Raw genomic sequence first — 119152 nt, 5'->3', positions numbered from 1 at the left:
TTGGATGACCGGATTTTTTATCAGATTAAAAACTGGTTTGAAAAAAACCGGATAAAAAATTTTTTATCCGGAAAAAAATCCGATCTGGGGTTTAAAAAATTGGATGACCGGATTTTTTACCGGATTAAAAACCGGTTTTTTCAAACCGAAACCGGTTACATCATCCGACCCTCCAAACCGGTTATGATCCGAACCGATTTTTTTATAAACCGGTTTTTTGACTTGGTGAAAAAACCAAATCGATTTTTATCCGATCCGGATCGGATTTAAATCCGGCTATGTGCATCTCTACTCTCAATCCAAATCTAAGCCAACCTTTCGAGATAAAACCTAAATATGATCTGATTCGACTCGAAACAGATATATTAATAAAAAAAATATTATTTTTTCAACAAAAAAATGGATCTAATTGAAAAAATATATAAAGAGTTATTATTGCAATTATCCCTAAATATATAAAATAAATTTAATTTTTTTCGGATTAGATTGAATATTTTTCACCTTAAACTCAAACTAGATCAGATCCGAACACATTCTCTAAAAAATCGACCCGGCTCGACCCAAACTCAATTTTTAATAAAAAAAAATCTAATCCGAATTATCCTTTGCATCATGCATAATGATCGTCCAAATACACGGAAATATATTTTTTGAAAATTAAATATATTCGTATCCGATACACATCCTTACCCAACACGTAAACCCGAATCCATATAACACAACAAATAATAAAACAAGTGCAGCATGAGCATCAAGGAATGATTTCACCACACCTTGGATGTAAATATTCGAACATTGACACAAGAATCAGGATGGGACCAAAGTGATTTCAGACCACAACTTCTTAATGGAGATGGTCCAAAGAAGATCAGAATCCGATAGCACCGTGACTTTCTCTCCTTCGACTATATTCGACGTGCTTACTAAACCACCAAATTTCATCTCCGTGTTATCTGGAACGAGATAATAACAGTAAATCATATCGGTAACGTCGTAGCCGGCTCTCGGGTGAAAATATGAGAAAAGTAGAAGTAATGATCCCATATGCTAGCAATAGCATGTTATATATGTGAATACGGAAAAAAAAAACAGCAGACTGAAGTTCAAATTTATTATTATGGACGGCAATTTAGAGTCATTAACACACTAGTACGTTGGTTTCAAATGTTTCAATCCACATTGTGTGGGTTCATCATGGTGATGGCACCGTCACAGTGTGCGTGAAAAGATTAGAGAAAAGGAAACAACACAAAGGATAATAGGAACGACGCTCTTGTAAGTGACATTAAATATCCATCACCCTCCAAAAACAAGCCAATTTCCCCTTGGTAGTTTGTATTATTATGTAATTAGGGGCGGAGTCATGATCGAACATGAAGAGGGGCCAAATTACTGAACTTTAAAAATACAAGGGCTTATTAAGTATTTAAACCTAAAATTTGGAGGGGCAAGACCTAACTTGTCTAAGATTTGAACTTATAGGGACCTAAATTGTCATTAGAGCAATAAATTTAGGGATAAATGAGTCTAAACAGGTATAAGACCTACCGATATTTATTAGTAAATGTAAGGGATACATAATAAAGTATATAGAATTAAATTAGTTTCTTTGACCACATAGACATGCTCAAGTGAAATGAAAAGCAAAGCAACATAACAAGGCATGCAGAACTAATAACATAAGTAAAGCAACATAATAAAGTGTATGGCATGCAGGTTAATGTAATCATATACTTACTCAGATTCCATCTAAGCCCAGTTGTAGTACTACTACTTGATGGCATCCCGAGGGGGATGAGTCCACAGTGTGGTCCCTCAACAGAAGCTTGAATATGTATCTCGTGACGGTGAGTCCTAGGAAGAAGGTAGACGAGACTGTCATTGGATAAAAGGACTATTCGTAGGGATGCGAAACAACACAGAACATTCAGGTTTCCAATCTCATGGTCAAATCGTCCACCAAGTGCTCCAGCAACAAGAATGCAAAGCTGCTATTAAATCCGGAAAAAGAAATGATAAACAACCATCAAAACACAAACTATAGATAAAAATGTATAGTACAGGATGAGATCATGTCCTAGCTGTAATAAATACCAGCTGCCAAAGCCAATATTGAAGTACTCATGATAATAAACATAAAATAAAAGCAAAATGAATGTTCCTAAACAGTCAAATCCACCCCCCCCCCCAAAAAATACCAAGAAAGAAAAAATCTAGATCATTTAAATTTAACATACATTAGACTTGTTCACATCTGAAGAGGAGTCCCGAATGTATGTTACACATTTATGTAGATCTGTGGTGTCTTGATCATGAGATTTATCGATAATCTTTGTTCCCTGCACCAAAGAAGCAAGTGAAAATGTCTGAGCAACCGAATATAAACGAGCGAGATGTAACAAGTTAAGGACAAGGAAAAAGGCACTGGTGTTTTCAATTGACAAAAGAATGAAAGACTAATGCTTATAAAAACTAGTGAATGTAGCATGTTATCCCCAAGGAAAGAGATGCTAATGCTCACAGAAAAACGAGACCGGCAAGGAATAAGCGAGAGCAACCGTAAGCATGGAAGGAAAACACCATCAACATGATCTACAAAGAGAAATTTGAAAACTTACAATGCTCTTATAAAAATCAAGTACATCCTTTCGTATCGAATCCATATCACCTTTAATTGCATCCGGTTTGTATCTGCTACGAAGCAAAGCGCCTATGTTATCACATCATTTAACATTAACAACAACCAAAGCATTTTGCCAGAATCAGCTAAAATCAAATATAAGGTCCCTTTTAGCTTTTCCGTTAGCATAATTTTCTAGGTCGAAAACTGCATTTCATTATCATTTGCGAATAAGATCATGATTTCGTAATCCAGACAGGGGGGGAATTGAGTTTTTTTCCATCTGAATCTTTAACTGTTTAAGATAAAATATTATTCTCATAGTTCTAAAGAACTTTCTCACGTCAATCTTCCAAACACTTGAAATACATACACCACAATTATTTCACCATAATTTTTGCACCGCAAGCTTTTTCCAACGATTTTATGAATCAAATCGTGATGAAACTCAAAAACTTCTAAACTAATGTAAGAATTCAAATCGCAGGATGCAGACAGAGGCGATTTAATGGAATACAACTGAATCACACAAGAAAAACACAAAAGCAGCAAAGAGATACAAAAAAAAAACCTGCGTCGAACGTCGGAGGCATTCTCCTTAGGGAAGAACAGAGGCATTTCATCGAACAGACGGTTGGCGCCACCGTCAGCACAGAGGTGAAGCCCAGCTGCACTAAACAAAAAGGAAAAAGGGCAAGATATTAATAATAAAAAATAACAAAAACAAATAAATAAATAAAAAGAGGAAAAAGGAGGGTGCATGATAAATACCGTGCTCCCAAAGCAGAGGAGTGAATCTGGGGAGGCTTTGGTTAAGAAGAACAAGGGCGTAGGTCAGAGGAGGGCGGTGGCCGTCGACGGGACTGGAGGGGAGGAGGAAGGTGGAGGAATGGTGCATAAGGTCCATGGCTAACGTGCGCGGGGAGAAGAGGAGAAGAAGAAGAGGGGTGAGAGAAGTTTGAATAATTGTGCATAATTCATGAGATCAAAATCAACGGAGATTTTCAAAAATAAATGAGGAGAAGAAAAATAATTGACTTTTGCTCAAGTAATGAATTGCGGGATTGTTTATAGGTAAACTATTCTATCACTTGATTTTTTATTGGGTAAATTACATTATAGTCCCCTTACTATAGGATATTATTTTATTAAGTCCCCGATCTATTAAAAATTACAAAATAGTCATCCAACTATTCATTATGTTCTAAACTCATCATTTTTCGTTAAAATTTTGACGATCGACCGAGTTATACATTAAACTATGACTGAGATATGATAAAATATGATCTCATAATCCTAAACGACTATCATATCTCAATCAGTTTATTAATGTCAAACGAAGATTACCATTAATTTTTTTAACGGAAAATGATTAGTTTGGAACGTGATGAATAGTCGAGTGATTATTTTGTAACTTTTTATAGTCAATGGACTCAACAAAGTAACCATCTATAGTCGATAGACCATTTTATAATTTCTAATGGACTCGATAAAATAGTATTTTATAATTGGGGGATCATTTGTGTACTTTACCCTTTTTATTCTTATTTTGATTATTAAAATTAAATAGTTTTTAATTTAACCATTTAAATTTAGAAATTTATTCATTATGATCATTCAATTGTCATCTTTCTAATTATGTATTGATTTAATTTTTTATTACTTTTTGAGTAATATATCAACTCATATTCTAACTATTACTCATTGTAATTGATTACTGTGTAAACCCTCATCATTAATAAATATTAATTCAAAAATTTTAAATTATTTTTATTAAGCAAAATGCTAAAATTAGTCCTCAACATTTATAAAAAATGAGCATTTTGCCCCCATGTTCTATTTTTTTGGAGTATTTTAACCATTAATATTTCATTTTAGGGCAAAAAGGTCCCTAACATTTGAAAAAATAATTACTTTGTCCATTATTCTTTTTTCTAAGGCATTTTAGCCCACAACGTTTCATTTTAGGTTAAAAAATTCTTATTTTAGAGCGTTAGCCGTGAGTTAACTAATGGTTGTCATCTATAGAGGGAGCTTTTTGTCTCAAAGTAAAACATTGGGATTAAAATGCACCAAAAAATAATATAAATCAAAATGGCTATTTTGTTAAACGTTTGCGCTAATTTTAGTATTATACCATTTTATTATGATCCTTTGAATTTAGGTATTAACGTCCTTCACCTAAATTTCAAGGCCACAAGTACAAGACCTTTTTATGCTTGGTTGGATTGGACAAATGGCTTTAAGGGCTGACCCCAACTATTGAGGATACTTTTTGGCAAAAGTGTAAGTTCTTGATTTTGGGTCTCGTTTTGTTTCTTTATGCATGTAAACACTAAAAAAATGTTTTCAGAATTTATCGAGTGACTTTAATAGTTAAAATCGTTTTGTTATCTCTTGAAGTCCTGAGTCCGAGATCTATATCTATAACATGTGTATGCATTGTTCTCTCTTGAAGTCTTGAACCGAGGATCTGTATTGTAACATGTGTATGCATTGTTAATAGTTTAAAAAATATTATAAACAAATATTATCTTATATTCATCTTAGAATATTAAAAAGTATTAAATTGTGAATTAAAAAATAGTGTGTGTGGATTGGTGTTTAGGGACTTAAAAATTGACGGAGAGACTTATGTTGGATGATGATCAAAGTCGACTATTAGGGGTGTACTTTGAGCGACGTTTAGGGTTTTATTTATTTTAATAAAATCTATAATTTTTATTATATTTTTTATTTTTTATAATTGAGTCTCTTAATCTTCTTTAATTTTAGTTTTATTTTGTAAATGAGGCTATTAATTTTTATAACCCTACTTATTATATTTATAATCGAGACATATAATTTTTCAATCTCATTTTCTTACATTTATAATTGATGACTCTAATTTCTTCAATCTCACTTTTTACTTTAACTGAGCTTCTAATTTTTTGAATCTCACTTTCTATATTTATATTTGAGACCCCTAATTTTTAATCTCACTTTTTACCTTTATAATTGAGACCCTGATTTTTTTCCAATTCCAGTTTTTGCTTATATAATATAGGCCATATTTTTTCAATCTCACTTTTTACCTTTAAAATTGAGGTGCCTATTTTTTAATATCACTTTTTACCTTTTATAGTTGAGACCCTAATTTTTTCAATCTTACTTTTACTTTTATAATTTAAGATCCTAATTTAATCATTTTCTACGATTTATTAATATAATATTAATTATTGTTTAAAATAATAGAATATACATTTCATTTATAAGGCCTATTTTTTAGTTTCGCTTAAGACCTAAAAATGTTCGGGACGACTCTAATTATTATAATTTATTTTTATCTAAAACAAATGATAAAGACTAAAAAATAACTGAAATATTCAATGTTAGATTTATGAATATTAGTGTGTGTAATTTTGACTAAATAGTCATCGGATTCACATTCAAAATGGTAAATTGAGTTATGTAAAGTTGATCGTAGCGACAATCATAATTTAAATTAGTTCAGACGAAGATAAAGAAAATAAGAAAAATTTAAAAAAAAATAAAGCAAAGAATTTATTTAGATTCAAAACAACGTCGTTTTAATGTCTTTCCTAAGAACTCGAAACGATATTATTGGGATATATCATCAAATTGTATACATTTCATCATATATTTATTATTTAACAGTTGAATGATTAAAAATATCAAAGTTGGATGATAAAAAAATTGTTTTAGTGACGGAAAAGAAAAACAAAGAAAAATTAATGATTAAAGTTGTAATTTACAATTGTTTATAAGGAAGGTTCATGACGAGGGCTTCACCGTCACCCGGCCCCACCAATTTGGTACACCCATCCCGAACATCTCTGTTCATGAGCTGGGACGGATAGACGTGGTTCCATTCCTAGTCCAAGTTGGATAAAGTTTGAACGGCTCCGATTTAATGTGAATTAAAAATTTAATGTTAAGAAAGATATTATTTTACTTTACATAAGGTATTACAGAGGCGAGGGCGACCCTCCCAACCTAATTTACTCCGTTCGCAAACGTCAAGATTCGAACACATGACTTTCGTTAGAGATCTAATATCTCGTCCTACTCACTCCTATTTAACATTTCCACTCACTCTGTTATGGGTAAATTATAAATTTAGTAATTGAACTTTACTTTCTCTTCTATTTCACTCACTATATTTTTAATCTTTTCAATTTTCTTACTAAATTTAATACATTGAGGGGGTGTTTGGTTCAAGATTGTGGGATTCCCATGGGATGAATCCCACATTCTCATGTTTGGTTGGCCGGGAATCTCATTCCCGGTAATATTTTATTACCAATAGTAGATTTTTGGGGTATATTACCGGGAATGTCATTACCTCCCTTCCCTTAGGTATTGTAACATTACCGGTATTTTGGACTAAAACGCCCTTAAATTTTTTTTTTTTCAAAAATATCCTTCTTCTGTCATTGAATAATAAAAATTCTACGAATGTTAAATTACAATTTTTTCCTTAAATTATTTTAGATTTACAAAAAAAAATCTATAATTAAAATTTTATATGAAGTTCAGGGGTTAAAAATTTTTACCCTTTCATTAAACCTTTTTTATATTTTTAATTTTGTAAAAAAAATTATATAAATATTATGAATTTAATTTTTAAAGAAAAATATAAATTTTACAATTTGTAATATTATACAAATATATAATAAGAACAATTTGGTCAAATATACATTCCAAAAATATTTTATTTCTTTAACCAAACATGGTAATCTTACATTCCTGCTAAACCAACCAAACACAAAATACAACATTCCCAGTAATCCTATTCCCTGGTAATCTTTTATCTCCACTGGTAATCTTACATTCCGTGAACCAAACGCACCCTGAGTTTTTTGGCTACTCAGTTGTTTCATCACTAATTGATTATAACGTGGCTTTTCTTTAACTAAAAAATCAAATGTATAAAATTCAATGATCAAATTGAAAAAATATAAAAGTATAATAGGTGAAATAAGAAAGAAAGTAAAAATTAATTATTAAATTTATAATTTACTCATAAAAAATGAAAAAGTCGCATCATAACACTGTGGGAAACAACTAAGTGACTAAAACCCTAATGTATTAAATTCAATAAAAAAATTTAAAAAATTTAAAATATAGTGAATAAAAGAAAAAAAAAAAAAAAATTCTATCATTAAATTTATAGTTTATTTTATTTATTAATTACTTGTTCTTTTAATATGATTATATGACTTTTCCGACTCATTAATAAAAATGTTTTTTAAAGTTTGGAGTTCAAGTAATTATTAAGAAAAAATAAAATAAATAATATATTTTATATATCTCGTACTATTAAAAGTTACTTTATTAGCCATGGACCCCATAACCCAACAATCACCCCCAACGACACCTGGGGGATTCAAACCTACAACCTACTCTGATACCAGTTGTTAGGATCGAGTCATTCATTTCTGAACAACTTCTCAGTGGGTTATCCATCATTGGATTTCCCTAGTCTAAGCACGCTTAACCACAGATTTGTGAAGCGAATGGTCACCATTCCTTCTTAAAACCAATTGGTGATAAGTAGGTGGGCTATTTTAACCTCATATCTTTGTAGTGGGTGATCACTGGGTTCCCCCAATCCAAGGTGGATTCTTGGGGTACCCCCCACAGTTCACCACTGCATTGTAGAGCCACGCATCTATAGCGTGTTGCGGGCGGGCCTAGGGACTTCGCAAGGCACACGTGGGCCTCGGCAGGTTAGGCAGTCACGCATCGATATCACGCCCATACACGATAGAATCCTAAGGGTGATCGTTGGACCCCATAACCCAACACTATATATCTTAATTTTAAATTGTTCGAATGATGGATATTATAAATCAAAGTGATTTGAGATTAACTTTCATAAGTCTTAAAGTGACTTTGAAAAAAGAAGCTAAATTATAGAATAATATGGGTCGATGAGATGAGTTCATCAGACGTCAGCGTCTTAAGTGGTTGGAGGATACGTTAAAGAATGTCGATTTAAATACTAATATGATAAATGATACATAATGTGATATATGTCATATCATCAAATAAACACACGTGAAAATGTATGATGTGTTGACTGTTAATCAATCAAAAATTTACATCTGATAAGAGTTATTATGAAAAATCAAAATATTGAGACTAAATTGCTTTAAAAAGAGATAAAGTGATTATATGTACAAATATCGATGGTTAGTTTTATCATTATGCTAACTAAAATTAGGGACTAAAAGGGTACATTAACTCAACTTTAAAGGAGGTTTGGATAAGAAAGTATAGATTCTATGTATCAAGAGTCAAAGTGTCTACATCAAATGTTTAAATATTGAGTCATTTAACTATTAAAAGTTACAAAATGATTGTATGACTACTCATTGTGCTCTAAACTCATAATTTTTCGTTAAAAATTGATGATATTTTAAGTTGGACATTAACCTGCTGACTAAGATATGATATAATATGATCCTAAAATCTCAGACGATTATCATATCCTAATTAGCAGTTGACACCACCTCAAACTATTATCATATTTTAACGAGAAATGACACATTTTGAAACACAATAAATAACAATGTGATCATTTTATAATTTTTAATAGTTAAAGGACTTAAAAAGATAACATCTTATAATTAGAGAACTATTTATATTTTTTAATAATTAAATGACTCAATAAAAAATAATTTATAATCTAGAGATCATTTGTGTTAGTTGCCCTAATTTTTAATTAGTTATAAAAATGTTTAGTTACATTAAACAAATTTTAAAACGATAATTACCTGTTAAAAAAACAAAAAAAGAGGGGCTGTAAAATATTTTAAACAACAAAAGAAGCCATCCCCGACACATCGCGCCGCGTCGGGTCCCGACAGCTGTCTTAAAAATTTCCTGTCTGAAAAATGATTAAAAAACGCCATTTGCATTCCCCAAAAATGCCAAAAAATATTCTGAAAATCTCTAAAAAATCTTCCAAATTCCAATTCCTAGGGTTCTTCCTCGCTTCTCTCCTCTCCAATTCGGCCATTGTTAGGCACTGAAGTTAAGACCGGGTCGGGTCTAGGAACCGGAAGATGATAGACAATTGTTTGGGAGCTCAAAGATCTAGGAAGATCCGTAGAGCTTTGCGTCACTGCAAGGTCACGCTCTTCTGCCTCGTTCTCACCGTGGTCGTCCTGCGTGGCACTATCGGAGCCGGAAAATTCGGTACTCCGGGGCAAGACTTCGCCGATATCCGCGACCACCTCTATTCCCGGAAACGCGCCGAGCCGCATCGCGTCCTAGAAGAAGTCCAAACGACGTCGTCGGATGAAAACGCCGGCGCCGACACGAACGCCGGGACCAACAACTACAACGAGTTCGACATTAACAAGATTTTACTCGACGACGAGTCCGACGAGTCGAAACGCGATTCTAACGTCCCCTATTCTCTCGGGCCCAAAATCTCCGATTGGGACGAACAACGATCTAGATGGCTGAAAGAAAACCCTAATTATCCAAATTTCATCGGTCCGAACAAGCCGAGGGTTCTATTAGTCACTGGGTCGTCTCCCAAACCTTGTGAGAACCCTGTCGGTGATCATTATTTATTGAAATCGATCAAGAACAAGATCGATTACTGTAGATTGCACGGGATCGAGATATTTTACAACATGGCGCTTCTGGATGCTGAAATGTCAGGGTTTTGGGCGAAATTACCATTGATTCGAAAGCTTTTGCTCTCGCATCCGGAGGTGGAATTCTTGTGGTGGATGGACAGTGACGCCATGTTTACTGATATGGCGTTTGAGGTTCCTTGGGAACGGTATAAAGACTCCAACTTTGTTATGCACGGCTGGAATGAGATGGTTTATGATCAAAAGAATTGGATTGGGCTAAATACTGGGAGCTTTTTGTTGAGGAATGGACAATGGGCGCTTGATATTCTCGATGCTTGGGCTCCGATGGGTCCTAAAGGCAAGGTTAGGGAAGAGGCAGGAAAGGTTTTGACCCGTGAACTTAAGAATCGCCCTGTTTTCGAAGCTGATGATCAGTCTGCAATGGTTTATTTGTTGGCTACTCAAAGAGAGATGTGGGGTGATAAGGTTTACTTAGAGAATGCTTATTATTTGCACGGTTATTGGGGGATCTTGGTTGATAGATATGAGGAAATGATCGAGAATTATCATCCAGGTTTGGGCGATCATCGATGGCCGTTGGTGACTCACTTTGTGGGGTGTAAACCTTGCGGGAAGTTCGGGGATTACTCGGTCGAGAGGTGCTTGAAGCAGATGGATAGAGCATTCAACTTCGGGGATAATCAGATTCTTCAGATGTATGGATTTACTCACAAGACTTTGGGTAGTAGAAGGGTTAAGAGAGTTCGGAACGAGACCAACAATCCGCTCGAGGTGAAAGATGAGCTTGGACTACTTCATCCGGCTTTTAAAGCGGTTAAGGTATCCTCCTCTTGATGATATAGGCTTTATATGATATCTTATCATGCTAAGTGATAGGTTACAATGTTGAAATGTCGTGTATGCAGTGAGAATCTTATGTTTTAGGTCTCGATAAATAGTTGTTGTTGGTCTGCCGTATGGAGCATTGTCTCCTTTTATTCGAATTTTCCATGACCTGATTATGGTTAGAGAAAAAAAATGGTCTGGAGAAATAATATTCTTTTGTTCCTTATCTATCTTTAAGTTATGAGTTCGTTGATCAATGCTTTCCAAAGGAAAAATTAGCCCACACTTTTGTACGCAGCTATTCGTATTTGTAACATATAAGCAAACTCGGTTTTGTCAATATTTGAACATGGTGATACATTGTTGTTCGAATAGATAGTTGTGATTCTCCGATTTTAGAAACACGTAGTTGAATGAGGCGTTTTAACGATGATCTTAGGTCTCGTTCTTTATCACTTGTTCCTTCGGTTAGGGCTATATTAGATCGAGTAGGAAACTGACGTTAAGAATGAGGAATAGGAGATGAGCCTTGCAAGGAATAAGATGATAGCGTAACCTGCAGATTCTCACTTTTTATCATTTTAATAGCTGATGAGCCTTGCAAGGAACGAGGAATAGGAGATGAGCCTTGCAAGGAATAGGAGATGAGTTCGTTAATCAGTGCTTTCCAAAGGAAAACTTAGCCCACACTTTTGTACGCAGCTATTCGTATTTGTAGCATGTCAGCAAACTCGGTTCTGTCAATATTTTAACACGGTGATACATTGTCGCCCGAACATGGCGCTAGGGCAAGTTAAGTGAAAATAGATTGCCGCGATGCTCCGATTTTAGAAACACGTAGTTGAATGAGGCGTTTAACGATGATCATTAGTCTCGTTCCTTATCACTTGTTCCTTTGGTTAGGACTATTTTAGATCATGAAGGAAGCTGAGGTTAAGAACAAGGAATAGGAGATGAGTCGCAAGGAATAAGATGCAAGCATAACCTGCAGATTCTCACTTTTTATCATTTTAATGGCTGGTGTCGATGTTCCTCAACTCTCTTTTTTCTTCGTATACTTGTCGAATATTCATGTTCGATCGGATATTTGTAGGTATGATCTTCGAAACACATGGAAGAATTAATAGACTCGTGTCGAATATATTCCCTTACCATATACCAGGGTAGTTCACAGACATAAATAGCAGTAAACAGGGGCGGAAGCAGGATCTTATGTTAGTGGGGTGAACTTCTAAAGTTTTAGAAGGAACAAACTTATAAAATTCAGGAGACGGAAATAGATTCTTAATTGAACATACAAATAAAATATCTAAAATATATACGGATTTGAATTTTTTAAGAATGTCTTTAACCGTCACTTTCGGTCCATCCCTGGTAGTAAAAGTATTTTTTTTCTGTTCATCATGGACTTCCAATCCATTTTCATTTTCGTTGAAGCTTTCTTAAATTTGAGGGTCACTCATTGAATATAATCTTCAAATGACCTTCCATATACATGGTATAGTAAAATAGCTCAAGAAAGCCTAGAATGGGTTATGAATGGGTGAGCATTCGATTGAGTCGAGTCAAAAACTTTTTAAGTTATTCGAGTTGACGAGTTCTATTTTACAATTAGGAGTTGACTTGAATTTTTTTTCAATTCGAGTCAACTCGAGTTGATTTTTCGAGTTTTTCTTTAAATTTAATTGTGAATATTTATAATATTATAATATTATTTAGTTCCAATTTAAGTGATTTTCTATATCCATATAAACAATACAAATATGTTTCTTCATATTTTTTTCATATGTTTAAACTCACATTGATTTTTTTTCCATATTTTTCGACTCAAACTTAAATATCAATCTATTAATTACTAAAAATTTTGAGTTATTCGAGTTGTATTTCACAACTCGATTTAAACTTGAATTTTTTTCGAGTCTAGCTTTTTCGAGTCGAATCGAGTCAAAAAAGTCAGTTTCTCGAGTCGAGTTTTGTTCACCCGAATGTATTGTGTGGGTCATTGTTTAAGCTCACGGTTTTTTTGGCCCATTACAGTGGGCTCTAAAATTATATAGGGAAAAAGAGGTGTCAACACATTATTTTGAGATATACAATATTTTTTACAAAAGTAACTCATCACCTCGAGTTTCTGAGGATATTATTTATATATTTGAGGTTTATTATTTTATTATTTCTTGTGAAACTCGATGTCGAGTTTTATTAAAAATTTATTTTTTTATTTTTAATATGAATATAATTTTTTTAATCGAAACTCGTCACCTCAAGGTGACGAGTTCCATTGGTATAAAAGAATAAGATTTTTGTTATAGAATTGAAACCTCCAAACCCATATCAAGATATAAACTATTAGTTTTATTTTCTTTTGATACCTACATTTCTTTTTTTGTCAAAATTGTACCTAATGTTTACTTTTTATTTCATTCTGGTAATTCGCTGTTAAAATTAAATTTAAAAGTTAGAGTGATTAAATTAGGAGCAATTTGAAAGTTATTAAATTTAACTTTTTATTTTAATTGTATATTAATAAATTAATAATAAAAATATGATGTCACAAAATTAGAAAAATTAAACTCCAGTGATCAAAATAAGAGTGAGAAGATAGTTGAGTGATAAATGATATAATTCACTAATAAAGATGTCATGCTTGTTCAGCTAAATTTTTAATAATAGGTACCAAAATGAAATAAAAAGTAAATGATAGTATAATTTTGAAACAAATAAAAATTTAAGTACCAAAAGAAAATAAAACTAATAATTTATATATTAAACATCTAGTTTACCCAATATAAAAGGTAATAAGTTTGGACGTTTCAAATCTAAAACAAAAATCTTATTTTTACACTAATGAAACTCGACTATTAAAATTTTTAAAAATAATAATAATTTTTTAATGAAACTCGTCACTTCGACAAGGTTTCACAAAAAATATTAAAATAATAGACATTGAATATAAAAATAATATCTCATGAAACTTGTTATCTCGAGGTGACCCTTTGTACTGTAGAAAATGTCGTAGATCCCAAAATAATATATTGACACTTCTTTTTTTCCTAAATAATTTTGGGGCCTACGGTAATGGGGTAAAAATATCGTACTTCCCTAAATAATTTGTTTGGTGGATACTTAAGAATGATTTAAAATTAAGCTTAATTGAATAATAAAATCTAAATTTGGTCTCTTATTTACTTTATGTATGTATAATTTTTTGTCAAAGTAGATGTCTAACATTTTTCATGTTACCATTTAAAATATTAAAATTCATATTAAAAATCTAAAAATTAATAATAATTTTTTAATGAAACTCGTCACTTCGACAAGGTTTCACAAAAAATATTAAAATAATAGACATTGAATATAAAAATAATATCTCATGAAACTTGTTATATCGAGGTGACCCTTTGTACTGTAGAAAATGTCGTAGATCCCAAAATAATTTGTTGACACCCCTTTTTTTCCTAAATAATTTTGAGGCCTACGGTAATGGGGTAAAAATATCGTAGATAATAATTTATATATTAAACATCTAGTTTACCCAATATAAAAAGTAATAAGTTTGGACGTTTCAAATCTAAAACAAAAATCTTATTTTTACACTAATGAAACTCGACACCTCGAGGTTACGAATTCCATTTAAAAAAAACTAAATTCATATTAAAAATCTAAAAAATAATAATAATATTTTAATGAAACTCATCACTTCGGAAAGGTTTCACAAAAAATATTAAAATAATAGACATTGAATATAAAAATATCTCATGAAACTTGTTACCTCGAGGTGACCCTTTGTACTGTAGAAATTGTCGTAGATCCTAAAATAATTTGTTGACACCCCTTTTTTTCTTAAATAATTTTGGGGCCTACGGTAATGGGGTAAAAATATCGTAGATCCCTAAATAATTTGTTTGGTGGATACTTAAGAATGATTTAAAATTAAGCTTAATTGAATAATAAAATCTAAATTTGGTCTCTTATTTACTTTATGTATGTATAATTTTTTGTCAAAGTAGATGTCTAACGTTTTTCATGTTACCATTTAAAATACCTAATGTTTCATTTTGTTATTATTTTGAGGTTATTCCGTCAATAGCTATTAAAAATATCTATCAACTAATGGTTACTTGACACATAATATTGGTTATGGTTAATATTGAAATTTATTTTTTTTTAAATATTTTTTAATTTCTTAATTCCTTCAAATCCTTAATCCCTAAATCTCTTTGAAGATCAAAGATCATGCAATAAGCCCGTGAATAGAGGTTCAGGAAGTAGTGTAGCCTCTAGGGGTGTGCAAATCCGGGTACCCGAATTTTCGGGTACCCAGAACTTTCGGGTCGACGATTTTTAAAACTAACCGGGTACCCGGAAAAACTAGATTTTGTGACCCGGGCCCGACCCGAGAAATGTCGGGCCGGGTACCCAACCCGGTCGGGTAATTTTTTTTAGAGAATTACCCAGTTTTTTTAGATCCGGGTCGGAGGGTCGGCGGGTCGGGTAATTTTGCACACCCCTAGTAGCCTCATCGATGGCGAAAATCGACGACTAGTGAAAAAATTAAAATCATGCCACGTGTTAAGCATTGATTGGATAATATTTTTTTTTGACAACATATACTTTAAATGATAACTTTGAAAATGTTAGATATTTATTTTAATAAAAAATCTAGACACATGAAATAGATAAGAACTATACTTTGAGTGCTTATTATATAATGTAAATGTTGTAATTTTTAATCTCAAAAAATAATTTAGTATAAAAAATATATTTTTAGTTAAATGTAATTATAAAATTATTTAATTATTAAAATGAGGGTAATATTTCTTCTTCTTCTTATGAGTCTTACCATTTTCAGGTCTGGTTCCTCCCACAATCAATATTCTATGATACTTTAAGAAAAAAAACTCAAACAGATAATATATTTTTTTTGTTTCCTATTTCGGTTTTATGTCCCGAATAATTTAGATTGATTTTGGTCTCGCGGTCTCGCGTATAATTTTGGTGGGTAAATTTCTTAACATAGATTTTTGACATACACGAAGATTCGAATTCAATACATACTTAAGTATAATAAGATGTTTATCACTTGAATCAAACTCCGTTTATTAAAATATAAATACACTAAAATGTTATAAAAATTATTTTTTAAAAAGTTAAGATGAGATAAAATATTAAATTCTTAGTCATATTTCTTCAATTTATTTTTATGTTGGTATTTTATCATCTAAACATAGATGGGTCGAAGGGTGATGAGGGCACTTGTCCCGCTAAAATTATAAATTCAAGTTCTATTCCCTAACATAAGATCATACGTCCGTCCATACATCTAAATACCTTTTGAAACGTGGAAGAAGGTAAGTAAATGTAAAGATGCAAATTAAACAACAGATAAACGATGGCATATCTGGGAATTTCTTCAACAACTTATGTAATATATATATATATATATATATATACACACATATATGCATGCATAGTGCATAAATATGTATATACTATATATATCTTCATCACACCAGAAGGGGAAGCTTCGTACTATTACTGGCTAAGATTATCCGTTTATTGCTACAGTTATTTCCATTTTACAAACACAGAAACAGGGGGCGGGGGCGGACAACCTTTAACCCCGGCAGCGAGCGATGGCGCTGCAGCCTCGGTTGTAAGGGTTGGCTTGCGCTCCCGGCTGGCAGTTATAATACGACGCGCCCCTCACGGAGCACGGCACTGTGTCCCTCTGAAGAGCCCCGTAGCTTATGTACTGTGTGTTCGACGAGACGTTTTTACGCGCCTGTTGAACTCAAGCCCATCACCATCCAGTTGTTCGCCATGCACTCCGCCGTTGAGCCCCGACAGCTGCTGCCGGACTCGTTCGTCGTCGTCGTCGGACCCAGATCAAGCCTGCACGGCGCTCTCAGAGGCGGCCGAAGCGGCGGTAGTTTTCCATTTTACAAACACAGAAACAGGGCGGGGCGGACAACCTTTAACCCCGGCAGCGAGCGATGGCGCTGCAGCCTCGGTCGTAAGGGTTGGCTTGCGCTCCCGGCTGGCAGTTATAATACGACGCGCCCCTCACGGAGCACGGCACGGTGTCCCTCTGAAGAGCCCCGTAGCTTATGTACTGTGTGTTCGACGAAGACGTTTGCAATACGCGCCTGTTGAACTCAAGCCCATCACCATCCATGTTGTTCGCCATGCACTCCGCCGTTGAGCCCCGACAGCTGCTGCCGGACTCGTTCGTCGTCGTCGTCGGAACCCAGATCAAGCCTTTCACGGCGCTCTCAGAGGCGGCCGAAGCGGCGGTGGTGCCGAGAAGGAGTAAGGAAATGGCCAGGAGAAAACCAGAGGGATTAGCCATTTGTTTTGCTTTTCTTGTATGTTGCAGTTTGTTCAAGTGGAAGGGAGAATGGCCTGCAACTTGTTTTTAAAGGATGTCTAACTCGTTATTTACTAAAATGCCACTTGACCCCACCAACTGACCTGGCATAATAAATTTAAGATTTGGCACATTAAATATTTTCATTTCACACCCTTATTTGCAATCACGCGTATGATTTTATGTTAAAAGCGAACTTAAATTTATAAAATTTTAAGGTGTAAAATAATTTTTTAATAGAAAATATATAAAAATCTAAAATATATAATAATTTTAAATTTTCAACGGGCGACTGTCCTCACATGCTTCTTAGTCCATCCCTGATAATTTGTAAAGGTGAATATTCAATTAAATCGAGTCAAATTAATTTTTTTTTGAAATAATTTAGTTTATAAGTATTATTTTATAATTTATTTTTTCAAAATTTAGAGTCGAATTTATGAAATTTTTAATTTTAAACTCCCTAACTTTGTTACTGCTTTTAAATAATATTATATTTTATTAATCAAATAATTTAATCTTATATTATGGTGAAATAAATCGAATAAAATGATTCAATACATATGAAAGTCCATTTTGTAATTTTGGATTCCCCTAATCCCATTATGAAACCTAATAATATATTCTTTAAACCTAACTAACCTCAAAAGTATAAGATTTTACTTTGGTAGTATTGTAAATATTAGGTCGAAGAAAACTCGAATCGACTCAAAAATTAAATTTTTGACATGAATTGATACTAGAAAAATTCAAATTTGAAACGAGTTACGAAATATATTCGAAAACTTTTAATATTTAGTGGATTGATTTTTAAGTTTAAGTCGAGTATCTCAACTATGTACGATATATATATATCACATATAGAAAAGTTATATATTGTATATGATTATAGAAAACCGTTTAATACCAACAACCAATTGGTCTAGTGGGATGAGGCACTAGGTCCCTTAAGCAAGGTCAGGGGTTCGAATCATGGCGTTTACGAATGGAGCAAACTGGGTTGGGAGGGTCGCCCTCGCCTCTGCAGTATCCGATCTGGATTAGTCGGTCAATAGATCGGATATCAGTGGTTAATTCAAAAAGAAAGATAGATAAAATGATGGTTTATCGTTCAAAGGAAACGAATACAAGGTGGTTTCAAGAATCCTAGTTCGACCCAACAACCTTAAATAGTTTGCCTGTCCAAATCCCTTGACCATAGCGAGGAAGCTTAACCTAACCCACCAATGGAAGAAGAAGAAGACAAATGTTTATTAGGGCTATGATTTACTTCTCTTCTTCATTCTTCAATAAACCTCATTAGTTCAATTGACTCATTTACACGTTCAACAAACGCCTAGATAACTATTCTGAAAGTTTTTGGGGGACTTCTTTTTATATTTTGATTAGCCTTTCCTAAACCTAATTCAAGAAAATGACCCAATCAATGGTGATGTTTTTGAAAACCCTTGTTCAAGAGGTTTGGACAAAAGATAACGTTCAATCTCGGGTTCAAACAAACACAAATAAAATTTCAGGATGAGCATATTTTGAAAACATATATATAGTTTTTTAAAACGATTTTTGAAAACATTATAATATATATAGTTTTTGAAAACATATTATTTTTGAAAATATAATATATGTTATATAGTTTTTATTATATATTATTTATATTATTATTTATAATTTTATATTTATTTATATTATTTATTTATTTATTTTAATTTTTTGTTAACAGGTCCAAATCCAAATTCGGGTCCAATTTAGTCTAAAGTGCAGCCTAACTGAGCCAGCAGGCCTGACCCAGCAAGCCAGCCCGGTTAGGAGCCTGACCCAGCCCAAAATAATTAGGGTTTTGTCATAAGCTAGGGGCGCCGCATGGTTCACAACCGTTAGATCGAGAATAGATCAACGACCCAAATTGAAGATAGCTAGGGTTTCAACCCTAGCACCAGCAACACACAGGGATTTGGTCAAAATGATCCAACGACAAATCGAGAAAACCGAAAGGTACCCACCAGCCAAACAACGACCACGCACCAACGAAACAACCAAAGTCGAGAAAAATGCCAAAAAAATGGCAATGCAAAGGAACCCCGACAAAATCAAGACTGCACCATCCCGTTTAGCCGGTCAACAACAACCCCCTCAAGCTCGGATAAAACGAGGACGAGAGAACAACCCCTGAAATAACCGAAAAAGAGTCTCGATCGGGGGCTATATAAATACGAGCAACCATAGAGGTACGATCATCAAGAAAAATACCAAGACAACCAACAAAAGAACACATAAACCATCACCAAAAAGAGCTTCAAAACAACAAAAAATCACCAAGCACTATACAATAATCGAAAGAAACAACCGAGTGAAAATACACGAAAATAGCGTGGAAAAGCTACAACAAAAAACAAAGCAGCGGAATAGGCTCTAAGGAGGAACAGTCGCCGAGAAAACAAAGAGACCTCATCGGAAAAAGGTAAAAAAATCGAGACTTCGCGTTTATATCTACATCGGAGGGGGTGTTTTTAGGGTGGTTGGGCCTCGGTTTTAGGTTCACGAGGTTGAGGGGAAATTTTGTGTAAGCTTTTAGGTTTTCGTTGGCCGGAGAGGTGGTCAGAACGGTGGTCAGCGGCAGGGCTTTGCCGGAGTGATGGTCGACCATAGGCCGGTTTAGAGAGTTTAGAGAAAAGGGAGAGGGTTTGATTTTGGGAGAAATGAGTGAAATGCTATTTTTTTTTTGTGATTTGGGGGAATTTATAGGGAGGACCTTTGTGTAAATATGAAAATTTTAAATTATTTCCGCAGTCCCTACAATTTTGATGCGTAATTCATTTTGGTCACCTGTTGTAAATTTGTCGTTGAATTTTGAATTTTTTCAATTTAATCCCTATTTATATTTTTATATTTATGCAATTTGACCCCCTAACTTCTTATTTTCTTCTTGCAGTCTTATAATTATTCCAATTTGATCATTGATTTTTTATTCTTTTCGATTTGGTCCTTTTAATTCAAATTTCCTTTTAATTTTTTTATTTAACATTAATTTGATTTATGTTTTTTAGGCCAATTTTAAATCTTCCAATAGTCAGTAATTCGGATCAAACTTTTTATTTTAATTTAATCTTTAATTTTCGCAATTAAGACAACCGATAAATTAATTTAGTACCTACCAATGGCTAATTTGGTTTGTACACCGTCCAAGTGAGTTTGAATTTCTAATGATGAAGAAAAAAGGGTGAAGAGGACTGTTGAATAATCGGGTAAAGAAAACGGAAAGAACACAAGAATTTTAACGAGGTTCAGTAATGTGCTTACGTCATCGGTGCCCTAGGCGGCGCTAGAATTTTTCATTCTATATCTCACAGGTTTTGGTTACCTCTCATTTTATAATAAATAAACCATGATACATATTTACAAAAATAACCCTGTACCGTATTAGCGACCTGCCGGACTCGATTATTTGTCACATACTTTCATTTCTCCCTACCAAAATGTCTGTTGGCACCAGCATTTTGTCAAAGAGATGGATAAATTTATGGACTGATGTTCCCGTTCTCTCATTCTGTTCCACTGAATTCATGGGCAGCTTCGTGGATTCTGTGGAGAAGGTGTTAACCATGTGTCAAGCTCGAACTATTTACCATGTGTTAACCCCACTTGGGTCGTGAGTGTTATAAGTCGTTGCAGTAGAGCTTGAAGACACTTAAATTGACTGGACTCTGTGATCGGGAATGTAACTGGAAATTCATAGAACATATTCTGAAGAACGCGGAGTTCTTAAAGCAAGTGAAGATCGAGACTTCTTCACGGTTGAAGAAACGACGCCACCATCCGAAAAACATGTTGAAGTACCCTAGGGCCTCAATGGAATGCGAAATTGGCTTTTCCATGGACTCATCAGGCCAAGAATTTCGCTTGTGATTGAACTTGTCGGCACTCTTAAAACTAGGGGGTGCAAATCCGGGTCGGTGATTTCTCGGCCCGTGTCCCGACATGGATGTTGCAGGTATCCGTTTTTTTTCATTTTCAAATTATTAATTTAAAAAAATATACACAAATTTAAATGTTTGAAACTTCAAATTACATACTCCAACATCCGAACAAAAAATTTAAAAGTTCGAAATACAAAATCTAATAATTCATAATATAAATAATTCATTATATTATATATATATATATATATATATATATAATATATATATATATATATATATATATTATATATATATAATATATAATAATAACTAACGAGGTACTCGGGTAACCAAGTACCCGAAAAATACAATTTTGTGACCCGGGCCCAACCCAGTAAATGTCGGGACGGGTACCCAACCCGGTCGGGTAATTTTTTTAGAAAATTACCCGATTTTTTAATGTTCGGGTCAGCGGGTCAGGATTCGAGTCAACCAGGTTGGGTATTTTTGCACACCCCTACTTAAAACATCTGGTTTTGTAAATAAGTATTTTTATTTCTTTAGAAAAATAACTTTAAATCAAAAAACCAAAATTGAGTCTCTAACAATAAAGTATTTAAAATTTTAAAATTAAATATTTTTAGATAATATTATACTCACATGAATAATGTGGGTGTAAAAGACCTAGGATGATATTTCCTTAATAAGAACATAATAATAGGGTTTGTATCAATATATTTTATCGACACTTTACCACTTTAAACTTTAGATGATAGAAAGGACGGACGCATGATTTTATGTTAGGGGATTAACTTGAACTTATAAATTTTGGAGGGCCTTGTAAAGTTGTGGGGGCGAAAACAAACTTTCAATAGAAAATACATAGAAAAAAAATCTAAACTATATGATAATTTTAGATTTTTAAAGGGGCAACCGTCTCCACCCGCCCCCGTCTAGGTCTATCCCTGAATGATAGTCTCTTTATTATTTTAGGTGTCTAAACTTTTTTTTGTTGTTGTTGAAGTAATTACATAATTTTTTTCTCTCAACTAAACTTTGGACTAATTTTTGAACTTTGGACATACATTGATGCTCAACTAAACTTTTCCCACTTTTTCATATTCTTCTGATTTCATAATTTATTCTTGGGTAAATTACATAAATGATCACTGATATGTTATTTTGCAATTAAAGTAAAAACGATTTGTTGTTTGAGCATTGATTTTGCAATTATAATCTTTCATTTGGAGTTAAAGTAATTTTACTATACAATTCATGTTTCGGCCAGCCAGCAGCTTGGACTTCCTTCCTCTTCCTCCGACAATAAACCCTTCTTCGTGGCGGATCTTTTGGTTTATTTCAGATTGATTTTACTGTGACAATCTTGGCATTTTCTTGTTCTTCCAATGTTCATAGCTTAAGTAGACAGTAGCTTGTCTTCAATTTGAATTATTATATCTAAATTGTTGCTTAGGAGGAAGAGTAGACCGTGTTAGAGGAGCATGAAATCACACACACAGTGTACTTGCATGTTGATATTGATGGCCAGAGTACAGCTACAATAATCTTATGATAAGGGATCAGGCTCGACTCTTTTTAGCCTACATTGCTATAATTTGTGTTCTGCAGGTAGAATTGCCATAAATCGCTTTTCATTTTCGCTTCTCCAGGTGTTTGAGAAATTGTTTTGTCCTACAAAAGAATCTTTGAAGTGTTCATTCATGACTGATTCGGTTCATACACCGTCCAAGCGAGTTTGTGTTTCTAATGACAAAAAAGAGAAGGTCAAGAAGACATTGATCGCATTAGCGACCTACTAGACTCGATTCTGTGTCATAACCTTTCATTTCTCGCCATCAAAATGTCTGTTGGCACCAGCATTTTGTCAAAGAGATGGATAAATTTATGGACCGCTGTTCCCCGTTCTCTCTTTCAATTCCACTGAATTCATGGGCAACTTTGTGGGTTCTGTAGATAAGGTGTCAACCATGTGTCAAGCCCAAACTATTTACCAGTTTAGCTTGGATTTCAAACCTGTTTGATGAAGAGCATTTAGATACATGGATTAGTGTTGCAACCAAACCTGTCCTGACAATTGATGAAGAGCATTTAGATACATGGATTAGTGCTGCAATTAGACGTAATGTTCAAGAGTTGAAACTAAAATTCTGTTCTTTACATGTACCACCCTTTAGACTGCCTGGTCATGTTTTTGCTTGCAAAACACTCGTTTGCCTAAAGTTGTTTGAGAACATTCTCGTGTATGTCCCTGCAAATGCGTGTTTTCAAGGTCTCAGGATTCTTCAGATAGAGTGAGTATTCTATGAAAATGATGGATCTTTGAAAAGGCTGCTTTCGAGTTGTCCAATTCTCGAGGATTTGATTGTCGAGAGGACTTGGAATGACGGTGCTTTTGATCTGGGCATTAATGTTCCTTCATTGAAGAGAATGAATGTGAAGAGACCTAGTTCTAGAACTTAATGCTTACGACTTACTGATTAACGCCCCACTGCTCGAAAGGATAGAATTGTCGGATACAATGGTTTGGGATTTTCGGGTAGAAGGTTTACCCAACTTGGTGGAAGCGATCATGCATGATGGTGGACCACGTATGCGCATTAAAGGGTTGGATAACGTTCAGTTTCTGTCTTTATCAAACTCTGTCATCATGTCATTGTCTTCTGATTTAGGGTTTCCCGTGTTTTGTAATATGGTCTGTTTGGAAATCACAATCACATGTGAATATTGGCTTAAGCTGGTAGACATGCTTAAATGCTCAGACAATCTCAGGACTTCAGTGTTTCACATTAAAATATCATCATACCACTTGGGTCGTAGATGTAGTGAGTATTGGCTAATGACCGTTCCAAAGTGTGCGTGTCGGTGAACTTGAAGACATTTAAATTAACTGGTTTCTGTGATCAGAAATGTCACTGGAAATTCGTAGAATATATTCCGAAGAATGCCAAATTCTTGAAGCAAATGAAAATCGGGACTTCCTTGCGCTTGAAGAAACAATGTCACCGTCTGAAAAACATGTTGAAGTGCCCTAGGGCCTCAATGGGATGCGAAATTGGCTTTTTCAAGGACTCATTTCACTTGTGATTGAACTTACGGTATATACAATCGTCAACTAAAACTTATATCGAAACCAATGAGATAATCACTTACTGACATTTATAATACCATTAACGAGATGCTTACTTGAACTCATAGATGGATTTTCCTAATGCACATACAATCAACTTTGTATTTGCCGTTAAGAAATATAGTCGTAACATCCATATGATGCTAAATCGACAGGGTAATCTGTAAAATCAAACACTAAAAGGAGTGGACAAGAATTAAGACTTACAAGGAACTGAATATCCTCTTCAATTATTCATTGCAAATGAACAAAGTATATAAAACATTAACTTGAAAGTACAGTCAGAGAGGCTAACCTGATATTTTGGCTCTCTGTTTCAATTATTTGGAGGAGACGGGTAGTAGTTCGTACACAGTTCGCTACGAAAGCTTATTCAAGACGACATTGACCGTAAATAAAGACGAGCTAGGCGTAAAATATGATCAGGCCTTTTGCGTGGCAGGCAGATTTGTTGATAACCCTTGCTGCTGAGAAATATAACTTTGCGTGACTGACTATATAATATGCGGCGGTCTATTAACAGAAAATATATCGAGGATGGTGAAACCACGTCGGCAAGATGATGAAGAATGGCTATTTTACATCAATTCGATCAACCACCTGCACAATCCTGTCCTGTGCTTCTGATACTGCTTAAAGAAACAGACTCTGCTTGAAAGGTGAAAAGGGGAACAGGAACTGTCCGCAAAAGAAAATCAAACCAACTGGAACTATTAGATGCGCTTGCAGAAGAAGGAATTCTACTCAAATAAGTATCCTCCTTAGACCTTAAAATCAACCCATGTGCAAATAGAAGAGGAAGGGTTCAATGTAGCCGGTAAAGACCCAACTGGACAGGAAACTGATGTGGCATATCAATGAGAGACGGCACTATGGACTGTATCTCATTGTTCCAACCGGATGATCAAATTTGCATGTGGACCCAAACTTGCAGTGCCCATTGTGCAAGTAGAAAGCACAAGGCTGCACCCCCTGTTTACAGGAATGAGAATCTAATTAGAACTTTTTCTGAAAAAATGAGAAAGCTGCAATGGACAAATACATGAACGCAGTTTATATAAAATCTACAAGAAATGAAGAAATGTGATCACTCAGATTTTGGTTGATCTGAAATTAAAGGTTTGCAATAACTATAATGAGAATTTGCAAATGCTGATTCCGAGTAGTAATCTTAGAGCATAATATCCATTAAAACACTACCACTTGAAGAGTCTTTTCTTCGATAAGTATATAAGAAGAGCTACAATAATTTTGCAGCAAACTTAAAGCCTTTTTCAACTTACAAGACAACAAACATTACCTGCAAAAGTGAAAGACCAAAGTATATGTTGCTAAAATATAAATTACAAGCTGATGAATTACTGTCATCCCATTCTAGAAATGATTGATCAGTCCTAGCTCATCAAGATTCACAATACAAGCAATGTAAAGGAAACAGATAAATATCATTCACATCCATACATACGTGCATGTTTGTGACTCAATCAGGCTAAGTTGATGAGAGTGGATGAGAGGAAGGCCAATCAAAGGCAGCATTGACTGTGTTATTTAAAGCATAGGGAACTTCGCTAGAGTTATGTTACCATTTTAATAAATCTTCATTTGAAACAAAATATGCTACCCTTAAATTGGTGGAATCTTCCTGATCATCTCTTCTGGCAATAAGAATATTACAAAGTCTGAGACTAAGTTACTCGGACTCTGGGATGAGTGTCAAATACAGCCATGCATCTGAAATGGGTATGCTCAGATTTTTCTTAGTTTCCGTATCCCTATACCATATACAACAATGTGGGCATGAGAATCAGACTGGGTACTTCGAGGAAAATAAAGAGCCTTGAGAAGCCCCAACTAGTGATCCATCATACATAGGGCTGTAAATGAGACGAGACAGATCGCAAGCTACTCGAGATCAACTCGGTCAAGGCTAGATAGATACTCGACTCGAGTTCTTAACGAGCCGAAACGAGTTACTTGATATTTGACTCGAAAAGCTCGTGAACAACTTGAAAATATAATATATTAAGATTTTATTTTTTTAAAATAAATTATCAATAATATTAACATTTATGTGTTGATTTTTTTTAAAAAATACAGTATAAGGTTTCATGTATTTAAGGTTCATGTTTGAATTTGAGTTGAGGTTTCAATCAAGTTAAGGAGTTTTTTTTTTTTCATTTCAAGCCTTTTCGAGCTTTTACGATCTTCAGTTAATGATTTTGAGTTCGAGTCGAGCTTGAAAATTTTAGGCTCGCGAGTTTTCGATTCGAGTCAAGCTCCAATTTAGAGTTTTCGAGTCGAGTCAAGCTCTGCAATACTCGAGCTCGACTCGGCTCGTTTATAGCCCTAATCATACACCTTCACCAGAGACCAAATGTAATATCACCAATCAACTTACTAACATCAAATTGTCAATAATAATCGCACCATCTCTGTACCCAATATTCATTAATTATGAAGCTTTGACTAACCTAAACAATCTAGAAGGAAATAATTTGACTCCTGAGTTCTGAGGCCAGTATAACCATTCAGCAACAAATTAATGATGCCTCTCAACCACACACTTGAGCATTGAACTCTAACAAAACAATGCAAGCCTAATCGATATTCCAGAAAAAAAAAATACTACTTAAGAAAGGTTCCTCTAAAAGAAAAAGGGAAAATTGATTAGGATTAAATAGGGAAGAAAGGCCGTCTCTTTTTTCCCCTCCAAGGAACAAAAGCTTCTAACCGAATGGCAGATAATACAGAATTTCGGATTGACAGGACAATCTAAGAAAATTTAGGTACTTGAAACATATTAGCCTAAACAAACCTAATCCATGATGCAAGATCTTGAAGTCATGAATTGATCCCTTAATCGCTCACTCTAAATGAGAGTATTTATAATAACAGTGTGTCACCTTAAACATAAGAAAACGAGAGGATATGAAGTAATGAGAATATTCATACTGGACGTAAAGGAAGTCCCATTGGGCTGAGGATGCAATTTGTCTGTGGCACAACCCTGTCTCTAGGATGATGATACCTGCAAGATGATCCAAATTTACAGTCCCCGGTCTTCAAATAGTATTGGCATTCAGGTTCACCAGGTCTCTGTGGAAATTTATGCTCCTGGTTACTGCTTGAAAAGCTGGTAGAAGAGGGTAATGAGGGATAAGGACCTGCAAACGAAGGTGTTGAAGAAGATAGTTGCGTTAGTCCATAGAGAGAAGTTGCTCCAACAACAGGTTGTGCACCGGGAGAGAGCGCTGGGCTTACAGGTGCCTGCACCAAGTAAGCCAAAAATAAATTCAGGAATGTCATATAGTGTCGACATTATCTTTAAATGCAACTGTGCTGATCATCCTACCGAGTAATGACTCCAACCCTGAATAGGAACCACCCCTGGTGAAAACAGTACAGGACCATAAGCTCCTTGAGAATATGATCCAGCTAAAGGCAGCGGCCTTGCCACTCTCACATTGGTGGATGCCCCCCCATACTGTTCAGGTATCGGGACTGAAGAAGACTGCACCGGCTGATAAAACTGAGGTGCAGACGATGGCATTGATGTGCCAGCAGGTTGAGGATGATGGAATTTACAAGTAATACCAAATTTGCACTGCCCCGTTTTCAAATAATAGGAGCATTCTTTCTCACCCTGTAAATGGATGCACATCAAATTGATGTCTAGATGTTTTAAGAGTCCTCAAAAGAGAAAAACAAAAATTGTGGGAAAAACAATAAAAGAGATCATCCAAACCAGTCGTAATGGGTATCCATATATATTTAGTGAAATGTGGCTTAGGGATCCACCTCCATGTTTTGGGTGGTGGAACTTGCAGGATGCACCAAATTTACAGGTTCCGGTTTTTAAATAAAACTACATAGAGGCAAAAGAAAACGGAACATGTTAAAAAAACAGAAAGAAAAGGTATTTGCAGCATTAATTAGCAAAGGAGTTGACTCACGAAAAAACAACTTTGTATTTTTCAATAAATTAATACCTGACATACGGGTTCCCCTGGTCGTTCAGGGTACTCTCCTGTGGCCCTTATAGCAGCCTCAACCTAAACAGCATCAGAACCAAATTAAAATAAGAGACTCAACTCCTGCAAAAGACTTGAAGCTGAAAACCAGAAAAATCCTGCCTCAGTTTAATACCACAGGCTAATGTGACGACCAAAGTAAATACTCTTATACGATTCAATTCGATCAAGAGCAATCCTCCATTCATTTATAAATGAAGCAGGCAAATAACTTATTTAAATCACGTTATTCTATTTCCTGAGCAATAAATAAATATGAATTGAGGTTCAGTTTTTAAGTTGAGCTAGGTCCAAAGGTAGCAAAACCTCTTTGCTTGCTTCACTTACTACAGACTAAAGAAAATCTTGTGGTCCAAATATACGGAATTAATATCTACCAACTTGCACAGGCATCTGATAGTTTGGTATTAAATGGAGTGTAAGACAAGGGCTGACAGAATGACAGGTGTTAGGGAAGTCAGTAAAGAAATACAGAGATTTGATTTGCAGGTCTCTAGAACCGTTTAAACCCATAACAGGGATGCCAATCATAACTTATAAATCGTAGCATCCAGTTTCTACCTAGAAGTAAACACTGCAACAAATATATACTATATGAATGAAAAGATCAGAAATATATAATCACTAATGATGATTGTTATACCCTATAAGAGTTTTCTTTCAATATTGTGGAATAATAGACTATAGCAGGGACAGATTTCTCCAGTTATGCACTACTATTATCAAAATGTACCCGTTCAGTTTGGTGTTCCAACGGCATTTTTCACTTCCACTGTTCTAAAATATTAAGTTTACTTAGCTACACCCCATTCCTTACCGGAGACGATAAATTTTATACACATTAATCAATAACATTTCAACTCTGCTGAGCCAAACCCCACAGACATAATCAAAATGATAGAGAAAGTTACCGCGGCTCGGTTGCTAGGATGATTGTAACGACAACCATTACCGTATCCACAATACCCCGTTCGCATGTAGTAGACACAGTCAGATACCCCCGGTCGTTCCGGGTACGATTCGATGCCCCTCACCGACAATTGCCGCATCGATTCTGTATTAAATTAAACAAAAAAAAACGAATAAAACCCTAATTCACTCTCCGCTTATTAAAAAAACCCTAGAATGAGTTTAACAAAAGAAACATTGTCAAAAAGTTAGTAGAAAAACCGGAAAACATTTTCACATTGAAATGAATGAGAAATACCTTCCAAGCCAGTTTCGGGTCCAGCGGGGCTCCATTCGGGTTGGTATCCGGATTGAGACACATTACGAGTCGGGTTGCGACCGTACAACTCCATCGGAACAGGGGTTTGTAGTACAGTAATACCTGACCGAGTTTACCTAAAAAATGAGGAAGGTTCCACTAGAGATGCTAGGAATTTTCTAGAAAGATCGGGAAGAGCTCAATCGAGAGAGGAAATTTGATAAGATGAAGAAGAAGAAGAAGTGATTCCTTCACTGTAAGCTTTTGTTTCTTTCGCTCTCTACCGCACTGTTTTGTTTCGAGGGGACTTTTCCTTATACAGCTTTCTTTGGGGTAAAATCTGCATTTAATACATAAACTATCAGTTTTAATTTGTTTAGTATCTAAACCTTTAATGTTTTGAAATTATGCCTAATGTTTAGATTTCATTTCATTTTAGTACCCATCGTAAAAACTTAACGCATTTAGTACCCGATTTTGGTCCGTTTTAGTAAAGTGTAACGTTAAATTTTGAATGGGGTATTAAAATGAAAAAAAACTAAACTTTTGAGTATAGTTTTGAAATAATTAAAAGTTTAAGTACTAAAACAGACTAAAACTAATAATTTTATGTACTAAACATGTATTTTACCCCTGTCTTTGATTCTGGTAGAGCTAATTATACTTTAAGTCCTTAAACTATGTTTTATATTTTATCTTAGTCTTTTAAACTTTAAAAACTTAAAGTATATAATCGTACCATTTAGATTTGTCAACATGGTCATAATTAGGGATAGCCATGGGACAAATTGGTTCAAGTTTTTAAGTGACTAGTGCCCAACTCGAGTATTATATCCCCACCCAAAACTCGACTCTATTTGGATTTATGAAAGCTTCTATTGACTCAAATTTTAAGATGAAAAATTTTGATCCAACTTAAATTTTAGGATAAAAAATCAAATTGTATCCGATCCAACACTAATATAATTTTTTTATTTGATAAAAATAATAATCTAATTAAAAATAGTTAAAAAGAATATTATAACATTTATCCTTAAATGAACATCTCTAGTCATCACCTAATGTGTTAAAACATGAAATATGTGTATGTATATTACATAAATAATTTAAATATAACATATTTTAAAATAATTATTTTAAATTTTATTGACACTATTACTTTTTGGAATATTAAATTTAAAATATCTTTATAATGATTAAATATTTATTTTCCGTTTGATACACATATTTAAAATACCCTTTAAGCCAAATTCATAATGACACTAATCATAAATTAAAAATATTAATTCTATTAAACTGAATTAAATATTTTAAATTTAAAAATAAATTCAAAACATGGACCATAACATTGGGACTAGTGAAGCAATAAGCTTATTATTTTATGGGTAAATTACAAATTTGGCAACTAAATTTTACTCTCTCCTATTTCATTCATTGTACTTTAAATCTTTTTAATTTCCTCATTGAACTTAATACATTAGACTTTTTTTTGTCACTCAGTCGTTAAATAGTTAACAACGTTAAAATGAGCAGTTATAGAGATGCAAAACGATGACATTTTGGTGAAATTTTTGTTTTTCTAAACAATGTTATTTTTAACACCATTAACTAATTGACAGTGGAGTAACTAAAGTAGCAGAGAGTAAAGTCCAATGACAAAAAAATCTATTATATTAAGTTCAGTGAAGAAATTGAATTTTTTAAAATTTAATGATCAAAATAAGAGATAAATTAAAGTATAGTGATGAAATTGTTAATTTACTCTTATTTGATTTCATTGGTACCGGCCAGATATAGCGCCTGCAAGATTGGTAAAAGGAAACAGGTAACCGACAATTGTAGTAACTAAAATTACTGTTATAACCCTGAGTCATTGTTCAAGTGATGTCTGTTTGGTGGTGACGTCAGTCATGCTTATTTAGATTTAAACATCTAGTACATCATTTACTAAAATTATTTTTTCTGGGTCTCCAACTGTTAAACGTTATAAAATAGTCTTTGCACTATAAAGTATTATTTTTGTTAAATCTCTCGGTTATTCAAAATTACAAAATTTTATTATTATTATTAATATGTTCTATACTAATCTTTTTTTTTTGTTAAAAATTAATTCATTTTAGTTGGACGTTAACATGTTGACTGAGATATGATAGTCTTATTAGATTCTGAGATTATATTTTATCATATCTCAGTTAACAAGTTAACTTCCAGCCCAGACTGAAGTCAATTTTTTAATGAAAAATGACGAGTTTAGAACATGTAATAGTTTAATGATATTTTGTAATTTTTAATAGTCGGGAGCTTAATAAAACAACACCCTATAATCAAGAGATCATTTGTGTACTTTACCCTTAGATCATTTCAAAAGAAAAATTAATTTTGAAAAATATTTTTAGCTTCACATGTAAAAGTTAAAATTTCATTTTCCAAAAAATAGTTTTGAATCAAAATCAAAATTTTTATTTGTTATATGTGTTTATTTTATAATTTAAATTTTATATTTTTCTATAAAAATAATTATATAATTGGATAAATTACTTGCGGGTTTAAAAAATTTATATCTTATTATGATAAATTTTTTGGAGACTAAAAAATATTTTAAATTTTATATATTTTCACGAACCATGAGCAACCATATAAATTTATATCTTATTATGATAAATTTATATCTTATTATGATCTCTCATTACACATAATTAACAAAATAACATTTTAATGGATGAGTCTACTGCGCACGTCACACACTAATTTGTATCCATATAAATTTATAAATAAGCATTAAACTATGATAAAATGATCTTTTTGGTCATTCAACTTTTAAAAACAATTATAAAACGAGTATTAAATTTTGGATTTCGTTAAAAGAAGTATTGATACTTAAATATCGTTAAGGGCTAATGTGGCATATTAAATTAATAAAAATATATCTCATTTGCTCAATCAATTGTGACTAGAAATTTATTTATGATATTTTTCAATAATTTTAAGTAATAATTCCAAAAAAATAGAAAAATAATTTTTAAATATATGGATTTTCAATTTTTTAAAAATTATAAATATATTTTTAAAATTATATTTAAAACTATTAAACAAAAGTTAAAGAATTGAATAACATTATTTTAATAAAAAAAGATTTCATTTTTATAATGAAATTGTTGGATCTCAAAAATTATAAATTATAAATTTTCAAATATAATCACAATTAAATAATTTTTTTGAATTAATAAATTATTATTTTTTACAAAATACTTATAATTTTATGAATTAAAAGATTTATTAAATTTATAATTTTTTTAAAAATACTTTTATAATTTTAAAATGAACCGTGAATTTTTATATATATAGAAATTTTATTTTTTACAATAATTGCTTTGAAATATTAAAAATATGAAAATGAAATTTAGTTTATAATTGAGGGTTCAAATTTAACATGTTATGTTATCCCTTTAACGATAATTAAAGATGTGATATTCATTTTGTAATACAATTGAGGGGTTGAAACTTGAATCAGTTATTATGCAACTTTTAAAAGTTCAATGTTCAAAAGAATTATTTTAGTATAGTTTAATGACCATTTAAAAATTTTACCCTACAAAAATAATGATACATTTCGGTCTGTGGCATGTATCGTAGAATTTTCCACATTTTAATTAGCTATAAGACTACCTCATTAGTTACCATAATACAACAACATTATCTTATTTTTTAAAAAAGAAATTTTTAGTAGTCAATAATCTTAGAGCAAGTTGTTAAAAAATTCTCAGTTGACACATCTATTTCTCGCTTAGGTTATGGGTTCAGTACTCATTTCGAGTAAATTTATCATTCTCCTCCCTTAGATAGAAACTGTTCAAAAAAAAACCTTTAATATGATGCATATTGTAAAAGAATGAAATGTGCACAAGAAAATGCTAGCAATAATGATTAATAATTCAATTAAAAATGATTAATAATGATAAACAAATAAAGGCAAAAGTTAAATAACAAATAAATAAACATGTATGACCAGATTTTAAAAGATAGAACTTAAATGGATAAAATAGAAATAATTTGCATAAAATGGGACTAAACCGAATGAAATTGGAAATTAAAGGGCTCTAACATAATTATAAATGTCGATAGATTAAATTAGAATAAATAATAAATTTGAAAGGGTTAAAGTGTCACTAGATCATATGAATTTGGTCTTAATAACACTAATTTAAAAGTGTGGAATCAAATATAACCCCTTAGACCTGACTTAAACATTATGGCCATATGTAACTTCTCAAATCTCGGGTTAATAGTTTCGAGCTAACCCGAGATTATTTATACAAGCCTACTAGATTTATAGAAAAGCTTGGATCAATTTAGGATGAGTTGGACTTGGGTTAGGCCTAAATAGTAGCAAAATGGGGGCATCTTATTATTGGAATATAGTGGAAGGATTAAAAGGGCAATTATACTCTCTTATAATCCAAAAGTTGATTTTATCTTAATGAGGATGATGTATTATGCTTACCCACTCCCTCTTTTTCCCCTCATTTTCATCCTTCATTGTCCCCTACATTCTTCCTCTCCATTTTCATAACTTTCCTTCTCCAAGCAAGTGTAAAAGTGAAAAGAATCACAACCTTCTCGCGTTTAGCTTTCATTTAAGCTCTCAATCTCAAAGCTTGGCTATAATGACCATAGGTGGGGTTTAAAAAATTAAGGATTTTTAGCTCGTTTTCGGTAATTTTAAGTTTAGGAAAGTGTTCTTAATTTATTTTTGGCCTCTTAATTGTGTTAGTAACTCATTTTCCCCATGATATTTTAGTGAGAGAGATGTGAGAAGGTTCCAAAACCAAGGGCAAAGAGAAATTAACTCTTGGTTGATTGAGGAAGTTTTGATAAACTCGAAAGCCGAGATAACACATTTCTAACCTTCCTATACCATTTGTGGGTCACTAAGTGCAGTTACTTAGCTTACATTAGTTTATGGAGCATGTGAGCATATTCATGGTGAATTCTAGTTTATGTTGTATAAAGCTTGAAAAATGACTATTTATGATTACATAAGACTTAAATATCATTGGATGGCCTTAAGGGGGTGAATGGGTAGTGTTGGGTTGCATTTTCCTGCTCAAAATAGGGCATTTATGGGCTTGGGTATCGGAACTGGATGACAAGCTCAAAATATTTACCAGTTATTAGCTTGGATTTCAAACCTATTCTTACAATTGATGAAAGAACATTTAGAGACATGGATTAGTTCTGCAATTAAACGTAATGCTCAAGAGTTGAAACTCAGCTTCTGTTCTTCACCTGGACCACTCGTTCGATTTCCTGATCATGTTTTCGTTTGCAGAACACTCGTGTGTCAAAAGTTGTTCGATGACGTTGTCGTGGATGTCCCTGCAAATGTGTGTTTCCAAAGTCTCAAGATTCTTCAACTAGATCGTGTACAGTATGCAAATGATGGATCATTGAAGAAGCTACTCTCTAGTTGTCCGATTCTCGAGGATTTGATCGTCGAGAGGACTTGGAATGATGGTATTCTTGTTCTGGACATCAATGTTACTTCATTGAAGAGGATCAATGTACAGAGACTGAGTTTTGGAACTGGTTGTCACAAGGTACTGATCAATGCCCCGCTGCTCGAAAGGATAGAATTGTTGGATACTACGATTTGGGATTTTCGTGTTGAAGATTTATCCAACGTCGTAGAAGCAATTATCGACGTTCGTGCGGTACCCGTGCTGATTAAAGAGATGTGTAATGTTAAGTTTCTGTCTGTATCAGAACCTGCATTCATGTCAATGTGTCAGCTGCGAATACTGGTTTCACCTGATAGCCTTGCTTAAATGTTCAAATAATCTCGAGACTTCAGTGTTTCATATCGATGCATCGTTAAATCACACGGGTCGAAAGTGCGATAAGTCGTTACCGGAGACCGTTCCGAGGTGCGTGTATGTGAGTTTGAAGACACTTAAATTGACTGGATTCTGTGATCAAGAATGTAACTGGAAATTCGTACGATATATTCTAAAGAATGCCGAGTTCTTAAGGCTAATGAAGATTGAAACTTCCTTGCGCTTGAAGAAACGATGCCACAAAAACTTGTTAAAGTATACTAGGGCTTCAAAGGCATGTGAAATTGGCTTTTTCACTGTCTCAACTAGGACTGTAAATGAGACGAGACGAGACGACCGCGAGCTACTCGAGATCGACTCGATCAAAGCTCGATAAATACTCGAATCGAATGGACTCGACTCGAGTTCTTAACGAGCCGAAACGAGCTACTTGATATTCGACTCGAAAAGCTCGTGAGCAGCTCGAAAATATAATATATTAAGATTTTATTTTTAAAAAAATAAATTATTAATAATATTAATATTTATGTATTGATTTTTTTAAAAATACAGAAAGATTTTCATGTATTTAAGGTTTAGGTTCGAGTTTGAGTTTGATGCTTCAATCGAGTTAAGTTTAAGATTTTTTTTTATTTCGAGCCTTTTCGAACTGCTCACGAGCTTCAGTTAAGGATTTCGAGTTTGAGTTGAACTTGAAGATTTTAAGCTCGCGAGTTTTCGAGTCGAGTTGAGCTCCATTTCAGAGTTTTCGAGTCGAGCTCAGCAATACTTGAGCTCGACTCGGCTCATTTACACCCCTTCACCCAACAAGCTAACAGAGTTGATATTATGAGTCAATTTGACGTTATTTCCATTATGAAATTATTAAAATTGCATTATTTGAAAAACAATAAATTAATATTATTATATTTTTTATGATATTTAAATAAAATAATCAAATATATTAATTAAGAATTAACACAAAAAAAAATCATACATAAATTTCTTTTTACCTCATTAATAACCATTTATTAATATAATTCTATAAATATATTTTTACATAAAATATTTGTATTTTTCAATATTATTGGTGTAATATTTGGGCAATTACTCTATCTTCTACTTGTGTTGCAAGTTAATCATAAAAAGTTGATGGAAATATAATGACAATATAAATGGTATTAAATTAAAAATATATCATTAATAAAAATATTTTTAATTCAATAAAAAATAATGTATTTGATTTTCATTTTTTTTATAAAATAACAATATTAAAAGTTTGGCTTTCTTCATGTCATCTGCAAATTCTTTTTAAAATAATTTCTTCAATTAATCATTTTCCTGTTTTCAAATCCCTTTTTATATTTCAATTTATCAACATTCATTTATGATAAAACTAAACCTAAAATTTGTAAAATTCGTTTAGCGTTCATGAACTTGTTCGTCAAAATGGTGAAATTATGCAACTAATCCTTAAGATTTTTAAGCTTCATAGTTTGAACTCCAAAATTCATCCTATGTTCAATTTAGTCCCTATCTTCACCAATATTTAAAATAAAAAAATAAAATAAAAAAAGGAGAACCGGGTAAACGAGTTTATAAATGAGCCCATAAATAAACTTTCAAACGAGCTTGTTCATGAACATAAATAAACTGAACACACCTCTGTTCATATTCGTTTGTTTATTAAATGAATATAAAAATTTTATTCATACTCATTTACTTAGTTTAATAAACGGGTATAAACAAGCATTATATTAATGATTTACTAATAAAAAAAGTATGGTTTTTTAAAATGGGTTCCATTTTTGAAAAAAAATGTAAAACTATAAGAAAATAGAAACCAACAGCCATGATATTGAATGTTCTTCACTTCAGCAAAATCAAAGGATCACTCATCCCTTTCTTTACTAATGCAAATTCATAATAGCAGTTTCTAACCCATAATCCAAATTACAATGAAGCACATCATTATTATTTAATATCTAATAGTTCAATCATAGGGCATAAATTTAAATTGTGGTTACGGTCGCATTTTCGAATGCGTTGCATTTAGCACCATTATGGACATAACTAGTACTATTCCATGTATCACAGTCATACAATAATCATTTCTAAAACAATATCGTTACTACTATATAACGGTCACTATTCTGATAACAGACTTAATAATTTATTTACATTGACGATTAGATTTACAATCGACAACTCTTTATTTAAAATCTTAGATGATAAAGATTAAATTTTTAATCACAACCAAAAAATATAATCTTATATAAGTACATTATTATTATTATTATTATTATTATTATTATTATTATTTATTTGTACTTTAGTGCATTCTATTGACCAAGAACAATAAAAAGAGTGATGCATACTATATATTAAATTTAGAAAACTTAAAAGAACAATAAAAATCTTTTTTAAGGCAATGACTAAGAATTATCATTTAAGCAAATAAAATGTGTTGAGAGTGAATATTTTTTCATAAATAACCTTCTTTTATTTAACTTTTTTTTAAAAAAAAAATCACTGTTATCCGATCTATTGACCGACTAATTCAGATCGGGTACTACAGAGACAAATCGATCCTCACAACCTAGTTTGCTCTATTCGCAAACCCCTGATTCGAACCCCTGACATTGCTTTACAAGGACTATACAATTTGTTTGAGATTATATAACATGAGAATACAACCCATTTAGTAACAAGTGCTTGCTTTGTGATCTACAGCAAGTATTACACATTAATAACTACCATTTCATGCTATAGCTCAACATCAACAACCATGAAACACATCATTTACCAAAATTCATAAACACACCAAGTGGGTTTATTAGGTTATTTCCGGAGACGAAGCCGATGAAACCTCGAAGTAAGTTGGCCTCGGGGTTGAGGGGCAACCTAAGGATCGAATTAGATCGGCCATGGCTAGCACATGGAACTTTGGGGGTGAATTCAGTGCGACGTTGTCGACTCGGTGCTCGTATATTTTACCTTTCTTGTCGAGTTTGTATTCGGAAGTGCCGTCAAATCGACCGCGGCTCTCCCATGGGACCCGTGGAATGCCGTGGACGGTCCAGCGGATCATTATGACGTTTTCCATCGGTTGCCATACGCTGATAATGTCAAGCCAGAGAGCCTTGAAAAATATCCTCCCCTGGAACCGCAGTGCCCAGAAGATTGACTTGTAATTGTCGATTCCGACGAAAGTATTGAGAGGATCGTTGAATACAATATCATCCCTAAACAGAAGATAAGTATGAACATGGAGATCGAAAACGGTCCAAGCACATACTTATATATAAGATTTAACCACGAGCAAGATGAACGAAATTAACAGAGATCGTTGAGACTTCATTGTTCTAAGCTAAGAGCCAATACTTTCTTCCTTGTACACAGTCAACATCCAAAACAAATGCTGCATTTATAGTACATCTAATTGCATCAAAAACACAAGCTTAGAATGAGTTTGTACCCGATATTCGAACAGATATCATCGCTCTTTTTTCATTTAGAAACTCGAATTCGAAACAAACAGTAATGAATCACTTTCATGGGTTAGGAAAACTAAAGGAAGCAAAGGATTATATCTTGGGACAAGTATAACTTTCAACATTTGAAGCCATGAATCAGGCCTGCTACCGGAAATCGCTATCTCGCCCGATTTCGAAACTGATTCGCAATATCCCAAATAGGGAACACTTAAACAAAGGGTTCAAAATGTTCAAAATTTGATCGATTGGAATTATATAAACAGAAGAACTGTCTATATATATATATATATATATATATATATATATACACATATACACTACCAGATAATACTGCCCCTGTTGAATTATGTTTCAAATTTGTAGCGATTTGAGTTCTAGTTTGGTTTACTCGGGACAATTTTGAAAATTCAAATTCTTCTACAGAATTCTCTATTATTTCCTACATTTCAAAGAAATCAAATGAAAAATTACGAAAAAAAATGATCCAAAAAGTACAAATGCGAAGAGAAAGTAACAAGAATTGAATCCAAACCTGTAAATATCAAAATTTAGCTCCCTGTAGAAGATGTCTGGAAACTCCTCTCTCAAGGTCCGAATTGCGTAACCCATATTCACGTAATAATCCTGCTTCTCCTCTTCCTCTTTGCTGGGCTTCGATCCTTGCTTCACCGGGGCAGAAAATTGTCTGTACAACCTCAAGCTTTGGCTCAAATCTGAAACCGTAACTCCAACATCTTTAACACCAAACCTAACGTTAGCCCTTGACCAAACTTTCTGTTCATTGTTCTTCCAAATCGCGAGGCTTTTGAGGAATTTAGGGCGACGGATAGGGTTAGAGAATTTTTTTGTGGATGCGATGGGAATTTCAGGTAAAGGTGAGAGAAATGCCATCTAGAAAGTATGGTTTCTCGAGAAAATTTCTGAGCAGAGAAGGTGGACTAAAAGAAAGAAAGGGAGTTAAATGGCATTTTTTTTTATAGAATGAAGTGGGAAAATTTTCCAGGATAGGTTGTTTGGATAGCCAGAAAATCTTAAAGAGAAAAGGATAAACGAGTTTTATATATTCGTCTTTATCATCATCGAGTTTTCCTTTTATTAAGGATAAACTACGTTTTATATCCTCAAATTTATTTATATTTCTGTTTTAATCACTTAAATTTAAACATTTCAATTTGATCACTGAACTTTTGAATTGTTTGTACAACTAACAAGTTGGTCCTTTAAAATGATTGAGTATTAGCCTATTAATTCAAACTTAAAAATTTATCCATATTTATTTAAGGATATTAAGATTAAATTTATAACTTTATAATAGATTAGTATATGAAATGTGCACATCTACGTTCAAGCACCAGCGATTGTAGCAAGGTGATCGAGCGTTTATTGTCAAATGATTGAGAGTATTGAGTCTGCACGCTACTTCAATACTATCGATGTTAAGCTCAAGCAGACGAGTATTACAGTTCCAAGCAAGCTCGAGGCCATCGAAGACCGCCCACAGCTCTGCTTGAATGATAGAGCATTGTCTAATTTTTCCGTTGAAGCCAGCTACCCACATGCCATTTTCACGGCGGAGGACTCCCCCACTGGCAGCTTCCATAGGCCTTGGATTCATCGCTCCATCCGTGTTCGGTTTGATGACCCCAAGAGGAGGGGTTTTCCAACTCGGCTTCCTTTTGCGGCGGTCAATGTGAATAGTCTTGGATTCTTGGCTCTGCAAGATCCACGAAGCCTAGACTTTGGCCGATAAGAGAATATCAGAAGAAGCACTAATCTGTTCGTTGAAAACGACATTATTATGATGCTGCCATGGCTTCCAAATAAGAGATCCAAAAAGATGGCTCCACTTGTAATCCATGGAATCAAGACCTGTATTATCAGACAAATTAAGTTTCAGCCAGTCGAATAAGGGTTGGGAGAAGAATAACGAATGAGAGTGATGGGGGGGTGATATGTGTCCAGATCAAACGAGCATGGTGACAATCTCTGAGCACATGGGAGACCGTTTCTACTTCGACACCGCACAACGGGCAACGATCATCAGTGCATAGTCCATGTCTTTTCCTCTCGGAGTTTGTCATAAGTCTACGACGAAGAATGAGCCATATAAATTGTCGGATTCTTTGAGGGCCATCGAACTTCCAAGCCAGGGACCATTTGTAATCCTGCGCATCCCATTTGTCTCTGTGAGAGGACTCGAAGGCCATCTTGGCAGATCAAACACCGGATTGGCTCCAGCGCCAGACGAGGAGGTCTTCCCCAATGTCACCGGAGGGAGGCGGCGTTGATACGCTGAATAAGGTCATTTGACAGAATCTGTCGCAAGTGATGGACATTCCAGGCTCCATCTTTTATAACAAAGTCACAGACCTTAGCGTGAGTAAGGGGAACTTGGTAAGTATTAAAGTTCTCCGCCAAAGGGTTCCAATCAGGTATCCATCTTGTCAAACATGCTCACAATAAAGGAATATAAATTTATGGGAAATGCTCACGGCACATTAATATATTGTTAAAATAAGACGCTATCGATTTTATTATTATTTTAAATAATAAAATCGATAAAAAATTGACACCGATATAGGTAAACACAGTAAAAAAATTGGTAAAAATAATAATATTTTTGGTCATTTTTTACCGATTTTATTATTTAAAATAATAACAAAACCGATAACACCTGTTTTTAGTCGTATATTAAACTGTCGCACCGCAGAATTTCACGTTCTACATTTTATGTTGTACAAAAATTGTGTGGTTCTTTTAAAATTTTATTAGTTGAGTTGTATGTTGTAATCTTTAACTTTATTATTTTTTTATTATTTGTAGTTATTTATTGTAAGTGCAATTGTGTTTTACTTGTAATACTTTCAAAATTTGAAAAAAAATGTGTTATCTCTATTTATTTATTTATTTATTTATTTATTTTTGGTTTGAAAGAAATATGTGTTTCTCCCTCCGTCGCAAGATTTTCGTCTCATGTTGACTAAACACAAAGTTTTAGTAGATAAGTTTGACCTTATGCTATATAAAATGAAGGAAATCAGAAAATTATCCTTAAAAGTGATTGATAAATTCAATAGATTTGTTTAGATAAGTGTACAAAGGTGAGACATAAAAGGATAAAAAAGTAAATATAAATATTGTTGTTTGTTGATTTTTCTAATAAGACGTTTTAAGTGAGATAATTTTTAAAATCAAAATGGACAAAAATCATGGGACAGAGAGAGTGTCACATTAATTCTTGATGTTAGAAATTTGTAAGCGAAAAACTAATCAAAGCAAAATTAATATAAAATAAGATATATGCAAGAAATAAGATTTATCGTGGTTCAATTTTATTTTCATGGATGAAAAAAATAAAAATCTACTATAATAATAATAAGCCTAATTTGACGATATAAAATTAATAGAAAATTAAGACAAATGGAAAGCATTTTTTTATTCAAAGTAGGAAGCCTATTATATTTTATGTTGATTAAAAGTAAAAAATAAAATAAAATCAGTTTAAGTAGATTTTTGCTAAATAATTTTTCTTTGTAATCAAAGTAATTATCTCTATAGAAATTAGTGAAAATCCTCCATTTCTGTCAGTGATTTTTCTTGGAAGAATTTTTCACACGAAATTTATGTATCTATTTTATTGTATGATCGCTACATTTGGTAAGCCTTTAACGTTGTCCAAAACCCAAGCATATGCTTATCGATTTGAAAATTTGAAGTCTCGTTATATTTTGACTCAAATTATAATTGCTAATTAAGTTGAATTTTATTGTAATTCTAGTGGTTAAACTTTACTAAGTAATTAGGTTTATTTAATAAAGTAAATATTTATTTTAGGCAAGAAAAAAAGAATTATTGGTGGCTGAGTATTTGGCTATGTAAATAGATATTATGTATTAACCATTAGGGTGGTGTGTGTTAAGAAGTTAAGTTTGTTATTTCAGTTTTGCAGTTATAACTAATTATTTGTTAGTTAGTTAGATTAGAAATGTATATATATTTGTAACATTTCTATTCAATAGACATGATGAGGTATTACACATTATACCATTTGGAAATTTAACATGGTATCAGTCTCCAGGCCGTCCTTTCTTGTTTGGCCCATCTCTCGCTGAATTTTCTGTGGCCCATTTATCGCTGAGTTTTCTGAGGCTTGTCTCTTGCAGCAGTTCCAGATTACATTCTTTCCCCAAATCGCCTTCTCTTAGGGCTACTGGCTCTCTCAATTGATTCGAACCATCCTCTCTTTCTGCATCCTTCGGATACGCCGGGGGTTCAGCTAGTCTCGCTACAACTCACTGGAGTCGAGAACTACAGCCTCCGGAGCAGGACAATGCGTATCGCGCTTCTGGCCAAGAACAAACTTGGTTTCGTAGATGAGAGCTGTTGAAGGGATGACTTTCCCGATGCCTTGCAGTCTCAATGGGAGCGCTGCAATGCTCTCGTTCTCTCATGGATTCTGAACTCGGTAAGTCCAGATCTCTCTGCTGGAATAGTCTTTGCTTCAAATGTCGAAGCCATTTGGAAAGACCTCAAGGAGCGATTTGATAAAATCAATGGCTCTAGGGTTTTTTTTCTACATCGCTCGATTACAACACTTGTTCAGGGCGAATCCTCTGTTTCTGTCTATTTCACTCGTCTCAAACTGTTGTGGGACGAATATATTGTGCTGGTTTCATTCTCTTTTTGTGACTGCGAAGCTGCCCAGCAGAACTCGGTTCATGTAGCTCAACAACGCTTATTCCAATTTCTGATGGGCCTTAACGAAATATATTCTGCACTCCGTAGTCAAATTCTCATCATGAAACCCCTCCCTACGATCAATCAAGCCTACTCTATGATCGTTCAGGAGGAGCTGCATCGTGCTCAACTTTCTGCCTCGCCCATTGAAACCTCTATGATGTTTATAACTGCTTCTAAAGGTAATAAAAGAAGACGCTTTAGTGGAACATGTGATTACTGTAACATCAAGGGCCACAGACGCGATCGTTGTTACGGACTCATTGGTTTTCCATCGGACTTTAAATTCAACAAGAAGAAGGTTCCTCCAGCTGCCACGATGGTTAATTCTGTGCACGCTGCTGATAATGACACTGTGAATGGCTTGGTGGTTTCCTCCACTGTTTCAGCAGTACCTTCTTTCACCTCTGAACAATACCATCAAATATTGAAGTTACTGAGCAAAAGTCCACCCTCAGATTCCAGTGTGAATCTTGTAGGTACCGTTGCTAGTAATTTACCTACTTCCAGCAATTCCTGTGTTCGTTGGATTATTGATACTGGTGCAACTGATCACATTTTATCTGTTTTCAAGGGCTTGCAATTTCATGTTTTATGTTCTGCTCATCGTTTTGTTCATCTTCCTAATGGTCATACTGAAATTGTAACTCATGTAGGGTCTCATAGGTTAAATTCTGAACTTGTTCTCTCCAACGTATTGTTTGTTCCAAGCTTTTCTCATAATTTGATCTCTGTTTCTCGGCTTGCTAAAGATCATGCCTGTATCATTTCCTTTTATCCTGACATTTGTATCTTGCCGGATCTTTGCAATGGCATGATCAAGGGGATTGGTAGAAGGTTTAATGGCCTTTACATTTTTGAGTCTAAATGAGCTACTGGTTTGATTTCTAATTCTTTAGCTAGTACTGGGGAAATTTCTTCTGCTCACTCTGTACATGATTTTTCTGTTAATAATAAAACAAGTCTTTGGCATGCTAGGTTTGGGCATGCTTTTGCTTCTGCTATGAAAAGGCTTTCTTCTTATATTTCTGATAAGTTTGATGAAAATTTTGTTCATTCTTGCAATGTTTGTCCTTTAGCAAAACAAACTAGGTTACCATTTCCTCTTAGTTCTACTAGATCCTCATTATCTTTTGAACTAATTCATATCGATTTATGGGGTCCTTATAGAATATCTACTCATAGTGGTCATAGGTATTTCTTGACTGTGGTTGATGATTACACAAGAATGACTTGGGTTTATCTCTTGAGGGCCAAAAATGATGCTATTTTGTTTCTTAATCAGTTTCTTTCATTTACCTCCACTCAGTTTTCTTCTGTCACTAAAATTATTAGAAGTGACAATGGTACAGAATTTTTTAATTCTCATTGCTCTCCATTTTTTTCTTCTCTTAGAATTTTGCACCAAAGTTCATGTGTTCAAACTCCACAACAAAATGGAGTTGCAGAAAGAAAACATAGACATCTCTTAGAAGTAGCTAGGGCTTTACGTTTTCAGTCAAAAGTACCTATTAAATTCTGGGGTGAATGTGTATTAACAGCCTGCTTCATCATAAACAGACTCCCTTCCTCTATTTTACAATAGAAGACCCCTTATGAACTTCTTTATCACAAAGTCCCTGACATGTCCATTCTAAAAGTGTTTGGTTGTTTATGCGATGCTACTGTTCCTAAACCAGTTGATAAATTTGCTCCTCGAGCCTTCCCTTCTGTTTTCATGGGTTATTCAAACACTCAAAAAGGTTATCTCTTATTTGATCTTACTTTTAAGAAGTTCTTTGTCAATAGAGATGTTATTTTTCATGAACAAGTGTTTCCTTTTCACTTTCCTGTCCAAACAAATTTTTTTCCTTCTACTCCTTTTATCCATGATTCTGAGTTTTTAGATATTTCTTTTGGTCAGCAACCTGTTACTACTACACCACCTGTTTCTACTTCCAGTACTAAAGTTGGGAAATCATCACAATAGTTAGAAAGTCCTGTGGTTCCAGTAGCTCCAGTCCCGGTTCGAAAATCTACTAGAATTCCTAAGAAAACTCATTTGTTATCTGATTTTATTTGCAATTCTGTTTCCACCTCTTCTTATCCCATTTCAGATTTTATTTCTTATAATCATCTTCCTTGTGGTACTCAATCCTTTGTTTCTTTTATTTCAAATTCCGTTGAACCTAAGTCTTATCATGAGGCCATTCAACACCCTGAATGGGCACAGGCCATGAAGGATGAAATTCTTGCTCTTGAAACAAATAAAACCTGGTCAGTTGTTTCCTTACCTTCTGGCAAAATTCCCATTGCTTGTAAATGGGTTTATCGGATTAAATACACTGCTGCTGGTACTATAGAAAGATATAAAGCTCGCTTGGTGGCCAAAGGATATAGTCAGAAAGAGGGTGTGGATTATATGGATACTTTCTCACCAGTGGTTAAATTGGTTACTGTTCGTCTTCTCCTTGCCATTGCTTCTGTTTTTGATTGGCCTCTGTTCCAGCTTGATGTGTATAATGCTTTTTTACAAGGTGATTTGTTTGAGGAGGTGTATATGGAACTCCCTCCTGGTTTTTGCAGTCAGGGGGAGAAAATGGTATGTAGACTGCAAAAATCTCTTTATGGCTTGAAACAAGCATCTAGACAATGGAATTTAAAGTTGACTGAGGCCCTTTTAGGGGCTGGTTATGAACAGAGTAAATTTGACTATTCTTTGTTCACGATGAGAAAAGATAAGAAGAATGTAGTATTGTTGATTTATGTTGATGACTTGTTGATCACTGCCAATGATGATTATTTGATTAATGACTTGAAGAGTTTTTTGAATAAAAAGTTTAAGATGAAAGATCTTGGTGAGTTGAAGTATTTTTTGGGGCTTGAAGTTATGAGGTCAAAAGAAGGAATCTTAGTCAACCAGCGCAAATATGCTCTTGAATTAATTGAGGAATCAGGAATGAGTGGTTCAAAACCTGCAAGAACTCCTCTTGAGCAAAATGTTAAGCTCACTACAACAGAGTATGATGAGCTGTGCATGAAAGGGAGTAATGAAAATGATGAGTTGTTAGTTGATAAAAGTGTCTTTCAAAGACTCATTGGAAGACTCATTTACCTCACACATACCAGGCCTGATATAACCTTTGTTGTACATTACTTGAGCCAGTTTATGCAACAGCCTAAGGAGTCTCATTTACGTTCTGTGTTGAGGATAGTGAGGTACATAAAAAAGAGTCCTGGTCAAGGGATTTTGATGGACTCAAACAGTAGTTATGAACTTAACGCATATTGTGACTCAGATTGGGCTGCATGTCCTATTTCAAGAAGGTCTATTTCTGTTTTCTGCATTAAGCTTGGAAATTCATTGGTTTCATGGAAATCTAAGAAGCAGAATATTATAGGCAGATCATCTGCTGAAGCAGAATACAGAAGCATGGCGACTACAACAGCAAAGTTGACATGGTTAAATGGTTTAGCCAATGAGCTTGGACTAGAAAGAAAATACCCAGTCAGGTTACACTGTGATAACAAGGCTGCCCTTCAAATTGCTGCAAATCCAGTTTATCATGAGAGCACGAAGCACATTGAGATTGATTGTCACTTTGTAAGGGAGAAAATACAAGAAGGGCTCATCAAGACAGATTTTGTGTCTTCTTCAGAACAATTAGCAGACATTTTTACTAAAGCTTTAGGAGTGCAACAACATGAATATCTTGTATCCAAGTTGGGGGTAAATGATGTTTTCTACCCACCAACTCGAGAGGGAGTGTTAAGAAGTTAAGTTTGTTATTTCAGTCTTGCAGTTATAACTAATTATTTGTTAGTTAGTTAGATTAGAAATGTATATATATTTGTAACATTTCTATTCAATAAACATGATGAGGTATTACACAGTATACCATTTGGAAATTTAACAGTGTGAGATAGAATTATTTTGGAGATATGTAATCATTTTTTGGTATCACTACTGTAACTTTTTGGACTTATGTTGCAGAGACAATTTTGCATGAATATTGAAAAAGTGTTTGGGGATATACCAGATTTTGATATCTACACCGAGTTTTAGGATACATATGATATCATGCATTTGTTGATGGAATCAAGTGATTATGATTTGGATTAGTTGTCTTATATATTTGGAGTTATCTCTATCAAATTTCACATTAACTCCAGTTTATTCATCGAACTTGGTTGCAAATGACTACCCCATTTCTATGTATGAAATTTAACCTATCGAACTGATTAAGGTTGAGAGTTATGAGGATTGTAGGTGGTTTATCTCTTTTTATAATTCGGTCGGAGAGCCGCAATCGATGATTTTTGAAAGAATGATGAGTTTAAGATGATAAATGATAAGTCAACTGTTTTATCTACAATAAGTTGATTGTATACGGCGGCACCGTATACGACGGCGACGTGAATGGACGTGAGCAGGTTTGCAGAGAGATGGATATTCTACGAAAGACTGATTCGCCTCACTTGTGGAGATGTGGAGATATTAATGGAGTACATGGATGCCGGATCTTTGGATTCTCTTGTTCTAGCAAGGGGAGTTTGTCGGAGCTGGAAGTCGCCGATATAACGAGGCAGATTGTAAAAGGATTGAGTTACTTGCATGGCCATAACATTACTCATCGAGACCTCAAGCCTTCCAATCTGTTGGTGAACAAGACGATGCAAGTCAAGATCGCCGATTTCGGAGTCAGCAAGATGCATGAATCTTGCAATTCCCACGTCGGAACCTGCGCTTACATGAGCCCGGAGCGGTTCGACCCCAACGCTAATAAAGGCGGCTACGTTGGGTTCCTCGGCGATATTTGGAGTTTAGGGCTTACTTTGATGGAGCTTTACGTGGGTCACTAGCCATATCAACCGGCGGGTCAAAGCCCCAACTGGACTACTTTGATGATCGCCATACGCTTAGGAGAACCGCCTGTTTACCGCCGTCAACTTCCGATGAGTTTCGGAACCTCATAAAATAATATATATTCTAAATATTCTCAATCATTTAACCGTAAATTTGATTTGAACTTAAAAATTAATCTATTAATTATTAAGAATTCAAATTTAATTTTATAATTGAAACTTTATTTCAAATTTTTTAAATCAAATTTATGATATTACAAATTAAATCGAACCAATAATATTATAATAACATCTGAACCGTTGATCGTCTAGACGATCCATCAGAGAATAAACGAACAAAGAACAATTTATACAGACAGGATACTCTACACGTTTCCGTCTGGTATTATAGCCTTTTCGGTACAGTACCTCTGGCAAGTTCACTTTGTTTCTGTTTCCCCAGCAAAACGAAGAATTCAGGTTTCCTCAGAGCTCGATTCGCCTCAAGAATCGATCTTTTAAGGTTAGCAAATTAATTTCCTCGGAACGATTTTACATTTTGTTTGGCTGCTGAGAAAGTAGAAGAAAAAAGAATTGATCGGAAACTTTTTGAGCGACTGTTTGACCTTCAAGCCTGTTATGCATCTGAGTTTGAATTACTTACCAGCTAAACCAATTTGCACCGGAGACCTTTTGATTTTACCTTTTCTTTTTATGTTTTTATCTGTTTTTCTTTCGCTTTCTTAACATCCAAACAGAGATTTAGGGCTAGTTCATGTTTCGCATTGCTTGCATTGGTTAAGCCGTGTCTAAATGTCATTCCGATGATCTAGTTTTTGTTACATATCGTCTCGTGGAATTTTCATTGACTTGTTTATATTTAGCTTTTTTTTACGAGTTAATATGTGTTGATTATTTGTTGAGAATTTCCGATTTGATAATTGAGAGTTGTTTCTGGTTTCAGTTGGCTACTCAGGATTCGGTAGGTTTTCACTTCTTGGAGTATGTGAGTACCGCTCATTTTCTTAGTTGCTATAATGGCTGGCATTAGGCTTTCAAGACTGAGGTCACTTTCTAATTCCTTGTACTCATCTTTAAAACCGCCATCGTCGCCACTATACAATTCGTACATGACGAATGAAAGAATTGCCGATCATCACTATTTCAGATCATCTTCTGCTTATGTGGATAATTATTATGACAAAAGAAAAACTCAATCTACTGCAAAGTTTAGGAATACCCATATTAAAGTTGCAGCTTCTTATCCTTTGGCTGGTACCTGTTTCCACAAAACGAATCCCATGTCTGCACTACCCTCGACCTCATCAACATTGGGTTTCCAGAGTGTTTTTCCTTTCGTTTCAGTAAGTCCAATGCTGAGACATCAGTCGGGTTTTCTGTCTTTCAGCAGCAAGGCAGATAAATCCACGGACCCTGCAGTTTCAGCAGCCTCTGGTGGAGAGGGAGTAGATGCAAGTAACAGTGGTTCTGTTGGCAGTGATTGGGTTGATAAAGTCAAAGATGCTTGGCAGAGTATTATGGATGTAGTAGGTTATAGTGGGGAAAAGGCTAAAGAAGCATCTAATGAACTGAAGCCTCATGTTGAACAGTTGCTTAATACCTATCCGTATCTTAAAGATGTGGTTGTTCCAGTTGGTTTTACTTTGACTGGCACTGTATTGGCTTGGGTAGTCCTGCCCAGGATTTTGAGAAGATTTCACAATTATGCAATTCAAACTTCAGTCCTACCATCAGGAAGCTTACTTGGGGATCAAGTTCCATATGAGAAAAGTTTTTGGGGAGCTTTGGAAGACCCAGCCAGATATCTAATTACCTTCATGGCATTCTCGCAAATGTTAGTGGCCCTGCATTTTAATATTGCACTCTTTATCACCCTTTTATTCACATGTTTCTGCAATGTTTTTGTCAATGCATGATAAATATGGTACCTTGACTTGTAGTGGCATGATGGTGGCACCAAGTACTATTGCATCAGAATTCCTTGCCCAGGCATGGAGGGGTGCTGCTATCCTTTCAGTTGTCTGGTTTTTACATCGTTGGAAAACGAATGTGCTTGCTCATGCACTGGCTACTCAAAGTTTAGCAGGGATTGATAGGGAAAAGTTGTTAACTCTGGACAAAGTTTCATCCGTTGGCCTTTTTGTTATTGGATTAATGGCTTTATCAGAGGCATGTGGGGTAGCTGTGCAATCTATTCTAACAGTTGGTGGCATAGGAGGTAGGTGTTTTCTGCTAAATGCATTATCTCATCTTTATCATTTCATTTATGACAATTAGATTTAGTGGTGCCAGAGAATTTCTTCAAATAAAATGTTGCCAATGTTGACATCTTTTTCAAATATATTTTGATGGTAATAGGTTTCTTGGCATGGACATGGTTGACTAGTTTTGAATTTAAAGCAACATTTCTGGTGTCATATACTTCTGACTTGCTATAGTCCCTCTTACATTTCTGTCTGTGTATGTTTGTCTGCATGTTTTAATGTTTTGCTTGTTCTGAGCTTATAGCAGAGGCTAGACTTAAGTATATTGTTAATGATGTGTATTCTGTTAAGTACAATTTAGATTAGAATATCTTTCTTTAACGTATTCTTTAACATTTCTGATCCTGCCATAAATGTGCTTTTACGTGCTTGTACCATGCTACGTTTATGTAGCAATGGATATTCTTTGATTTGTTTAAAAATTATATGGTATAAATCATAAGTGCTCTTATCTATTATATCTCAAATAGGATTTTTCTTGTGATATTTTTAATTATCAATCTTTATTCTTAGAATGATTTTGAAGAATACACAAGATTTACTGGTGCTAATTTTATGTGTTTTGATGCTACAATGGGATGATGCCTAGTTTCTTTTCTTGAAACTAAACTTCATATTTCTACGTACTATAAATTCAACTTGTTATTGACTTAGAAATAATCATATAACTGATTCAATCCTCTTATAGGTGTGGCTACTGCTTTTGCTGCCAAGGACATCCTTGGAAATCTGCTCAGTGGATTGTCGATGCAATTTTCAAAACCTTTTTCATTGGGTGATACAATAAAGGTAACAAAAATCACCTGAGATTTTTCTTTCAGTGTAGGAAAAGAAATTTTCCTGTTTCAACATATACTTATGGTTCTGATCAGTTTTTCATAATGGAAGTCCACTGGAATAGATGGATTTGTTTTCTTTAATTCGTAATCTTTAATCTGCTGAAGTTCATATTTCCCAACCTTTTTGGAGGTATCTGATTCCAACTTACTAGGAACTGTTCCCATATAATGTAATTGCCATGTATTTTTGTGGTATCGATAATTTGTGATTAGCACATACGATATTGATATGTTATGGTTAGTTCTGTTATTTCTTCATTTTTGGTGTGAATAAATTGTAAATTTTCTTGCTGCAGGCCGGATCTATAGAAGGTCAGGTGGTGGAAATGGGACTTACAAACACAACAATACTCAACTCCGAGAAATTTCCGGTTCTGGTTCCGAACTCACTCTTTTCCAGTCAGGTTGGTTTTTCTTTTGTTAGAAACAGAAGAATCATTTTTTCGCATCTTGTTGACTCTACTGACTACTGAAAGTGCTTATTTGCTTATTGACACATTATATTAGTCATATCCTAACCCATCTGTCTTGGTTGTTTACCTTGTAAATGTTTAGGTTATTGTGAACAAATCACGTGCCCAATGGCGTGCAGTGGTGACCAAAATTCCCTTGCAAATTGAAAGTCTGGACAAGGTTTCCCAGATATCGGATGACATTAAGAGCATGCTGCGGTCAAACTCGAAAGTTTTCTTGGGAAAGGAGGCCCCTTTCTGTTTCCTGTCTAATGTAGACAGTTATTATGCTGAGCTGACTGTTGGATGCAATCTCAGGCACATGGTAATCTCTCATACTCGGTTCCTTCTTTCAGATGTATTTCGTTTGAGTTAGATCCTGCATTTACCGATTTCCCAAATCTCTTCATGAGTTTCATATTAAGACTTAATCCCATTTAGAGACCCAAAAAACTCGACTTGTTACGCCCCATTTGCCTTTCAAAATTACTAATTAGCAAAAGATGGGGGTGAAGTAGCTATGGATGTAATCGACGCCCTTGGAGGCAAATGGTTTAAACATTTATGCTAAGAGCGGGGCGGTTATGGATAAGTAATCTTTGCCTTTGGCCATCTCCCTTCCTGTCCCTAATCACACTACAAAAAACAGATGTGAAAATGTACCTTGACTTGTTTTCCTCTTCGATTTTTGTTGGGAATGCCGGGTGCTCGGCAGCATCTTTTCTAAAATTCATCAGTTCAGGTCTCACTTGTGCTTTTACTCATATTTCTGATATCCCCATTGATGTTTGGCATGCAATTATAGAGCAAAGATGAATTGTACTCTGCACAACAAGATATTCTTCTGCAATCGGTCCAAATTATTCGGAAGCATGGTGCTCAATTGGGGAGTGCCTCATTCCAAGGTACACCCACTCAGTGACCAGTGTCCCAGCCGTAGGAACTACGAGATCACCCGACCAACGCCTGAGGTATCAAAGGTTTGTGGAATGTCCATTTCTTTTTCCCATTTTCATCTAGGAGACAAATCATGGAACACAATGGAAATAGGGAGCGGGAACATGTTGAGTTTAAAGTGAATTTTTCACATGGATTTTTGAAGAAATGGCTTTGGACTTGGTGAAATGCATTTGGTTCAATGAGTTGTTATCGATAAAACTTAAATCAAAGTTGTAATATTATCTTAGTTCGTCTTTTATCGTTCATCGTGAAATTGAGATATATTGTTTTTGTCCTCTTCAACCTCTCACTGTTTGAATTTAGAAGAAAATACTTAGACGTTAATAAATCGAGACTACAAAAATTTAATCACTAAGGGTTAACTGTTGTTAGACTTTTAGCGAGTTATTGACGGGGTCATTAAGGGGCAATTACTGTTAGACATATAGTATAATAAATTTATAAAATTAAAAGGGTGAGTTATACAAATTATCATTAATGTTTGTGTAAGTTTTCGTTTCCTACTAAAATTTCAAAAGTAATAAATTGATTACTAAAACATCAACTGGTTATTGTATAATAATTTTATATTTAATTTACCTCAAAAGCTTTCTAATTTTTCATTTTTTCCCAATTTATATATATACTTTTTTAAAGTTTTAACAATACAAAGTTTTTGGACATGAAACAATAAAATATTTCAAATGATAAAAAAATTAGATATAAAGTTATTATTTAAGTATCTATTTGATGTTTTAGTGGCCAATTTGTTATTTTTGAAACTTCAATGAAGAACATAAAAGCTTACTCAAACATTAATGACTATTTATGTAGTTTATCCTTTTTAATTCTAGAAATCTACTGTATCATCCTCGGTTAACTGCCATCAATTAAGTGATGATTATATCTTTATTAAATAAAAATAAAAATAATTAAATATTATATTTTTTAAATTTAATAAAAAATATAAAATTTAAACAAAAATGATCAAACATGTAATTTACCCAAATTTATTCTGATCTAAAATCTCTTAAATTCCGGACAAACGCCATGTAGACACAAATTGTCCGATCAAAGGAAACAAAAATTAAATAGAGAGAAGGCATGCGGTAACAAGAACTGCAATGACATTATTTGCTCCTCAATGAATATGATTGAAGTAAAAGCTTAAGAATCCTGGTCTTGTTTTAGTAGTTTCGGGACTCGCCGGCACCCGCTCGTTGATCCATGTTCGTCTCCTCAGGCTCAGCCGCTGCTTCGGTTGCCGCAGATGCTGCGCCGTCCAAACCCAACTTTTGCAACTCCTTCATGAAAGCCTCCGCGTCCTTGGGATTCATTTTGTATGGGGTGTGCGAAGGACCAGGGAATGAACCGTTCGCTACTTCTTCCTTGTATTCCAAGAGAGCTCTATTGATGACATCTCCGACTCGTGCATACTGCTTGCAGAACTTCGGAGTAACCTGCAGGATGTAGGGCAAACGTTTTAGAGAAAAATCTACTTTCATACGAAAGGAAAGAATCTGCGATCGGGAAATAGTTCGGCTCACCTTTGCGTGATGCGGGTGTTGCAGCATTCCGAGTAGATCATGGTAAACGAGAACCTGTATCAATGGTCCGATCAAAATTAATGGCAATTGTTATTCAAACACAGCTTCATGACATGAAAATAAAGCTTTTTAGTCTCTTCAAAACAAATGTATCATAACAGGTAATGAACAAGCATCACTGATATTCTACAACCGAGGAGTTTGTAAACTATGCTACTCGAACTTAGACTCGAATCTCGATTCTTCAAAAGTTTTTCAATGCTAGGGGGTTTATATCCACATACCTGTAGGATATGAGCGTCGGATAAGAAGAAGGAACAGTCGAAGCAACATATAAGGAACCTTTTCAAATTAATGTGGAGGAACTGATGTTGAGTTTCTGCAAACCCAAGCTTTTCTCTACTATATTTACGAGAGCATATCGTATTTGCAGAAATAACCTGATATTGCATAAACCTAAGCTTTTCTCTACGAAATTTACGAGAGCATATCGTATTTGCAGAAATAACCTGATCTTGCATAAACCTAAGCTTTTCTGCATGACAACAGAACCAGAACTCCATGCGTATGATTCTGTTTCCATGGTCTAATTTCAGCTATTGATTCATATATAGGAAAAAACTTGAGGTCCATAGCATGCTACTAAAGTGGGAATTCGAAGAGCCAAATTAACCTGTCCACTGCAAAAAGGACCAGCTCCAATGCCAATTGTGGGAATTCGAAGAGCCGATGTGGCTGCGGCAGCCACGGGAGCCGGAACACATTCCATAACAACCGAAAAACATCCGGCTTCCTGCAAAGCCATTGCAGTCTCTACAACCTGCATAAACCAAACTCAAGATAAGCATACACAAACAATCGAAATGGTAATCCAAATGAAAAGAGGCAATGGGAGATACCTTGACTGCACTAGCAACATTTTTGCCTTGAGGCCGGAATCCCCCGAGTACGCTAATTGCCTGTGGAGTAAGTCCAACGTGTCCGATAACCGCGATTCCGGCCTCGACGATGGCTTTCGCAGCGGTGATTCTCGAAGGGGACCCTCCTTCCAATTTGATAGCATCCATACTTCCTTCCTTTAAGACCCTAACAGCCGTATCAACTGCCTGCTCATAATCCAAATGGGAATTACATCAAACATCACAGTCTTAGTCTTACCGGGAATTTAAATAGTGGTCCGTTATCCCAATAGCATCCGTTGTATAGCAGTAGCGGTACTGTTTGAAACAGGTTCCAAATCACGGTCACTTTTTCGGTCATTTCGGGTTTACCCTGATTGTCGCCGTCGCGGACGCTATTGCGGATGTAGAGGGTAACTCGGACGGCGACGAAACTGCTATTTCACGAACTAAATCACGTTTTCGGACCGTGATTTCAAACCCTAATCTGAAACTGTTATTGCATGACCACAATACCCGCAACAACATGCATTATATTCCTAGCAACTGAAAACGCAACCCCAATTATAATTTAAATCCCTAATTCTTACCCATTTTCCAACACCTCCATCACATCACCACAACATAATACAAGTAGGGATGAACTGAAGGGGAGCGATCTGACCATCGCTCCTAAAAATTTCAAATTATGTATATTTTAGATTTTTTTTTTGATAATCTATTTTCGCTCCTGTTATAAGATCATTCTCTCTTCAAATTTTGAATATGTCAGTATCTGAATACAAGGATTCGGAGCTTGAAATGCACGAAAATTCATTCGAACAATGTTTAATCATCGATAACCAAGTAATATAATGTGAGGCACAAGGGAATTTTTTTTTTGGGTTCGTGGAGGTACATACCTGACTTGTGCTGGTCTCATAGGTCCCAAACGGCAAGTCACCGACGAGTAATGGCCGCGTGGCGCCGCGAGCGACGGCACGACAATGGACGAGCATTTCGTCGAGTGAGATAGGGAGAGTGGTGTCATGACCATGAACGACCATGGAAGCAGAGTCTCCGACCAGGCAGATATCGATGCCGGCGGTGTCGAGGTGGACCGCCGATGGATAGTCATAGGCTGTAACAACGGTGATCGGCTCACCTTTCTTGTATTTTTGCTTCAGCTGGTTAAGGGTCATTCTCTGGTTGGGCGTTTGAGGTTTTGGGCCACCGTATACGGTGTTTTCGGGTAAGTTGCTCAGGCGGCGAATAAGGCGGGCTCCGGCGACCGATGAAGCCTTGTACAACTTGTGTACAAACGACATTTTGTTGTAGGTATTTTGAGAGAGGAAAAAGAAACAAGCGATCAATGTGTTTAAATATTGGGAGGTGAAATTGTAATTTATTGATTTGGGTAGGGTGGTTTATTGGAAAACATTGGTAATTGTAAAGTCACGTTGCAAATAAGGTGGCCAATGATGGCGGCGCCACCTGCTCTCCACCAACTTGGCACCGCCATCTCGGACTTGTAAGATTACTTATAAAAAAATACAAAAGGATAAACTACACGTTTAATACTAAACTATTATTCTTGTTCCATTTTAGTATTCAAACTTTATTTTTCTCCCAAATCATGTTTAACGTTTAATTTAGGTTTTATTGTAGTACACGCCGTTAAAAAATTAACATAACTACTGATATGATTTTTTTCAATGATGACAATATATTATAGTATTATCATAGGGTGAAGGATCAACATCATTGTTAATTTTATAACGACAATATATCAAAATAAAACCTAAATTAAATGTTAGACATCGTTTAAAAAAAAGTAAAGTTTGGATACTAAAACAGAACAAAAAATATTAGCTTAGATACCGAATATGGTTTACCTAATATAAAAAGACATGATGACAAAATTAGTCTTTATCGTTTGATAAAATAGTCCTTTTGGATTCTATTTCTTTTTTGAAACACTTTGACCCCTAACGTTTTATTTTGGGATAAAATACTCCATGGCTAGATAAAAAATATTAATTGACTAACGATCAACGCTTCTTGCTGACTAGGTAGGTCCATATTGAAATTCCAGTCCATATAGACCTTTCTAATCAGTAGGAAGCGTTGATCATTAGTCAGTAAGGATCGAAATAATCATTTTGTCAAACATTAAAGACTAATTTTATCATTATGTCATATAAAAAATATTAAAGATTTAACTACAGAAATGATCACTTTTGTTTTAGTATTATTCACTTTTGATCATTAATTCTAAAATATTATATTTTGGCCACTTACATTGTAAGAAACTATAATTCCTAGACACATCTTAATTTATTGTATCATGTTTGATAGTAAAAATTGTAATCACATAATTACATAAGTTAAAATTCTAAAATAGTATTAATTATACAATTGAATAGTATAATCATCTAAATAATTACACAAACTCTCACCCTTATTCTTAGGAATTGAAAAGTGTAATTGAGAGCCTTAAATTTTATATAATTAAGGAAAATTCACAAATTATAATTATCGAGAAAACATGTCATATTTGTGTAATTATCCGTAATTATCCCAAAATCTAAATATTATGTGACTTTTCAAACGCACCTTTGATATTTTTAACACATGATGTTTTCTTTTCTCATTATGAGTGTCACACTCTAATTTCGGGGTTAAAATTTTCTTTATTTTATTTCAGGGATTAAATTGAAAATTCGGTTAAATTCAGAGACTAAAATGAATTTTTAATTAAATTCAAGTCCAAATCAAGAAGCAACCTAAGCTGGAGGACCTATGATATGATTTTGTCATTTTCCAATTTTGGAAGGTTAAAAGCTTCCCAAACCAGCAAGTTTCTATTTCTGGAAACCAAACACACTTTCTCTTCCAAACCTTCCTTTTATAGAAACTATCTTCGGAAAATTTTAAACGACGTTTCGCCTTCAATCGTAGCTCTCTTTTTGACGAGAGTGTAGAAGGGTGAGCAACATCAATTTTTCGACGAGTCGATGTTGAACTCTTCATCATTTACTGTTGTGAAACCGAGTTTGGTAAGTGTCTCAAAACCCCTTAGAATGTATTTTAGAATTTTTAGTAAATTTTTTAAGCCACCAGAACAGTTACACGCGCCCCCATGTGCCACTTCTGCACGTGGGGATCGTCCATCACCTTGTGGACCTTCTAGTGGCGGGTCAACCTGACTTGTTGACCCTATCCGATCCGACCCGTCCATCCCAAAATTCGAATTAGCCCAAATCCCAAAACGACCCACATACCAGTCTGACCGAACCGAACCACATATCCAATCGAACTGTTGACTATTGAACGACGTTGACTATTAGCCGTTGAACGGTGTTGATCGTTGACAATTGAATGTTGACGTCGTTAATCGTTAACAGTTGATCATTGATTAGCGTTGACTTTGACCGTTGTTGACTTTTATCGAAAACCTCACTCTTGACATTTTTTTACGTCCATGAAGTTCCGGAACTCATCGGAAGCAAACGACGACATGACATGCCTATTTATTTATGCCCTCGTTTATATTCAGCCCAATCTACAAATCCGCTTAAAATATTAAGACCTAATAACTTTTAGCCTTAAACCCAAATAAAAAAATACTTAAATCATTTAAGGAGAATACAAATCCTAAAATTATTCAGAAAGAAAAACACTTTTCTCAAAAAATAAATCCAATTAATTTTATGTTCATTTGTTTATATTAATTCATTTGTATTCCTTTATGTTTGTTCATTCGTGTTCATTACCATTTTAAAGAATGAACATAAACGAACACGAACAAGATACTTTTCTTTCATGTTTGTTCATTTGTTAAGCCACTATAACAGCTACACGCGCCCCCATGTGCCGCATCTACACGTGGGGATCGTCAATCGCCTTGTAGACCTTCTAGAGGCGGGTCAACCTGACTTATTGACCCTATCCGATCCGACCCGGCCCGTCCATCCCAAAATCCAAATTGGCCCAAATCCCAAAACGACCCACATACCAGTCTGACCGAACCGAACCACATGTCCAATCGAACTATTAACCATTGAACGACGTTGACTATTGGCCGTTGATCGTTGACAATTGAATGTTGACATCGTTAATCGTTAACAGTTGACCGTTGATTGGCGTTGACTTTGACCGTTGTTGACTTTTATCGAAAACCTCACTCTTGACATTTTTTTACGTCCATGAAGTTCCGGAACTCATCGGAAGCAGACGATGACATAACATGCCTATTTATTTATGCCCTCGTTTATATTCAGCCCAATCTAAAAATTCGCTTAAAATATTAAGACCTAATAACTTTTAGCCTTAAACCCAAATAAAAAATACTCAAATCATTTAAGGAGAATATAAATCCTAAAATTATTCGAAAAGAAAAACACTTTTCTCAAATATAAATCCAATTAATTTTATGTTCATTTGTTTATGTTAATTCATTTGTATTCCTTTACGTTCGTTCATTCGTGTTCGTTTACCATTTTAACGAATGAAAATAAACAAACACGAACAAGATATTTTCCTTTCATGTTTGTTCATTTGTTAAGCCACCAGAATAGCTACACGCGCCCCCATGTGCCACATCTGCACGTGGGGATCGTCTATCGCCACAATCTTAATCTCTTATAACTGCACCACGAACAATCCGTACAGACTACCAGTATAATTCTCAATCCAAATTATAAAGGATAAATGGTCGACACAATCACTTTTGTTTCACAAATGATAATGAAACATTACTTAATTTGTTGCTTTCTTTCGTTTTGTTTATAGAGAGAATATTGGGTGTACTATCGATAGTAAATCTCATACGTTTAGGGGGCGTTTGGTTCAGATAATCTTGGATTTTCGGGGGAATGAAATGTCATTCTCCCGTTGGGATTGCAAACATTTCCAACCCCAGGTAATCATTTATTCCCAACTGTGATATTTTGGGGGCTTATTACCGGGAATGTGATTCCCCCTTCCCTTAGGTATTATTACATTCCCGGCGTTTTGGACTAAAATGCTGTTAATTTTTTTTTCAAAATTATCATTCTTCTGTCGTTGAATAAAAAAAATTACGAATGTTAAATTGCAAATTTATCCTTAAACTATTTTAGATTTATAAAAAAGTTCATAATTAGAATTTTATATGAAGTTTAGATGTTAAAATAAAATTTTAAGAACACGTACGGGGCCATCCTTTTTTAGTTCAACCCATGCTTAGTTAAATATTAAATAAATTCTTATATTTTTAATTTGAATACTTATTTTTAAGTGAACGAAAATACTATTAGACTAAAATTTATTAGATATATAAAGTTTTAACGGATTATTTTTTTTGTACACAAAAAATTAGGTCAAAGGTAGCTCCCCCAATCTAGGGCAAGAGCATACCTAAGACCCAATTGGGATTTACATATGACTTTACAGATTACCCATCAAGAGTGACGATGATGAGATTCGAACTTGGACTTGCAAGCTCAAATTCCTGAATCCCAACCACTTGTGTCAACACTCGTTGGCTTTAAGGAGGTTTTTTTAATGAAGCTTTATGAGTGTTTTTGTTTCGTAGGTGTTGCAATTTAATAATACAGAACACATTTACAAAAGAAAAAGTATAACACAATTACAGTTATAAATAATTACAATAATTATTGAAACCCATAATCAAATCAATATATTTAAAATAGGTTTATAGGATAATATTTACATTGAATGGAACTTTAACATGAAATTGAGAATCCTTAATTCCAAACTTATTACTATGCCAGAATCCGATCGGTTTATTTTTCTGTATTCTCTTTTTTGTTGTCTATTCCGTTCTAGGATTTCGCCTCGATTAATCCGAATGGTTTCGGTAGGTGAGTCTCTCAGAGAGAATTTTCTACATACATTATAACTTTAACTCGAAATCTGTTTAAGCGATATTAAATTATTTACTACTGAATAATTTTTTATGTACTTTTTCATCTGTGAGCACGGGCTACAAGCTCCTTAAACCTATTTTCTGTTTCCTGTAGATCTCTTACGGTAAGTTCCAAACTCTTTTCTTGTTCCCTTTTCTTATGTTTTAATTCTTCGATCTTGTATAAGGCTTTGCTAATTTCCCAAGCACCGTCGTTGGCATTACCTGTGGGGGGGACAGCAACATGAAGACGATCATAATCACGGGGATCAACTTGTTGAATAGGTTCTCTCCTTGGAATCAACGGCAGCACCTGATCAATATCAACTGTTTCTGTACAGATTGTTTATACCAAGGAATGATTGAGACTAACAAAAAGACTTACTTCATCGATGACGCACTTAAGTTCTGCAATAAATTTACAGTCTGCACAGTAATAAACCGGATCCCTTTTGAATCTTTTCTCCTCGCAAACATCACAGTAGAATTCATCGTCGGAGTTATAAGCGTCTTCCTCCGAGTTCAACTCATATTCAAAAGGAGAGTTTGTATGGATCAAGGGATGGAGATGGGATTTATGGGTTACTGTTTTGGGTTTTGAGGGAAGACACTGCAGATGGATGTTGAAATTACACGGCACACATCGAAGGACGAAGGTGGTGCAGTTAACACCACAAAGATGACAAGTGAAACCGGGTGTTATGTCGAAGAGAGTTAGAGGGTGTCGATGGCCATCGCTTTCAAAAGTGGGAAAGAGCTTAGCACAATCCAAGTGAAGGCCAAACCCACAATGAACATCACGGCAGGTGTATGCAAAGAGGGATGAATCAATGCGCCAACAACATGCACCACAAGTAGGACCGTTGTATGGGAGGGAGGTAATGGTGAGTTGGTGTTTGGGGTGACAGGGATGGTAAGACAGGCGAGGTTGATGAGGGAAATTAACAGCGCATGATTTGTGTAAGAAGAAGCGGGTGCATGATGATTCAATACACCTTAAAGTTGGTGTCGGAGGTAAACAGGTTTCAGCACATGCTGCACAGCTAGGTTCTTTTCCATATTGTTGATGGTTTTGGATGAGTGAAAGTGGATGTGGGTGGCTGACATGTCGGATCTCTTTGGCTTCTTCAGATTCTGCAACAGAATCCATGGCACATTTGACATGCAGGTAGAAACCACATGGCTTGCAGAAAAATGTTTCGTTGGGCCAGTTTGAATGACATTTATCACACGAGAAATAATAAAAAATGCTGGTGCGTGCAAGAGTGCATGGATGGATGAGATGATTGGTCAAGCGTGGTGGAATGCTGGTGAGGCAAGTTTTATGAACGAAAAACTTACATTCCATGCACCCGTAGGTAGAAGAAGAAGAGCGTATCTCTTCACAAATGGAGCAGACAACTTCATCATCTTTCTGCTGCTCCAAATCAACAGGCTTCAAGGGATGAGGATGAGCGAAATGTTTAAAGCCGTGCTCATCAAGTTTGAGCTCATCGAGACAAGATTTGTGAAAAAACTTTCGACATTGTCGGCAACCAAAACCCGAGCCGGATAAGGACCTCCAACATGCAGAGCAATATCCCCATAATCCCTCTTGGAGCGACAAGGGGTGCTCATGGATTGCATGCTGAATCTCCATGAAACAAACAATGAATGCAAAAATAGCCCCAGTATTGGTTGTCAACCTCTTCTTGCAATATATAACCATCCACAACCCCTCTAACTTCTTGTTACTTTCTTCTCTTGCCTCTTCTTGATGCCCAATTCACCACTCATTCTATGTCTAACCTAACATTGCAAGCAAAGGAGACCCTAAAGTGATTCCATCCTCTACCATTATTTTGACCATTGATTCTATGCCTAACCCACCATTGATGCCTAATCCACCATTGATTCTATGCCTAACCTAACATTGCAAGCAAAGGAGACATAAAAGTGATTCCACCTTAAATTATCCATCACATTTACAAGAAACTAATCATAAAAATATAAAAGCTTCATAAATATACATAAAAACATGACATACCAATATTAAAAGATTATAAAATTTATTTTGAGAATTATAAAATTATTTGAAAGTATAAAAATTATGAAAAAAATTGAAAATTTATTAAAATAATTATAAAATATTGAAATATTTTATTAAAACTATAAACCAAATCATAATCAATTGAATTTATCAACAAAATATTCATAATCAACCAAGGCTTTGAATTCTCAAACCGATAAACATATGTTTAGGTTTTGAACAATGTTAAAGGCTTATTATAAGTTATTTATGTTGGTGTTAAAAGATGACGACACGTATAATGATCCTACAATAAAATAGACATGAAAAATTTATGTGAAAAACTCTTTCGAAAAATTTTATGGACACGATAAAAGAATTTTCACTAATTTCGAGAACAAAAAAATACAAGAATAATCCTTATTAAACAATTATCTTCAATTATCAGTGCCATTTCATTTTCATCATATCTTAATGTGTTGTTAACTTTACTAATTAAAAAGATTAATATGTACCAACAACCAATTGATCTAGTGGGATGAACCACTAGATCCCTTAAGTAAGGTCAAGGGTTTGAATCTTGACGATTGCGAATGGAGTAAACTGGGTCGTGAGGGTCGTCCTTACCTCTGCAATACTATATCCGAATTTTTACTTTTTACAAGTTTTAGCAACTTTTAAAAAATTATATTTCTATAATGTTTAATAATTTTCTTTAGAAGGAATAGGACCAAAATGTTAAAAAAAAAACGAATAAGGGTCAAAATGATTATTTAGTCAAACTTTAAGAGTATTTCTTGACATTACATATGGTTATGAATTACATATACAAGATGTGAACAAAATAGATTCAACGTTGCTGAGATTGTCTGCCACTCAATCAAATTGTGTTGAAAAAATAATAGTAGAAAGACAAAAGAAAAATAAAAGAGAGAAAATTGCGAGAACGATATCGTATCGGTGTCGTATAATTTCTTCTTTTATGACTCGTTTACTTCATTTTCTTAAGCCACCGGAGCATCTTCTGCTCCGTTTTCGGAGGGTTGGGACGATGCCTTCGAGTTGGTTTTTTTATTGGCGGCCTCGAGAACGTGGTTGTAGCTGCCTTTGACCATGAAGAGCTGAGCAAAATGGTGTTTACAGTAAAGGACTCCGTTTAAGGCAGCGTATGAAGAGTGTGTTAAGTGACAACCTCCATGAGCACATTTGAAGCACGAATTGTGGAAACATTCGCCTTCCATGGACACCTGATTAGCGACCAACGTAAAATTTTATATTAAAATGTTTAAATTTTAAGAAAGATTAACTTATAGAATTCTAATGGACAGAAATAAATTATTAATATAAAGTACAAAAAAATATTTAAAATATATAATAATCTAAAATTTTTATAAGGATGACTACCCCAGCCACCCCCTAGGTCTATACCTGCACCTACTAGGGCTGTAAACGAGCTAGGCCAAACTCGAATCGACTCAAGAAGTGTAAATCTGAGCTCAAACCGATTCGAAAACTCACGAGTTGAAAATTAAATTATATTTTTTCATGATATTATAATATTATAACAAGGCAAACTAATTAAGATGGTAAATTGTATTTACCTTCTCTAATGGGTATACTGTCTTCTGGCAAGCAGCACATTTATCTTGGGTACCAGAGAACATGGATGAAAACTTGTTGGGAGTCTTATTCTGTAAATATTTATTATTTTTACGGTCCGATAAACGTAACACGATCGAAAATATGTTTATTACTCGAAATTAAATGTTAGATATGAATATATATCCAATAAATATTTGGTACGTACCGAGTCATTTTGCTTCTCTTTTGCTGCAAAAGTGGTCACAAGAAGAAATTAAAAACGTGTCAACAAAATCATATCATCTCCAATCTTTATAATTAAGCTTAATTCATAAATTAGTCCTCCAAGTATACTTGCATTTCCCCTTTGCACCTTAATTTTTTTTTCTTCATTTTGATTCTTAAAGCATAATTTTTTTCTTCTTATTTTGCATCCTAGAACAATTTGGCCAATCAAGTCATGTCACGTGACGATTGAATTTTTGTTTTTATTTTTGTCATCCGACACGTGTCATGTTTATATTGATATAAATTGTGCTAGTGTGTAAAATAGAAAAATGGGTATGCTTTAGGAGCTAAATAGAGACCAAAAAAATTTAATTCACAAATTACTCCTCCAATTATATATATATTTCTACTTTGCTCCTTAAAAGTTTTTGTTCATTTTAACGTTAAAGTATATCTATTTTTCCATTTTACATTCGAGAAGAATCTGGCCAATCAGCTCATGCCACATCACATGTTTCAGGGTGTAAAATGAGACAAGAGTAATCTTTACGAATCAAAACGAAACAAAAATAATTTAAGGTGTAAAGTGAAAATTGAATATACGTAAAGGCTAAATTGTGAATTAAGTAAAAAAAAATGAACAAAATGCTTCAAACCTGATTGGAAATTCTTGTTGTAATTCCCAGATTCCTTGAAAAGTTGCTCAAAATGAGTTTTGCAATAAAGGACTCCATCCATGGAGGAATAATTACTCATCTGTAAAAAAAATATACAATTAATTAACATATTTAAATTTAGGTAATTGACCCCTTCAAGAATTTATAATTCAATTTCAACCCTTCAAAAAAAAAATTAGGCTAAACTACACGTTTAGTATCCCAACTATCACTTTTGTTCAGTTTTGGTCACCCAATTATTTTTTCAAAAACATGCCTAATTTTTTGTTTTTATTTTATTTTGGTCACCATTTGTTAAAAAATTAACGATAAAATTTAAGTTTCATCATAAGGTAACGTCACATCATCATTGAAAAAAAAATCACTTCAGGAATTATGTTAACTTTTTAACAGTGGGTGACCAAAATAAAACAAAAAAACGTAACGTTATGTATGATCTTGAAAATAGTAGTCAGGTGACTAAAACAGAATAAAATTGATAGTCGGAATATTAAATGTGTAGTTTGTTCTAAAATTTTATGTCTTCACCTCAGTCGTATCCGATGTTTCTCCAAGAATCCTAACTTAACTGAAAAGATTAAGAATTTCCGTATAGAACATGTATTCGTATCTAAAAACAAACTAAAAATTTAAAACTCGAAATAAAATTTCAGAGGCGAAAAGAAGAGAAAAGAATCATGAATTACCACAAGGTTACCCTTGCAATGGGTGCATTTGAAGCAAGTCTTATGGTATGGAACTCCTTCAAGAGTCAACAAATCCACCACATAAACAGTCTTATCACAAGCCTTGCATTTGTCTAATGTTCCTGAGAATGACATTTCTTTAAACCCAAAAAAAAAAACTCTTTTGAAAATGCTTTGTTTTAATTATCACTTAATTAATCACAACATATTTGCAAAATTGCTTTGTTTTAGCTCATACTGCAAAAGGGTTCCTCTTTTAATTATCCCTAAATGTGGATGAAATCATTTTGAATTTGAGAGAAATAAGGTTTGTGTTTCTTTGACCACTTCATGGCTAAATTTGGGATGAATAAGAATGAAAGAATAATGTTTGCTATTTAGAGTTGGTGGTAATAGTAGAAGATTAGATTTGTTCATGGATGGAGCCTGATCTTTCTCTCTCTTTTCATCTATGTTTATGATGTTTTGTTGGTCAATTGTATAAAAAAAAGGGTAAATTGCACGTTTAGTACCTAACATATCAATTTTAGTACCTAAACTTTCATTTTTTTCAAAACCATACCTAAAATTTAGTTTTTGTTTCATTTTAGTACCCGTTCAAAATTGAACATTAAGTTTTGAAGATTTTTTTTTGAAAGTTTGGGTACTAAAACAGACCAAAAGTGATAGTTTAGGTACTAAATGGGTTAGTTTTTAACGGAGGGGGTACTAAAATGAAACAAAAACTAAACATTATGTATTGTTTTAGAAAATTAAAAGTTTAGGTGCTAAAACGAACCAAAACTGATAGTTTAAGTATTAAATGCATAGTTTACCCAAAAAACTTGATTAGTCTAAGGTGATTATAATGTAAAATATGTTCAGACTTTTTTTAACCCATTGACAATGAATACACAAAATGTCATTCATTTATTAATAAGATTATGAACGTATCATTCAATTAATCGATTGTTATAAATAGTTCACTTTACAATTGAAAATAAAACGAACGTTCACTTTTCAGTTATAATCAAAGCCTTTTAAATTATAGATTGTAATAATCAGATCACTCAATTATAACTAAAAGATTAATGTCTATAATACATTTGACTATAAAATAATATGTTGATAATAATCGAATAATTCAGTGATTTGTTTATAACATTTAAGACTGTTAGGTATAACATCATTTGTCCTTACAAAGAAAGTCTCATAGTGGGGGTTACGATTATGTGTGTTGGGCCCGCAGTACGGTACTGGGTTATTTTTGTAAATATGTACCAGATTTTATTTATTATAAAGGAGATGTAACCAAAACCTATAACATATTGAATGAAAAATCTAGCGTCGCCCAGGGCACCGAGGACGTAAGCATATTGTTGAACCTCGTTAAAATTCTTGTGTTCTTTTCGTTTTCTTTACCCGATTATTCAACAAAGACAAGTGTTACTTACAAGTTTTGGTTGCCATTTGGATTCAAAGTTGAACAATCCCAACATGTATCCCTAATATAAGTAATTTGAGCCAAGTTGGTCCAAATTTACAAAGTTCTTGTCTAGGATACATGTTGGTGGGTTTGGATAAAAGTTTTATATTAAAAAATAAGATTATTATTCCTCCATTTTGAATATTGATATTATAAATAGAACAAAATAATTAGAATTTTTTTTTCTCATGACGGTTTATATGGTAAACAACACATTATATTGTAAATAATATATATAAATAAAATTCAAAAGAAAAATCCCAGTCCCCCATGGCTAGCAATCCTATATTCCATGATTCCATCCACCTAAAACCATCTCCGGCGTATCCATTTAACGACTGCTCGGATAGCCCTCCGAGAGTGGCGCTTTCGGGCCTCGTTGCTTGTAACTATTACATCAACGACCAAAGATTGTCATATTCACTTGTCTCCAAGCACTTAGCTTACATCATAACATAAAATGTTATTAAAACTCGAAGGGCGGGTTAATCATATGAAACTATAAGTCCGAACAATGCTTATACATATATATGCCCCACCCACAAAAATATTTCTGGATCCGCCATTTTTTCCGGCTCAAGCTATTTCAAGAGCAATGCTTATACATATATAATAGGAAGAACAGGAACTTATCCTTACACAAACATATGCTTAAAATTAGGATATTCTCAACCCACATTGATGGGTACAACCAATGTTGTAGAAAACATGTAACACATAATTCAGACACTAAACAAAAGCATCGAAGCAAAATGGAAACGATTTCAGCTAACAATGCCATTCCTCTTTTCCTCAAAAGGTGTCTCAACCAGGTATCGACAAGGTGCGGGTGGAGGCAGTCACCCCTAAAATTTTAAAATTATCTTATATTTTTAATTTTTTATGCATTTATTATTGAAAATCTGGTTTTGCCTAGGGGTGCTTATCAAACGAGTCGATCACCAGTTGGGTAGTGCTCGACTCGTGCTCGTTAAAAATTTTGTTGCTCGACTCGATTAGTTGGTCGTTAAGCTCGTTAAAATTTTACTCGACTAGTGCTCGTTAAAAAAACTTGTTGCTCGACTTGTGCTCGTTAAGCTCTTTGCTCGTTAAGTTCACTTAAATTTTTATCTTAATTTTTTAACTATAAGTAAAATATATTAATACTATGAATTAATATATTAGTCATTTACCACGTTTTTATTAACTTTAGTAAATTAATAATTTTTGAATGAAATAATTTTTAAGATAACTACTAAAAATTATAAAAAAAAATTAACAAGTTGCTCGCGAACTTACCAAGTCGAGTTGGACTTTGCTCGACTCAACTTGTTAAGTCTCGAGTTGGACTTTGCAAGTGAAAAGTGGAATGACACCTCTAATTTACATCTTAACTTTCATATAAAACATCAAACTGAGCGAATTCAGTAGTAAAAGAATTATTGTTATTTTTTGAAGTTCCGAGTTCAAGCATAGAAATACCAGGTGTGTGAGTGTTCAATCTTAAATCGTTGATAATTATATTTAAACAAATATTGTCTTGTACTTACTCCAGTTTAATAAAAAAATACTTTCATATAAAATACTAATGAAAGAGTAAATTGCAATAATCATCCACATATTATAACATATATTTTAAATTAATCTTTAGACTTTAAAAAAGTAATTTCATCGATCGTGATTCTAAATTGATCCTAATATTTTTATCATTATAATTTTATCTTTAAAATTTTCGTATCACACGCCAATTTAATAAAACTATTGTAAAATTTGTTAAGGCCAAAAAGGCATCAGAGGTCTTGTACTCTTAAAAAAATTAATGTGACACTAGTATTATTTTTCTCTTGATGTAGCCATTCAACTCAAAAAATAAATCTAATGTGGCCATTTGACTAACGTATTTTTATCGTTAACCGTTACGATACTGAAATTACAGTTCACAGTGCTGACGTGGTAGTCTACGACGACAACTTAACGTGGTGGATGACATGACAGACTAAATCGATAAATCAAACATGGCAAATGAACTGTCACGTCAACAATGTGAACTGCCATGCCAATATCGTAACTGTCAACGATGGAAAAACTTTGGTCAAAGGGTCACATTAGATTTATTTTTCTAAGTTTGAGGGTCACATTAAGAGAAAAATAATAGGATGACCATATCGTTTTTTTTTCCAAAAGTACATGAACCTCTGATGCCATTTGTTAATTTTTATATAATTACTTATAAAAATTATGCAATAATATAATGTGATATAAATGATAATTGATGTTGAATTTAAATAAAATAATGATTTAATTTTGAAATGTATAAAGAATTATAAATGAATTGAGAGAGAAATTAAAAACAAAAAAACCATTTAATTTCATTATAAATTAATAATTATTTTAAGCAACGTGATACAACATTAATTATCATTTATGACACGTCATATTATTATATAATACACATTAGTGTTTACATGGTAGTTAATAAGTTTTAGGTAAATTATGCACTTAGTATATAAATTATTAGTTTTAGTCCGTTTTAGTATCTAAACTTTAATTTTTTTTCAAAATCATACATAATTTTTAGGTTTCATTTCATTTTAGTATCCCGTCATTAAAAACTTAACGCGTTTAGTACCTAAACTGACAGTTTTGATCCATTTTAGTACATAAACTTTCATTTTTTTTTCAAAACTTAACGTTAAATTTTGAACAAGGATATTAAAATGAAAACAAAAACTTAAGTTTTTAACGGCTGATACTAAAATAAAATAAAAATAAACTTTAGGTATGATTTTAAAAAATTAAAAATTAAAGTACTAAAACAAACCAAAATTGATAATTTAAGTACTAAGCATGTAATGTACCCATAATTTTTTTGCTTGATTCGTGTTTTATTTTGATTATTTAAATTAATCATAGAATTATTTTTTGACCCTCAATAGATCAAATAATGATATTTCATTTTGATTTTTTATATGGGTAAACTACAGTTAAAAAAATTAACGATTATGTTAACGTGTTCAAAAGATAATGTCATGTCTTTATTAAAAAAAATTACGTCAATAATTTTATTAATTTTTAACGATAAATAACTAAATTAATATCAATACGTGAAGTTAAATATAATTTAAAAAATAATAAAATAACCAAACAAACAAAAATAACAGGCTTAATACAAAAATAAGTATCTAAACTATGTCTCGAAAAACGTTTTACTGCATAAAGAATTTTTTTGTTTAAAATAGGTGCCTAACGTTTCTCTGTTATATTTTTAAGTTTCTATTGTTATATATTTTTTAATTTTTTTATAAATAAAAATATTATTTTTAAAAGAAAATTAAAAAAACCTTAATTTATTTATAAAAAGAACCCAAAACTTTTTAAATTACAAAATAACTCCGATTTGTTTTTCATTGAAGCTTACTCCATGAAAAATGGCGGCGACGACGCTATTTGATGAGGGGATGGTTGGGTTTTTCATGGCATAAGACGACGTTCTCATCAGTGGAAACGATAATGGTCACGGTTGATCAGAGAAATGTTTGACGGTGAGGGACAACAGTCGATTTTTTATTGTTTTGTGGTGATCGACGGTCGATTTGGGTGATTGTTGGTTAGAGTTGAGGTCGCGAGGCATCGACAATGCTACTGGTAATGATGTTGGCGTCGAGGATGGGACAAGGGGGAGGGGTCAGGGGAGAGGGTGGGGGTAAGGTATTTTTTAAAAAAGTTTTTTTAAATATATTTTTATTTTCAATAAAAAATTATTTTTAGTTTAATTTTTTAAATAAATTCTCAAAATTATCAGAACTTGACATATATCGCTTAACAAAATTTTTTAAGTGCACTTAATGTCTGAACACCTAAAATATTTTTCAATACATAATTTAAAGAGTTAATTTTATATTAAGCCAAAATAATATTTGGGATACTGTTGAAAACATTTTGATATTTCGATATAACAAATTAAGATAAATAAATTTTAAGATTTTCCAATAAGGTTTTCTAAGTATATTCGATATAATTATTCGAATATCAAAATATTACTCCAAATCTTTTAAAAGTCATTTTTAATCCTTACTCAAGTGTAAAATTAAGTTTTAGTCTTAAAATAATTTCAAAACAATTTTACAAAATATTTCGAACCATTTCAAAGCCAAAAAATCCAGATTGCTCATAGGGAACCGATTCCCCCCATGGGGGTACCGATTCCCCCCTGAATGGTTTGGCTCCGAGAATTCAAGTATGCTCGGAGGGAACTGATTTCCCCCCACTGTTCAACAGTCGAATATTTGAATTTTACACTTAGGGAACCGATTCCCCATAAGGGGTACCGATTCCCCCCACGCTCTAAGCTGTTGTATTAATTGTTTTCACACTTAAACGGCTCCAATAACTTCATTAATGATCCTCAACGTTTAGAAGTGATTCAAGGTGTATTTAAACAAGTTCTGAAGCCTTTGATCAATAAGAAATTATAGAGAAACAAGAGAGAAAGCATCAAACACCAAGTTTGTGCAAATCAAGCCAATTTTCCTTTCAATATTCATTTTGCTTTCAAGAACACCATTTGTGCTCATTTGTAATTATTTTTGAGTGTTCCTTTCTTGTTCTAGAATTGTGCAAACATCTTACCTTGTGAGGTTTTCCTTGTAAGTTTGCAAATTTGTGTATTTCTCTTTGAAAAAGAGTGTGCTCAAGAATTAGGGGTATAATTCTTGAGAGAGTTGTAAGGTTATCTCTTTGGCCTCAAAAGAAAGAACAAATTAGTGAATTTGTTGGAAAATCCTTAGTGTGGATAGCTAAGGTAGTGGACGTAGACTTTGGTTGATAAAGTCAAACCACTCTAAATCGTTGTGCAATTACTTTCAATTTTCTGCAAAAGCTTCCATAAAATTTTAATTGCCAATTCACCCCCTCTTGGCCGATTTCGTCAATCGATTAACTCAACAATTGACATCAGAGCCTTACTCATTTAAAGGTTTAATTGCCTCTTGAGTCGATCCGGGAAGAGTTAAATCGATAAAGATGGCATCTACTTCTGGTTCATTCTCCATGGAAGAATCCAGACCTATTGGCGTGCCTCCACACTTCAATGGAACAAATTATCGTCATTGGAAGAGGTGTATGATGATATTCATCAAAGCATTTAATATGGAAGCTTGGATGATAATCAAGAAAGGATATTCCTCTCCTACTGAGAAGGCAAAGAAGTAGAGTGTTCAAGAACGGAAGGAAGCTCAACAAAACTCAAAGGCTATGCACATGTTGTGTTGTGCAATTGATCCTAATGTATATAAAGGAGTTTCTTCTTGTTCAAGTGCCAAGGAAATGTGGGATAAGCTTGAGGAGATCTATAGAGACAAGGAAGAAGAAGAACCAATAAAAGTGATGTCTCTATTAGCTCTCACAGAGCCAAAGGTATCTTCTAACTCAAATATATCAAATTCAAAATCTTTTAATGAGTTACAAGATGCTTATTATAAATTATTTTTGAAGTTTGAGACCATGAACTCTAAATACAATAAATTGATTTCTAAATTTATTGCTAAAAATAATCCTATTTTGAAAGCTAAAACAGACTTGGAAAATCAAAATGAAATGTTGAGAAAGGAGTTAGAGCTTTCAAAAATAAAATCTGAAAACTTTGAAAAAGAAATTTTCAAATTAAACATACTTCTTCTAGAAATGAAAATGGATTTTGAAAATCAAAATGAAATCTTGAAGAAGGATTTAGAACTCTCAAAAATGAAATTTGAAAGTATTGAAAAAGAAAATTTCAATTTAAAAGATAAGCTTGAATGTTTAACAACAAAAAAAGAGATCATTCTAAATAATTCATTTAGTTCAATAATGACAATATGTTCACATTGTCATTATCATGGTCATAAGGAACATACTTGTCCTTTAAAGAAAGGAAAACGATTTAAAATTAGACAAGTATGGGTTCCAAAAGGAACAAGAGGCATTGAAACTAATGTTCAAGGATCCAAAGCAATTTGGATACCAAAATCTACTTAAATGTCTCTTGTACGTGTGTGAGAGCGATGGTGATAAAGATGATGATATTCAAGATGCTCTAGCCACACATAAAAAAAGGAATGGGTAACCTCTAAACTTAATGTTTTTATTATTTGGTTACTCATTTAGTTTATGCATGCATGAGGTTTTAAAGTATTGGATTATGTTTTTATCTCATGTATGTTAAAAAAAATACTGTATGATGAACATGGTAATTTTTGGTAATGTTTTATAAACTCTAGTTCATCATATTATTTTTTTTGGTCAAAATTGTTTTTAAAATGTAATTAATATCTCTTTAACAATTGATATCGATTTTTCAAGAACTTTGGTTTTGCAAAATTTTTGACCTGAAATTTTTCTTAATGTTTATGCATAGATTTTTGTTTAAATATTATAAATTTTTAATGCATAACATTTTCAAAAACTTTATGCATGTGCTCTTAATCTCTATAATCAACATTGCATAATGTTTTATATGTGAATGGATTAAAAGCATAATCTTTTGAAAAATAAATTTGATAAAAGATACAATGTTTTATTTTAAATGATTGCAAAATTGATTGACATTGCATCTATTTTCGATTATGCTTGTTGGTCATAAAATAGGGATATATACATGATGCATTTAGATTTTATTGATATGACTATTTTGTGCCTAGTTGCTAGGGATGAGCATGATAATTTGTTATGGCATAGGAGACTAGGACATGCTAGTATGAGTGTTTTGCAACGGTTAGTTCAAGGAGAATTGGTTCGAGGGTTGCCTAAACTAAAATTTGATAATGATAAAATCTGTGATGCTTGTGCTAAGGAAAACAAAAGCGAGTTTCTTTTAAATCCATTAATGATGTGTCAACTAGTAGAGTATTACAATTGATCCACTTAGATCTTTTTGGGCCATCTAGAACTACTAGCTTGGGTGGAAAACAATATGCATTTGTCTTGGTAGATGACTATTCTAGATATACTTGGGTTCTATTCTTAAGTACTAAAAATGAAGCATTAGAAAAATTCATCACATTTTCAAAAATAATCCAAAACAAAAAAGGTTACTCTATAACTAGTGTTAGGAGTGATCATGGAACTGAATTTGAAAATCTTGGATTTACTGAGTTTTGTAATTCTAATGGTATTAGCCATAATTTTTCAGCGCATAGAATCCCTCAACAAAATGGAGTTGTTGAGAGGAAAAATCAAACTTTAGAAGAAATGGCTAGAACCATGCTTTGTGAAAACAATTTGACAAAGTATTTTTGGGCGGAAGCCACAAATACCGCTTGTTATGTTATTAATCGAGTAATGATTAGTCCTATTTTAAAGAAAACTCCATATGAACTTTTCAAAAATAAAAAGCCTAACATTAGTTATTTTCATCCTTTTGGGTGTAAGTGTTTTGTTTTAAACAACGGTAAAGATAATATTGGCAAATTTGATGTTAAAAGTGATGAAGGAATTTTTCTAGGTTATTCCTTAAATTCTAAAGCTTATCGAATATTTAATAAAAGAACTTTGGTTGTAGAAGAGTTTATACATGTTGTTTTCGATGATAATCTCATTCTGAGGAAGGATTCTTGTTTGAATGATGATGTAGGTATTATAAATACAAATGACGTTAGACATGACATTGGAGAATCATCATCAAAGAAAGAAATGAAAGATGAAGAAACTCATGATCCTCTTGAGAATCCAACCATTGAAGAAAGTGAAGTATCTTATCCAAGAGAGTACAACTATGTCAAGGTAGGTGAGATTATAGGTGATCCATCAAAAGGGGTAACAACTCAATCTTCTCTTATAAATATTTGTAATTATGTTGCATTTATTTCATGCATAGAGCCTAAGAATATTAAAGAAGCATTAAATGATGAACATTGGATTATGGCTATGCAAGAAGAATTAAATCAATTTGAGAGAAGTAAAGTATGGACATTAGTTGAAAGGCCTAGTAATAAATCTACTGTAGGTACTAGATGGGTATTTAGGAATAAGCTTGATGAGAGTGGTAATATAGTGAGAAACAAGGCTAGACTTGTTGCTCAAGGGTATACTCAAGAAGAGGGCATAGACTATGATGAAACATACGCTCCCGTAACTAGGATGGAAGCAATTAGAATGTTATTAGCATTTGCCTGTTTTCATGAATTTAAACTATATCAAATGGATGTTAAAAGTGCATTTTTAAATGGTTTTATAAAAGAAGAAATGTATGTGGAACAACCTCCAGGTTTTGAAGATTCAAAATTTCTGGATCATGTTCTTAAATTGACAAAAGCACTTTATGGTTTAAAACAAGCTCCTAGAGCTTGGTATGAAAGATTGTCAATTTTTTTAATTGAAAAAGGTTTTTCAAAAGGGAAGGTTGACACTACATTGTTTTTAAAGCATAAAGGTAAAGATTTATTAGTAGTTCAAATTTATGTTGATGATATAATATTTGGTTCTACTAATGATGTTCTTTGCCAAGAATTTTTTAAGCTAATGCAAAGCGAATTCGAAATGAGCATGATGGGGGAGCTCTCATTTTTCTTGGGACTCCAAATCAAGTAAAGAAAAGATGACATCTTCATCAATCAAGCTAAGTACGTCAAAGATATGCTCAAGAAGTTTGGACTGGAAAATGAGAAACCTCATGACACTCCAATGAGCTCTTCTACAAAGCTTGACTTGGATGAAGGAGGTAAATGTGTGGATGTTAAATTATATAGGTCAATGATTTGTTCTTTGCTCTATCTAACTGCAAGTATACCAAACATTATGTTTAGTGTTTGCTTATGTGCTAGATTTCAATCATGTCCTAAGGAATCACATTTACTAGCTGTTTAGAGAATCTTTAGATACCTTAAGGACACTCCTAGTTTAGGACTTTGGTATCCTTGAGACTCTAGCTTTAGCTTGCATGCCTTTTCTGATGCGGATTATGGAGGATGAAAATTAGATAGGAAAAGCACCTCTGGTACTTGCCAATTCCTTGGAAATATGCTGATTTCTTGGTTTTCAAAGAAACAAAATTGTGTTGCATTATCTACTACTCAAGCTGAATACATTTCAACCGATAGTTGTTGTGCACAAGTTTTATGGATGAAACAACAACTTTTTGATTATGGAATTGAAGTAGGTACTATTCCTATCAAGTGTGACAATACTAGTACTATTTGTCTCACTAAAAATCCCATCCAACACTCTAGAACTAAGCACATTGAAATAAGACATCACTTCATTAGAGACCATGTCACTAAGAAAGATGTAGTTCTAGAATTTGTTGATACTTTGCATCAATTAGCGGATATCTTTACAAAACCTTTAGACAAGGAACGTTTTTGGACACTTAGGAGAAAATTAGGTTTAACCAGCCTATCTTCACTTAGTGTTTAAAATAATTTTAGCACTTTTAAGACTAAATGAAAAATGCTTATAATAGTATATTTTTTAATTGCATTCATTGCTATTAGTTAGAGGGAGTTTATGATTCTTGATGACAAATTGAATTTATGTTCAAATGTAGTTTAAAGATTAATTTGATTGATTGAACATAATTAATTTTTGATATATGAGTTATCAATACCACTAGAGAAGATTAATTTAGCATTTTAAGTGTTTAAAATATAGATTTTTGAATTATAGGGCAGAGGGAATCGATACCCCCTTTAAGGGGAATCGATTCCCCCTTTGAAGGGGAACCAATTCCCCCTAGGGGAATCGATACCCCTATGGGGTTCTGGTTTTTACGGGCAGAACACCCTATTTTTCTCAAACCTCTCTTCTTTCTTAAACTTCGTTCATCCTCTCTTTCTCTCTAAATCTCCATTTTTGCCAAAATCATCAAATGCAAGTCGGAATTAGATCGTTCTTCAACTTCTAATCCTTGCAAACAACATCACATTCTCATAAAATCCAAATTTTAAGGGTAATATTTCAAAATCCTCTATTTCATTGATTTTTGAACTTAGGACTAGTTTTGATTAGTTCTAAGATGAACATTACATCGGGCATTGGTTATATGATGATTTTACAACCAATTTCATCAAAAACACTCAATTTTTCAAAACTATCTTTAAATTTCGAAATAAAAAAATTGAAAATTGTTGTTTTAATTGATTCAATTATGTTTTCATAAAAACTATACATATTATGATTTTCAAACATTATTTTCCAAATAGTTTTTCAAAACATTGCCCTTTAGGATTCGGTTTGGAGAACCTTGAAATATTGAGGACTCATTTGAGTTTTGGGTTTGATTATATTGCATACATGTGTTTAAATTTGCAGGTTACATATTCTATTTTGATTCTTAAACCATGTCAAATCCTAAACGACCTAGGACATTGTCTAGTAGCTCAAGTCAAAATCGACCTCTTATTCCTCCACCTAATCCAAATAACCCAAATATGACCATTATGAACTCTTGTTTCAATGTACCTGGTTGTGGACAAGATCTATACCATACTTGTTTTGAGTCATACAAAATCTGGGACGAGCGTATTCCTTCGATCCAAGCTATAAAAGATATGGACTTCCAATATCTTCATACTCTTAAATCCTAGAAGTTTGATAAACTCTTTAAACTCAAACCTTTGGTTTATCATCAATTAGTCCGCATTTTTCTATTCCAATGTGGTATGTGTCCAAAACGAGCGCCGATCTGAAACTATAGGAATTCGATCATATCTTTTAGGACAATTCATTTTTATTGACTCCGGCACAATCGCTACCCATTTTGAGCTAGATAACTCAGGTTTAATGAAAAAGAGACTGTGGATTCACCCTATAAGTATAAGGAAAGTGAGAGTACCCTAAGAACTCATCGTGATAGATTCCTTCATTATTTGATCTCTTGGTGGTTTAGACCATCCGGAGGTAGGTACTCCTCCCTTAGGAACATAGATATATGGTCGATATATTGTATCCAACATAAAAAGAAGATTAATCTGCCACAGATCATCTTTAGTGAGTTTCCATAAACATTGTTCCTTCCAAGAATATAGAAACCTTGGTTTATGGTTGTCTCCTTAGTAATTTGTTTATCAAACTCGGTCTTTGGGTCAATGGGTTTATCATCCCGAACTCAGAACTTTGAATTATGAAACATTTTGATGTTCATGGATTGTTTTATTTTGGATGTTTGAATTTGTTGGATAATTGGATATTTGAACTTACATGCTTATATATTTGGTTTGGTTTTAACTTTCATTTTGAGCTTAATGTTGATTTTTGCATCATTTACATATTAGTTGCATTATGACCAATTTTTGTCATTTCACATTATTTATGAATATTGAATTATGGAACTAATGGCTAACGTTTCTCTTGATTGTGATCTTAGCAGCTTAAGCTATATATATTTATAATCAATTAGCTAAATGATTTCAAAACCTTGTTTAAAATCTTTTAAAATGTCTTTTTGATTTAACAAAAAGGGGAGAAGTGTTAAAGTAAGGGGGGTAATTTTTCAAAAACGTCGTTTTTGATTTCAAAATCTTAAAATTACTAAAATGTTTTGTTATATCAAAAAGGGAGAGATTGTTAAAAACATTTTGATATTTTGATATAACAAATTAAGATAAATGAATTTTAAGATTTTCCAATAAGGTTTTCTAAGTATATTCGATATAATTATTTGAATATCAAAATATTACTCCAAATCTTTTAAAAGTCATTTGTAATCCTTACTCAAGTGTAAAATTAAGTTTTAGTCTTAAAATAATTTCAAAACAATTTTACAAAATATTTCGAACCATTTCAAAGCCAAAAATTCCAGATTGCTCATGGGGAATCGATTCCCCCATGAGGGTACGATTCCCCCTGAATGGTTTGGCTCCGAGAATTCCAGTATGCTCGGAGGGAACCGATTCCCCCCCAGGGGGTACCGATTCCCCCCACTTTTCAACGGTCGAATATTTGAATTTTACACTTAGGGAACCGATTCCCCATAAGGGGTACCGATTCCCCCCACGCTCCAAGCTGTTGTATTAACTGTTTTCACACTTAAACGGCTCCAATAACTTCATTAATGATCCCCAACGTTCAGAAGTGATTCAAGGTGTATTTAAACAAGTTATGAAGCCTTTGATCAACAAAAAATTATAGAGAAACAAGAGAGAAAGCATCAAACACCAAGTTTGTGCAAATCAAGCCAATTTTCCTTTCAATATTCATTTTGCTTTCAAGAACACCATTTGTGCACATTTGTAATTATTTTTAGTGTTATTTTCTTGTTCTAGAATTGTGCAAACATTTTACCTTGTGAGGTTTTCCTTGTAAGTTTGCAAATTTGTGTATTTCTCTTTGAAAAAGAGTGTTGTTGAAACATTTTAATATTTCGATATAACAAATTAAGTTAAATGGATTTTAAGATTTTCCAAATGATTTTCTAAGTATATTCGATATAACTATTCGAATATCAAAACATTACTCCAAATATTTCAAAAATCATTTTTGATCCTTACTTAAGTGTAAAATTATGTTTTAATCATAAAACAATTTCAAAATAATTTTACAAAGTATTTCGAACCAATTCAAAGCCAAAAATTCCAGATTGCTCAGAGGGAACCGATTCCCCCCCATAGGAGAAACCGATTCCCCCCTGAATGGTTTGGCTCCGAGATTTCCAGAATGCTCGGAGGGAACCGATTCCCCCCAAGGGGTACCGATTCCCCCCTGTTCAACGGTCGAAATATTTGAATTTTACACTTAGGGAACCGATTCCCTATGAGAGGGAACCGATTCCCCCACGCTCCAAGCTGTTTTATTAAATGTTTTCACACTAAAACGGCTATAATATCTTCTCTAATTATCCCCAACGTTCAGAAGTGATCCAAGGTGTATTTAAGCAAGCTTAGAAGCCATTGATCAACAACAAGAAACATCAAGCAACTAGAATCAAGAGAGAATCAAAGAGAAAGCATCAAACCTCAAGTTTGAGCATTTCAAGCCTATTTTCATTCAATATTCATTTTGCTTTCAAGAAAACTTTTTGTGCTCAATTGTATTCATCTTTGAGTGTTCTTTTCTTTGTTCTAGAATTGTGCAAACATCTTACCTTGTGAGGTTTTCTTGTAAGTTTGCAAATTTGTAATCTTCTCTTTGAGAAAAGAGTGTTCTCAAGAGTTGGGGTATACTCTTGAGGGAATTGTAAGGTTATCTCTTTGGCCTCAAAAGAAAGAACAAATTAGTGAATTTGTTGGAAAATCCTTAGTGTGGATAGCTAAGGTAGTGGACGTAGACTTTGTTTGAGAAAGTCGAACCATTGTAAATCGCTGTGCAATTACTTTCAATTTTCTGCAAAAGCTTCCACAAAATTTTTATTGCCAATTCACCCCCCTCTTGGCCAATTTCGTCATTCGATTAACTCAACAATTGGTATCAGAGCCTAACTCATTTGAAGGTTTTATCGCCTCTTGAGTCGATTCGGGAAGAGTTATATCGATTATTAAAGTCATCAATGGCCTCCGCTTCAAACTTCGACTCCGGTCTCGATTCGATGCCCGTCAACAAGCCTCCTTTCTTCAATGGAGCTAACTACACCTATTGGAAGAATAGAATGATGTACTTCATTCAAGCAAGTGACATGGGAGCATGGAATGCCGTAGAAGAAGGATACATTAAGCCTATCACTCATCCAAGGTTGTGGAGTGAAAGAGATACAAAAATGTTCCAGCTCAACTCCAAAGCCATCCATATTATCTTTTGTGCTCTTGGACCAGATGAATACGGAAGAGTTTCATCGTGTACAACTGCCAAAGAAATATGGGACAAGCTTCAAGTCACACATGAAGGTAGCGATGAGGTAAAGAAATCAAAAATTAGTATTCTAACGCATAGCTATGAAAATTTCAGGATGAAACCAAATGAAGACATCAAAGCTATGACGGATAGATTTTCAACGATTGTCAATGGTCTCAAATCATATGGAGAGATTATCTCAAATGAAAAGCTTGTGAGGAAGTTAGTCTACTCCCTCCCAAAATCATGGCAATCAAAGAAGACGACAATCATCGAGTCTAAGGACCTATCGTCTTTAACTCTTGAAGAACTTATCGGTTCACTCCTCACTCATGAGATGATGCTTGAAGATGAGGTGGACCTTGATAAAGTTGAAGAGACACCAAAGGAGAAGGAGAAGAAGAAAAACATTGGAGTTGCTCTCAAATCCACAAAAGATGAGAGTGATTCTAATGATGATGATGATGACGAGGAAATGGCATTGTTTGCCAAACGGTTCAGAAAAATGATGAGACTTTACCAAGGAAGAAAATTCAAACGAAACGAAGGCCTCAAAAATGAACCAAAAGAGAATGACCCAATCATTTGCTATGAATGCAAAAAGCCGGGGCATGTCAAATATGATTGCCCACAATTGAAGAAAAAGGGTCAATCAAAGAATAAGCACAAGGCTCATGTGGCTACATGGAGCGATGAAGAAGGTTCCGATGAAGAGGAACAAGAAGTAGCAAACTTGTGCTTGATGGCATTCGGGGAAGATTCTAAGGTAACCTCTAACTCATCCGATTTTGATGATTTATCTTATGATGAGTTATTTGAGGAGTACAATGGGTTGGCTTTGGATTATGAGAAATTGTTTTTAAAATATAAAAATGATGTTTCAAAATTGAAAAATGAAAACAAACTCATATCCAAAACCAACAACGATCTTGAAAGTAAAATCAAAAATTTGCAAATCAAACTAGAAGAGTTTGAAAAGAAAAATTTAGATTTGCAAAATTTACTTTCAAAGATCAATGATGATCATCAAAAGAAAATTGATGATCTTAAAACTTCTTTTGATAAAGTTGGAACAAAACATTTTGAAAAAGGTGGAAATTCAAAATCCAACTTTGTTAGAAAAAGTTTTAGAAACTACAATCATAGAGGTCCCCAAAGAACCTCTAATGGAAAAATCATTAGAAGCGTGTGGGTTCCTAAAGAACTCATTACTACTAAAGATAAAAATATCATACACAAATGGATACCTAAGGGGACTAGGATTTTGGAAACTAATGAATATGGACCCAAAAGAATTTGGGTACCAAAAATCAAAAATTAATCTATGTTTGTAGGGAAAAGAGCATTGCTACAAGGCACGGGAAATAAATTCAAACTCATGGTACCTTGATAGTGGATGCTCAAGACATATGACCGGAGACAAAAGCCGGTTCATTGAGCTTAACGCCAAAAATGGAGGAGAATTGACTTTTGGAGACAATTCAAAAGGTTACATTGAAGGTATTGGTACAATAGGTAATACCTCTTCCATACAAATTAAGAATGTTTTATATGTGAATGGATTAAAGCATAATCTATTGAGTATTAGTCAATTATGCGATAAAGGATTCAATGTCTTATTTGAAATTAATGGTTGTAAAGTCATTGACATTGCATCTAATCGGATTATGCTTGTTGGTCATAGAATAGGAAACATTTACATGGTGCATTTAGATTCTATTGATATGACTAATTTATGCCTAGTTGCTAAGGATGAGCATGATAGTTGGTTATGGCATAGGAGACTAGGTCATGCTAGTATGAGTGTTTTGCAACGGTTAATTCAAGGAGACTTAGTAAGAGGGTTGCCCAAGCTTAAATTTGATAATGATAAAATCTGTGATGCTTGTGCTAAAGGAAAACAAAAACGAGTTTCTTTTAAATCTATTAATGATGTATCAACTAGTAGAGTATTACAATTGATCCATTTAGATCTTTTTGGGCCAACTAGAACTACTAGCTTGGGAGGAAAACAATATGCATTTGTCTTGGTAGATGACTATTCTAGATACACTTGGGTTCTATTCTTAAGTACTAAAGATGAAGCATTAGAAAATTTCATCACATTTTCAAAAATAATCCAAAATGAAAAAGGTTACTCTATCACTAGTGTTAGAAGTGATCATGGAACTGAATTTGAAAATCTTGGATTTATTGAGTTTTGTAATTCTAATGGTATTAGCCACAATTTTTCAGCACCTAGAACCCCTCAACAAAATGGAGTTGTTGAGAAAAAAAATCGAACTTTAGAAGAAATGGCTAGAACCATGCTTTGTGAAAATAATTTGCCAAAATATTTTTGGGCGGAAGCCACAAATACCGCTTGTTATGTTGTAAATCGAGTAATGATTAGGCCAATTTTAAAGAAAACTCCATATGAAATTCTCAAAAATAAAAAGCCTAACATTAGCTATTTTCATCCTTTTGGATGTAAATGTTTTGTTTTAAACAACGGTAAAGAAAATCTTGGTAAATTTGATGCTAAAAGTGATGAAGGAATTTTTCTGGGCTATTCCTTAAATTCTAAAGCTTATCGTGTATTTAATAAAAGAACTTTAGTTATAGAAGAGTCTATACATGTTGTTTTCGATGATAATCCCCTTTCGAGGAAGGATTCTTCTGTTAATGATGATGTAGGTATTGTACAAGCAAATGGCGTTAGACATGACGTTGGAGAATCATCATCAAAGGAAGAAACAAAAGATGAGGAAACTCATGATCCCCTCGAGAATCCAACCATTGAAGAAAGGGAAGTATCTTTTCCAAGAGAGTACAACTATGTTAAGGATGGTGAAATTATAGGTGATCCATCAAAAGGGGTAACTACTCGATCTTCTCTTAGAAATATCTGTAATTATGTTGCATTTATTTCATGCATAGAGCCTAAGAACATCAAAGAAGCATTAAAAGATGAACATTGGATTATGGCTATGCAAGAAGAATTAAATCAATTTGAGAGAAGTAAAGTATGGACATTAGTTGAAAGGCCTAGTAATAAATCTACTGTAGGTACTAGATGGGTTTTTAGAAATAAACTTGATGAAAGTGGTAATATAGTGAGGAACAAGGCTAGACTTGTTGCTCAAGGCTATACTCAAGAAGAAGGCATAGACTATGATGAAACATACGCTCCCGTAGCTAGGATGGAAGCAATTAGAATGTTATTAGCATTTGCATGTTTCAATGAATTTAAATTATATCAAATGGATGTTAAAAGTGCATTTTTAAATGGTTTTATAAAAGAAGAAGTGTACGTGGAACAACCTCCAGGTTTTGAAGATTCAAATTTTCCGGATCATGTTTTAAAATTGACAAAAGCTCTTTATGGTTTAAAACAAGCTCCTAGAGCTTGGTATGAAAGATTGTCAAATTTTTTAATTGAAAAAGGTTTTTTAAAAGGAAAGGTTGACACTACATTGTTTTTAAAGAGAAAAGGTAAAGATTTATTAGTAGTTCAAATTTATGTTGATGATATAATATTTGGTTCTACTAATGATGTTCTTTGTCAAGAATTTTCTAAGCTAATGCAAAGTGAGTTTGAGATGAGCATGATGGGGGAGCTCTCATTTTTCTTGGGACTCCAAATCAAGCAAAGAAAAGATGGTATCTTCATTAATCAAGCTAAGTACGTCAAAGATATGCTCAAGAAGTTTGGACTGGAAAATGGGAAACCTCATAACATTCCAATGAGCTCTTCAACAAAGCTTGACTTAGATGAAGGAGGTAAATGTGTAGATGTTAAATTATATAGGTCAATGATTGGCTCTTTGCTTTATCTAACTGCAAGTAGACCGGACATTATGTTTAGTGTTTGCTTATGTGCTAGATTTCAATCATGTCCTAAGGAATCACATTTACTAGCTGTTAAGAGAATCTTTAGATACCTTAAGGACACTCCTAGTTTAGGACTTTGGTATCCTAGAGACTATAGCTTTAGCTTGCATGCTTTTTCTGATGCGGATTATGGAGGATGCAAATTAGATAGGAAAAGCACCTCCGGTACTTGCCAATTATTTGGAAATATGCTGATTTCTTGGTTTTCAAAGAAACAAAATTGTGTTGCATTATCTACCACTGAAGCCGAATACATTTCAGCTGGTAGTTGTTGTGCACAAGTTTTATGGATGAAACAACAACTTTTTGATTATGGAATTGAAGTAGGTACTATTCCTATCAAGTGTGACAATACTAGTGCTATTTGTCTCACTAAAAATCCCATCCAACACTCTAGAACTAAGCACATTGAAATAAGACATCACTTCATTAGAGACCATGTCACTAAGGAAGATGTAGTTCTAGAATTTGTTGATACTTTGCACCAATTAGCGGATATCTTTACAAAACCCTTAGACAAGGAAAGATTTTGGACACTTAGGAGAGAATTAGGTTTGACCAACCTATCTTCACTTAGTGTTTAAAATAATTTTAGCACTTTTAATAAATCTTGAAAAATGCTTATAATGATAATTTTTGATTGCATTCTTGCTATTAGTTAGGGGGAGTTTGTGATTCTTAGTGAAAATTAATTTTATGTTCAAAAATCGATTAAAGATTAATTTAATTGTTTGAACATAATTAATTTTTGATATATGAGTTGCCAATACCACTAGAAAAGATTAATTTAGCATTTTGTGCTTAAAAAATCGAATTTTAGCATTTTGGTGCAGAGGGGATCGATCCCCCCTGAGGGAACCGATTCCCCCTTTGAAGGGGAACCGATTCCCCCCACAGGGGAATCGATACCCCCTGGGGTTCTGTTAAAATCGACAGAACACCCCCAAAATCCCAAACCCTCATTTTCTTCTCTCTTCCGCCGTTTTTCACCTCCTACACCCTCAAATCTCCATTTTTGTCTCAAATCGACGATATTAATCGGAATTTACTTCAAATATCATCTTCTAAACCTGTTGAAATCATTAAAGTCGTGCAAACAACATCTAAATCCCCTCAATCTTCATCTTTCAAGGTAATTTTTCTAAACTCTCTATTTCATTATTTTGAACATAGGATTAGTTGTAATTAGTTCTAGGTTGAAATAGTGATCGGGCATTGCTTATTTAGGGATTAGAAACTAGATGTTACAACTAATTTCATCAAAAACACAAGAATTTTTCAAAATTTTTAAATTTTCGAAATAAAAAAAAAATGTTATTTTTCAAATTATTGTGTTTTGATTAAATTATGTTGTTGTTATGAAAAACTATACATATATTGTTTCTCAAAACCATATTTTTCAAAAGTTTTTCAAAAACTTTGCCCATTAGGATTGATTTAGAGAATCTTGAAATATTAAGGACTCATTTGAGTTTTGGGATTAATTGAATTGCATACATTTGTTTTAAAATTGCAGGTTATTCTATCTATTCCGATTTCCTTCACCATGTCAAATCCTAAACGTCCTAGGTCTTCATCTAGTCATTCTAGTCGTCAACCAAATCCACCTCCAAATCCTCCTTCTATTCCAATTTCTAATCCCAATCCCACTGATCCTAACTTGACTATTCAAAATTCGTGTTTTAATCATCCTGGGTCTAGAAATCACCGATTTTGGTATTATCAATATTTCGATTCTTACAAAATCCGGGAAGAACGTATTCCTTCTCGTCAAGCTATGTTAGCTATCGATTTTAAATATCTTCCCATTTTACAAGAATGGAAATTTGATAAACTATTTGATCTTGAACCCATCGTTTACCATCAACTTGTTCGTATATTCTACTCTAATGCCGTATGTGTTAAAAACCAAGCTGAAACCGAAACCATAGGAATTCGTTCCTACCTCCTAGGACAATTCTTATATATTGACCCGGCATATATAGCCAATACATTTGGATTAGATAATGATGGTATTTCGAATGAAAAACAAATTTTAGGTTCTCGTTATAAAAGAAGAGATAGTGCGAGTGTCTTAGACCTACATGAGCGTTTTCTTCATCTAATGATTTCTTGGTGGTTTCGACCATCCGGAGGTCGTTATTCTACTCTTAGAGCTTTGGATCTTTGGTGGTTACATTGTTTCGAAAACCGTATTAAAATTAACCTACCTCAGATTATTTTTGCTGAAATTGTTGAAACCGTAAATCTTGTTCCTAACAAGAAACACTGTTCATCTCTAGTTTACGGTTGCTTTTTAAGTAATCTGTTTTCCAAAGCTGGGCTTAGAGTCGGTCTAGATGCCGTTTTTCCTCTTAAGAAACAAATAAATCTTCTTTCCTTAACGAGAGCGGGATGGGTAAAGGACAAAGAAACCGGTGAATGGGTTCGATCTTCTACTCCGGGAGCTAGTTCTTCACAAGCTCCACCCGAAGCTGACGAAGATCCCGAGCTTGAGCAATTAATGCAAGATATCGATGAAACCGAAGATGAGCCTGATCAGCCCGAAGAGCAGCCCGAGGAGCAAGCACAACAAACGCATCAAATGCCTCCATATTTTCAATCCTTTATGGAGACATTCGATTTCCGATACGCTACCATGGACTCGCGCTTTTCCTCTATAGAGTCTCATTTATCCACAATGGGAGCTCAACAATTAGAGATTCTTCGGGAGATGCGTGCAAACAATGAATCAACCAACGCTCGTATCAATGAACTCACACACGAGATGGCCGCTATGCGAGCCCGTTTTCCTCCTACCGATCCGGATGCTTGATTTTATGTTTATCTTTAAAACTTTGAACAAAATGAATATTGTTTCAACATTTTGAATTATTTGATTTTGTGGATTGTTGGATTTTGGATTTATGAATGGTGTGAACTTATATGTTTGGTGTTTTATTCATTTTTGCATCATTTACATTATCATTAGCAATATGACCAATTTTGCCATATCACATTATTTATGAATATTGATTTATGAAACTAATGGCTAACCTCTCTTTTGATTGTGATCTTAGCAGCTTAAGCTTATAATTAATAAATCAATTGGCTAAATGATTTTCAAAACCTTGTTTTACAATGTCTTTTTGATTTAACAAAAAGGGGGAGAAGAATAAGTGTTAAATGTTTTACATGATAAATTGAAGAAGTGTTAAAGTAAGGGGGAGTAATTTCAAAACTTGATTTCAAAAATCTTAAAATTACTAAAATGTTTTGTTATATCAAAAGGGGGAGATTGTTGAAACATTTTAATATTTCGATATAACAAATTAAGTTAAATGGATTTTAAGATTTTCCAAATGATTTTCTAAGTATATTCGATATAACTATTCGAATATCAAAACATTACTCCAAATATTTCAAAAATCATTTTTGATCCTTACTTAAGTGTAAAATTATGTTTTAATCATAAAACAATTTCAAAATAATTTTACAAAGTATTTCGAACCAATTCAAAGCCAAAATTTCCAGATTGCTCAGAGGGAACCGATTCCCCCCCATAGGAGGAACCGATTCCCCCCTGAATGGTTTGGCTCCGAGATTTCCAGAATGCTCGGAGGGAACCGATTCCCCCCAAGGGGGTACCGATTCCCCCCTGTTCAACGGTCGAAATATTTGAATTTTACACTTAGGGAACCGATTCCCTATGAGAGGGAACCGATTCCCCCACGCTCCAAGCTGTTTTATTAAATGTTTTCACACTAAAACGGCTATAATATCTTCTCTAATTATCCCCAACGTTCAGAAGTGATCCAAGGTGTATTTAAGCAAGCTTAGAAGCCATTGATCAACAACAAGAAACATCAAGCAACTAGAATCAAGAGAGAATCAAAGAGAAAGCATCAAACCTCAAGTTTGAACATTTCAAGCCTATTTTCATTCAATATTCATTTTGCTTTCAAGAACACTTTTTGTGCTCAATTGTATTCATCTTTGAGTGTTCTTTTCTTTGTTCTAGAATTGTGCAAACATCTTACCTTGTGAGGTTTTCTTGTAAGTTTGCAAATTTGTAATCTTCTCTTTGAGAAAAGAGTGTTCTCAAGAGTTGGGGTATACTCTTGAGGGAATTGTAAGGTTATCTCTTTGGCCTCAAAAGAAAGAACAAATTAGTGAATTTGTTGGAAAATCCTTAGTGTGGATAGCTAAGGTAGTGGACGTAGACTTTGTTTGAGAAAGTCGAACCACTGTAAATCGCTGTGCAATTACTTTCAATTTTCTGCAAAAGCTTCCACAAATTTTTTATTGCCAATTCACCCCCCTCTTGGCCAATTTCGTCATTCGATTAACTCAACAAGTGTGCTCAAGAATTTGGGGTATAATTCTTGAGGGAGTTGTAAGGTTATCTCTTTGGCCTCAAAATAAAGAACAAATTAGTGAATTTGTTGGAAAATCCTTAATGTGGATAGCTAAGGTAGTGGACGTAGACTTTGGTTGATAAAGTCGAACCACTCTAAATCGCTGTACAATTACTTTCAATTTTCTGCAAAAGCTTCCACAAAATTTTAATTGCCAATTCACCCCCTCTTGGCCGATTCCGTCAATCGATTAACTCAACTGATACTAAATTGGCTTAATACCAAAATAAGTGCCTAAACTTTACCTCGAAAAATGATTTGGTGTCTAAAGAATTTTTTGCTAAAAATTGGTACCTAATGTTTTTCTTAGTTACACTTATAGGTACCTACAGTTATATTTTTAAAATTTTTAATAAAAAAATATTATTTTTAATAAAAAAAAGGAAAAAAATAAAAAATAATTTATTTTACAAAAAAAACCCCAAAATTTAATAAAATTATAAAAAAACTCTAAAAAACTAAATCTCCCATTTCAACATGTTACCAACTGTTACTGGTCATCTCCGGCTACCATCGTCATCGTCGAACGATCACCCACTTATCACCGGTCACCCATCGATCAATATTAACCCTTACTGTCACCCAAATCCCCTAAATATCTAAAATCCCCAACATACAAATCTCTAAAACTTAAATTCTTAATCTTCACGATGGAACATTGGAGGAGCACCGACGGAGTGACGACGAGGATGGGTTTTGAGCGGAATTACATGGTGGTTCGAGGCGTGGCTTATGGATGTATAAATCAGTCAGAATCGACGGAAAACAACGACGATGGCTTAAAATCTGACAAACCTTTGAATGCTTATCCACGGTAAACAGTGTCAACTTACGATGAAAGACCAACGAGAGTTTGATCGGGAATCGACGCCGATGCTAATGATGGTGGCGGTGACGGTCACGACTGGCCAACCATGGAAGGGGGAAAGGGAATAGGGAGAAGTGGGGTTGCTGCTGATTAGGGATGGGCATGGGACCCGAACCCGACGGGTTCCCACCCGATCCGACCCGATCGAGTCGGGTCTTTAAATTTGAGTTCAGGTCGGGTCGAATTTTTTTTTAATATGATGTTCGGGTCCGGTCCGATTCGGGTTTAGGGTGAAAAATATCCGACCTGACCCGACCTAAAAAAATTATAATTTTACCTCATATATTTATGAATAATTACAATAATGCTCCTATATATATATATATATATTTTCAATTAAGTCATTGTTTTATTGAATAAAAACAATATTTTTTATTATATCAAGTTTGGTCGGGTTTTTAAGTTATATATCAGGTCGGGTGAAAACTTGTTTTGGCCGGGTCGGGTCAGGTTTCAGGTGGAGGATTCTTTAATCTCGGGTTGGGTGGACCAAAAACTCGACCCAACCCGACTCATTCCCATCCCTCCTGCTGATGCACGGGGATGTTTGTTTTTTTAATAAAAATATTTTTATTTTATTAAGATTTTAAAATAAATTCTTAAAATTATCATGTTTGACAGATGTCAATTAATGGTCAAATTTAACATCTGTTACGGTCCATATACTTTAATATGTAGGCACATAATTTTAGCGAAAATTCTTTAATCACTAAAATATTTTTCAAGGCAAAGTTCAAACACTTATTTTTGTATTAAGCATACTAAATTTGTTGTTTACACATAAATTTAATTAGGCTTAATTGCCCCCCGAACTATACCATTTGTATCGAGTTGCCCCTAAAAGTATTTTTCGAGACGTATTGCCCCTTCAATTATAAATCGTTAACCCGTTTGCCCCATTCCGTCAACACCGTTAAAAAAATCTCACAAACCAATCAGAATACTACACGTCACCTTTAATATTTATTTTGTTAGCTGAATAAATAAAAAAACATTAAATAAAATAAAACTTAAACTATGCCAAAATGCCCCCACCACCTCCACCGTAACACCCCCCAAAAAAAACACACAAACACCTCCTTTTTTTTTATGAAAGAGAGAGGATAGGATTATATAATCCACAAATCAACCCAGGAAAACTAGAAACCATGGCAAATTCAAACGTACTTAAACACAGTAAGTTACTCAAATTATATAATCCACTTCAAATGGGCAACCGATCTTTATCACCATTTTCACCTTTGCACGTAACTCTTTGCAAACATGCTTCTCGCTTCATTCTTTGCAAAACCCTAAATCGAAAAATCATCTGCCAATATCCAAAAACCAAAATGAACACCATCTTCGCCCTCCCTTTCAACAACTCATAGCTCTTCTTCATAAACAACAACAAGGATAACAAGGTATTCCGGGTATCAACGGCAATGACAAACAAGACCAAGAAAGCAATCAACAGGGCATTGTAAACGGACATCAAGAGCGAAACCCATGTGAAGGTTAAAAAGAGGCGCTTAAAAACCTTGGGTATGGCCGCGATCGTGGAAGAGAAAGAGACCGGCTTCGATGTGTAGAGAGACGCACCCGTGAATACAACTGCAGCTGTTGATAAAAGAGACAAGGCAAAGAGGAAAATAAGGTAGCAGAACTGGAAGGGGGCCTGAGCTGGATCTGCTAACGGATGGGATTCGAGTTGATTTGAGATTGGGTGGGTGAAAAGCGAGTGAGCCAAAATGGCAAAGGAGGGGAAAGATGAGAGCTAATGTTATTAGATAGAAGGTTTTTGGGGATCTTTTAGGATCCTCTTAGGATATCTGGCATGGACAAGAACTGAAGCTCCTCCGGGCTAGATCTGTTGGGAAAATAGACCCCTTGTAATCCAACAATCCCTTTAGATCACAACATTAACAAAAATACTTGAAAAATAAAAGAGAAAAAACACAATAATTTAACGTGAAAAACTCCCAAATGGAAAAAAACCACAAGCGTTGTCAAAAGACAACCAAGAAAAAAAATATTTACTATGTGGAAAATTATTACAACCACACTACAAAATATTTAACTCTCATACATGCCCAAAAGCTAAAGTACACCCCAAGGGAATTTCCCTTTAAATTCTCTACTAGTATAGCTAATAGCTTTCTAGTACACCACTTGTATTTTGGTGATTGACATACATTTAACCAAAGGGAAATGTTCTATTTATAGGCTAAGAATTTTTCCATCCTTTGTTCATTTCCAATGTGGGATTTGGCCAATTTTTGCCAAAAACTAACAAATCTCCACCTTGGCAAAAATTCCATACAATTCTTCACCATAAAAACAACAGCTACCTCAATAACACCATCAGCTATGATAGTCACAATTCTAAAAACAAGAATTGTCATACTCCACCATAAGAGTATACACACTTGGAATTCACTAACTCCAAGAATTTTTACCTCAACCAGTTCATGTCGAAAAACTGCTAATAAGTTATGGTGCAACTTCCAATATTGACTTTCTAGGAAGTTCATTAGCCATCGACATCAATTCCACCACACACCTTGCATCAACTGTCAACCAATGCCCATGTGTAAATGTGGACATGCTACCTTTTCATACATCCTTTTCCATGGCAACTCAATTGGTAGCTATCATGCCATGAGGATATATATCTTACTTTAAAAAACAAATTCATCGTCTTCATTTTCAAAGACGACTACATTAGTAGCATCACTTTTGGAGCCATTAGTCGAATTAGCTCCACCGTTTTTGCAATCCTTCTTTAGATGTCCAGGTTGCCCACATCCCCAGCAGATAATTTTCTTTTTGGAGCCTTTATACTTCTTCCTATTTCCACAAACCGACAATGCTCCACTTTCAGAAGATTTGTTCTCTCCATTTTTCAGCCTTCTTTCTTCCGAAATCAGCTTACTTGTCACTTCTGAAAAATTCACATTCTCTTTCCCGTACATTAAAACGGTTTGCATGTGCTCATAGGAAGATGGAAGAGACCAAATAAGTCTCAATGCTTTATCTTCATCATCAATCTCCACTCCAATAGATTCCAGTTCAGAAACAATCCCATTGAGTGCACTAAGGTGGTCAGAAAATTTTGTACCTTCTTCCATTTACAATTTGTGAAATTTCTCCTTCAAATACAACCTATTTGAAAGACTTTTAGCTTGGTACATTTCCTCAAGCTTTTCCCAAAGCTCCTTTGTTGATGACCATCTAGCAACATTAGCAAGAACATTTTTTGCTAGACAGAGACGAATCTGACTTGCTGCTCTCATGTCTAACTCCTCCCATTCTTCTTCACTCATCTTGGATTTTCCCTTGTCTCCACTGCTGTCACTAGGTTTATCTGGTTCCTTTCCTTCGGACAAAGAAGATGGCTTTCCCTTTAAGGCCTTATACAATCCAGACTGGATTAGTATATCCTTGACTTGTACTTGCCACAACCCAAAATTAATTCTCCCATCAAATTTCTCAATATCAAATCTGAAACTCATTTTTGCTCAACAATGCTCCAGTGATCTCACACGTGAATAATGAGTGAACAATTGTGTCTACAAAATGCACTAAGAAAGTTTTCAGGAAAGATTGGGGGGACACAAATGGTACCGCTTAAGTCCCAACCTCCTTAGGCGATTATAGCCTTTGTGACAAAACTTTCTTGGGTGCACTTACTTACATAATATCACACTCAATAAACACAATAACGTATTTAAAGGACCTCCAGTTGGACCACAACAATTTCTAAAAAATTTTTTCTGATGTAGAAGATCGGACAAAGCCGCAACCACAGAGCATACTAAGAATTTTAAAGAAATTCTTACCCCGCCTTGAAATTTATCTTTTACCAAACCATTGACTCCGATACCAATTGTTGGGAAAATAGACCCCTTGTAATCCAACAATCCCTTTAGATCACAACATTAACAAAAATACTTGAAAAATAAAAGAGAGAACACACAATAATTTAACGTGGAAAACTCCAAAATGGAAAAAAACCACAAGCGTTGTCAAAAGACAACCAAGAAAAAAAATATTTACTATGTGGAAAATTATTACAACCACACTACAAAATATTTAACTCTCACACATGCCCAAAAGCTAAAGTACACCCAAGAGAATTTCCCTTTAAATTCTCTACTAGTATAGCTAATAGCTTTCTAGTACACCACTTGTATTTTGGTGATTGACATACATTTAACCAAAGGGAAATGTTCTATTTATAGGCTAAGAATCTTTCCATCCTTTGTTCATTTCCAATGTGAGATTTGGCCAATTTTTGCCAAAAACTAACAAGATCCATAATGTTGACAAAGGGAAATGCAATAATTCAGGGATTGGAAGATGTAGGCAGGGATTGAAGAAAATGGGTAAATCTTTGTAGGGAAGAAATGCCAGCAGGAAAGTCTGTTTACGGTAGGGTTGGGGGTGGGGACGGGGAAGAGAGCATTTTTGACATATTATAGGTTTTATTTTTTAAATTTATTTTTATTTAATCAGTTAAAGAAAATTAAAAAGTGATGTGGCGCGTTTTGATTGATTCATAATTTCTTATTGGAGTTGGTGAAATAAGATAAACGGGATAATGATTTATAATTGAGGGGATTGTACCAGGAAAAGTAGATTAATATACGGTTAATATACGGTGTTACTAAATATATGAAAAGATATTTGATAAATTTGGTTTAGCGCTATCGGAAATATCGAGTAATAATAATGTAATAGGTAGAAATCATGAAGAAATATTAAAAAATTTGGCAACCGGCAAACTTTGCTTGTCGGTTTGTGTCGATACTTTATAAAAATATATTGATTCATAACAATATAACAGGTAAAAAATGACAAAATCGGTTTATAAATGAAAAAACAGGTCAAACGCTATCGGATATATTGAAAGTGTCGATACTTTATAAAAATATATTGATCCATAACAATATAACAGGTAAAAAATGACAAAACCGATCTATAAATGACAAAACAGGTAAAGCGCTACCGGATATATTGAAAGTGTCGATACTTTATAAAAATGTATCGATCCATAACAATATAACAGGTAAAAAATGACAAAACCAATCTATAAATGAAAAAACATGTAAAGCGCTACCAGATATATTGAAAGTGTCGATACTTTATAAAAATGTATTGATCCATAACAATATATAAGGTAAAAAATGACAACACCGGACTATAAATGACAAAACAGATAAAGCGCTACCGGATATGTTGATAGTGTTGGTACTTTATTATAAGTATTGACACTTTTAGAATTTAAAAGAGAAGTTATAGCGCTAATAAAGTGTTGATACTTTATAAAAATGTATCGATACTTTATAAAAATGTATCGATACATAACAATATAACATGTAAAAATACTTTAAAGGTGCGTTTAGTTCACGGAATGTAAGATTACCAGTGGGAATAAAAGATTACCAGAGAATAGGATTACTAGGAATGTTGTATTTTGTGTTTGGTTGGTTTAGCAGGAATGTAAGATTACCGTGTTTGGTTAAAGGAATAAAAGATTATTGAAATATATATTTGACCAAATTGTTCTTATTATATATTTATATAATATTACAAATTGTAAAATATTTATATATTTTCTTTAAAAAATTAAATTCATAATATTTATATAATTTTTTTACAAAATTAAAAATAAAAAAAAAATTAATCCCTGAACTTCATATAAAATTTTAATTATAGATTTTTTTTTGTAAATCTAAAATAATTTAAGGATAAATTTATAATTTAACCTTCGTATAATTTTTATTATTCAATGACAGAAGAAAGATATTTTTGAAAAAAAATAAAATTTAAGGGCATTGTAGTCCAAAACGCCGGTAATGTTATAATACCGAAGGGAAGAGAGGTAATGACATTCCCGGTAATATACCCCAAAAATCTACTATTGGTAATAAAACATTACCGGGAATGAAATTCCCGGCCAACCAAACATGGGAACGTGAGATTCTCATCCCATGAGAATCACACAATCCTTGAACCAAACACCCTTTAAGAGCTAATTCGACAAACACCCTTTAAGAGCTAATTCGATATAAATGGTATAGTTGAGGGGGTCATGGGGGCATTTAAGTCATTTAATTATTAACCAAATGTTTACAATTACAAATCATCGATCCGCTAAACCAAAGCAAACCAAAGGAATCAACCAAAATACAGCCATGATGATTGAACCTCTTCCGTCCGCCGCCAACGCAACTCATCCCGAAAATCGACACCGTTCGGTATGCGACCTCCCCGTGAACTTCTTCGATTCGTGTCGTTTACTTTCTCCTTCTTTAACTTCACTCTTCCAGCCCCTCTCAACCTCTGAGAATTCTTCTTTAGAAAACCCTAATATTACCGAAGACATTGAAGAGAAGAGCACCAAAACCGGCTTCGCTTTGCCTAGATGGACGTGCAACACCTGCAAGGCTGAGTTTGATTCCCTCCAGGACCAGCGCTCCCACTTCAAATCCGACATTCATCGTTTAAATGTAATTTTTCTCATTTGTTTCTTTTCGATTGGCTTTATTTCACTTCTCTGAAAAATTTGCATATGAATAGAAGCCATGCTTTTTTTTATTAATTTCCCTGTTTTATTTAATTTTAGATAAAATTAAGCATTGCCGGTAAGGATGCTGTAAAGGAGGAAGATTTTGATGAGTCCATGGATTGTTACAAAGACTTCGAGGTTTCCAGTATTTCAGGGTCTGAGGATGAAGCTGACAAGGGAGCTTATCCTCGCAATGATGCACACAAGGGGTTGATTGAAAATATTAGGAAGAAGTTGTTTATTGTTCTTCAAACTGGAGAGAGAGTTTCAATTTGGAAATCCTTAATTTTGAACGAATCTGAAAGCGTTCTATATGAGAATAATAAAGAAGCGTGGAACGATAATCCTGGGTGCTTGAGAGAAAATGAGGTGATTGAGAGATTGAGAACTTTGATTCAAGAGCCTAAGGATAAAGCAAGTTTCAAGATTGTGCTGCTTTCGAGTGGTGGGCACTTCGCTGGATGTGTGTTTCATGGTAACACAGTGGTGGCTCACAAAACATTCCACAGGTCTGCATATATATATATATATATATATCTGCTAATGTTAGAATGATAGTCGTATTGGGCGATAGGCATAATCTCATTTGATGTTTTGTAGATATGTTGTGAGGGCCAAGGCTGGTAAGAAACAGTCATCCAAAGATGCAACCGGAAAGGCTGCGCATTCTGCTGGAGCTGCACTCCGGCGGCATAATGAACTTGCATTGAAGAAGGTATTGACTTATTTTCCCCCCTCTTAGGTTCGTAACGTTCTGCCACCATCTTGATCTGCAGTTAAACCGTGCAAAAGATCACCTAGCAGTGTTCTAGTAGTGCTTTGAATTCCATCATGATTTCAATTCAGTAACATTGTTTTATTTGTGTTACCCCTATGTTTTTTTGTTTGTGATCCAAATGTTGGCTGATTCGCGTGTTATTATAAACATTTAGGAAATTCAAGAGTTGCTTGCTTCTTGGAAGTCTTATTTTGAAGCTTCATCGTGTGTTTTTATCCATGCTCCTTCAATCAATCGTAATGTGTTCTTCAATGGGGATAAACCTTGTTTTAGTAATCAGTTCTGTGCTGTTCGGAACATTCCATTAACTATTCATAGGCCCACCTTAAAGGAGGCCAAGCGAATATACAGCCAACTTACACAAGTTTCGTATGAAGTGGAGAAGGAAATTCCACCAGGCATCAAAGAAGATATATTAAGTAGTAGCACCAATAATAACGGCAACCTAGACTCCTGCGAAGAGGAATTAGAGGACAACTTGAGTGGTAACGATGCTTCCAAAATTCCTTCAAACAATGTAAAAGCAGATACTATATCAAGCGAGAGTGATTGCGAAGTTATTTGTTCCTCAACACCTTTGCATGAAGCTGCACAATCTGGAGATGCTCAAAAGGTTATGGAACTCCTGGAGCAGGGTTTAGATCCCTGTATTAAAGACCAAAGAGGACGAACCCCATATATGCTAGCCAGTGAGAAGGAAGTTAGGAATACATTTAGACGGTTCATGGCGGCATACCTTGAGAAGTGGGATTGGAGTTCTGCTAAAGTACCTAGTGCCTTAACTAAAGAAATGGAGGAATCTCAAGCAGCCAAGCAGGTAATTTTTATTTTCCTTCTTGGTTGTGTATCAGACTGTTCACCAAGAATCTTATCGACAGCTGATTTGCTTAACCTCTGATTTATAGTTCAAATAATATAAGTAGTTATCGATTAAGCAGGCTGAGTATGTTCAATATTTTCTTTCTTCCAATAAATGTGAGTTTTTGCATAACTATCGATCATGAGATATTCTTTTTCCCAATAGAAAATATACACATCTTCGAAATAACTATGTTTCTTATGAAGCATTTGCATAGTTGTCAATCATGAAATTTTCAAAGTCGATAGAAGCACATTTTATGCGATTCCAATGTTTGATGCATGTCATATCTTGCTTGGTATTATCAAGGTATGCCCCTCTTTTCTCCCATTCACCCACGCGCATGAACTTCATCGAAGAAAGATTTTTTGGGAATTATTTTATCCAGCTTTCTTAGAATTTATTCTTTCAAAATTACTTTTCTTCTCTTTTGTGGGACGCACTATCATTTAAATATCTTTGGCTGTTGCAGTCCTTTGCTAACTTAGGTCCTTAATGTGTGAAAATTTTTATGTTCCCTGTTGAGTCAAGCTGATGACTTCATATATTTTTAGGCAGAGAAAGATTCCAAGAGAAAAGCAAGAGCAAAGGAACTAAAGAAATTGCGTCGAGCCAGGGAAAAGAAAGCTCAGGTAAATATTTTTTTCCTTTTAACCAATTCTGAATTCGAAGAAAATACGTATCAACATGCGGCCCTGAAATTTCAACTTCCACGTCTACCTTCCAAAAGCGTAAAGAATATACGATTGAATGTGTATCCAACGTGGTAAAACTAACATAAATCATGGGTTCATCAGAAATGCCGATTTAGTTGATCGGATAAGATTTTGAATTTGTTTCGTGTGTCCAAATGAGGTGCATTCTACGTGCCATCTGGGGGAATTTGTTGTAAGGCTCTAGTGAATTGAATTTCTTGATGTTATTAGGAAGATATGCAATGCTATACAGGAAGAAAGAAGTTTGTTTTTTTATCGCATTTAATGAGACTTTTTTTCTCACGTCAATGTTCAGGCTGAGGCTGCCCAATCTCAGAATACCGTAGCCGTTTCACAAAACCAGGCCGCCGTAGCTTCAGCTTCGAAGGGACGACAATCCCAACCAGTCGGTGCACAGCGAATCTCTGAGGTAAATATTCAACCACATTGGACCAGAACATGTATATGTAAAAATTTGCTATTCATACTTCTGCTTGATTATATTTCTCATTCTTCGGTTAGTTTTCTCTACAAATCACCTCAAATTAAGCATCGTTTCGACTATTCATCTTTTTACGCCGTCATACACAACAGGAAGAATTAAAGAGAGCACAGGCCATCGAGAGGGAAAAGAGGGCTGCCGCCGCGGAGAGGAGGATTGCCGAAGCAGCAGCTGCTGCAACCCGCGCTCACGATGCTCAAGGAAGTAGCTCAACCGTAGGATCGACTACTACTATACAACCGAAAAGTGGAGTATCGGGTCCAGGCGACATTATCTGCTCCTGTTGCAATACATCGTTGGCCGGAAAAGTTCCCTTCCACAGGTACAATTACAAGTATTGCAGCGCCTCTTGCATGCATGTCCACAGAGAGATTCTTGAAGATACATAACTTTTTTTTAATGATTATACAATTTATTTCAATTCATTTTTCTTTATAAAACATCCACATGACATTATAGTAATGTGACAAATTTGTTTTTTTTCCCCTTCAAAAATGGTAAATTATGTGTTTAGTACATAAACTATCAGTTTTTTTCATTTTAGTATTTACAATTTTAATTTTTTTAATCATATCTAATGTTTTGTTTTTGTTTCATATTAGTACATTGCAATTAAAAACATAATTGTACTGTATTTTTTATGGGTAAATTATATCATTCATCATTCAATTATCTTCTTACTCCTATTCCTATTCTGTTATTAAAGTTTTAAAAAAATTCTAATTTTATTGCTCAACTTTCAAATTGCTCTTATTTTAATAACTCTAATTTATTTTATTAATAATTTTTGTGAACATTATATTTATTTTATTAATATATTATTAAAAATAAAAAAATAAATCTGAAAGTTAGAGTGCTTAAATTAGGAGTAATTTGAAAGTTAGTGATTAAACTAAAAAAATTAAGAGAAAATCGCCTCAGTGACCAAAAATGCCTTATAATATACGATTTTAACCAACTTTTTTTGGATTTGCCAAAATGACCAACAAAATCGCAACGCGAAATAAAAATCGCAACGCGATCCCCAGAATCGCAAATCAGTTTCCAAAATCGCAACGCGATTCTTGAAAATCGCAATGCGATAGTACAAATTCGCATTGCGATTTTCCAGAATCGCAACGCGAATATGAAAATCGCAACGCGAACACATAAATCGCAACGCGTATCCGTAAATCGCAACGTGTATCCGTAAATCGCAATGCGTATCCGTAAATCGCAATGTGTATCCGTATATCGCAACGCGTATCCGTAAATCGCAACGATAATACATAAAATCGCAACGCGTATCCGTAAATCGCAACGCGATATTTAAAGCGCCATTATAATCGCTACGCGTATTTTATTTTCAAATTACAAAAACGAATATTAAGACAAAATCCCGTAATCGCAACTCATAACCTAAAACCTAAAATCACAACTCAGTCCCATCTCCATCTCTCACTCTCTACGGCGAAATCCGTCCCCATCTCCGAAGATTTCCGTCCCCATCTCCGGCGAAATCCCTCACAACCATTCACGGTCAGAAATCCCTCACAATATTCAGAAATGGAAAATCAACCTCCGAGGGTTAGTTTTTTTAATTATTTTTATTTTGAAATTTTTGCATTATTGTAAGTTTTTCATATTGAAACTGATGATAAGTTTACTGGTCATTTCAATAATAGATTAACCATTTCACTTAGATTTCATTTCGCGTTACGATTCTCTCGTTGCGATTTTCATTTCGCGTTGCTATTCTCTCGTTGCGATTTTCAAGTTAGTATTTGTCTTTGTCTTTGTTCTGTCTTTTGGTTGAAGTAATGCAATCCATTCAAGTTTCAATTTGCAGAAGAGTCGCAACGAGATAAATGAAAATCGCAACGAGAGAATGACTGTCGCAACGAGAGAAATGAAAATCGCAACGAGAGAATCGCAACGCGAAATGAAAATCGCAACGAGAGAATCGCAACGCGAAACCAAAATCGCATTGCGATTTTCATTTCGCGTTGCGATTCTCTTGTTGCGATTTTCATTTCGCGTTGCGATTCTCTCGTTGCGATTTTCATTTATCTCGTTGCGACAGTCATTCTCTCGTTGCGATTTTCATTTCAACCAAAAGACAAAACAGTGTTGCAAATTTTAGTTTCAAGAATAAACTACTACTTTTTATGTTTATTGTTTTTGGTATATCTTCACAGTGTAGTTTTTGGTATATCTAACTTGTTATGTTTATTGTTTTTGTAGAAATTTTTTTCGGCTTCATTGACATTAAGGAATAAAGTTAGCCTAGCCACTACAATTGCTTCGAAGCTTTCACCTGCTCAAAGACAATTGTTTGAGGAAACCTGCTTCGGGCCATGGCTGAGAGTACATCATCCGGGTGGAGATGTTAATTTGACCCATTTGTGGCTTCAGACCATGACATCAAATCTACCCGACAGTATACAACGTGGTGAGGAAGAGATATGGTTTCATTTTCCACCAGCGTATACTTGTTTTGGACGGAAGGAGTTCTGCTTAATCACTGGTCTACGATTCGGACACGATGATGTAGGCCGGTACACTCGTCATATCGCCCGCCCATCATGGTTATCCCGGGTTTTTCCGGATGAGTCAATGGAGAAGCCGAACCTACACGTCGACGACCTGAAGAAATTGTTTAATAAGAAAGCTGGTTTCACTCGGATGGATGACGTCGATGTTGTCCGAGTATGCCTTCTACTACTTGTGTATGCCGGCTTTTTAGGCAGAGAGGCCAGACAACCTATTCCTCGGGAGCTAATAATATTGGTAGAGGACCTGAATGCATGGAATCTGTTTCCGTGGGGTTCGTATATATGGAAAGCTACCTGGACTAAGTTGTCTACTGCCTTTGATGACCGCAAAAGTATGCGTGGCGATGGGTCGAAATACACTTTGTCAGGCTTTGTTTGGGCCTTTAAGGTAAGAATTTCTATATAATGTTTCTAAAATTATAATTAATTATTTAACAATTACTAATTTTGTTATTATATTGTTTGTAGATTTGGATATTCGAGGCTTTCCCCAACATGCGTACAAATGCAATAAAAACGTCAAATGATATTCCCAGGGCTATTTCCTGGAAGAGGAAAACTCTGTTGGATTGGGAAGACTTAATACCATATGCGACAATAAATAATGTAAGTTAACACAAATACTTTCATATAATATATAAACAAGTTATTAATAGTAGACGTTTAACTTTGTTTGAGTTTTTATATTTTAGGAGGCCAACATTCCATTACAAAGACTGACACCCACGGAGGAAGAGCTTGCCACTGATTGGTGGCAAGCTAGTCAGAGTTTTTTTGATGGCACGGATGATGAGCAGCATCCACTCCCTCCAATTCGAGAGCCATCACCTCACCTAGAGCCATCACCCGATCGACCCGACTATACACCTCTAGAACGAGAGCCATCACCTATCCCGTCACATCATCGAGCCTCTTCTCCACCATCACCTCATGATAGGCGACCGGCAAAGATGTCACGACTCCTATCTCCCTGTTCTCCACCTCCACCTCCACGGGATGAGTCAAGGGAGTTACGTGATGAGGTCAATGCCTTGCGTGAGGAGATCGGTACTCTACGCGATAACGATGGTGCATGGCGTGTGGATGTGTCAACTTTACGTGGTGAGGTTGCCGCTCTACGTGAGATGATAGTATCGTTGCAGAATGAGGTTCATACTCTACGCAACGAGGTAAGTTTAAGATTTTCAATATTTAACTTAATGATAAATTTACTCGTAATTTCACTTAGATTAGTCATTTTACTTAGATTGCTTAGTAAATTTATTCGGTTGCTGCCAATTCTGCTAAACTGTGTATTCTTTAACACTGTGAAATAGTATTTGTCTTTGTTTTGTCTTTTGGTTGAAAGTAAAAATGTTCGGTTGCTGCCAATTCTGCTAAACTGTGTATTCTTTAACACTGTGAAATAGTATTTGTATTTGTTTTGTCTTTTGGTTGAAAGTAAATTTGTTCGGTTGCTGCCAATTCTGCTAAACTGTGTATTCTTTAACACTGTGAAATAGTATTTGTCTTTGTTTTGTCTTTTGGTTGAAGTAATGCAATCCATTCAAGTTTCAATTTGCAGAAGAAATAGTTTACTTTCGCAACACGAAACTTAAAATCGCAACGCGAAACCAAAATCGCAACGCGAAATGAAAATCGCAACAAAAGAATCGCAACGCGAAACCAAAATTGCAACGACAAAATCGCAACGCGAAACCAAAATCGCATTGCGATTTTCATTTCGCGTTGCGATTCTTTCGTTGCGATTTTCATTTCGCATTGCGATTCTGTCGTTGCGATTTTCATTTCGCGTTGCGATTTTGGTTTCTCGTTGCGATTATCATTTCGCGTTGCGATTTTAAGTTTCGTGTTGCGAAAGTAAACTATTTCTTCTTCTGCAAATTGAAACTTGAATGGATTGCATTACTTCAACCAATAGACAAAACAAAGACAAATACTAACTTCAGGGTATTAGTTTGAAACATATTTTTCTTTGTTATCTGATGCATTTTGTGAACTATGATAGAATAATGACTTGGGTGAATACAATGCAAGTTTGAAACATATTTGTCTTTGTTTTCACTGTTTAAATATCATGTCTGTTTATTTACTGATTTTTGTATTTAATTATTTAGCGGCCCGATAGAGTGGATGCTTTACGTCGGGGGAGTTCACGCATCAGACAGCGTGCACGTGCTATTAAGTCTCCGTACACCCCAATAGTGCGAAGACACCGCAAGAAGAAGTCCGACTCGCCTGTCATCCCTCAAGAGTCCACTCCTATCGTTGAAGAGGCCCCCTATCATTCCTCGAGAGTCCCCTCCCACCGTTCAAGAGGCCACTGTCATCATTGAAGAGGTCTCTCCCACCATTCAAGAGCCCGATTCACATGGCGTCATATGTAGGCTTCTTGAGAAACCCTCTGACGTGTCGGACATGATGGATTCAAGTTGGCTCTCGTATGAGTTACAGGCCAGTACCATACCGGTATCTGAAGAGGAGAAGGAACAACTACCGGACACAATTCTGGATAACACCCTTTGGGCTAAGACCGCATTTGATTTTTATCTACATGAGCGGAGCCAGGTGTGTTTCACTGACATATGCAAGCTCACCGATGATATCTATTTGTTGCTTGATCGGTCTTGGTGGGGCGTATTATTAGAGGTCGAAGACAATGGCTATTTCGATGGGGGGTAAGTCTTATATTTTTCTTATATTTCAATTTGATTAATTTTTTTTTAAATTTATGTAAGTCACTAATATATGTCTTTTTTTGTAAAACAGCATATCGATGCGTGGGTGACACGTCTTCTAATAATAAGAAAACTTAAGAAAAATAAAAATATACGATATACAATTATGCCGACGTCTTTTAACGCCGTTCACTTGAAGAATGCACGAGATGAATCATTTGATTTGGGCAATGGACAAGCTAAACTTTATCCTGCATGGTGGGAGGTCGATAAGGTTAGTATTTATTTTAGATTGAGTTTAAAGGTTTTATGAAATAAGTGCGCAAATGAATGAATTATTACTTATGATTGCAGGTGTTTATCCCTGTTTTGGAACGTAAACATTGGATTCTTGTCGAGCTTCAGCTCCCATCCCTTAAGACAATAGTGTATGACAGCATGATAAATTACATATTATTGGCTGATTTAAGAGATGTTATTAAGGGATGGAGCTCTCATTTGGCTAAATTCTTGGATGCGATCAATTATTGGACTCGTTCTGGAAACAAGAAGCCAAAGAAGCTCAATATTACAGTTATTAGAGACGAGACCGCGCCACAACAAACGAGCGGAGCCAGAGGAGATTGTGGTCCTCTCGTATGCTTGGCGTTGGAGCGTTTGACGACGGGAAGCACCAAGTATCTACCTCCCACCGATAGAGATAGAGCTGCAGTAGGCTTGTGGTTTCGGCATTATATGGCTAAATCGATATATACGAGACGCTGCCTACTTACATCCGCGTTATAAAAATGTTCATAAACAATTGGTAAGTTTATAGACTTTTGGTTTGAAAATGTTTGGTTAAGTATCTAGAATTCAATAATTTGCTGATTGTAGGTTTTAGATGTGTAGAAAGTGTTGTTTGAGCAAATGTTTGGTTTCTGCAGGTTAATCTCAGAAGTGAACTGCGTGAAAATGATGTATGGCTGCAAAAGTTGATTCAATAGTTTAATTGATTGTTTTTTGATTGTTTAATTGATTTGTAAAAGTTGATTCAATAGTAGATGATCGGAAATAAGAATTATTGCTTACTTTTTGATTGTTTAATTGATTTGTAAAAGATGATTTGTAAAAGTTGATTTGTGTAATTGATGCGAACATAATTCTTATTTGTGCTTGTTTAATTGATTGAAATGTAATGGTTGATTTTGTTGATTTCAATCTGCATTATGTTGAAGGCAAAAATGACTATCGCAATGCGAAATGAAAATCGCAATGCGAAATGAAAATTGCAACGAGAGAATCGCAATGCGAAATGAAAATCGCAATGCGAAATGAAAATCGCAACGAGAGAATCGCAATGCGAAATTAAAATCGCATTGCGATTCTCTCGTTGCGATTTTCATTTCCGCATTGCGATTTTCATTTCGCATTGCGATTCTCTCGTTGCGATTTTCATTTCGCATTGCGATTTTCATTTCCGCATTGCGATTCTCTCGTTGCGATTTTCATTTCACATTGCGATTTTCATTTCCGCATTGCGATTTTCATGTTGGGATTTTCATTTCGCATTGCGATTCTCTCGTTGCGATTGTAATTTCCGTGTTGCGATAGTCAAATGCATGCCTAATAAGTGATAACAACTGAATAACAAGAGTTGGTTAAGTCAAAATGGTTGGCCTGAGTCATTAATTCAACTGAAAATGTTAAAAGTTCACACATAAAATCCACATAATACAACGTTTGCATTTAAAAATCACCTAAGTTAACAGTCCCAAAAGGTGAAGCCAATTGTGATTGGGATTTTAAAGATGATTGCATTTTGCTTGACACCATATGAGCTTTGGATTTTGATGAGGATCCATATTTTGGTAGAGGAAAAGATGATTTTGATGGCACTGGTGATCCACATGTCAACCTTGTATGACCACTTTCCTTGCATCGACTACATGTCGATCTCTTCTTCTCTTCACCCTTAGACGGTATACGATCGTGACTTTTTGGTCGGCCAGGTAGCCTTCTGTCCATGGCTGGTGGCAAAACTGTTTGTAAGTCATCTGGTATGTCCCACTCAGAAGGATGTGGAATAGGGTAGACAATCTCGGCATAAGTCTGTCGATAAACTTCTGTAGTGTAGCAATCCATAGCGTATGCGCTTGAATCATCTTGGTTTAAATGAAGAGTAACTTTTATAACATGGCCACACGGATAACCAGATGTTTGCCATTTCATACAACTACACGTCTTTGCATTTAGATCGACTAGCCCATTTAAGTTATTATCCAGTACTTGAAACAAAGTGTTTGAACATGGTTCAACTCTCCATGACGTTGACTTCACAACACGTTTCGTTATCTTTTTTTCAGTCCATGGTGTAACACGATGTTCCAATGTTCCTGTAAATTTAAATAAACAATACTTAGTAAAATATATAAATATGATAAGTTACGAATTCAAAGAAATAATACCTGCATGGTTTCTTTTCTTGTAATACTACTGTTGAATAGAGGCTCGAAAAAACTCCATTAACATAGTAATGGGTAATTTCCGGGAATGGCGACTTAGAGCGTTGATTGATTCTGCACTATTAGACGTCATGAAACCATATCTTGCTCCAAGTTGATGTACTCTTGACCATCTTTCAAACCCGACATCTTCTAGTGTTTGAGCACACTGAGGTAAAACACGTCTTAAACAATTTATATGCTTATTGAAATCCACTTCCCGATAAGCTTTTACAGCCTTCCAGTATGTCCATTTGTGCTTTTTTATACCAGCAGACCTTGATTTTAGATTTCTATACAAATGAACACCACAAAGTCCATGAAAAGCATCTGGGAAACACCTTCTAACAGCATTGTCAATTGAGTTTGCCCTATCGGATATGATTGTCAGATTGCTAATAGGACCTATGCAATCCCTAAGATGCCCCATAAACCATGTCCATGAATCAGATGTTTCAGATTTGCCAACCCCGTAAGCTATTGGCAATATCCCATTGTTAGCATCCATGGCTACTGCTAATAAGTTTACTCCAAGGTATCGACCTTTCAAATGTGCTCCGTCAACTATAATAACTGGGCGCATGCAAATAATAAACGAACGAATCTACAAAATAATATACACAAGAAATATAATCATTTAAATGTGAAATGCATGTAACTAACAAAAATGAGTCAACAAAATTATATTGATTTACTAACCGTAGCACCAATGGCGATAAACAGCAACTCAAAGCGTCCATCTCTATCTGTTTTGATATGAGTTACCGACCCAGGATTTTTCAACTTTAAATTGTGACAATAAGCCGGCAGTTGGGCAAACGATGCTTCTGGCGACCCCCTCAATAATTCCAAGGCATAACATTTGGCTCTCCAAGCTTGAGAATATGATATACTAATCTTGAACCGAGCATTCATGTCAGTCATAATTTCATGTCCCCGATATACCCTGTCATTCAAAAACATTAACTCAGCCAGAAAACCACCCAACACCTTTTTGTTTGCCTGTCTATGGTGAGGAAAAACTTGGGTTCTTGAACATGTATGTTTATCAATAAAAGTCCTAACTTGAAACATTTCGCAATCTTTTATTCTCTTTGCAATCATACGCCACGTACAGTTTTTGTCAATCATACACCTTGTTTCGAAACGATCTTTGCTTGATTTGTTAACTTTTAGTTGATAGCCATCTTCCACACATTTCGTATACAAAGCTATCTTCAAGTCTTCCTTTGTATCAAAACAATCATCTTTCTTGATACGAATAACTTTTGTGTAACAATCAACTGCTTTCTTTACCAACTCTTCTTCCGGTATCTGAAGTAATTCTGGCATATTCCAGTTATACGCCCGTGGCATTTTCTTTTCTTCGGGGACTTTTTCTTCTTCTTTTTCTTCTTCAGGATTATATGAATTACAGAATGGATGTTCAACATGTTCATTCACAGTCGTAACTTCCTCCTCATTATCATCAACAATACATTCTTCGGCAACGGCTGTTTCATCATCAAAATCCGTGTATTGACCAATATCAAAATCATTACACGCAGGGTCTGTTTCTTCTTCTGAAACATCATCAAAATCCGTGTATTGACCAATATCAAAGTCCGGATATTGACCAAGATCAAATTTCGAATACTGACTAGTACTCACAATTTTTTCTGTTGGCTCATCATCATCTAACTGGTCAATACGAAAACCGGAATTTGGTGCTGAAAGTTGATTGGGATTTGGATTAGAGAAAGGTTGTGGGTTTTGAGAAAAACTTAGTTGATTACTACCCGCTACTGACCCAACAATACTACTTCTAGGTTCAACAACATACAATGTAACATCATCTTGTGAAACACTAATGTAAGCAATGAATCGTTCAACATCTTCATTGTCGGTTAACAAATAAACTTTACCATTTCTCTGATAAGATAGCCTAAATCCACTTAGGGGCTCTAAATTCAATTTATTTGAAACACATAGCATTAGAGTTTCATAAGTTAACTTTTGTAAAGATAATTTTAGTTGAAGATTCATGGGTAAAGACATATATTGTAAAACACCATGAACATTATCCCATGACCCTCCAAAACACAAATCTATCCAAACATGATCAACATTAAATGATTTCATGGTTGTAAATTAATTTACTAAACAGACGAGCTGCGAAACTAAAACCTGTTGCCGGATTGGGAAGGATGTCGTTGGATATAGGAACGGATGTCGCCGGAGAGAGTGATAGATGGAGATGGAATGAGTTGCGATTTAGGGATTTAGTTTATGATTTGCTGCTGTTTCGTAGTTATATACCCAAAATTTCAGTGTTGTGATTTACAGATTCTCGTTGCGATTTACGGATTATCGTTGCGATTTATAGATTCTCGTTGCGATTTACGGATTATCGTTGCGATTTACGGATACGCGTTGCGATATACGGATACGCATTGCGATTTACGGATACGCGTTGCGATTTACGGATACACGTTGCGATTTACGGATACGCGTTGCGATTTATGTGTTCGCGTTGCGATTTTCATATTCGCGTTGCGATTCTGGAAAATCGCAATGCGAATTTGTACTATCGCATTGCGATTTTCAAGAATCGCGTTGCGATTTTGGAAACTGATTTGCGATTCTGGGGATCGCGTTGCGATTTTTATTTCGCGTTGCGATTTTGTTGGTCATTTTGGCAAATCCAAAAAAAGTTGGTTAAAATCGTATATTATAAGGCATTTTTGGTCACTGAGGCGATTTTCTCAAAAATTAATTTTTAGTGATCAAAATAGAAGAGAAGATAGTTGAGTGATGAATAATGAAAGTTACCCATAAAAAAGATGTCACGTGTAAATTATGTTTTTAACGATGATGTGTTAAAATGAAACATAAGGTATGATTTTAAAAAAAATAAAAATTTAAATATTAAATTAAATTAAAATTAATAGTTTATGTACTAAATGTGTAATGTACCAAAATATTTCTAAAGAGATTTCAAGTTTATCTCGACACAACTAATGTGAACCACCACACTTCAGATCAGATGTATATCCTGAAATTAAAAATAGAATTTAAAATTTTAGTATATATCTTTAAAAAATTAGATATTCTAAATTCTTTATTTTTTATTCAATTTAGTATACTAAATTAAATTTAATAATTTTCTCAAAAATAATGAATATACAATTGTTCTTTTTCTTTAGTAAAGAAGAAAAAAAATCTAAAAACTAAAATCGAATTTAAACGATAATACCTTCTTTATATTATTTTTCAATAAAATCTTTATTTTATTAAATAAAATTAATAATTTTATATTATTTCAAGTCAGATCAAATCTTATCTGGGTTTGATTTCAAAAATCAAGTCGAATTTTGAATCGGTTGAAGTTATCCTAAACCAAACTGAGTTGAGTAGAGGATATAAATTTTTAAGTCGGATCGGCAAGAAACCCGACACAACTTGACCCATATCTATCCCTATGTATGAAACACCTGAATAAATATCAAATATTTTATTATTCAAACATTATCAATTTTGAATCCCAGAACGTTGAGAAATATATTAAATGCAATCTTGCTTGGGCAAAATTGGCCCAATAAGATAAATGGGTTTTTTATTTAGCTCATTAAGGTAAGTTAAAATTTATTTTGAGATCTATGGTATTTTTTACGGTGACGTGGAACTCGTCACGCCGAGGTGAGGAGTTCCAATAAAAAATATTTTTTATTTTAACTTTTTATCTCGATGTAATATATTTTAATAAAAAAATTATATTTTATTCGAACTCGTCACCTCGGCGTGACGAATTCGAATAAAAAAAATATTTTTTATTAGAACTCGTCACCTTAACATGATAAGTTCCAATAACACTATTAAAAAAATATCGTAGATCCCAAAATAAATTTTGACTTCCCTAATAGACTAAATAAAAAACCCATTATTTTTATTGGGCTAAATCAGGCTCTTGCTTGTCTCTCCAAACTTACTATACTAAATGATTGTCCCTTTTTCCCATATATATGGGGTAAGGGGGAGGTAAGATAGTAGGCTACCCCTAACACCAGGTTGAGAGCAGCTTCCGTAAGAGACCTCCGAATTATGAAATACCCTCCGTGGGACTCGATCCCACGACCTCAATGTTAAGAACCTTGTGCTCTACCAACTGAGCTGGATGGTCATTTCAAACTTACCATACTACATTTATTCAAACGAGTGGCGGATTCAATAACAACCGAGGATGGAAATTTGAATTTTCTTCGTACATAAAATTATTTTAAACCAAGGCCATGGCAAGCTTTTAATCAGCTGATTCCAAAGCAAAGCTCCTCAACCCCACAGTCTCCACCGTGAGACCCGGCCCAAACCCTAAGAACACACCCAACTCCAACTCTCGCCGGTGGTGGATTTATCGTCATCCATCGACTTCCTCCGCAACTCATCGAGAGCAAGCAACGCACTTGCAGACCCCATGTTTCCATATTCACTTGGCACATACCAACTCGCTCCAAGCTTCTCACTTGTCAACCCAAGTTTCTCTTCCATTCCTTTGAGAATGGCCGGACAACCGGTGTGGACCGTGCAGAACAATTTGTTCCGATCATCAACACCAAGTGGCTTGAACATTTCGAGCAAGCATTGCTCGATGTTGTTGGTGACCACCTCGGGCAAATCTCTATACAAGTAGTACTCCATCCCCATTTCACGTACTTTCGCTATGATGATCTCATCGGAGTTTGGGATCTATTTCTGTGTTGCCGATATGATATGAAACAAAGGTCGCCGGTTGACGGTCGTATCAGTTGGATTAAAATCTATCATTGTTGGCACATGTATAATGTATAACGTTATCATAAAGTATGACATAAAAATTAAGTGATTTATCATGTTACATGTATCATAGGTATTGTGTAAAATGTTAGGTGTCTTTTTGCCTTAAAATAAAATGTTGGAACATTTTGACCTTGAACGTTTTATTTGGAGACCCTTCTATAGATAGAAATTGTTAGCTAACATATGACTAACACTTCAAAATAAAGAATGTTTACCATAAAATGAAACATCGAGGGTTAAAATGTTCCAGAAAAAAGAATAAGAGTAAAAATAATTATTCCGTAAAATGTTAGGAGTCTTTTGCTCTAAAATAAAATATTGGGAGCCAAATGATAAAAAATGAATATAAGCCAAAATAATCATTTTGGTAAACGTTGGGATGATATTATGAATTCAGATTGTATAAAGAGATAGTAGTCCCCAAAAAATAAGTTAAATTGTGTTACTCTTATCTCAAAAGAGAGTTCTTTTATGACAAGAAAAAAATTATCTTATTAGAATATCACACCAAATAAAATATCAAATACCTAACAATTGATTCGGATACGTTTAATTAGGTTTTAGTATGATTAGATCTTAGGTTTAGTTTCATATCAATTAGATTTTAGTTCTAATATTAACCGACTTACCACCACCACCACCAGCAACGATAATAGCCGCAGCCCCATCGGAAAAAGTAGCCGATCCGACGAGTATGTCGATGTGAGTCTCGGAGGGTGCATGGAAACACACAAGACTATGAATCTCACAGCAAAAGATTAGAACTCGGGCATCCGCATTGTTTTCGGCCAAATCCTTGGCGAGACGAAGGGCAGTCCCGGCAGCAAATCAACCCTGATTGTAAACCATGAATTTCTGAACCGAGGGTTGGAGTTTTATGAGCTTGGCAAGCCGATGGTCGGCACTAGGCAAGCCAACCTCGGATGATGTACAAAATATAAGGTGGGTGATGCTTGAGACCGGCTGTCCCCGTTCTTTGATGGCCTTTAATGCAGCTTCCATTCCAAGCTTTGTATTTCTCTTACGAGAATATCTTGACGAGCGACGAATGATGGAGCTCCGTAGATGCCTATGTTTGGGTTCTTTTCAATGATGTCCTTTGTTAGGTGCTTATTCATTTTTTATCATTTGCCCCCAACATTTTATTTTAAGGCAAAAAGACACCTAACATTTTACATAATAATTACTTTGACTTTTATTCTTTTTTTTTTGGGAGCATTTTAGCGCTATCAATGTTTCATATTAGTGCAAAAACCTTTATTTGGAAGTGTTAATAGTATGTTAGCTAACAATTTCTATCTATTGAGGGGTATTTTTACCCCAAAATAAAACGTTCATATTAGTGCAAAAACCTTTATTTGGAAGTGTTAATAGTATGTTAGCTAACAATTTCTATCTATTGAGGGGTCTTTTTACCCCAAAATAAAACGTTCAAGGCCAAAATAATCCAAAAAAAGGAATAAGGATCAAAATGATCATTTTATAAGCGTTGAGGATTAATTTTGATATTATACCTAGACGGAATATTGAATTCAAACTTTTAACCTCAGGAAGACATGGATTTACTAAGTACCTGTAATGATTTATTTTAATTCAACAGATACAACCGTCAACCGATTACCTTTGCTTCAAATCATTTCGGCAGCACAAACAAAGATCGTAGACTCCGATGAGATTATCGTAGCGAAAGTATGTGAAATGGGGATGGAGTACTACTTGTCTAGAGATTTGCCCAAGCTGGTCACCAACAACATCGACCAATGCTTGCTCGAAATGTTCGAACCATTTGGTGTTGATGATTGGAACAAATTGTTCTACACGGTTCACACCGTTGCTCCGGCCATTCTCAAAGGTATGGAAGAGAAACTTGGGTTGACAAGTGAGAAGCTTGGAGCGAGTTTGTATGTGCTAAGTGAATATAGAAACATGGGGTCTGCAAGTGCGTTGTTTGCTCTCGATGCGTTGCGGAGGAAGTCGATGGATGACGGCAAATCTACCACCGGTGAAGGGCTGGAGTTGGGTGTGCTCTTAGGGTTTGGGCCAAGTCTCACGGTGGAGACGGTGGGGCTTTGGAGCTTTGCTTTGGAATAGGCTAATTAAAAAACAGGTAAACTACATCTTTAGTACCTTAATTATCACTTTTATTCCGTTTGATCATCTAACTATTTTTTCAAAGACATTGTAGACACTAAAATTTTGCCTGTTTATTTTTATTATTATTATAATTATTATTATTTTTATTATTATTATTAATAAATATTATTATTACAAAACAGGTCCCAAATATTACAAGGCCCAATTCTGACCCATTTTACAAAACTTGGATGGCCCAAAACAGTCCAGGCCCAAGCCTAACCCTAATGATACAGGGTTTGTATCATCTCATCAGCTCCCAGCCGCCATCAAATCACAGCCGTTAGATCTGGCTATGATCCAACGGTCTTGATGCTTCTAGAAGTAACTCTAGGGTTATGACAACTCTAGGGTTATGACAACTCTAGGGACCATGCGACGCCGCCTCCACGTCCAGCTGCCTTACAGACGCTGTTGCTTCCACGCCTCAAGCCTCGCCGAGCCTTCCAGAAGAGCCAGCTGCCCCACACGTCGCAGCTATTGGGGTGTGTCACCACGTGGCTCGGTGACTCACCGAAAACCACTCTATTATCCGGTCTGACGAGAGCCTTGTGGTGGCCTATAAGGCCACCACCGAATCTGCAAAGAAAAAAAAAGACAGAGAGAGGAAGTCAGAGTACAACAGCAATAGAAACCAAAAATCGAGAGAAGACAGAGCGAGAACGAGGGACTTACCACCAAGGAGAGCCCAATCGTCGCCGGAAACGTTGTATCAACCGAGGTAAAGGCTTCGATTTTCCTAGATCTACGAATATTTGAGGGGATTTAGGGAAAACAAAGGTTGTATTCGGTCTTAGGAGGTCAAAACCTATGCTCTAGTGTAATTTGGGAGTTCCGGCCACCGTAAGCGGTGGCGGTCAGTGCTGGATCCCGGCTGCCGGCCGGTGCTCTCTCTCAGTTTTAGAGAGAAGCGAGAGAGTTTAATACTCTCTCAGTTAGAGAAAGAGAAGAGAAGAATAAAATAAAGAAAAATGGCCTTAAGGCCATTCGGTTAAGGGTTTAAATACCCCTCCCCGAACGACGTCGTTTTGGGGAGGGGCCTGTTTGTAATTAGATAAGGGTAAAACCCCGTCCGCAGTCCATCTGTTTTATAAATTTATATTTTAGTCACTGAATCAAATTTTAGATCTTTTTAAATCGGTATATGAATTTTAATTCCTTTATAATTTGGTCACTGATTTAATTATAGGTAAAATAACCGAATTAGTCATTATGATTTTAATAATTATTATTTTAATCGAACAACATGTTTTAATTTGTTTCAATTTGATGTTCGAATTTTATATAATTTTATTTTAGTCCCTAAATGAATAATATGTAAAATAGCATGTTTAATCCCTATAATTTTAAATAATTAATTACAAATTAGGTATTTAATTTTAATATGTTATAATTTAGTCACTAATTTTAATATTTTCATTTATTTTAATTACAAGTTTTTTAGTATGTAGTTTTAATTTTATTCATTGTTTAGCCATATTTTAATTTTATATGTTTATTTTAATATATTTAATTATTATTATTATTATTATTTAATCATGTAACTATATATATAATAAATAATATTTATCTATTAATTTTATTTCTATTAAAATCCTATTTATAAATTTAATAAATTACTTTTAATCATTTTAATCATATTTCAATATATATTTATTAATATTAAGAAAGGGCAGTCTTAAAGCAACTGGATGTTCATTTTCTGATATTTCTAAATAAATAAATATCTCTTATATATATATATTAATAGATTTTCTTAAAATTATAGTAATAAATTTAAATAATAGGATTATCAATTAAATATATTTTTGAATTCTTAAATTTCCAATAATAGAGACAAATTATAATTAATGAGTACCAATTTTGAGCGTTATAGGGGTGTTAATCATTTCCTAAACGTAACCGACCACGAATCCCTTTTTATTCCTAAAAAGAGAATTTTTTTTGTTATACGCAGATCAATTTATCTTTTAAATTATGTTTTCTTAAAAACTATTTTAAAAGATTTTTTTAGGTATTTGACCTACCTAACCCAAAAAGGTCAATGGTGACTCCCAAAATATTTTTAAAATCAAAATCATTTATTTATTCATTTTATTTTTCCCGCCAAGTAAAAATTTCGTACCCGGGTAAAAACCGGATACCACAGACATAATATCGAAATTAGCCCATAACATTTACTAAAATGATCATTTTGGTCTCTATTCATTTTTTGGAGTATTTTGGCCCCCAACGTTTCATTTTGGGACAAAAATCTCCCTCTATAGATAGAAATTGTTAGTTAACACACGCTTAATGCTCTAAAATAAGGGGTTTGTACCTAAAATGAAACATTTGTGCCAAAATGCTCCCAAAAAAATAAAGGTCCAAGTGAGTAATCTTTAAAATGTTAGGTGTCTTTTTGCCCAAAAAAGAAACATTGAGGGCCACACTCAAGAGAAAATAATACATAGGAGCCAAAATGATTATTTTGGTAAATGTTGAGTACTAATTTTAATATTATGTCTTTTTCAATATCTTGCTTAATGTTACATTTTAGTTTCATTTGAGTCACTCTGCTAAATAATCAACGAAACTGATGATGTGCTATTTTTTTTTTAAAAAAAATCAATGATGACATGTTATTACCTTATGAAGATAGGTCGCATCATTGTTAATTTTTTAACAGATGATGACTAAAATGAAACCAAAAATTAAATTTTAGGTATGGTTTTTGAAGAAAAACAATAATTGAGTGACTAAAACAGAACAATAATGATACTTAAAGTACTAAACGTGTAGTTTACCCTTAAAAAACTTGTCATGGCCGTGGTTCCAAAATTACTATTATCAAAATATTTGCTGGTTTGAGTAAATGTAGTATGGTAAGTTTGGTGACAAGCTAGAGTGCATCTATATAATGTATTGCATATTGTGACTCATTGTCGTTGTTGTTTATGTATTCCATTGACATGCCTTGTGAAATTATTTGCTTTTCAAATTCAAAGAATTTTTTTTTAAATATGAAGGTAATCGAATATCTTAACCGAAATTTTAAATTTTTGATGTTCTTATGCAGGTTTTTATTACTTATTTTTTAAAAATTTTCATTCTATTTTCATTTTGTTCTTTAATTACTTATGAATTTGTGGTGTTATTAGTCATTTGTTTAGCAATATTATAATAAAAATTTAAAAGGTGTTCCTCGTATCTTATTTCATTCAATCAAAATTATTTAATATTTCTTTTGTCACAGTTGTAGGTGAATTTAGTTCTACGGAAAAGAGAGTTCATCTTAATCGATGAAAATATTATATTTCGAACTATGTATTTTTTTTAAATAAATTTTAAAATTCTTTCGGAGCATGTAATTATACTAGTTCTAAGAAAAAGAGAGTTCATCTTAATATTTCTTGTCTCAATATTATATTTGGTAGATTTAATCCATGAGATGTATAGGCCCACCAAATTTTGGGATGGTATGCTAAATGCGAATAAGTCCATAAATATTTGCCTAAATAATCACTTTAATATTTACTCGTCTTTAAATACCAATTAAAATTTAACTAAATTTATCAGAGCCAGGTTTCGATCCTGGAATCTGTAGGTTTGAGCCCACCACGCTTATGTTGCGCCACTCTGATTAGTTGCTTAGATATTATTGATAATTTTAATTGTATTTTATAACAATATAATATGGTCTGATTCTGAAATTTATCCATGCATGTACTAATGAAGTTGAGAAGTTGATCTTCTACTTTAATTTGCAATAATAGGATTTTGTTAATTTATTATATATTAATTGATGAACTATTAGATTATATTAATTTATTATATATATTTTGTTGGGCTGTGAACCATGCATGGTGAAAAGAATGATGAAGATGGCTTTCTGTATGTTACAGTGGAAAAGACAATGCCAAATACAAAAGAGAAGTTGTGAAGTCGGGAAGTTCTACCGTACGTCAGTTTTAATATACGGTTAAGAAAATTCACTACCGGTTTTGTTATTATTATTTTAACAAAACCGGTAAATAATTACCTAAAACATTATTATTTCTACCGATTTTGTTATTATTGGGCGTTTTACTGAACTTGGTAATATATCCGATAAAGCGCTACCTAAAACATTATTTTTTCTACCGAATATATTACCAAATCCGGTAAAGCGTCCAATAATAACAAAACCGATAGAAATAATAATGTTTC

General features: G+C 34.2%; 11 protein-coding genes and 2 pseudogenes across 14 annotated transcripts; 5 read left to right on the top strand and 8 right to left on the bottom strand.

Annotated features, from left to right (window-relative positions):
* Window positions 1–620: 620 nt before the first annotated feature.
* LOC120136792 (thiamine pyrophosphokinase 1-like) lies at window positions 621–3653 on the bottom strand. Its single transcript, XM_039152752.1, has 8 exons — window positions 3577–3653; window positions 3392–3546; window positions 3192–3288; window positions 2619–2691; window positions 2238–2339; window positions 1739–1988; window positions 804–953; window positions 621–765 (listed from the first exon to the last, which is right to left on the bottom strand). Exons 2-7 carry the CDS (start codon window positions 3525–3527, stop codon window positions 808–810), a joined length of 804 nt encoding a protein of 267 aa, XP_039008683.1. The 5' UTR covers window positions 3528–3546; window positions 3577–3653; the 3' UTR covers window positions 621–765; window positions 804–807.
* Window positions 3654–9569: 5916 nt separating this feature from the next.
* LOC120136893 (xyloglucan 6-xylosyltransferase 2-like) lies at window positions 9570–11292 on the top strand. Its single transcript, XM_039152822.1, has one exon. The coding sequence runs from the start codon at window positions 9694–9696 to the stop codon at window positions 11071–11073; it is 1380 nt and encodes a 459-aa protein (XP_039008753.1). The 5' UTR covers window positions 9570–9693; the 3' UTR covers window positions 11074–11292.
* A 5743-nt stretch (window positions 11293–17035) lies between these two features.
* LOC120136780 (rapid alkalinization factor-like) lies at window positions 17036–17437 on the bottom strand. The gene has a single exon (XM_039152740.1). The coding sequence runs from the start codon at window positions 17414–17416 to the stop codon at window positions 17042–17044; it is 375 nt and encodes a 124-aa protein (XP_039008671.1). The 5' UTR covers window positions 17417–17437; the 3' UTR covers window positions 17036–17041.
* A 7251-nt stretch (window positions 17438–24688) lies between these two features.
* On the bottom strand, window positions 24689–29992 carry LOC120136935 (annotated as a pseudogene).
* A 4928-nt stretch (window positions 29993–34920) lies between these two features.
* Window positions 34921–35541, top strand: LOC120136835 (F-box/FBD/LRR-repeat protein At5g56420-like). Its single transcript, XM_039152790.1, has one exon. It carries the CDS (start codon window positions 34921–34923, stop codon window positions 35539–35541), a length of 621 nt encoding a protein of 206 aa, XP_039008721.1.
* Window positions 35542–38156: 2615 nt separating this feature from the next.
* LOC120136936 lies at window positions 38157–40060 on the bottom strand. The gene is made up of 2 exons (XM_039152859.1): window positions 39559–40060; window positions 38157–38774 (listed from the first exon to the last, which is right to left on the bottom strand). The coding sequence occupies exons 1-2, from the start codon at window positions 39915–39917 to the stop codon at window positions 38366–38368; spliced, it is 768 nt and encodes a 255-aa protein (XP_039008790.1). The 5' UTR covers window positions 39918–40060; the 3' UTR covers window positions 38157–38365.
* Window positions 40061–48978: 8918 nt separating this feature from the next.
* On the top strand, window positions 48979–53349 carry LOC120136897 (mechanosensitive ion channel protein 1, mitochondrial-like). Of its 2 annotated transcripts, XM_039152827.1 has the most exons (8): window positions 48979–49109; window positions 49550–49653; window positions 49756–50442; window positions 50549–50826; window positions 51561–51661; window positions 52008–52115; window positions 52267–52488; window positions 52969–53349. In XM_039152827.1, exons 2-8 carry the CDS (start codon window positions 49625–49627, stop codon window positions 53083–53085), a joined length of 1542 nt encoding a protein of 513 aa, XP_039008758.1. In that variant the 5' UTR covers window positions 48979–49109; window positions 49550–49624; the 3' UTR covers window positions 53086–53349. The 2 variants fall into 2 exon arrangements, with proteins under 2 accessions (XP_039008758.1, XP_039008757.1); XM_039152826.1 differs by having other exon boundaries at window positions 49550–50442.
* An 857-nt stretch (window positions 53350–54206) lies between these two features.
* LOC120136728 (3-methyl-2-oxobutanoate hydroxymethyltransferase 1, mitochondrial-like) lies at window positions 54207–82885 on the bottom strand. Of its 2 annotated transcripts, XM_039152688.1 has the most exons (7): window positions 82879–82885; window positions 77105–77108; window positions 56451–56870; window positions 55549–55755; window positions 55323–55469; window positions 54650–54703; window positions 54207–54562 (listed from the first exon to the last, which is right to left on the bottom strand). In XM_039152688.1, exons 3-7 carry the CDS (start codon window positions 56853–56855, stop codon window positions 54290–54292), a joined length of 1086 nt encoding a protein of 361 aa, XP_039008619.1. In that variant the 5' UTR covers window positions 56856–56870; window positions 77105–77108; window positions 82879–82885; the 3' UTR covers window positions 54207–54289. The 2 variants fall into 2 exon arrangements, with proteins under 2 accessions (XP_039008619.1, XP_039008620.1); XM_039152689.1 differs by lacking the exons at window positions 77105–77108; window positions 82879–82885 and having other exon boundaries at window positions 56451–56939.
* LOC120136727 lies at window positions 61235–63080 on the bottom strand. The gene is made up of 2 exons (XM_039152687.1): window positions 61824–63080; window positions 61235–61751 (listed from the first exon to the last, which is right to left on the bottom strand). The coding sequence occupies exons 1-2, from the start codon at window positions 63075–63077 to the stop codon at window positions 61500–61502; spliced, it is 1506 nt and encodes a 501-aa protein (XP_039008618.1). The 5' UTR covers window positions 63078–63080; the 3' UTR covers window positions 61235–61499.
* Window positions 64427–66793, bottom strand: LOC120136729 (LIM domain-containing protein PLIM2b-like). 2 transcript variants are annotated; one of them, XM_039152690.1, is made up of 5 exons: window positions 66619–66793; window positions 65912–66011; window positions 65254–65276; window positions 65048–65137; window positions 64427–64693 (listed from the first exon to the last, which is right to left on the bottom strand). In XM_039152690.1, the coding sequence occupies exons 1-5, from the start codon at window positions 66751–66753 to the stop codon at window positions 64451–64453; spliced, it is 591 nt and encodes a 196-aa protein (XP_039008621.1). In that variant the 5' UTR covers window positions 66754–66793; the 3' UTR covers window positions 64427–64450. The 2 variants fall into 2 exon arrangements, with proteins under 2 accessions (XP_039008621.1, XP_039008622.1); XM_039152691.1 differs by having other exon boundaries at window positions 65048–65131.
* A 14213-nt stretch (window positions 82886–97098) lies between the features above and the next one.
* Window positions 97099–100740, top strand: LOC120136717 (ankyrin repeat and zinc finger domain-containing protein 1-like). The gene is made up of 7 exons (XM_039152676.1): window positions 97099–97431; window positions 97548–97999; window positions 98091–98205; window positions 98423–99085; window positions 99682–99759; window positions 100139–100252; window positions 100417–100740. The coding sequence occupies exons 1-7, from the start codon at window positions 97117–97119 to the stop codon at window positions 100711–100713; spliced, it is 2034 nt and encodes a 677-aa protein (XP_039008607.1). The 5' UTR covers window positions 97099–97116; the 3' UTR covers window positions 100714–100740.
* Window positions 100741–112298: 11558 nt separating this feature from the next.
* Window positions 112299–113950, bottom strand: LOC120136833 (annotated as a pseudogene).
* A 579-nt stretch (window positions 113951–114529) lies between these two features.
* On the top strand, window positions 114530–114922 carry LOC120136832 (chalcone synthase RJ5-like). The gene has a single exon (XM_039152789.1). The coding sequence runs from the start codon at window positions 114530–114532 to the stop codon at window positions 114920–114922; it is 393 nt and encodes a 130-aa protein (XP_039008720.1).
* Window positions 114923–119152: the final 4230 nt, after the last annotated feature.

Source organism: Hibiscus syriacus, unplaced genomic scaffold (genome assembly GCF_006381635.1).
Source record: "Hibiscus syriacus cultivar Baekdansim isolate YM2019G1 unplaced genomic scaffold, ASM638163v2 tig00110637_pilon, whole genome shotgun sequence".
NCBI classification, from domain to species: domain Eukaryota; kingdom Viridiplantae; phylum Streptophyta; class Magnoliopsida; order Malvales; family Malvaceae; genus Hibiscus; species Hibiscus syriacus.
The sequence above is the reverse complement of the archived record's forward strand: the minus strand, read 5'-3'. Positions and strand labels throughout refer to the sequence as shown.

Bases quoted from the DNA above. Each gene is read 5' to 3' on its own strand.
- LOC120136835 (XM_039152790.1), top strand. From the start codon at position 34,921: ATGAAAGAACATTTAGAGACATGGATTAGTTCTGCAATTAAACGTAAT.
- LOC120136893 (XM_039152822.1), top strand. From the start codon at position 9,694: ATGATAGACAATTGTTTGGGAGCTCAAAGATCTAGGAAGATCCGTAGA.
- LOC120136727 (XM_039152687.1), bottom strand. From the start codon at position 63,077: ATGGAGATTCAGCATGCAATCCATGAGCACCCCTTGTCGCTCCAAGAG. The intron at 61,752-61,823 runs GTAAGTCTTTTT...GATATTGATCAG, and splicing joins TTAAGTGCGTCATCGATGAA to GTGCTGCCGTTGATTCCAAG.
- LOC120136728 (XM_039152688.1), bottom strand. From the start codon at position 56,855: ATGTCGTTTGTACACAAGTTGTACAAGGCTTCATCGGTCGCCGGAGCC. The intron at 55,756-56,450 runs GTATGTACCTCC...GATTATGAGCAG, and splicing joins ATGAGACCAGCACAAGTCAG to GCAGTTGATACGGCTGTTAG. The intron at 55,470-55,548 runs GTATCTCCCATT...TGGTTTATGCAG, and splicing joins ATGTTGCTAGTGCAGTCAAG to GTTGTAGAGACTGCAATGGC.
- LOC120136717 (XM_039152676.1), top strand. From the start codon at position 97,117: ATGATGATTGAACCTCTTCCGTCCGCCGCCAACGCAACTCATCCCGAA. The intron at 97,432-97,547 runs GTAATTTTTCTC...ATTTAATTTTAG, and splicing joins CCGACATTCATCGTTTAAAT to ATAAAATTAAGCATTGCCGG. The intron at 98,000-98,090 runs GTCTGCATATAT...GATGTTTTGTAG, and splicing joins GCTCACAAAACATTCCACAG to ATATGTTGTGAGGGCCAAGG.
- LOC120136729 (XM_039152690.1), bottom strand. From the start codon at position 66,753: ATGTCATTCTCAGGAACATTAGACAAATGCAAGGCTTGTGATAAGACT. The intron at 66,012-66,618 runs GTAATTCATGAT...TTTTTTTTACAG, and splicing joins ATTGCAAGGGTAACCTTGTG to ATGAGTAATTATTCCTCCAT. The intron at 65,138-65,253 runs GTACGTACCAAA...AAATATTTACAG, and splicing joins AAGAGAAGCAAAATGACTCG to AATAAGACTCCCAACAAGTT.
- LOC120136897 (XM_039152826.1), top strand. From the start codon at position 49,625: ATGGCTGGCATTAGGCTTTCAAGACTGAGGTCACTTTCTAATTCCTTG. The intron at 50,827-51,560 runs GTAGGTGTTTTC...ATCCTCTTATAG, and splicing joins AACAGTTGGTGGCATAGGAG to GTGTGGCTACTGCTTTTGCT. The intron at 52,489-52,968 runs GTAATCTCTCAT...ATGCAATTATAG, and splicing joins GATGCAATCTCAGGCACATG to AGCAAAGATGAATTGTACTC.
- LOC120136792 (XM_039152752.1), bottom strand. From the start codon at position 3,527: ATGGACCTTATGCACCATTCCTCCACCTTCCTCCTCCCCTCCAGTCCC. The intron at 2,692-3,191 runs GTTTTTTTTTTG...GCTTCGTAGCAG, and splicing joins GCCTCCGACGTTCGACGCAG to ATACAAACCGGATGCAATTA. The intron at 954-1,738 runs GTAAGTATATGA...ATCTCGTTCCAG, and splicing joins TGGGCTTAGATGGAATCTGA to ATAACACGGAGATGAAATTT.
- LOC120136780 (XM_039152740.1), bottom strand. From the start codon at position 17,416: ATGGCTAATCCCTCTGGTTTTCTCCTGGCCATTTCCTTACTCCTTCTC.
- LOC120136832 (XM_039152789.1), top strand. From the start codon at position 114,530: ATGGGGATGGAGTACTACTTGTCTAGAGATTTGCCCAAGCTGGTCACC.
- LOC120136936 (XM_039152859.1), bottom strand. From the start codon at position 39,917: ATGGCATTTCTCTCACCTTTACCTGAAATTCCCATCGCATCCACAAAA. The intron at 38,775-39,558 runs GTTTGGATTCAA...TCTTCTGTTTAG, and splicing joins CTAAATTTTGATATTTACAG to GGATGATATTGTATTCAACG.